General features: G+C 46.1%; 4 protein-coding genes across 8 annotated transcripts; 1 reads left to right on the top strand and 3 right to left on the bottom strand.

The window, feature by feature from the left end:
* Positions 1 to 387: 387 nt before the first annotated feature.
* On the top strand, positions 388 to 63,989 carry ITGAL (integrin subunit alpha L). Of its 3 annotated transcripts, XM_049903695.1 has the most exons (32): positions 388 to 474; positions 19,893 to 20,026; positions 21,365 to 21,467; positions 22,723 to 22,817; positions 22,930 to 22,997; positions 24,430 to 24,547; positions 24,700 to 24,830; positions 25,527 to 25,672; positions 30,017 to 30,149; positions 30,307 to 30,457; positions 33,030 to 33,103; positions 33,217 to 33,349; positions 36,845 to 36,996; positions 38,334 to 38,471; positions 38,916 to 39,113; positions 39,257 to 39,387; positions 40,771 to 40,931; positions 41,035 to 41,186; positions 43,843 to 43,932; positions 49,625 to 49,681; positions 49,770 to 49,840; positions 50,190 to 50,331; positions 50,694 to 50,804; positions 51,209 to 51,288; positions 51,400 to 51,486; positions 52,985 to 53,060; positions 59,210 to 59,323; positions 59,563 to 59,619; positions 59,729 to 59,827; positions 60,235 to 60,330; positions 61,041 to 61,151; positions 62,587 to 63,989. In XM_049903695.1, the coding sequence occupies exons 2-32, from the start codon at positions 19,969 to 19,971 to the stop codon at positions 62,755 to 62,757; spliced, it is 3,504 nt and encodes a 1,167-aa protein (XP_049759652.1). In that variant the 5' UTR covers positions 388 to 474; positions 19,893 to 19,968; the 3' UTR covers positions 62,758 to 63,989. The 3 variants fall into 3 exon arrangements, with proteins under 3 accessions (XP_049759652.1, XP_049759651.1, XP_049759653.1); XM_049903694.1 differs by lacking the exon at positions 388 to 474 and having other exon boundaries at positions 19,814 to 20,026; XM_049903696.1 differs by lacking the exon at positions 388 to 474 and having other exon boundaries at positions 19,814 to 20,026; positions 49,628 to 49,681.
* Positions 63,990 to 68,759: 4,770 nt separating this feature from the next.
* On the bottom strand, positions 68,760 to 71,632 carry ZNF768 (zinc finger protein 768). Its single transcript, XM_049902929.1, has 2 exons — positions 71,366 to 71,632; positions 68,760 to 71,081 (listed from the first exon to the last, which is right to left on the bottom strand). Exons 1-2 carry the CDS (start codon positions 71,451 to 71,453, stop codon positions 69,505 to 69,507), a joined length of 1,665 nt encoding a protein of 554 aa, XP_049758886.1. The 5' UTR covers positions 71,454 to 71,632; the 3' UTR covers positions 68,760 to 69,504.
* A 6,354-nt stretch (positions 71,633 to 77,986) lies between these two features.
* Positions 77,987 to 80,942, bottom strand: ZNF764 (zinc finger protein 764). 2 transcript variants are annotated; one of them, XM_049902931.1, is made up of 3 exons: positions 80,215 to 80,942; positions 79,948 to 80,061; positions 77,987 to 79,187 (listed from the first exon to the last, which is right to left on the bottom strand). In XM_049902931.1, the coding sequence occupies exons 1-3, from the start codon at positions 80,408 to 80,410 to the stop codon at positions 78,271 to 78,273; spliced, it is 1,227 nt and encodes a 408-aa protein (XP_049758888.1). In that variant the 5' UTR covers positions 80,411 to 80,942; the 3' UTR covers positions 77,987 to 78,270. The 2 variants fall into 2 exon arrangements, with proteins under 2 accessions (XP_049758888.1, XP_049758889.1); XM_049902932.1 differs by having other exon boundaries at positions 77,987 to 79,184; positions 80,215 to 80,941.
* Positions 80,943 to 91,011: 10,069 nt separating this feature from the next.
* Positions 91,012 to 94,167, bottom strand: ZNF688 (zinc finger protein 688). Of its 2 annotated transcripts, XM_049902933.1 has the most exons (3): positions 93,721 to 94,167; positions 93,296 to 93,409; positions 91,012 to 92,453 (listed from the first exon to the last, which is right to left on the bottom strand). In XM_049902933.1, the coding sequence occupies exons 1-3, from the start codon at positions 93,914 to 93,916 to the stop codon at positions 91,948 to 91,950; spliced, it is 816 nt and encodes a 271-aa protein (XP_049758890.1). In that variant the 5' UTR covers positions 93,917 to 94,167; the 3' UTR covers positions 91,012 to 91,947. The 2 variants fall into 2 exon arrangements, with proteins under 2 accessions (XP_049758890.1, XP_049758891.1); XM_049902934.1 differs by lacking the exon at positions 93,296 to 93,409.
* Positions 94,168 to 122,876: the final 28,709 nt, after the last annotated feature.

A 122,876-nucleotide genomic window follows, 5' to 3' on the forward strand; every position in this document is an offset into this window, starting at 1 on the left:
TAGAACAGAGAAAGACACAAGTAGAGAAAGACTCAGAGCAATGACAAATGAGAACACAGAGAGCGGAGGATATGTAGACGGTGGCTTTGAATGAGGTAAGGGACAGAGTCATTCGGTAACCTGAGGGAAGAGCATTCCAGGCAGAGAAGCAGCCATGGCAAAGGCCTGGAGACAGAGCCAGCCTGATGTGTTGGAGGAACAGGAAGGTGGCCTGTGTAGCTGGTGATGCGTGGGCACGAGAAAGCAGAAGGAGGTGATGTCAGAGAGGCAATGAAGGCCAGATTGGGCAAGGCCTTGTGGCCACCGTAAGGCATTTGGCTTTAACTCTGGGTGCGGTGGCGCCATTGGAGGTTTTTGACATGATCCCTCGGGCTGTGCATCAGGACCATCTAAAGCATCCTGTTTATCTTTCTTGTTATCTTGTTTTTTACTGAGAGATCCAATGAACTACAACTACCGTTTGGGGCCAAACATGTAAGTCAGAGATTACAAAGGTGAAAACCTGGGAGTGGATGAAGGTAAATGGGATGCGGGGGAGTGGAAGCAGAGAGACAATGAGGAGGCTTCTGCAGAAATCCCGGGGAGAAATGATGGTGGTGTGCACCAGTGTGGTAACACTGGAAACAATAAGAGGTCGTCAGATTCTGGGTATATTTTGTAGAGCCAATAGGATTTTCTTCCTGATGCAAGATCTGATGGTTCATGGGAAGGATTTTTGGACTCTGTTCTAAGAGAAGAAGGAATCCACAGCAGGGTTTTAAACAGGGGAGCGACATGGTTGGATTTGTGTTTTTGAAAGATCAGTCTGGCTGCTGCATGGAGAATAGATTGGAGGGGCCAGAAGAAGCAGAGGACCAGTGAGGGAGGGTGATAGCTTAGACTAGGGTAGAGTAGGGTGGAGGAGTGGACAGAAGAAAGTATAGCTTTCACCTGCCTGTGGGCCTTTGCACAGGCTACTCTCAAACACCTGAAAGCCCTTTATGTCCGACAGACACGACTTCAAGATTCCAGAAAGCCCCTTTCCTATGATTCCATACCCCTGGGCTTACCTATGTTCTACCTTTATCCTGCTAGGTTTTCTCTGATGCCTGAGAGCTCCTCACAACTGGGGCCATGCCTCACTAAGCACTATAAGCCCAAGTCCCAGCATGGAGGCTGGTCCAGGGAAGGTCTTATAGAGCATTTGTTGAATGAATAAATGAAGGAAAGAATGTGAATGAGGAAAGTACTCAACATCTTGTTATTCAGAGCTCCCCAAAACATTGCAATTCCTTCATTATTATTCCTTCCTGACTATAAAATGTGTCCATCATAAAAAATATTAGATGTAAACCATAGCTTATGAAAGCTCCCCTAAACCTCGTCAGTATACTCTAGAGCTAACTCAATATATCTCTCAACTCTAGTAATAACAACCAGGCAGAGTTCAGTGAGTATTCACCATCCCCAATTTCTTAAATGTATACAGCTAAAATCTGAAGAGGCAGAGATGTGGGAGAATGAGAGAGGCTGAGTAAGATAGACTCCCTGCCTAATAGACAAATGAGATGTAATGTGCAGTTTTGTAACTTGCTTTTTTTTATACTTATATTATCATGACCAGCTTTCTATGAAAGATGATACAGAGAAGTTGGCAGCTGGCATTAGAGGATTGGGAAGATTTTGACAAGTGATAAAGGGGCACACATGTTCTTTTTTTTTTTTTTTTTAAATGAGCAGGCAATTACTTAGATGAAAGGGGTTGGGACAAGAAAGAACTTTGCAGCAGAGGGAACAGCTAACAAGTGCCTGCAGGAATGAACTGCAAGGGGCTGATGCAGACCAGACTCAGGAGAATGGCCAAGTTCTGGAGGGCATGACCCTTCTGCACCTGCTTCTCCTTCTGCACCTGCTTCTCCTTCCAGGGCTGACAGTGTACACTTTCCTAAGTAAATGTCCTCTTTCTCTTAAAAATCCCATTTTCCTGTTTATTTCCTTTCTCTCAATCCTTCCTTTTTCTTCTTGGCCCAGAAGGGTGCCTGGTGGCACACCTGCTACTATCTCATCCCAACTCTGCAGGCCATAAACGTGTTTATCTGAAAATTGGCAGTAATTCTACTTTCCCTGCCCTGCCCACTTTCAGGGCCACCTGTGACTGTATGTACATTCTGATCAAAGAGGATAAGCTTGTCAGAGAGACTGAAGAAGGAAAGTAGGACATGAGAGTAAAGGGAGAGGTTAGGCTAAGTTATGGATAATATTGGTCTTTACCCAGGTAACAAATGACTTTTGACATATCTGCCTAGCCCACAGCTTCCACCTGAAAACAACCTGGGTGTGAGAGTGTAGTGGCCGTAGCTGATTAGTATGGAGCACACATTTGACTTCAACTGGGCCAACCAGATTTTCCCTCCTAAACTATGGAAATTCAGAGATCTTAGTCAGCCTCCATGGTCTCTATAATTAAGTACGTGTAAAGTTGGGAATTGAGGCCGCCATCTTTAACCAAAGGAAAAGGTGGCTCGTAGAGAGTGTTGGGAGAATGGAAGAGACGTGATGCTCTCTTCTAGCCACCTGGGAGACCTAGTAGTACTTGGGTTCCTCTAAGGGCCTCATGATATCCCTTAAACAAATTTATTCTTTTAGTTTCAACCAGATTAAATGGACTACTATTACTAGCCACATGTGAGCTTTGGCCAAGACCCTCTAAAGTAACAGGAAGTCATCCAGGGCTTTGAAGGGAGACATCCAAAGCTCCTGAAGGGGCTTCAGGGAATATTCAGCTGGAGGAGGAGTGGCAATGGGAGCTGAAGAGAGTTCAGTAGGTGGTGAGGTTAGGTAAGCAACCTTCCTAATCATTTAGGTATTGGAGATAGCTGCTGCTTCCCCTCGCCCCACTCCCACCCTCAACACTTCACCTCATGTGCAAACACATTATATAGTAACAAGTCCTCCAGGTTCTGTTTGATTTGTATATTTTCTAGATGCACTCAAGCCACCTGGTCAGAAGATGGGACATGTTTTCCTTTTTCCCATTGATGTAGGATGATGTCAGGGAGTTCACTTTGCTTGGTGTAACAAGACAGGCATTTTACATGTAACAGGACAAACTTAGGCTTTGTCTGCCTTGGAAGTTCAAGAATGGCTGGAGAGAGCTGAGGTGCATTTTGGTGGGGAGGAGGGGTCATACTAGAATGAACTTGACCCAGGAACACAATCTTAGTTGTCAGAGGGGAATAGAGATCGTCCCTATAGCATAGTGACTGTTCAAACGACTGCCTCTTGATCTGTGTAGTGGTTCCTCATGAGCACAATTAGGTGTTCTGGAGTTCCCATTCTTCGCAATGTTATCCATAATTTGTTATGATCCATACAGTGGAATGCCTTTGCGTAGTCAATAAAACACAGGTAAACATCCTTCTGGTATTCTCTGCTTTCAGCCAGGATCCATCTGACATCAGCAACACATAAGCCCCCACAGTATGACTAACTGACAGACCCGTGGGGGAAAACTTATGAGATACAGCAAAAACAGTCCTAAAAGGGAAATTTATAACTGTAAAGATGTACATTAAAAAAGAAGACCAACCCAACCCAGTGCCGTTGAGTCAATTCTGATCCTAAATTAATAACCTAACCGTATGCCCGAAGGAACTAGAAAAAGAAGAGCAAACTATACGTAAAGGTAGCAGAAGGAAGAAAAGAATAAAGATTAGAGTAGAGATAAATGAAATAAAGAAAAGAAAAATAATAGAGAAAATCAGTGAAACCAAAATGTGGTTCTTTGAAAAGATCAACAAAATTGACAAACTTTTAGCTGATTGACTAAGAAAAAATGAGAAAATGCAAACTACTAAAATCAGAAATGAAAGTGGGGACATTATTACTGATTTTATAGAAATAAAAAAATTAGAATACTATAAACAGTTGTACACCAACAAACTGATAACCTAGATGAAACGGAGAAATTCCTAGAAACACACAAACTACTAAAACTGAATCAGGAAGAAATAGAAAATCTGAATAGGCTTATGACAAGTAAGGAGATTGAATCAGCAATGAAAAACCTCCCAACAAAGTAAAGTCCAGGACCACACGGCTTCTCTGGTGAAACACATTTAAAGAGGTATTAACACTAGTTCTTCTCAAATTCTTCCCAAAAATTTAAGAGGAGAGAATATTTCCTAACTCATTCTTTGAGATCACATTACTCTGACACCTAAGGTGGACAAAGATGACAAGAAGACTAAAAAAAAAAAAAAAAAAAAAAAATTTTGACTAGAGACCAATAAATACCCCTTCTGAATGTATGTGCAGAAATTCACAACAAAATACTAGGCAACTGAATTCAGCAGCATGTTACCGCCATAGCCAAGTAGGATTTATTCCAGAAATTCATGGGTGAATCAATATGCAAAAATCAATTAATTCAAGATATCACATTAATAAAAGAAAAAAAAACCACATAATCATTTCAATAGATACAGAAAAAGCATTTGACAAAATTCAATAAAAACCCACCCAAACAAAACCAACCTGTTAGAGATAATAAGTGAATTTAGCAAAGTTGCAGGATACAAAATCAACATGCAAAGGTCAGCTGTATCTCTATACACCAGCAATGAACAACCCAAAAAGGAAATTAAGAAAATAATTTCATTTACAATAGCATCAAAAAGTATAAAATACTTAGGAATAAATTTAACCAAGGAGTTAAAAATTTGTACAGGAAAAACTGTAACATTGCTTTAACTTTTCAGAAAACATTTATTTTCACATCATATTGAACATTTGAATCCAGTATTTTGCAGGGCAGTGTGAAGAGGTAAATAATAAAAGAGAGACTGAATTTTAAGACTCATTTATACTTCTGTATAAATCAGACCATGTAATACTTCTTTTTACTAGACAGAAAAATAGCTACCCTCTCCTAACTTAACATTCCAATATTACTGTCAAATATTTTTAAACAATACTTTCCTCACAAAAAATATTTTACCTGCCCTGACCACTTAGATTTTTAAAAATTTATTTTTATTGTAATGATACACATACAACAAAACATAATATTTCATGAATTTCTACATGTACATTTCAGTGACATTGATTACATCCTTCAAGTTGTGCAACCATTCTTGCTATCTTTTTCCAAATTATTCCACCACCATTAATATACATTTGATACAAAGACCTCCACTTTCCCCCTCCCTCTTGCTCCTGGTAACAACCAATTACTTATGGTTTTTATATAATCGCTTATTTCATGTAAGTGATATCATACAGTATATGTCCTTTTGTGACTGACTTATTTCCCTCAGCATAATGTCCTCTAAATTCATCTATGTTGTGGCATGCATCAGGACATCATTCCTCTCTGTTGTTGTTGTTAGGTGCTGTCAAGTCGGTTCTGATTCAGAGCGACCCCGTAGGACGGAGTAGAACTGCCCCATATGGTTTCCGTGGAGTGGCTGATGGATTTGACCTTTTGATTAGCAGCCGAGCTCTTAACCACTATGCCACTAGGGCTTCATGTCATTCCTCTTAACAGCTGAGTGATATTCCATTGTATGTATATACCATATTTGTTTATGCAGTCATTGGTTGATGGATATTTCAGGTTTTTCCACTTTTGGGCTATTGCAAATAGTATGCAGTGAACATTTGGTGTACATCTGTTCTGTTCATGTTGCTGCTTTCAGGTCTTTTGGGTATATGCCTAAGGGTGGAATTGCTGGATTATATGTCAATTGATTTTTGATGGGAGTGCCAAGGTGATTCAAAAGGGAAAGGACAGTCTTTTCAATGAATGGTGCTGGGAAAATTGGGTATCCACACGCAAGAGAATAAAGTTGAACCCTTACCTTATATCATGTACAAAGATCAACTCAAAATTGATCAAAGATTTAAATTTCAGAGCTATAACTATAAAACTCTTAGAAGAAAACATAGGGAAAAATCTTCATGATCTTTGAATTGTCAACAGATTCTTAGATATGACAACAAAAGCACAACCAACAATAGAAAAAAATAGATAAGTTGGATTTAATCAAAATTATAAACTTTTGTGCATCAAAGGACACTATCAAAAGAATGAAAAGACAACCCACATAATGGGAGACATATTTTCAAATCATCTAATAAAGGATTCCTACAACTTAACGATAAACAACAAACAGCCCAATTAAAAAATGGTCAAAGGACTTGAATAGACATTTCTCCAAAGAAGATATACAAATGGCCAATGAGCACTTGAAAAGAAGCTCAACATCATTAGTCATTACAGAAATGCAAATCAAAACCACAATGAGAATAAGGACGAGATGCCATTTCACACCCATAGAATGGCAATTATAAAAAGAATGGAAAATAACAAGCGTTGGCAAGAATGTAGAAAAATTGGAGCCATTGTACATTGCTGGTGGGAATGTAGAATGGTACAGCCACTGTGGAAAACAGTTTGGCTCAAAATGTTATATATAGAATTACCACATGACTCAACAATTCCACCCCTAGGTATATACCCAAAAGAATTGAAAACAGGCACTCAGATACTTGAATGCCAATGTTCATACCAGCACTGTGGAAACAAAAGGTGGAAACAACCTAAATTTCCATCAGTGGATGAATGGATAAACCAAATATGGTATATACACAGAAAACCAAAAAAAAAAAAAGCTAAACCAGTAGCTATCGAGTCTATTCTGACTCATAGCAACCCTAAAGGACAGAGTAGAACTGCACCATAGGGTTTCCAAGGAGCTGCTGGTGGTTTCAAACTGCTGACCTTTTGGCTAGCTGCTAAATGCTTAACCACTGAGCCATATACATAGAAGGGACTGTTATTCAGCCATAAAAAAGGAATGAAAGTCTGATACACCGTACAAGATGGATGAACCTTAAAAACATTATGCTAAGTGAAATACGACAGACATGAAAGGACCACTTACATGAGGTATCTACACTAGGCAAATTCACAGAGGCAGAAGGTAGAAGAGTGGTTACCAGAGGCTGAGCTGCGGGTGGAGGGGAGAGCTATTGCTTAACGGTTACGGGGTTTCTGTTTGGGATGATGAAAATATTCTGAAGACAGAAAGTGGTGATGGTTACACAACATTGTGGATGTACTTAATGCATCTGAATTTTATACTTAAAATGGTTAAAACAGTCAATTTTACGTTGTGTATATTTTACAAAAATTAAAAAAAAAAAAAAGAGAGTACTAATTAAAACCTGTGAGAGCCAGAACTTGACGGAACTGCCTTGTTTTCTGGGTCTCGCAAGTTTTCCACCTTTGACAGTCTTACCACTTTTCTGTCACTCGTTTTAATAGAAACTATTTGAGTTTTCCTTTTCTGACAGGTTTCCACCTTACACGGGTTCTGGCTTTTGCAGGTTTCACTGTAATGTTGTATCGTGTTTTCAGTGAAAGTTTACACAGCACATTAGGTTTCCATTTAACAATTATTACACAAATTATCCAGTGATATTGGTTACATTTTTCACAGTGTGTCAATATTCTCATTAGTTCCGCTCCACATGTTTCCTTTCTAGTACCTAATCTGGTTTCCCTGTCCCCTTACCCTTTCATTTTTGCTTTAGGGTAATTGTTGACCAGTTAGTTGCATATAGATGATTTTTTTTAAAGGTACACAGTACTCACAGGTAATATTCTTTATGAGCCAGCCTATTATTTAGCTAAAAGTGACTTTGGGGGTAGTTAAAACTGAAAGAGCTGCATCACTAGCCTGAACACACTGGAGCTCAAACAGTACAGTATAGCTTTTGGACATCTTTCCCATGCTGTAACTCAAAGCAGAGAGAGCCTTTCTCCCCAACTCTGCCACAAGACACCACTCAGCTTTGGCACTTTGAGGGCTCAGGGCCAACAGCCAAGGAGAATTGCTGGAGGCCTTGGGTATAGAACAGCAACCAAGGTATGAAGCCCAGAGCAGCTCAAACACTGGGAAAATACCCCTGAAGACTTTTGAAAGTAGCGCAGAGAATTTGTAGGAAGCTGGAGACATTGTACTAGGGCAACAACTTGGGGGTATTAAGTTAATACAATCCTATTTGAAGTCACAAATTGGTGAGTTCTGTAGAAATCTAAGCTATGTACAGAGGAAGGAACTGAGAGGTGAAGAGATTCATTGACAAAACATAGCAAGAGAGGGGCAGCCTATAACTGGCTTCCAGGCCTCTGGTCCTGAACTATATGCTTTTTTGGCCATAAAAATCAACTATCAATGAGAGGCTGAAAATGGAGCCTCTGGAGTGAAGTCACCCAGTGACAACAGAGCCCCATGGACCATACGCAAATACCCAAAGGATGCCATCTTTAGAAAATCCCTACCTGTTGTACGTTCAGCTCAGCCCTCCCTCAGAAAATTCAGGTAGAGCATCTAGAACTTTAGAATGCCCTGGTCTACGCAGCCATGAGATCGCAAGGACCTTATCCAGTGGCAAGCCCTCCAAGCTTCGCCTATCTTGGGCCCCTCTTGTCCTTAGTGACCTCCTCTCCCCGGAGGCCCAGACTTCTGGAAAGTTTCTCCTTCTAACTTCTTGGCATGTGGGGAGCAGTGACTCAGATATCTCTGTCCGAATCATCCTGACCAAAAAGGCCTGTGTTACTGCACCCAGAAGGAAGTGGTGGGTGGGGAACCCACACTGAGGAGATAGCAGCTGGTGGTAACCAGCAGCATCTGCAGCAGAAAATCTTCTGTGTGAATCTGAAGACAGAACTTTAGTCCTGATAGGCCCTGGGCCTTAGGTAGTCAGATCGGTAGGATTGGTGTAGGGGGCAGGGAAGCCCAGCCTGCTTTTCAAGCCAGACCCCTCCTGCCATCTACAGCCGTCAGACCCCAAGCACCCCCAGAGGCTACCTGCTACCACACCCTTGCTTATTCAACATTTTACTCACTTGAGAGTCTCAAGAAATTAAGGGTTCTGTGTGAGAGTTTGTGTGGGCTGGGACTAGACAGGCCATTAGGAAAGGAGGCAGCTCTAAAAGGCCGAGGCAGGTATTTCTTGATGAGCACCTACTCTCTGCCAGGCCTTGTGCTAAGACCTGGTGGGAGGCAAAGGAATCAGAAGAGGCTCCAGCTGTCATAGAGCTCAATCCAGTTGGGAGATGGACATGTTTATAGTAAGACAAGGGTGAAGGTGCAAAGTGCCATGAAGTTGACACTTGTGGCTTGCAGTCTGAGGGTAGGAGAGAGAGCAGGAAGGTTTATGGAGGGGGCATCATTTGAACAGGAGCTTGTAGGGTGGGTAGGATATTGACATGAACAGAGTCAAGGAAAGCAGTGAGTATTAAGTTCATAAAGGAAGTGTGAAGCCAAACTGTGGAGGGCCCAGGCCAGTCAGGAGCTTGAAATTATTCTATAAGCAGGCATTCATTCAATAAATATTAATTGACAAAGCTAAGTGTTTGGATATGGTGTAAAAAAAGACAAAGTCTTTGCCTTACATTCTAGAGGGGGAGAGAGACAATAAATAAGAAAAAGACTAGGCAATGGGGAGCTATTGAAGGGCCTGGAGTAGGACAAGATCTGCGTTTATAAGGGAGAGAAAAGGACTGGGATATGGGGACACAATTACGTAAGTGCTTATGATCTGTTGATATTTTAGGGGTAGGTATCTAATCCCCATTTTCCAGATGAGGAAACAGAAGATTAGTCTGGCTAAGAGAACTGCCCAAGGTCATCCATCTGGTGCCCTCCACAATAGTGGAATTGGGTCTGGCTGGCTCCAGAGCCCTGCACTTTTCCTAATTCCTCACTGCTTCAGAAAGAGGAATGTCTCGGCAGGTGGCAATGATTTGGAGCAGACAAGCCCCATTAGCAGGGAGACTTCTGCAACAACTCACTAAAATTAATGAGGTCCTGGACGAAGATGAAGGGTGGGAATGGAGAGAAGAAGATGGTGTTGTCCAAGCCTCCTCCAGCTGTCTGGCTGCTCTTTCCATAATTCCTCTTTGATGAGCTCTTAGTCACCCTTCCAGACCCACTTTACATCTTCCTAAAAGAAACTTGAATCCCATCAACAATATTCTCAGTAGCTGATCAGATAGCGTATAATTGAATCGTAGAAATCTCTGCTGATGGAGATTTCTAAAATGAAAGTTCCAGTGGAGCCTCTTCTCCCCCCCTGAGGGAGTGGTACTAATCTGGACGTATCAGTTCTAGTCTATTTGTTAGGCTTTCATTGATATTCCTGTAGGCTTGAGGGACATCTGGAACAGCTGTACAGAGATCATCAGTGAACAATCTCACTTGACAAACACCTACTCAGTACCCAGTGTCAGGGGATTCTATTTTATGCTGTTCTTTAATCCTTATGATAGATGTTTGGGGTAGATATTGTTCTCATTTTTCAGACGAAGAGTGATGAAGCCTAGAAAATTTAATGAAGTTGCCCATTGTCTTAGTTATCTAGTGCTGCTATAACAGAAATTCCACAAGGGGATGACTTTAACAAATGGAAATTTATTCTCTCACAGGTTAGGAGGATAGAAGTCTGTCGCTCTGCTCACTTCTCTTTTCTGTATCTCAAAAGAGATTGACTGAAGACACAACCTAATCTTGTAGATTGAGCCCTGCCTCATTAACATAACTGCTTCTAATCCTGCTTCATTAACATCATAAAAAAAACCAATTGCCATCTAGTAGATTCTGATTCATAGTGACCCTACAGGACAGAGTAGAACTGCTCCAGGGGTTTCCAAGGAGTGGTTGGTGGATTTTTGGAGCGGTTGGTGGATTTGAACTGTCAACCTTTTGGTTAGCGACCTAACGTTTAACCATTGCGTCACCAAGTCTCCATTAACATCATTGTTGTTGTTAGGTGCCGACGACTTGGTTCGGACTCATAGTGACCCTTTTGGACAGAGTAGAACTGTCCTATAGGGTTTCCAAGGAGCAGCTGGTAGATTCGAACTGCAGACCTTTTGGCTAGCATCCAGATTCTTAACTGCTCCACTACCAGGGCTCCATCAACATCATAGAGATTAGGATTTGCAACACATAGGAAAATCACATCAGATGACAAAATGGGGGACAATCACACAATACTGGGGATCGTGCCTAGCCAAGTTGACACACATTTTTGGAGGACACAATTCAATCCATAACACCCATTGTCACAGAACTATCAAGTGTCCGGGTTAGGATTTTGAACACATATCTAACTCCATAGTCTGGATCTGGCACTCTCAGTGTGGACCAGCAGCATCAGCATCACCTGGGAAATTATTAGAAATGCAAATTCTTGGACTTCGCCCCAGACCTAGTAAATGAGAAACTTTGAGAATGGGGTCCAGCAATCTTTTTTTTTTTTAATAATTTATTTTTGTTGCTGCCGAGAATATACACAGCAGAACACACGCCAACTCAACAATTTCTCCATGTACAATTCAGCGACATTGATTACATTCTTCCAGCTGTGCAACCATTCTCACCTCCTTTTCCAAACTATTCCTCCCCCATTAACATAAATTCACTGCTCCTTAAGTTTCCTACCTAATCTTTCGAGTTGCTGTTGTCAGTTTGATCCCATATAGATAGATCTTAAAAAAGCACAATGCTCAAGGCAGACATTCTTTACTAGTTAAGCTAAACTATTGTTTGGTTTTAAGGAGATTTCAGGGGATATTTTTTGTTTTAAGGTTTGAAGATGATCTCAGGGCAATAGTTTCAGGGATTCATCCATCCTCCATGGCTCCAGGAAGTCTGGATTCCATGAGAATTTGAAATTCTATTCTGCATTTCCCACCTTCTGTTCAGGATTATTTTATAGAATCTTTGATCAAAATGTTGAGTAATGGTACCATCCATCCAGGCACCATGCAGTTCTTCTGGTCTCATGGCAAAGGAGGCAAGTTGTTCATGGAGGCAATTAGCCACACATTCCTTTTCCTTCTCTTATTCCTGGCTCTCCTTCCTCTGTTCAGCACTTGTCTTTTAACAGCCCTCCAGATGAAGTTTGAGAACCTGATTTGGACGGTGATGCAATATGCTAAGAGATAAGCTCATGGAGGTGAAGGGGAAATTAGAGGGCAAAATGACTTAGGGAGGGCTTCCCAGGGGATATATCATTTAAGCTGGGCTTGGGGGAAAAAGATTAAGCATTCAGCAGGCAGCATACTGGGTCTGCTGTCTCTCACTGAACCACTACACCACCAGGGTGATTTAGGAAACCCTGGTGGCACAGTGGTTAAGTGCTACGGCTGCTAACCAAGGGGTCGGCAGTTGAAATCCACCAGGAGCTCCTTGGAAACTCTATGGGGCAGTTCTACTCTGTCCTATAGGGTCGCTATGAGTCAGAACTGACTTGATGGCACTGGGTTTGGTTTTGGTTTAGAGTAATTTTAAGAGTCCTGGGGCATATGTTGTTAGTGGGAATGCAAAATGGTACAGCCATTTTTGGAAAACAGTTTGGTGGTGTTTTATAAAATTAAACATATGCTTCCCATACAACCTTGCAATCCCACTCCTGGGCATTTATCTGAGAGAAATAAAAACATGTTCACACAAAAACCTATACTCAAATATTTATAGTATTTTATTTATATTTGCCAAAAAATTAGAAACAACCCAAATGTCCGTGAATTGGTGAATGGATAAAGCAATTGTGGTACTTAGGAATTTGTTGTTGTTTATGCCATCGAGTCAGCTTCAACTCATAGCAACCTCATGTGTCAGAGTAGAAATGCCTGTAGAGTTTTCTTGGCTATAATCTTTACAGAAGCAGATCGCTAGATCTTTCTCCTGCAGAGCAGCTGGATGGGCTTGAACTATCAACCTTTCGGTTAGCAGCCAAACAACCATTTGTGCCATTCAGGAATAAAAAAGAAAATAAAAAAACCAAACCCGTTGCCATCGAATCGATTCCAACTCATAGCGACCTTATAGGACAGAGTAGAACTGACCTATAGGGTTTCCAAGGCTGTAATCTTCACAGAAGTAGACTTCCACATCTTTCTCTAGTGGGGTGACTGGTGGGTTCAAACCACCAGCCTTTCAGTTAATAGCCAAGCACTTAACCGCTGCGCCACTCAGGAATACTACTCAGCAATTAAAGAAGATCAAACTGTTGATACATACATCAATATGGGTGAATTTCAATAGCATTATACTAAGTGAAAGAAGTCAAACACAAACAACTACATACTATATGATTCCATTTATGTGACATTCTGGAAAAAGCAAAACTATAGGAGCAGAAAGCAAATCAGCGGTTGCCAGAGGGTTGGGGTAGATGGAAGGTATTGACTACAAAGAGGCAAAAAGGGACATTTTGTGGTGATAGAAATGTTCTTTATCTTAACTATGGTAGTGGTTATTCAACTGTATACATTTGTCAAACTCATGAACTAGACTCTTTAAAAGTATAAATTTTATTGTACGTAAATGATACTCCAACAAATCTCATTAAAAAAAAAAAAAGAAGGATCTGGCTTATGTAGTCCAAAAATTAACCAAAAAAAAAAAAAAAACCCAAGCCTGTTGCTGTCAAGTCAATTCCAACTCATAGTGACCCTGTAGGACTGAGTAGAACTGCCCTATAGGGTTTCCAAGGCGCAGCTGGTGGATTCAAATTGCTGACATTTTGGTTAGCAGCCAAACTCTTAACCACTAAGCCACCAGGGCTCCAACCGAAAATTAGAAGGGAGGTGTTTGCTTTTCCCTGTCTTGGCGGCCGTTGTTCAAGCTGTCTGTTCCATTCTAAATCAATGGCTCTCCTCAAGGGATCGCCTCTCTTCATCCCCAGTTTGGCCACTGGGACATGCCCTGTAGCTTCTAAACCCAGAGGTTTGGGATTCTATCCCTAGACACCCACATATCACCATCTAGAATTGCCTCTCTGACCCTGAGAGGAGCTGGCAGAACCGGAAGCGTTCTGCAAGGCCCAGTCTCTAGCAATTCAGCCCTCTTCTTTCAACCCCTTCAACCTCTCCTTTTTGGACAATACACCTTTTTGTTTCTAAGAGCCTAGGCCTCCAAAATCAAAAGCCTCTTGACTACTCTTAGTGGCAAGGGCAGCCCCAAGCAGTCACTCATTCAGTAAATACTTATTGAGCGCCTGTTATGCTTCAGGCACTGTTTTAGGTACTGGAGATATAGTAGTGAACAATAACGAATAGTAATAACACTGTCTCTATGGAGTTTACATTCTAGTAGGGAAGATAGGCAATAAGCTGGATAAATAAATAGTATAGTAGAAAGCTATAGATAAGTGCTAAGAGAAGGTGACATCTGAGCAAAGATCTAAAGGAGATGAGGGAATAAAACAGGAGGCTTTCTGGGGAAAGTGCCTTCCAAGCAATAAAACAGGGAGGGCAAAGGCCCTGAGGCAAAGGTGTGCTGGAATGATCATAGAAGAGCCAGGGCACCATTGTGGGTAGAGAGGAAAGGGCTAGAGCGAGGTGACCTCAGAAAGATCATGAGAGATCCCCCATAGGTTAGGGCTTTGTGGGCTACGGTGAGAACTTTGGCTTGTCTTTTGAGTGAAATGGCAAGCCACTGAAGGGTTTTGAGCCACAGGGTGACACTGTAAAAGGATATTTTCTTTTCAAAGGATCCCTCTGGCATCTGTGTAGAGAATAGAGTGTAGCAAGGGCAGGGTTGGAAGCAGGGAGATCCATTAGGGGACTGCTACAAAATCCAGGGGAAAGATGATGGTGAATTGAAGCAGGGAATGAGCAGTGGTGAAGGTTAGAAGTGGCCAGACACAAAGTCCTGTTTGCTGTCTTCAGTGGGGCAGGAGAAAACTCCCTCATTGTTTTCAGATGAACCTATAGCAAAATGAGACATCATTCAGATCAATTACCTCACCAAGGACAGAGGAGTTGGAGCAACCAGGCCACTGACTCCTTCTTAGGTACACAGATTCTGTGTACCTCAGAATTTCCCAGTCTAGGATCTCATTTGTCCCTCTCCTCTGAGATGATACAGTTGGGTGCATTTACAACATTTTATACAGAACAACTCATAATAAGTAGAGTAACCAAGCCACCCTCAAGAGAGCTGGCATCTGTCGTATTCAGTCTCTCCATGGCTACTTTTGCCCTGGACACTGATCCTGGGTCCAGTCAGCCATCACCATATCAGCAGGATCAGTTTCATGCTGTTCGTTTGACACAGCCAAGGCCACATCACACAGAAAGCACCTACTGAGGCTGTTTTCCTTAGAAAGCGGTGCTTCAAGTTTCATACACTCCTCTTTAGGATACCTACCCTGTTTGAAAACCAATGAGACGTTTGGTACCACTACAGTGTGGGCTATAGAGAGACAATGAGGGCCCTGAATGCCATGTCAAGGAGTTTGGCCTTGATCTCGTGTATATGAAGGGGGAGTCGTCAGAGATTTTAGCACTTAAGAGAGACATCCTCAGGTTTTTCAAGGTTAATTTGGTAGAACCTGAGAAGTAGAAACCCTGTATGGGGAGGAGACTGAGGGAAAGGAGAGCTGTAAAACTCATTGCCATCAAGTTGATTCCAACTCATAGCGACCCTACAGGACAGGGTAGATCTGCCCCATAGGGCTTCCAAGGAGCAGCTGGTGGATTTGAACTGCTGACCTTTATGGTTAGTAGCAGAACTCTTAACCACTGTGCCACCAGGGCTCAGTGGCAACAATAGTTCTGGTGAGAACTAGTGGGGTTTGAAAAGAGGAACAGAATTGGGAGAGTTTGGAGGATTTGGGCCTCCAGAGAAATGATTGTCTGTAGGCAACCAGGGCCTGTGACCAAGCGAGAAGTGAGTGTGCGTGTCGGGTGCATCCTATCTCAGGACTTCCCCATGCGGTCCCAGCCTAAGAACTTTGCAGCCAAATTCTTCAGGGAAACCACCTGCTATCTCTCTACTGAGCCCCGACTTAAAAAGAATACTTGCATGCTTCCTCAGGCTTGTAGTTCTCAAAGAGGGGAGAAAAGAGTGTTATTCTTTTGCTTTTTTGTAATCTAAAGACCAGAATAAAATAAATAGGTAAATGAGTATACTTGCTTGCTGAAATATACACATAACAGTAATAAACGCAATGGAGACTTTGATGCTTGTGAGCAGCCATCTAAGATACTCTACTGGTCTCACCCCATCTGAAGCAAGAGAGAATAAAGAAAACAAAAGACTCAAAGGAAAGATTAGTTCAAAGGGCTAATGGACCACAACTACTACATCCTCCACCAGACTCTACCAGAGTCCAGCACAACTGGGTGATGCCTGGCTACCCCACCACCAAATGCTCTGACCGGGATCACAGTAGAGGGTCTTGGACAAAGCTGGAGAAAAACGTAGAACAAAATTCGAACTCGCACACACACACACACACAGAAAGACTTACTGATCTTACAGAGATTGAAGAAACCCTGGGAGTATGGCCACAGGCACTCTTTGAACTCGCTCCTGTGGCTTACCCTTCAGCAAAAGATTAGACAGGCCCATAAAAAAAAATAAGACTAAATGGACATACCAGCCCGGGGGCAAGACGGAGGAGGCAGGAGAAGACAGGGAAGCTGATAACAGGGAACCCAAGATGGAGGAGAGAAGAGTGTTGACATGTCGTGGGGGTGGCAACCAATGTCACAAAACAATATGCGTATTAATTGTTTAATGAGAAACTAACTTGCTCTGTAAACCCTCATCTAAAATACAATTTAAAAAAAAGAAGAAAAACAAGGAAATGGAGACTTTGAGATCATTTCCTGAACATCCTTTACCCCAGGTATTCTTTTCCTTACTATCCACACCCTTCCGGCTACTATAAACTGAAACCCTAATTCAAGCATCTACATTTTGAAGACCGCCTAAAGGAAAATCTTCAGGCTGGAGATGATTGATTTGAGGATGAGTTAGATGGTCTGTGGTGAGATAATTATAGCTTGTCAAACAAGTCAAACCTGTATGGTTACCTAGTAGAACTAACGATTTTATTGACATGAAGAATGTACGGCCCTATCGTGAAGAATGTACGGCCCTATCGTGGATGGCACCGTGTCCCCCAGACAGAAATGTGGAAGTTCTTAACCCCTATGTCTGTCGGAATCGACTCGACGGCAGTGGGATTGTTTTTTGTTTATGCCTGTAAATGTGACCCTATTTGGAAATAGGATTTTTTGTTATGTTAACGAAGTCGTCACTTCTAAGTAGTGTCTTATAAAAAGAGCAGAATAGACACAGAGACACACATACAGGGGAAAAAGCCATGTGAGGACCTGTCTGTAAGCAAAGGAATCCTAAAGACTGCTGGCAGCCACCAGAAGCTAGCAGAGAGGTCCCCGGAAGGAATTGACACAGCTGAGACCCTGACTTGGACTTTCAGCCTCCAGAACTGTGAAAAATAAATTTCTGTTCTTTAAAGCCACTCACTTGTAGGTTGTTTTTGTTTGTTTGTTACTGCAGCCCACGGTAACTAAGACAGCTTCAAATTGTTAACAGTTATTATTATTGGGATTTAGAAATGGGGAGACGGGGTGTTAAAGGGGGGTTTTATCCCTTGACTTGACATGTTTCTGTGGTGTTTGAATTTTAAAACTGTATGTTCTTTCTGTAATTTCAGAACAAAACAAACATTTGATTACTTGTATAGGGTCACAGTGTGTTAGAATTGCCTGGTTTTTTCAACTGGAGCTATTCTACAGAGAATAAAAGAATTCAATCCATCCATCTGAATTATCTGATTCTAACAGAATTTGAAAGACTGCATGATATCATCTAATTTCCAGGAGCCAGCTTGTCCTGTTGTAGCTACTACTGTATCTACTGATTATAGATAATCTACCGCAAAAGCCTTCCCCAGGGCAATGACACTGGAAGTGGCCTTGCAGGTTGAGCAGGATTTCCCAACAACACAGAGACGATTGGAATGTCTGTTCCACTTTCCCGTAAACAAATGCAGTTCCTCTATTTTGTTGCATTTTAAGTATTTTTATGTTTCTTAATTACCCAGCTCATACATCCTCATTTTAAAAAATAAAACAAACCAAAAAGAACTTCAAACAATACAGAAATGTATAAACCTCACTCTGCAGAGATGACCACCACTTAGCGTTTGTTTGTGTTACCTTTTCAATTTTTTTCATACGCAAACACACATGCGTATGATTTTATTTTTTCTTTTAAAGTCTTTTTTCCTGAGATATAATTCGCATACCATAAAATTCACCATCTTAAGTGGACAATTTTGTGGTTTTTCACAAGATTGTGGAAACATCCCTGCTAGCTAATGCCAGAATATTTTCATCACTCCAAAAAGAAACTCGATGTCCAATAGCGCTCACTCCTGGTTCTTCATTCCCCTTGCTCCCTGGCAATAACTACTCTACTTTCTGTCTCTATAGATTTGCATGTTCCAGACTTATCATTTAAATAGAATAATACAATATGTAGCCTTTTGTGTCTGTTTTCTTTCAGTTAGCATAATGCTTTTAAAGTTTATCCATGCCGTAGCATGTATCAGTATTTCATTCCCTTTTATGGGTGAATAACATACTCCATAGTGTAGATACACTACGTTTTGTTTATCCATTCATCAATTGTTAGACATTTGGGTTGTTTCCACCTTTTAGCTATTATAAATAATGCCGCAATGAACGTTTGTATGTAGACTTTTATATGAATGTGTTTTCATTTTCTTGGCTGTATGCCTAGGAGCGGAATTGCTAGATCATATTTTTTTGGATTGTAACTTGGAAACCCTGGTGGCATAGTGGTTAAGTGCTATGGCTGCTAGCCAAGAGATTGGCAGTTCAAATCTGCCAGGCACTCCTTGGAAACTCTCTGGGGCAGTTCTACTCTGTCCTATAGGGTAGCTATGAGTCAGAATCGACTTGATGGCAGCGAGTTTGGTTATTGTAACTCTATGTTTAACTTTTTAAGGAACTGCCTGTTTCTTATTTTACATTTCCACCAGCAATGCACAGGGTTTCAATTTCTCCATATCCTCACCAACGCTCGGCATTTTCTTTTGCTTTCTCTCTCTCTCTTTTTCTAGCCATTCTAGTGGGTATGAGGAGCCCTGGTGGCCCAGTGGTTTAAGAGATCGGCTGCTAACCAAAAGGTCAGCAGTTCAAATCCATCAGTTGCTCATTGGAAACCCTATGGGGCAATCAGACTCTGTCCTACAGGGTCGTTATGAGTTGGAATTGACTCGACAGCAATGGGCTTTTGGGTTTAGTGGGTATGGAGTGGTATTTCATTTTGGTTTTGATTTGAACTTCTCTGATGACTAATGATGTTGAGCATCTTTTTTATGTACTTATTGGCCATTTGTAGATCTTCTTTGGAGAAATGCCTATTCAAGTCCTTTGCCCATTTTTTAAATTGAGCAATTTATCTTTTTATTGTTGAATTCTCAAAGTTCTTTATATATTCTGGATACAAGTCCCTTATCAGATACATGATTTGCAAGCACTTTCTCCCAATCTGTGTGTTTTATTTTTGGAATGAAAATGAGTTACTAAATACACTCTTCCTTTTTTTTTAAACAGTGTATTGTGGACACCTTTCAATGTCAATGGAGAGCTACTTTTTTTTTTTTCTTCAGCATTTTTTTCCTTCCTCGTTCTTTTTATGGCTACATGACATTCTATTATGGTTGTACTGCAGTGTACTTGGCCAATCCTCTACCGAGCTTTAAATCGTCTTTAAGTTCATGTGTTAGTAAGAGACTGTGATGCAGCAGCTCTGGGCAGGAAGGAAAGACAGTTTTTCTCTCATTACCGAGTTGCATACTCTTGGATGATGTGAACATGCAATTAGGCACAGGAAACATCTCTAACCTGCTTACACTTCCTTTTCAAACCCTGTGGTTTCACAACCCGTACAGTGCACACCCCCAGTGTTACCAGCCTCCCGCCTCTGTGAGAAAGGCTTACTGCAAGAGGCCCCAGGGCATTATCATTTCCTTCTTTCACTCAGTCTAGATTGCTGGCAAATCCCAAGGACCCTCTGGGACTGGGGCCTGGGTCCACGGGTCCCTCCGGCAGCTTGAGAGATGAAGAATTCCTGCATCACCCTAATGAGGCTGCTGTTGTCTGGGCCCTTTCTCTTCGGTAGGCAAAGCGGGAGGGGAGGGCAGGGGAGGACAAAGGAGGGGAAAGGACATACGTCTGTCACCAGAGAAACTGCAGGGCTTTGTGGAACTGGATAAATGAGGAGCTATTTTAAGGGTGGGACTGGCCATAGGTAAGGTTGGGTCCAGAAATCCTGGAGGGAGACCAGGAAACAGAAAGAGAAAGAAAGCTAGAGGCAACATGTGGGAAAAACACAGTGAAGGGAGACAAAGCAGGCAATGGTTAGAGAGGAGGTTGGGATGGGTCCTTTTGAAAGGCAGATGGTTAATGGATATGTAGAGTTTGGAGGAGCGTGCTGGATTCTGGTCCCACCCAGGGCACTACCTCTCTGTTTGATCTTAGGCAAGACTTCCCCCCCTCTTTCTGAGTCACTTCATCTAAACAAAGAAGGGACCATCATCTCTGACATCCTAACCCAATGCCATTGAGTCAATTCCGACTCATAACGACCCTATAGGACAGAGTAGAACTGCCCCATAGAGTTTCCAAGGAGCGCCTGGTGGATTTGAACTGCCAACCTTTTGGTTAACAGCAGTAGCACTTAATTACTACACCACCAGCGTTTCCCTGACATCCTAGGATGCTGTGAAATAGGCCTGATGCCTGGAAGGAAGGCAGGATCAGAAAGGACAGTTCGGGCTTTGCAGATGATGCCTACGCTGTCTGAGGTCAGGGGTGGGATAGGAGAATCTAAGACTAATGGTTAAAGGCAAGACTGGTCCATGTTGAGGGTGGGAAGTGTGGAAGCATCATATGAGTGAGGAGGCAGCCTCACAGGGATCAAGGAACTCTAAATTACCAAGTATGCCAAAGAAAGTTTGAGACTAATTATCTGAGTTCTCAGGGTGAGCGGGCCATGTGACCAAGAGAGAAGTGGGTGTGTGAGAGTTACACCCTTCCTTAGGGCATTCCCATCTTGGTCCCTACCTGGGAATCTGACCACTCTATGCCTCAGGGAGGTGGGCTGCCCTTCGGACTCTTCCTTTTTCATGGGCCTTCTCATCCTTCTATCTTTGCTGAGAGGACAAGCAGGAAGTTGCCGTGTCATTCCCTGGCACTGCCAGAACTCTGGGTAGGAGGGATTGGCTGCTTCCATATTTCCCAGAGTCAAGGCCATCAAGGGGAAGTCCAAGGGGGCAGGTTTCAGCTCTGCCTCACTCAGGTGTGGGCAGCCTGCTGAGGAGGCAGCCCTGTTTTACGTCATTGTGTGAGTCTTTGAGAGTCCTGTTGTGGTAGGCCCATGGTTCCACACCCATGGCTTTCAGGGAACATATGGGGTCCCTGGCTGAAGTGGTTGATGACCCCTCGTTTCCTTAGCCCCTGCCTCAAGCTACAACCTGGACGTGTTGCACGCGCAAAACTTCTCCTTCCAAGACGCCGGGAGGCATTTTGGGTACCGTGTCCTGCAGGTTGGAAACGGGTAAGCTGCCCCCCTCCCCAGTCTTACCTGCCCTGCACGGGAGAGGAGCCCCTGATATCAGTCCTGGTACTTTCCCGGAGGGAGACCATGATGGCGTCACCACCCCCTAGGGTTGGCCAGTAGGTGAATTGGGGCAGGTCAAGAGGACTTTCCTGTCTTGAGTATGTCATTGGGATTTCTTTGGAAACACAGGAACAAGAAAGTCTATCAAATAGGTTGGGGATGATAGCCACACCATTAAAGTGTCACGCAAGTGCCTAATAGAAGGGGAACCATATCAGGGCCCCTAAAACACTTTGCAGCACTTTCTGGGGTTCTGACTTTCTCCCTGACTAGACACTGAGCAATTTGAAGGCAGGATTTTTGTTACTCTTGTTTCCCTCTACCTCTAGTACATCCCCCAGCTTAGAACATAGTCGTCTTTGTTGGATGCTATCGAGTCAGTTCCAACTCACAGCAACCCTATCTACAACAGAATGAAACACTGCGCCATCCTCACAATCTTTGCTATGCTTAAGCCCATCATTGTAGCCACTGTGTCAATCCATCTCACTGGGGACTGGTCCCTCCTGATAACATGACCAAAGTATGTCAGATGAAGTCTCACCATCCTCACTTCTGAGAAGCATTCTGGCTGTACTTCTTCCAAGACAGATTTGTTCATTCTTCTGGCAGTTCATAGTACATTTAATATTCTTCGCCAATGCCATAATTTGAAGGCATCAATTCTTCAGCCTTCCTTATTCATTGTCCAGCTTTCGCATGAATATAAAGCGATTGAAAATGCCATGGTTTGGGTCAGGTGCACCTTAGTACTCAAAGTGACATTTTTGCTTCTGAACATTTTAAAGAGGTCTTTTGCAGCAGATTTGTACAATGCAATACATCATTTGATTTCTTGACTGCTGCTTCCATGGATGTTGGTTTTGGGCCCAAGTAGTAGTTGTACCATAAATGGCTTTTGAATTGATGACTGATTTAATGGACTCATAGTGTGACATTCTGGCAGACTATTCTCTGAGCCTCAGTTTTTCTAGTCCATAAATTGAAAGAATCCTTAATTTTCTAGAGTTTTCTTGTATGGGGTTATTATCTCAGATTAAATAGAGAAGAGGTAGGAGGCTGAGGAGCCCCCCTTAAGGGAGTGACTGTATTGCTTTGACATACTTGGTAAGGGATCTGAACTCTATTAATAGGCAGGTATGGGTGCATAAAGATCTGGGCACTCCATCTCACAGGTGAGGTTTCTCACCAGGGTTGTCGTAGGAGCTCCAGGTGAGGGGAACAACGTGGGAAATCTCTACCAGTGCCAGCCAGACACTGGACACTGCCTACCAGTCAGCCTGAGTGGTGAGTTACTGGGGAGGGAGCTGGGAGGAGTGGTGTCTCAGGGAAATCAAGGCTGGCCCCAACACACCTGGATTGCCTAAGCTCTTCCAGACTAACCTTCTCATACCTACAGGTTCCAACTATACTTCCAAGTACTTGGGAATGACCTTGGCGACAGACCCCATAAGTGGAAGCCTTTTGGTAAGATTTTGTGTAGGGTAATATCAGAGCCTGTGAAGCTCGATGCTAGGAAAGAGAGGCTGAAAAGAAAGAAATGGAGAAAAAAAACCCACAGAAGGTTAAAGGCATTAAAGAGATCCAGATTTCATCAGTGTTTATTGAGAACCAACTATAAACCAAAAAAACCCAAACCCAGTGCCATTGAGTCAATTCTGACTCATAGCGACCCTATAGGACAGAGTAGAACTGCCCCATAGAGTTTCCAAGGAGCGCCTGGCAGATTCGAACTGCCGACCCTTTGATTAGCAGCTGTAGCACTTAACCACTACGCCACCAGGGTTTCCAGAACCAACTATAAACCAACTATTTTCAAGACCTGACTTACCTCAGTTTTTTTTTCCCAATTATGAAACATCTGTGACCATTTTGATATACAAGATGATTTTTGGTGGTACACAGACTTTTAACATTTTAATAGCTACATACATTGAAGGGCTTATTGGAAAAAAATATACAACAAGCACATCAAACTTGTGATTTCTTGAATTATATTGTTTAGGATGAGACTAAAGTAAATTTAAAGGAATATATTAAGAAAATAATAGTATGGATGATAGCCCCATATGGCAGAAATTGTGAAGTGATACACAAATGCGCAAAGCTTAGTAACACTGCCTTGCCTTTGATAACCCTCAAGACAGTCAGATGAGATAGGAATCAGTATACACATTTTACACATGAAGAAACAGGGGACCAAAGAGGTTAAGAGACTTTGCCAATGTCCCATGATTGCGAAGTGGTAGATCCAGTATTTGAATCAAATTCCCATTTGATTCCAAGTCTATTGTTCTTTCCAATTCATCCCAGTAGCATCCTTCTGACACAGCTATGTGAGAGATAGAAGACTGAGTGAAATATTGAGAGATAGAAAGACTAAGTGAGCTCCAGTATATAACTGGATTTCTATGCCAGGCATTGTGCTAGGTTCTGATGGGGTAAGGGGAGTGAGATACAAAGATGACCATAAGAGCCCTGACTTTCAAGAAACTATTGTCTAGCAAGAAAGTCATAAGTGAGAGAAACAGCATGTATATTCTGGAAATTGTGAGTGATTTGGCGTAAATACAGAATGTGTTGTTGGGAATGGGTGAGGGTGGGCCTATAAATATAGGCTAGTGCCCAAGTGTAACTAATTTTGGATGCCACGTTAAGGAGTTTAGACTTTATTCTACAGGCCATGAGTGTCCGATGATCCACAGCACTGGTAGTAGTGACAGAGAGGCAGATATAAGACATCGTGGAGGCAAAATTAACTGGTTGTCTTGGTAACCAGTTAGATGTAAGGAGTGAGGGAGAAGGGCCGTGACGCTGAAGATTTTTGTTCTTGACTAATGTTGACCAAAAGATGTACAGTAGGAGGAAACCTCAACCCTTTTACCTTTGCTTCCTTTAGGCCTGTGACCCTGGGCTGTCTCGGGCATGTGACCAGAATATCTATCTAAGTGGCCAGTGTTACCTCTTCCACCAGAATCTGGGGAGCCCTGTGCATCAAGGACGCCCTGGTTATCAGGGTAAGCCACCACAATCCATGGGTGAAAAAGACCCCAGAGGTGGGGAGCCAGTGGGTTAAAATGCCTCCAAGTGGCTGTCGTACCTGAAACCGGCATAGCAGCCCAAATAATGGAGACACTTCACCAGGTCCCTTTATGTCTGGCCTCTGCAGAATGTATAAAGGGCAACGTAGACCTGGTGTTTCTGTTTGATGGCTCAAGGAGCATGCAGCCAGATGAATTTCAGAAAATTGTGGACTTCATGAAGGATGTGATGAAGAAACTCAGCAACACGTCCTACCAGGTACATGTATTAGAATTCTTGGCTGCAAGCAACAGTTGCCTATCTGAACTAGCTTAAGCCTTTATAGAAAATTTAATATGAGGTGTCTCTAGAACCTAAGAGAATGACTATAACTGGACCTCAGGAAGGAACAAAAATCAGGGAGTAGAAAGCTGCTAGGACTTTCTAGTTCTCATTTCTGCTTCTTTCTGTGTTTTTGCTTCCCTCTTCTTTCTCCGTAGACTGGCTCCTTCAGCTTCCTTGGGTCACATGAGCTTATAAAAGCTCCCATGTTCACATGTTAAAGTTCCAAGATGGTTTTTTGCCTTCTTCTTAACTCCTGCCTTTGCAAATTTTGAATTTTCAGGGAAGAGATTCTGACTGACTTAGCTTCAGTCAGATGAACCTCCCTAGTTTAGCCAACTGTACCCAGTTTAACAGGGTTACTCAGCAGGAATATGGCTACTGGGAACCATCACTTTTGATTAAACAGGCAGACTCAGAAAACAGGAGTTCAGCAAAAAACACTACATAAGGAAGCAGGGACTTATTTAATTTTATTTCTATGTTTGTTTATATATTGCCTCATTTTCCAAAGAATGATTTGAGGCAGGAATGTGGAGTTGAGTGGCCCAGATCCTAGACAAGAAGTAGAGATTGGAGCAGATAAGTGGAACTTACATGTAACTACACATCATTTCTTCCTTCCTTTTCTAGTTTGCTGCTGTTCAGTTTTCCACAACCTACAAAACAGAATTTAATTTCTTGGATTATGTTGGGCAGAAGGACCCTGATACCCTGCTGGCCAAAGTAAAACACATGGCCCAGTTGACCAACACCTTTGGTGCTATCAACTATGTCGCGTGAGTTCCTTTTTGCAGGAGAGAGCCTATCCATTTTAGCCCCTTCCAGTTGCAAGGTGCAGAAACTCACATGGGTTGGCTCAGCCAGGGGCAGTTTGTTGTGAGAATTCAAGTGGAGTAATGTTAGGCAAGGTTTTTTTGATTGTAAGTAACAGAAATCCACTCTATACTGACTAAATACAAAAGGGAAATTCTTGGGAGGATTCAGTGGCAGCTCATGAAACTTTGGAACAGGAAGTGTTGTCAGGCCTCATGAGAAAGTAGAACCAGGATCTGGAAAGTGTGAACCTAGGCAGCCACAGTGGGAGGTCAGTTTCTGAAGCCATGGTATGAAGAAAAATCTCAAATAGTCAAAATTATACTTGAAGAATTCCTCGAATTGTTTATAAAATTCAGCATACTCAAGTCTCACATTGGAGGCTGGCATACCTTGATTTCCTAAATTCAACACAGAAAAATCTTTCCCTCAGAGTTGGATCAGATTGCCGTGTTTAAATTGAGCCCTGGATGAAAGTAGTTGGATTATGTTGAGGACCATACTGTATTAAAACTAAAATATAAAAACAAGCCTATCTTTAAACATTAGGGTGGCCACGAGAACACTGAACTGATTTGAGGCAGAGGAGAATGACATATCTCCTATCTCACAATCACCCTGGGCAGACACTCCAACTGAGTAAAATACAGGAAGGATTTCACGCACTATTTCACTGATTTTTCTAATTTTCATTTCTTTGCCAAGCATGTATAGTTGAATTTGCATAAGTTAAACATGCATGTAATACACTTCCTTGAGACTTTCCCCATGTGTTTCCAGCTCTTTTCTTCTGGGGCTCACTTGGTCTGCCATGTCTACTCTATTCTTCTCTATCTGTAGACAGCTTTGGTATATAAAGGGTCAAACATATGTCCACTCAAAAAATGGCAGCCCCAGTTCTCCAGTTCAGATGAACAACCTGAATTCCAGCTTCCAAGACAGAAAATCTAATCGGCCAGTCTTGAGTCAGGTGTCCGTGGATCCACTAAGCTATGGCCTGGTCTACACTGTGGCATAGGGTCACCTAGAACAAACAGGGATTCTAAGGTCCCCCTTCTATGGGCAGGGGGTTGTTCCTGGAGAAAGGGGAGGGGGAGACACCCTAAAAGGTGTCAATTGTGGAAGCAAAAAGAGATGGTCATGGGAATTTATTTAACAAATATTTCTTGACCACCCACTGTGTTGACAAACTTTCTGTGAAGAGTCAGACAGCAAATATTTTAGGCTTTGCTGGCCAGGTATGGTCTCTGTTGCATATTCATCTTTGTGTTTATGGCCCTGTGTAAATAATAATCAGCCCAAAGCTTATCCCCAAAATGTGAAGATAATTCACATCTCCGCTTTTCTCCATCCCTGACACCAGTCACTCACACGACATTTCTCTTTCTCTCACTCCCCAACTACCCAGAGTTAGATCTTTACAAAATGACTGCTTGCACAGTCCTCTTGTGACCAGCCACCCAAAGCTGGTTCCTTACAAATCAGGACTCTGTCCTTGTAATCAACTACCAAATAGGCAGATGTCAGGCACTGCTGGCTTTCACTACCCCTGGTGCGTTCGATAATTCACTAGAATGACTCACCGAACTCACAGAAAAAGGCATACTCACTATAAGTTTTTAATATAACCACAAAAGGGTACATGCGAAGAGACACACAGATGAGATCAGAAAGGAGTGTTTGGCACGGAGCTTCATGTCCCCAGAGACATGCTAGTCCTCCCACGTGCATCATCAATCCGGAAGCTCGAAAGGGAGCTCCAAGGCCTAGGGTCCTTTATAATAGTTATTGGGGCCTCCATGTATATGCATGACTGGAATCTTAATGTGTAGTCAACGATTGGTTGAATCACTGAATATCCATGACTGATTCCTTCATGCCCCCCTTCTTTTTCCTGAAGTTAGCTTTCCAGATGTGGTGCCTTGGGCTCCCACCTCATTTACACATATTTAAGTGTTGCCTAGGGAGCCCTGGTGACACAGTGGTTAAAGCACTCGGCTGCCAACCAAAAGGTCGGCAATTTGAACCCACCAGCCAATATGCAGGAGAAAGGTGTGGCAGTCTGCTTCTGTAAAGATTTACAGCATTGGAAACCCTATGAAGCGGTTCTACTCTGTCCTACAGGGTGGCTATGAGTTGGAATCTACTTGACAGCAGTGGATGGAAGTATTGCCTCGCAGTTTTATGAAAAAACACCTTGGATTGCTGGGGAATTTCAAGCACTATTTTCAGAAACCAGAGACAAAAGGCCAAATCTAGTTCTTTGTCTCACAAACCCTTTAAAAATATGGAAAGCATTCTTAGTTCATGGATTGTACAAAAACAAACCGTAGGCTGGATTTGACTCGTGGGTTGTTGTTTGCCAATCCATATTCTAGGTGCTGGGAATATAAAAAACCAGTTTCCATTGAACTGATTCCGACTCTTGGTGATCCCATGTGTGTTAGAGTAGAACTGTGCTCCATAGGGTTTTCATGACTGATTTTTTGGAAGTTGACTTCCAGACCTTTCTTTCAAGGCACCTCCAGGTGGACTTGAACCTCGGTTGGCACCGAGCACATTAACCATTTCCACTACCCAGGGACTCCACTAGGAGTATCGCAGGAACAAAACAGACAAAAATCTCTGCCCTCTTGGAGCTTGATATCCTAGTAGTGGAAAGAAATATAATAAACAGGATAAATAATTAAATTAGGTTAATATAGTAGAAGGTGTATGTATTATAAAGAAAAGTAAAGCAATATTCCATAAAAAGAACAGGGAAGGTTATGTTTAAGCAAAGACTAGTTGGAGCTGAGGAAGTGAGCTACACGGATACCTGGGGAAAGGCCATTCCAGGCAAAGGGACTTGCAAAGACCCTGAGGTGAGAACATGCTTAGGATGTTCAAAGAAGAGCCAGGATGCCAGTGTGGCTAGAGAGAAGTAATGGAGGGGGGAAAGTAGTAGGAGATGAGGTGAAAGAGATAATGGGAATTGGGATCAACAGGGACCTAGAGGCCAGAGTGAGGGTTTTGGCTTTTCCTCTGAATACAATGAAAAGTCATTGGAGGTTTTGAGCAGAGGAGTGACATAATCTTATTTATGTTTTTAAAAGGACCCCTCTGGCTGCAATATTGATATTAGACTGCAGTGGGGCAAGGGTGGAAGCAGAGAGGCCAGTTAGGGAGGCTATTGAAAAATCCAGATGAGAGATGATGGTGGTTTAAACCAGGGCGGGAATCCAGGAACTGGAGCCATGATAGGCACAATCCATATGGATGGAGTTTGGAGAAATGTTTTGGACCCAAGATAGAACTAGAGGTCTTAACAGCAGACGTTTGAGGTCCTGCTCATCAGTGTTCTGCTGTGAGTACGGCCTGCTTCTCTGTCTTTGGCAGCTTCTAAGTAGCTTTCCCACCCTCCTTTCTATATCTCATCCACCTCCCACAATGGCTTTTCCAGTCTCATCATGTGGCTTTCAGCTTCTGCTACCAAGTCAGTCATTTCACAAGGCATGGGTGGTGGATTGGCTGCTCTTGGATTAATTGTCCATCTCTGGTTATCTGTGGAGGTGGGGAAGGAGGGGTCACATTGTTCACCCAACTGCCTTCAGAAGGAAGCTGTGGCAGGGCAGGATTTTTGAGCCTTGGCCTGTCCGGTATTGGACAGGCCCTTCCCTTTATTTTATCCTTTATTAAGCATGAGCACCTACTCTGTGCCAAGAGTTAGCAAAGCAAACATGGTCCTTTCCTTGAGGAACTCAGGGTTTAGAGGGAAAACTGAGACAGAAACCAGCCGTTACAGTTCCCAGGATAAGTACTGTAGTTGCGATCTCTGGGCAGCTTGGGGATGGTAGGGAAGGCAGAGGTGACACTATATGAGCTTGCTCTGGAAGAGTGGCTTTTCAGTGTTTTTTGGCCAAGAACTCTTTTTTTTTTTTTTCCTTTGAAATCTCACCAACATACTGAACGGATTAAAACTGATGAAAGCATAGTCACTGTGTGATTGAAGTGGAGGGAACCTGGAGTCACCCCTCGCAAAGCCTCATCTTACTGCCCATGGACCCCTGAGATAGTCTATGAACAGCCTAGAATACAGTTTGAAGACCACTAGTCTAGAAGGAGAGGTGTGGCAGCAAAGATGAGGTGGAAGGTTCGGAGGAGAACGTTGAAGGTTTGGAGTATCTGGCTGAGAAATATGAGAAGGACTTTTGCATAGTGAGAGGACAATTATCTGATGAAGAACACCGGTAGAAGCGGGGAGGAGGTGGGAGGGAGAAGACCCAGGTTTGGGAGGAGTCTCTCACATCCCTCCTTCTTGAACACAGGACAAAGGTGTTCCAGCAGAAGCTGGGGGCCCGGCCAGATGCCACCAAAGTGCTCATCATCATCACAGACGGGGAAGCCACTGACAAAGGCAGCATTGATGTAGCCAAAGACATCATCCGCTACATCATTGGGGTATGGGCCCCTAGGCTCCTGGCTCCTTCTCATGTCTCATCTCTCCCTCTCCTCTTCTTGAATCCCATTCCCCTTTCTGCTGGGGAGCTGGGAGTTGTGAAAATAATAGAAAACTGGTCTGAGATTCTGGGGATGCCAGCTCTTCACTCCCTCACAGATTGGGAAGCATTTTCAGAAACAGGAAAGTCAGGAGACACTCCACAAATTTGCCTCGAAACCCACGAAGGAGTTTGTAAAGATTTTGGACACGTTCGAGAAGCTTAAAGGTCTATTCACTGAGCTGCAAAAGAAGATCTATGTCATTGAGGGTGAGTGGCAGACACTGGGAGGGAACATTCAGGAGATTGTGTACAGAGACATTGTCATTGTTATACAGACACAGTGAATCATAACAAGCACTTACTATCTGACTCTGTGACAGAGCTCTCCTGAGAAAGGCCTCTAGAAGGCATTTAAGCAAGGGTGATAAAGTGGCTGCTGATATTTCTCTTCAAAATTCCGTCTTTCTTTTGGAGCCTAGTTTGATCCAGGGTAAGGCCCAGGAATGACCTTTGTCTTCTTGATGTCACCTGAGCCCTGCAGAATGACTATAATTCCTTCCCACCCTAGCTCAACTCTCACTTCACTCATCCTAGCTCCAAATTACTTAAGATGTTGCCAAGCAAACAGGGACCCAGTGTGAGGACACCACAGGCTCTCTTCCTTGGCTCAGAAAAAGAAAAGAAAGTCGAAGCCCTGGTGGCATAATGGTTAAGAGCTTGGCTGCTAACCAAAAGACCAGCAGTTAAACTCCACCAGCTGCTCCTTGAAAACCCTATTGGACAGTTCTACATTGCTCTACAGGGTCACTGTGAATTGGAATTGACTCAACGGCAATGGGTTTGGTTTGGCTTGGTTTGGTTATTGCAGTCACTAGGTGGAGAGCTGGCTATAGGAGGGTATTTCCTCAAGAAGCTTAGTCTGCTAAAAAAGACATGATTCCCACGGGCAAATCCCCTTTGATAGGACACAGCCTTAGTTGAAGAAGCAATGTGGTATATATAATCGAACCAGGTAGACATACTTAAGAATCCACTCTGCCTCTGACTTGCTGTGTGACAAACCAGGTCATTTTCCCTCTCTGAGCCTCATTGTATGGCTCTGCTAAACGAGGACAACACCAGCCTTACGGGGCTGATTAGGGTTTAATTTCTGAGCAAGATGGTGTATTGTAGGCTCTCTATAAATGGTAGCTCTTATATCTAACCCTTATCCCCTACCCTGCCCTGACTAGCTCTTGCCCTCCAATCTTAGTTTAGATGTCCTTTCCTTTGATAAGTTCTTGCTGATCTCCCAAGCTTGGTTTATGTGCTTCTTCCCATGTGTGCTGCTAAACCCACCGCATGTTTCCTATCAGAGCCCTGTTACACTGTGCTCTGCTGTCTACTCAATCTCTGCCTCCCACACTAAATTGTGAGGATGGTCATATCAAGTATTGCGTGTGCTTTTTCACCATCATATCCGTAGCAGCAAATATTTAGTTACTCTAGATATTTATTCAACGAATGAGGAAGTCATCATAATAATTGCTAAATTTCTTGGAAGCTTACCTGTAACCAAAAAAACCCCACTGCCGTCAAGTCGATTTCAACTCATAGTGACCCTATAGGACAGAGTGGAACCACCACATAGGGTTTCCAAGGAGCAGCTGGTGGATTCAAGCTGCCGACCTTTTGGTTAGCCGCCGATCTCTTAACCACTGCGCCTCCAGGACTCCCACAAGTAACAAGTACTTTATATTACTTAATTCAGTCCTCTCAGCATCTTTGTAAGGCTGGTGGTATTTCCATATTATTAATTCATTCTTGCAACAACCATGTATTAGGCGTGCAACTAAGACACATAGGGATTTTGCCAAAGCAGAGCTCACGTTCAAGTTGGATAGAGAAAGCTGATCAACAAGTGAACAAACATGACAACTAAAGATTGTGTTATGTCCTATAAAGAAAATGAATAAAGTGATAAGATAGATTTAACTCGGAGAGGCCACTTTAGATAGGCTTTTCAAAGAAGACCTATCTGAGGTGATTTTTGAGTTGAAATATGAGAAACAAACAGCCATGTGAAGATTATGGGCAAAGGACAGGGAGAAGAGCAAATGCAAAGTCCAGGAGGTGGGAAAGGGCTTGGCATGTTGACAGAATTCAAAAGGTCAGTGTGAGTGGGGCATAGTAAGTAAGGGAGAGAGGAGGTTGGAGAGAAGGTGGGAAGCTTCTAGACCCTCATAAGGAGTTTAGATTCTAGTCCAAAGAGCAATAGAAAGTAATGCAGTTTTTAAGAAAGGGAGAAATGTCATCTGATACACATTTTTTAAAAAGATTACCCTAGCTTGCTCTGTGGAGAAAAGCATGGAAGGGGGGGAGGAATGGAAACAGAGACCAAATTAGTGAGCTATTGCGTCAGCCAAGATATGAGGATGGCTTAGACCAGTGTGCCGCCAGTACACATTGTTCAGAGAAGGGAATGGCTGTATTCTGGAGGTAGAACCAGCAGGATTTGGTGATGGGTTAGAGATAAAAGAGAGAAAAAGGAAGAAACAAGGCTGATCCCTTGGTTTTTAGCCTCATTTACTAGGTGGGTGGTGGTGCCATTCTTTGAAGTGGGGAAGCCTTAGTAGGAGCAGAAATCCAGAGCTGCATTTTAGACACGCTGAGGTGAAGTTCAGGGACTCATAGAGCTTTATATGAGAAAGCCAACTGAGAGTTAAATCACTGCCCAGGTTCGTCTAACTCACATTCTTTCCTCTCACCCAAAAGTAAATTCTTTCTGGTCCTTTCATGAGCATCACAGTTTTTACTGCCCCTTGGGTCTCAGCTTCTTTCTTCTCTACTTGTCCCTCAGGCACAAGCAAACAGGATCTGACATCCTTCAACATGGAGCTGTCCTCCAGCGGGATCAGCGCTGACCTCAACCACGTGAGTGGTGGGACAGAAGTGGGGGGCCTCAGGGGTAGGAGCTGAAGAGTGTGTTGTGGGCATGGAGCCCACTCCAGGAGGATGGCTGACCCCCGCTCACCTTCTCTGGATAGAACCGTGGAGTTGTGGGGGCAGTTGGAGCCAAGGACTGGACTGGGGGCTTTCTAGACCTGAAGGCAGACCTGCAGGATGACATATTTGTTGGGAAGGAGCCACTGACACAGGAAGCAAGAACAGGATACTTGGGTGAGTACTTTTCTTTTTTGGCAAGTATTTTGGTTTTCAGGGGCAGAGTCACTCACATTGGCTTTCAGAATAGTGATGAAAGCAATTAAGCAACCAGCCTGAACAACTCAGAGTTCAAATATGGTTATAACATCTTTTTTTTGGAATCCCTGGGTGGTGCAAATAGCCAACGCTCTCGGCTGCTTATTGAAAGGTTGAAGGTTGGAGTCCACCCAGAGGTACCTCGGAAGAAAGGCACGGCAATCTACTTCTGAAAAAGCAGCCACAGAAAACCTTATGGAGCACAGCTCTCCTCTGACATACTAGTACTGGTATAACATTTTAATTTTTCCAGTTAATCACTTGAGCCCTCACCTGTCTTAGTAGTAGGAGGACTAGTGGCTCCTTCTTGAGGCTTCATCCTCTTGAATTGTCCAAGAACTCCAGAGGTTTATTCAGTTTTGAAATTCCTTTGATGCGAAACATAAAGGAAATTAGAGTCTGGTCAAACCACAGTTGCTCTTGTTTTTCTCTGCCTCATGATGGCATTGCTGAAGTCTTGTCCTGCAGAGGCTTGTTGACCCAAGGTGACACCAGGCTCAGGTGACAGAGGGGCCTCACCCATGTGCTCTGAGGTTGTAGATCTTTGAACTCAATTCCTATCATCAGCCCATCCCAAGGTACAAGCTGGTTCCAAGAGCACCCAGATAGGACTGCTTCCGGGTTCTTCTTTCTCACCTTCCCTCCACCCTGCCTCATCCATGACCACTTACTGGGGCGTGATCACTCCTTTGTTAAACTCTCAGAGCACAAAGGTCTTACTGAATTCTTTCCTTGGGAAAATTAGTGCTGCTCACCTTGCATCCATCCCTCTAAGGAGTGGATTTTTTTTTTCTTTTTTTTTTTTACTTTCTTTCCTGAATAAATATTATATGCCAGGCACTGTTTTGAGCACTTCACATTATTAAAATATTTCATCTTGTTTTATCCTTACAACAACCCTGTGAGGAAGTATTTTTGTTATCTCTATTTTACACAGGGAGAAATAGAACCAAGGAGACTTTAAGTAACTTGCCCAGGGTTCACTTACAGCTCCATTAGTAGCTGGAGCCCAGGTATTCTAGGCCAGATTCTAAAAAATTAACCGCTATGCTTACTGTCTTCAAGGTGGTGTAGTGGTTAAGAGCTATATCTGCTAACCAAAAGGTCAGCAGTTCAAATCCACCAGGCGCTCCTTGGAAATTCTATGAGGCAGTTCTCCTCTGTCCTATAGGGTTGCTATGAATCTGAATCAACTCGACAGCAATGCGTCAGTTGGTCTTACTGCCTTCAAAGTGGTTTTCTGTTCTTGAGTATACTACAAATAGCTGGCAACTTTGCTCACTTAAAAAGAGGAAAAAACTCCAGTTTAATATCTAGTTTGCACCCTACTATATTATAATATATATTATACCCCCCAAAACCAAACCTACTGCCATGAAGTCAATTCTGACTCATAGCAACCCTACAGGACAGAGGAGAACTGCCCCATGGGGTTTCCAAGGCTGTAAATCTTTGTGGAAGCAAATTGCCAAATCTTTCTCTCAGGGAGCAGCTGGTAGGTTCAAACCACTGACCTTTTGGTTAGCAGCTGAGCACTTCATATATATATGTGAGTGTGTACACACCTTTTGGTTAGCAGCTGAGCACTTCATATATATGTGTGTGTGTATGTGCATGTGTATAATATTCCACATTATATATTCTATAATACGGAGCCCTGGTGGTACAGTGGTTAGGAGCGCAGCTGCTAACCAAAAGGTTGGCAGTTCGACTCCACCAGCTGTTCCTGGGAAACTCTATAGGGCACTTCTACTCTGTCCTATAGGGGTGCTATGAGTCAGAATAGATTCAACCAACGGCAATAAAATTTTTTTTCTTTTGTATACTATATATTGCACAGGGAGAGAGAGAGAGACCAAGTCCCTGGGTAGCACAAACAGTTAAGTGCTCTGCTGCTAACCAAAAGGTTGGCAGTTTGAGTCACCCAGAGGCACCTCAGAAGAAAGGCCTGGCAACCTACTTCCAAGAAAAGAAAAATCGGCCACTGAAAAGCCTATGGAGCCTAGTTCTACTCTAACATACATGGGGTCGCCATGAGTTGGAATCGCTTGAGGGCAATTGGTTTTATATATATATATATATATATACACACACACACACATATATATATATAAGGCACAGTGCTAAGCATTTTATATTCACAGTCTTATTTCATCCTAAAAAACTACCCTATGAGATTGGTACTATACTCAGTTTTTAGATGAGAAAACTGAGGCTCAGAGGCATCAAGTAATTTACTCAAAGTTACAGTTAGGAAGTAGTAGAACTAGGATTTAAACCTTGTATCACCAATTTCAAAAGGCAAATGCTTCGGGAATATACATGAGTGTGTGGGAAAGGGGTTCAGGACCCTTCACCCTTCCTCTCCTGCCCTATAGTCTTGGACATCTCTGTTTTTCTTGCCCACTTCCAACTGCTCTAGGCAGGGAAAATTGGATTGGGTCAGGGAATCAGAGCGTTCCTACCGGGTGGCTCCTGGCTCTAGCTCAATCCCTGGTCTAGCTGCTTGCAGCATGTTCTCAAACATCTCATCAGTGTAGCAGAGCGTACTAACAGAGGACAGAGCACCCTACCACAAGAAGTGTCAAGTGTGAAGACAGCCTGAAGTGACGTCATTAAGCACTAAACGGGGTAGCTTTCCCATTTTTTTTTTTTGACTTTTTTTTTTTGTAGTAAATATATACACATATATTTTAAATATATAGGTAACAAAACTTTTGCCATTTCAACAATCTTCGCATGTTCAATTCCATGACATTCAATATACTCATCGTGTTGTTCAACCATCAACGTTCTCCGATTTTTCCATCACCCTAAGCTCAGTAGGAAACCCTGGTGGCGTGGTGGTTAAGAGCTATGGCTGCTAACCAAAGGTCAGCAGTTCGAATCCACCAGGCACTCCTTGGAAACCCTGTGGGCAGTTCTACCCTGTCCTGTAGGGTTGCTATGAGGCAGGATCAACTCGACAGCAATGGGTTTTTTGGGTTAAGCTCAGTGTCCCCTAAGCACTGTGTCTTCCTTTCTCCCTCCCACTCACTCATCCCTGGTAACCACTAATAAACCATGTTTTTTTTTTTTAATATTTATGCAATCTTCGCATTCTTTTTACTACTATATCCATGTTTTATTTTATTATTTTAAAACAATGTAGCCTCCCTCGCCAATCCTCAGTTAATTGAGCCTCAAAGGGATGCACCATGTTTGTCCTCTGGTTCATGGCTGCATTTTGCTGGGGTGCACATTGGACTGCTCAAAGCACGTTGCTGCTTGTCTTAGGAGGTATCCTGGCTGTCTCAGAGGATCTTTGCCACCAGCTCAGTTTCCAGGGCCTCTGCCCCTTTCCCCACGAGTTTTACCTGCTTCCAGTATCCATGGTGTTCCTAACTCCAAGCCCCTCGTTCTCCTGCTCCTCAGGTTACACGGTGACCTGGCTGCCCTCCCGGAGACACACATCACTGCTGGCAGCTGGAGCCCCCCGGTACCAGCACACGGGGCAGGTGCTGCTGTTCCAAGCGCCAAATGGCGGAGGACGCTGGAGCCAGTTCCAGAAAATAGACGGGGCCCAGGTGAGCGCAGCCAAGGGGCATCCGCACAACAGAGGCTGCCTGGGACATTCATTATAGTCCCTGTTATTCTTTGAACACTCATCCACTTACTGCGTGGTTGTAAAAAATGGCATGGTGGTAGGGGCATCTGACATCCTCTAACTTCACAAGGGGGAAGGAGAATCAAGATCAACAACCCAAGGCTGATTCTTATGAGGTGGAGGTCAGGCATGCCTCTACCCTCCAACCCTTTTACCAGTTCTGACACAATCTGTCCCTGCTATGATACTCTCTACTTCTCTGCTGGGTTTGACAGTTCATTGCAATGGCCACACAGAATTCACACACCATACTCACAGCTATGGGGTTTTATTAGGGAAGCAACAGGTTACAATTCAGGATCAAGAATGACTCAGGATACAGTTCTTCCATCAGGACAGCCTCTCCTCAGCTGTGCCCCCAGGCAGGCCTCCCTCTGGCCCTTGGCCTCTCGGCCTCACCTCTGCCCTGGTCAGGCAAGTATTACAAAGCTCTTTAGCTCTGCCAATAAGTGCCCAGGGGCACCCCACTCCACCAGGAAGCCTCCTGCCCAAAGGCTCTCAGCTCTCTAGTTCCCTAGGTTGGCACACCCACTGTAACCACCTTGTTCCATGGGCCAGGACGCCCATCTCTCCATCTTGAGCAGTCTTCTCATTTTGCTGCTGCCATGTCTCTGCTGCTGCTTCTTGCCGTCTTGCGCCATGTCTGGTGTTACAGTTCTTGCTCTGTCTCCCGGGTCTAGGAGGTTCTCAGCGCAAGGACCCCAGGGTGAAAGGATACCCTTTTTTCTTCTTGGTGGTAGTGAGGTTCCTGCCATCTGCCTCTGGGATGGCTCATCTTAAGCCTAGCGGGATGGCAAAAATGACCAATCCTCTCGTTAGGATTCCCATCCTCCCATCCTCGCAAGGGTGCCATAAGCCTTATGTGCATTATTAGCAACCTATCCAATCCCCTTGGTGGGCCACAAGCACCTCATTTGCATAGTCCCACCCAGCAGCTTGGTGGGAGGTACAAGACCATGGTGAGAAAGACCGAATAAAGCGATCCATTGCACCCCAGTGGCACAAGCACTACACAAACATTATCACATTTGCTTCTCCCAAACACCTCTGAGGAGAGCTTTGTCATCTCCATTTCACAGTTTAAAAAATTAATCTCGAAGAACTCAACTTGTCCTATTCATATAGGCTTTCAGGTTGGATCCAGGATTTGAATCTGCATTTGAGGGGCTGGAAGAAGATGGACTTGGTGCAGCTGATGGGGAAAGAGGATCTCCTGAGATCCCTGCCTCTTCCTCAAACATCTTCCTCTTCCTACAGATCGGCTCTTATTTTGGTGGGGAGCTTTGTGGCATCGACATGGACCAAGATGGGGAGACGGAGCTGTTGCTTATTGGAGCCCCCCTGTTCTATGGGGAGCAGAGAGGAGGCCGGGTGTTTGTCTACCATAGAAAACAGGTGTGGACCAGGAGGACGTTGAGGCAAGGGAGTAGGAAGAAGCAGAGGTTCATAGGCCTATTCAGGTCCTGATTATTCTGAAAAATTTTCCATGTCTGATCATGTGTTAATCAAACTTTTAGAACAACAGACAAGCAGTAGCTAATACTCATTGGGGGTGGACTGTGTACGAAACCCAGGGCCCAACCTTTTATGTATATCTGACCTCATTTTATCCTCACAATCACTTTCTGAGATACTACAAGCTTTATCTGACAGATGGGTACACTGAGGCCAGCAAGGTTAAGTAACTTTCCAAAGCCACAAGGTCACACAGATGAAGGCGGAGCTGGATGGCACCATCTTACATTTCTTTACTGTTCTTCACAGTCACACATGCTGTGTTCTGTGAACATTTGCTGAGTGATTGAATGTGTTGTGACCTGTCTCCTTGCTCTCTCCCAGGTGGGGTTTGAAGAGGTCTCAGAACTTCAGGGGGATCCTGGGTACCCCCTTGGGCGGTTTGGAGCAGCCATCACTGCCCTGACGGACATCAATGGGGATAGGCTGATGGACGTGGCTGTGGGAGCCCCACTGGAGGACCAGGGGGCTCTGTACATCTTCAATGGGCGGCGTGGTGGGCTCAGCTCCCGACCTAGCCAGGTGAAGTACCCCTGCCTGCCAATCATAAACCCATTCCAGGCACCTCAAAGCCTCCAAGCCCAGACCCACTGTCCAGCCTGACTCTTCCCTTCCTCCAACCTGTCCTCTTCCCAGTTTGGCATGAGTTTCTTTTTTGCTCTCAGCGGATAAAAGGGAACCAGGTGTTCTCAGGAATTCGGTGGTTTGGACGCTCCATCCACGGGGTGAAGGACCTTGGAGGTGATGGCTTGACAGATGTGGCTGTAGGAGCTGAGGGTCAGGTGATCATACTGAGGTGAGATGGGACTTCTGAGTCCCACCTAAGAATAACTTCCTCTCTCATCCTTTGAACAGTTACCGTGTAATAGGTACTGCAATAAATGCTTCGTAGGCATCAGCTCATTTGGTTTTAACCCCAACGCTGTGAGCTACTTTCTCTTTTTATAGTTGTCTTACTCCAGGTTACACAGTTGCTAGTCAGTGGCAGAACTGGGATTTGTACCCAGGCCTATCTGACACTAAAACCTCCTAGACAAGCAACATTATGTAGCAAGTAAAGACATGGCATTAGAACCTGATGCCCCAGATTCAGGTTGAAGCTCTGCTATTTACAGGTTGAGTGATCTTACCCCACTCACTTAACTTCTCAGGAGCTAAGTTTCCTCATCTTTGAAATGATGGTGGCATCCCCTGCTTTCCCATACCTTAGAGTTGTTGGGAGCATTAACGTGACATCATACAGTGAGTAGACATTTATTGAGCACCTACTATGTCTTAAGACTCCCCGAGTGGTACAGTTAACACACTTGGCTGCTAGCCAAAAAGTTGAAAGCTTGAGTCCACCCAGAGGTACCTTGGAAGAAAGGCCTGGTGATTTACTTCTGAAAAATCAGCCATTGAAAACCCTATGGAGCACAGTTCTACTCTGACACACGTGGGGTAGCCATGAGTTGAAATTGACTCAGTAGCAACTGGTTTGGTACTATGTCTTAAACACTGAACCTGAACCAGGCCCCGGGCACATGGTGTATGTGTGGGGTAATACATAATTAATAAATTAAGCAAATAAATGAGTAATTCCAAATTGTAATAAGTGCTGTGGAAGAAGTGAACAGAGTACTGTGAGAGAGACTAATAGGGGAACCTACTATAGACTGGGGAGCCAAAAAGACCTCTCTGAAGAGATGATATTTGAGTTGGGACTTGAAAGAGGAGATGTCTGCAGAAAGCTGGGGTGAGAGCTTTCTATGCAGAAAATCTGAGCTATGCCATGGCTGTAAGGCAGGCAGAAGCTTGCTGTGTTCAAAGAACTGAGAGGGCCAAGGTGGCTGGAACGTGGTGGACCAAGGGAGATGAGACTTGGAGAGGCAGACAATGTGGCATGTATAGTGAAAGTCTGGATTTTATTCTAAATATCATCTGGCCTCACTAAAGGGTTATAAGCATAGAGGCTCAAGATGATTTCTCTTTTTGAGAACTCAGAGGAAGTAGATCAGAGGGTGCTAGGATGAAGTGGGGAACCGTAATTGGTAATTGCTATTATTATTGAGAAGAAACAGTGACTTTGAAGTCTGTTTTAGGAAGGAGAGTCCTCTGGACTCTGTAGCTGTGGCAGGGGGAGCCCTGGCATCTGATCGAGGAGGCTCAGTGGAGGCCCCGCTGCTTTTCTGTCCCACAGCTCCCGACCTGTGGTGGATATCATCACCAGGATGGCTTTCTCCCCGGCTGAGATCCCAGTGCATGAAGTGGACTGCTCCTATTCAGCCAGTAACAGGAAGAAGGAAGGGGTGAACATCACCATCTGCTTCCAAGTCAAGCCTCTTCTTCCCCAGTTCCAAAGTCAGTGCTGTTCTTCTGCTCCCTAGAACCCCTGCCCACTCCCATCCGGAGTATGGCCCAGGACCCTTCACTGTTCAGCTCCACATTTTTTCCCCCTGCCCAGGGCCCCTGGTTGCCAATCTCACCTATACCCTGCAGCTGGACGGCCATCGGACCAGAAGCCGGGGGCTGTTCCCGGGAGGGAAACATGAGCTCAGCGGGAACACAGCTGTCACCTCCAGGGAGTCCTGCTCTGAGTTCTGGTTTCACTTCCCGGTAAGGAGCCGGCTCTATAGCTGGGGAATGGGCAGATGAACGCTGGGTGCCAGGCGAGGCTCTGGCACGGTCCAGTTGAGTGACCAGTCACTTTTCCCTCTCTGTGCTGCCATTTCCTCCACTGTATAATAGTAATAATAGTACTCATACCTTTAATATATTTTCTTCTAGGCCTTACACCCGCATTTGTAACATGATTTTGATTGCAATGTACTTACCTTTTTTTTTTTTACTACTTTATTCACACATCATATATAAATGCTACTACTCAACTTTCATAATTAGTTTTTTTTTTTTTTTTTGTCCGGGGAGCAGTTCTACTGTATCCTGTAGCATTGCTATGAGTTGAAATTAGCTTCAAGGGCTGCAGAATGTTCAGTCATACAGATTATCCAGCCAAGGTGGTATAGCATGATTTGCCAGGTACCTATGGTCATTTATTATTAACACCCATCCCAGACAGTTTTTTTTAACATTAATTTAAACAACTACTGATATGTTCGGGTTGGTTTTGCTTATAGCAGTCCTGTATAAAAATAGGATTGAGATCAAATTATTCTAGTCTCTTAAATATTCCATAAAAGACGAAGTTTAGAATTGAAGCATAAGATTTGAAGTTTGTTTTAAACTTTTTATTTTGGGAAATTTCAAAGCTATATAAAAGTAGAAAAATGGTTTCATGAATTCCCATATACCTATCACCCAGTTTCAACGATTGTCAACGCGCACCTAATATTACTTTATTAATAATTCATATCTCCATTCAGTGCTCTTCTGCCCCTCCCTCGTTACTTTGAAACAAGATTCTGAAATTTTAAATATAAATTTGCCAAAGAAGAGGACAATGTGACATGGTGGAAAGACCCTGGACTCTGAAGTTAGATCTGGATTCAAGTCCTGACTCTGTTACTTCCTAGTTTTATACCTTAGGAAAACTATGTCACCTTTCTAGATCTCATTTTCTTTTTTTAATTTTTATTGTGTTTTAAGTGAAATTTTACAAATCAAGTCAGTCTCTCATACAAAAATTTATATACACCTTGCTACATACTCCTAGTTGCTCTCCCATTGATACAGCAGATTCTTTCTCTCAGCCTTGTATTCCCCATGTCCATTCAGCCAGGTTCTGTCCCCCTTTGCCTTCTCATCTCCCCTCCAGACAAGAGATGCCAACATAGTCTCATGTGTCTATTTGATCCAAGAAGCTCACTCCTCACCAGTATCATTTTCTAGCTTACAGTCCAGTCCAACCCCTGTCTGAAGTGCTGGCTTTGGGAATGGTTCCTATCTTGGGCTAACAGAAGGTCTGGGGACCATGACCTCTGGGGATCTTCTAGTCTCAGTCAGACCTTTAAGTCTGGTCTTTTTACGAGAATTTGAGGTCTGCATCCCATTGCTCTCCTGATCCTTCAGGGATTCTCTGTTGTGTTCCCTGTCAGGGCAGTCTTCAGTTGTAGCTGGGTGCCATCTAGTTCTTCTGGTCTCAGGCAGATGTAGTCTGTGATTTATATGGCCCTTTCTGTCTCTTGGGCTCATAATTGCCTGTGTCACTGGTGTTCTTTATTCTCCCTTGCTCCAGGTGGGTTGAGACCAATTGAGGCATCTTAGATGGGCACTTACTTGCATTTAAGACCCCAGACGCCACTCTCCAAAGTGGAATGCAGAATGTTTTCTTAATAGATTTTATTATGCCAATTGACTTAGATGTCCCCTGAAACCATGGTCCCCAAACCCCCACCCCTGCTATGCTGGCCTTCGAAGCGTTTGGTTTATTCAGGAAACTTCTTTGCTTTTGGTTTAGTCCAGTTGTGCTGCATTTGTCTCATTTTTAATGTGGGGATATTAATGCCTACCTCTTAGGGCTGGTAGAAACTTTAGGTGAAATACATTTGAGAGCCTACAAAGTGCCAGTGTTAGGCACTAATAATAACAAAAAAGACTAAGACTCATCTCTCTTCTCAAGGAACTAATATCTAGAAATGTTGTTGCTGTCAGGTGCCATCGAGTCGGTTCTGACTCACAGCAACCCTATGTACAACAGGACAAAACATTGCCGAGTCGCGCACCACAATCGTTGCTGTGTTTGAGCCCATTGTTGCAGCCACTGTGTCAATCCATCTTGTTGAGGGTCTTCCTCTTTTTTGCTGACCCACATTTTACCAAGCATGTTGTCCTTCTCCAGAGACTGGTCCCTCCTGATAACATGTCCAAAATATGTAAGATGAAGTCTTGCCATCCTTGCTTCTAAGGAGCATTCTGGCTGTACTTCTTCCATCCAGAACTAGGATATTCTAATTATTCTAGAATTTTCTTTTAAAAACTTTGATTGATTGATAATGGCTGCCTAGAGCAGTTTGACAAGGATTCAGGGACATTTGGTAGGGCTCAATGGGGAAAAGTGCTGTGACTGATTAATGATGCCTGCCATGGAATTGGGGCTGAGGAGTGACAATCCCTGTGCTGAGAGGCAACCCCAAGTATATTTTAGAAACCTAATATGTAGTAAACAATGGCTATTATTACAATTCTCTCTACTGTTAAGGTCCTGAACAGCTAAGTACTAGAATTTAATCATTTGTAAGATGTGGACAAAGCACGCATTTAATTGGAAGTCATTTCATGACATAGGCTGTTTTATTCTTCTTATCACCCTCAGGTATGCATTCAAGACCTCATCTCTCCCATCAATGTCTCCCTAAATTTCTCTCTTTGGGAGGAAGAAGGGACACCGAGGGACCACAGGGTGGTAAGAAGAGATTGATGGGATTACTGATGGAGAATACGGGGCAATAGAAATTCAGTTTAGCAAGAAGTGCCTGTCTCACACAGGAGTCTTTTATTTTAAGTGACAGAAACCAAATATGGCTTACTTAAGCAGGAAAAGGAATTTATGGGTGTTTGTATCTATACCTCAAATGGAAATCTGATGAACTCATTAACCCCCTTATTAGAGTGGGAGAAGGGGAGCCAGGGTGGTGGCTTGAGGTAATCTCAAGGTAAGGAAATAATGGGTGGACTCTTCAGGGCGTGGCCCCTGCAATGAACCAACTTCATACCTTTGGACTTTGAACACTCTATTGAAGATGCAAATTCCAGGAACAGAATTCCAAAAGACCTAGCTTTGAGTCCAGGACCATCCAGGGCACCCTGACTAGACTTCTCACCAAAATGCATTCAGTTAGGGGCAGTTAGTTCCCTCAAAGTCAAACTGAAGTGCTCTTATCACGTGAAAGAAGGAGGAAGAATGTTGGGTAGTCAAAGCAACTGTTATCCACCTTAGTTTACCATATCACACAGTGCCAAAAGCCTGGTTAGACCTAGTCTGGTCTCTGTGAGGTAGGCAGCAGGGTCTGGTGAAAACGACCTGTGTTTTTTTCCTGGCACGAGCTTGAGCTTGAGCTCTCTGGGTCTATCTTCCCATCTATAAAAAATGAGTCCCAATATTTTATATTGTGAGATCTCTTCCAGAGCTGGCGACCTCTCACTCCTGAGTAGTGACTGCTTAGTGTGCTCTTTCTTGCCCTTTTCTGCCACCTGGTCATTGCCCCCTGCTGCCTTCTGGTTGCATATAGTGAGCGTACTCCTGGATACACATGCTCACCCTCCTGAGATCTGAAGATAGCAATGGATGGCTTAGCAAAATATAAAGCCCTGCTGACCAGCTGTTCATCACACACCTAAGGAAATTTCAGTGGACACCTTCCCCGCGCTAAGCCCTATTCTGGGGACCTGCTCCACTGGGGAGCTCATAGGCGAAAGCCAGACAAGTAAATAGACAGACTCCACTGCAATAACGCTATGGTAAAATTCGATACAGGGTGGCACAGATCTTTTGCCACAAATCTGGAGGATAAGGAAAGCCTTCCCACAAGAGGTGACCCTGAAGGTCCCCAGATGGAAAAACGGAGATGGACATTTAGGAAGAAGGCATAAGAATGTGAGAGTGTGGGGTTGTGGGATGGGTAAGGGAGAGAGAAGACAAGGCCAGAGAGGCCTGTAGCTCTTTAGTGGCCTTTTCAGATGGATTAAGGGGTTTGGCCTTTTCCCTGAGGGTGGCAAGGAGCCAGTAAAGGAATTTTAAGGAGAGGAAGGAAATGCCCCATGGAGTTTCCAAGGAGCATCTGGTGGATTTGAACTGCCAGTCTTTTGGTTAGCAGACATAGCTCTTAACCACTACGCCACCAGGGTTTCCAGGAAGGAAATCGTACTTGTAAAACAGTAAGGGTAGTAGTGTCAGTATCAGCAGTAGTATTAGTGTCAGAACCTGTCTAACCTCAGGGGGATGATGACCAGGATCAAGATCAGCCCAAGGCCGACCCTAGGCGGTGGTGGTCAGACATACCTCCACTCTCGAGCCTTTTACCAATTCTGACACCAGCTGTCCCTCCCACGGCACTCTGCTTCTCTTCTGGGTTCCATAATCCATTGCAATGGCCACAGAGAACTCACAGACTATACTTACAGTTAAGTGGTTTATTAAGGAACAGACTACATCTTGGGATCTGAAACAACAGGCTATAACTCAGGATCAGGAAGCATGTAGGCAAAGTCTCTCTTCAATGCACAACAGCTCTCAGTTCCTCTAGGCTGTGCAGGACTCCTCTTCTCCCCCTTAGTTCAGGTTCCTCTCGGCCCTGCCATCTGTTACCACCCACTGGGCCCCTTCTGGGCCTGTCACCACAGGCTCTGCCACTGGGCCCCTTCTGGGCTTCTTGTCATCTTCAGTATTACAGCCCTTGACTGTGTTACAGCTCTTTTAGGAGGTTCCTTGCCTCCTCTCTCTCTGCTTCTCTCTTCTTCCTGTTTCTTCCTGCCATTTCTCTTTCTGCTTCTTTCTATTTGAAACCTCTATGGGGTCCACACAACTCCTTGTCTATTTCAAGGCATAGCCCCTCCCAGTAGGGGGCCACAAACTAATCCAATCCCCTCTCTGTTGGCCACAGATACTTCATTTGCACAGTAGGCTACAACTTACCTCATTTGCACATTCTATTGATCAGCCCCTGCAAGGTGCATACCAATCACAAGGCAGGCTGCAGCCCAGGGCCAGACAAAGAGTATCAAACCTTGAGTTGTTTAAACTGGTTTACAGCTTACCCAGGAAATGTCAATCAACCTGGACAAAAGTAACAAACCCTCTGGGGTAGGAAACTAGTGCAAAGGTAACTCCTCAAGTCTTAGGGGAAAAATCTCTTAAGGTGTTTTTCCAAAGAACCAAGGCAAAAGGCCATGTAAAGGAACTCGTTTCGCTATAGTATGTTAGGATAGCTTGTTTGTTTTATTGTGGTAAAAATATACTCAACAAAACATTCGCCAATTCAACAATTTCTACATGTATCATTCAATGACATTGATTACATTCTTCCTGTTGTGCAGCCATTATCACTATTGTTTTCTAAGTTATTCTGTCATTTACATAAACTCAATGCCCCTAAGCAAAAGCTTCCCCTCTCTCCCTTCCTCCCATAGGATGGGTTGTTTTTTTGTTTGTTTTATTGCAAGTGTCAAAAACCCAACTCAAAACTGACTTAATCTCTTCGGGCAAGGAAAGGAATCTATTGGCTCCTGTATCTAAAGAGACCAAGGATAGATTCTGGCTTCACACATAGCTGGATCCAGGCATCCAAATAAGATCATCGGTAATCCGCCTTTCTTCATATCCTTGTATTGGTATCATTATCCTTTCACTGGTATCATTGCCAGGCAATCTCTCCTTCATTTTATTAGAACGGCTACCAACAGCCCCAGACATTATCTTTGTAGCCTGGTAACCCCAAGTAGAAAAGAGAATGCCTCCTTCTCACTTTGGGTCCTTCTCACTATCATGACCTGAGTCATATTTATACCCCTAAACCAGTCCCTGGTGGCAAACTGGTTAAAGCACTCAGCTACTAACTGAAAGGTCGGCGGTTGAAACCCACCAGCTGCTTCCATGGGAGACAGATGTGGCAGTCTGCTTCTGTAAAGATTTATAGCCTTGGAAACCCTACGGGGCAGTTCTACTCTGTCCTATAGGGTGACTATGAGTCAGAATCAACTCAATGGCAGTGAGTTTTTTTTTTGTTGTTGTTTTAAACCAGTCCCTGGCACCGAGCCTGGGTTAGGTACCCACTGCTGGCCCTGGAGTAGGACCAGGCACACAGGGGCAAGGGGTGATCAGCCCCAACTTAATGCCAAGTTCTAGGAAGCAGGGAGTAGTGTTCCCCAATGGAAAGTTAAGGTGTAGCTATTGGAAGGAGGGGAATAGACATCTGTACTGTCACGTATGTACTTTAGGAAGATAGTTCCAGAGGCTGTATGGAGGCTGGATTGGAAGGATATGACCCTGGAGGCAGAGAGACCTCTGAGAGGCTATCGTCATGGTCCAGATGAGAGATGAGAAGACCTGACCCCAGGCAGTTTTTATGGGAGCGGAAAGGAGTGGATACCGTAAAGAGAGGCTTAGTGGCAGGATTGTTCAACTGCTTAGACGTGGGGCGAGAGGCAGATGAGGGTGGACGATGGTGCCTCTCACTGCAACAGGAAGCATGAGCAAACAAGGAGGTGGGTCAGGAAGCAGAGCTGGTGAGTTCAGCTATGGACTGGTTGCATTTGGGGCCTGTGAATCATCCAGGAGGCAACTGGATCTGTTTTAGGCATGGCCAAGGTGTCAGGTAGGTGAACTCAGCTGCAAACAACATAGATTCAAATTCAAAGTGGCTTAAAGAAAAAGAAAAGTCTATTTTTTTTCATCCTATTAAAGGCAGTGAAAGCTGGTATGGCAGTTATTCTCTAAATCGGGGGCTGGCAAACACTTCCTGTAAAGGGTCAGATGGTACATATTTTTGGCTTTGCAGGCCAGATGGCTTCTGTTGCAACTGCTCTGCCCTGCTGTTGCAGTACCAAGGCTGCAGAGTCTGCTCAAGCTCTAACCACTGTGTCTGCATTCTGCACGTCCCCATTCTTGCCAGCAGGAAGGAAGGGTGGAGGGAGAGCATGCTCTTTCCCTTCAAATCTGCATGACATTTTGGCATGGTCACACCTAGCTACAAGAGAAGCTGAGAAATGTGGACTTCAGTCCATGAAACCATGCGACCAGCTAAAAAGTGAAGGCCTATTTTGAAGGAAGAAGTTGAAAAAAGCCATATGGGGACAACCAGTTGGCTCTGCCAGAGGCACTAATTAAACAACAAACTGTGTGGTGCAGGAAGTCAGGGAGGAAAAGAGACCTGAGGTCAAAGTAGTCAAAGCTTCTTTGGGGAAGGGTCATTGCTTATGGATCTTCCATAAGGAGTGGACTTTGGGTAGGTGGAGAGAGGACAGGCAGAGAAACAGCATGAGGAAAAGTATGGGGAAGGCTCCAGGGAAATGGGGAAGTGGGCTTAGCTCCTGGCAGGAAGACAGCTGAACCACACAGACGCCCGTTATGCCTGCTTGGGAACTGGCAGTGGTTTGGTAGGAGGTGGGAAGCTGTGTGTGAATGTTGAGGGTGGGTGGTGAGCGGTCGGCAGGGGCCGCCAGTACCCTAACCCCTCAAGGAGGAGTCTGGAGGCTGCTTAGAGGATGGCCTACATACAACTCATCACCCATAAAACCCTTCCATGGTCCCCATTACCCTCAGGATAAAGTCCCAATCCCTAACATGTCCTGCAAGGCCCACTGGAGTCTTGACCCTGCTCTCTCCTGGCCCCTTGGAACACTGTGATCCAGCTGCCTGAGCATCGCCCTGCTCCCGGCACATGGCCTTGTGTGACTGTTCTTTGTTCCTCCCTCTCCACACTCTTCACCTGGCTTCCTCCTACTCAGCCTTTAGATTTCAGTTGAGATGATATTTCTTTGGGAAACTTTCCTGGAATAAGTTTCCTTCCATATGCTCTAGAGTGACCCTATACTTGTCCCACATCAACACTTGGCCTCTCTGTGGTAAATGCCTGTTCCTTTCTCCCGCCGTATTGGGAGGGAGGCAGTATGTCTGTCTTCTTGTTCGCTGGTGTATACCCAGTGCCCAGCACGGGGCCTGGTCTAGAGTAGAAGCTCAGGAAATGTTGAAAAAATTGGCCCTGGTCTGATAGGTGATGGAGAGCTGTGGGGGAGGGGGATGGTGGGGCTCAGAGGAGAACCAAATGAAATTGACGGGCTGCTAAGCTCAGAGGCTGCACAACAAGGAGGTCCTTCCACGGGAAGAAACTGGGAGTGGGAGGAACTGTTGGAGGCAGCTCCACCAAGCCCAGACCTTCTGCCCAGAAAAGGCGGAATGAGACACCCTGAGCTGGAGCTGCCACCAGAGAAAAGGGCTGCACAGATAGCCGGGGCTGAGGCAGGAGAGAGGGGCCTGTCCTGAAAGAGGCAGACCACAGCCAGGCCAACCGAGCCCCGAGCCTCTCTAGCCTTCCTCCACGAGTTCTACTACCTCAACTAATCTCTCCTGTCTCCTGGCCCTCCCACTTTTCCATTCTCAGCAGGGCAAGGACGTACAGCCCATCCTGAGACCCATACCACACTCGGAGACTAAGGAGGTAAGAGGCAAGCGGGGCAGACAGAGAGGCCAGGGGTCAGAACCCCTCTGGGGCTGATCTTCCTAGTGCTTTCCTCTTGGCCTTTCAGATCCCTTTTGAGAAGAATTGCGGTGAGGACAAGAAATGCGAGGCCAACCTGGAGCTGTTCCCCTCCGAAAGGTCTGTGAGGCTTCAAACCCACTAGACCTTCCTGTTCCACTCTGTGTTTTCCTGAGGCAGCTGCTATGCGCTGGAAAGAAAGGCTCCCAGCTCCACTCACTGGTTGTGTAGCCTGGGAAGGCACGTCCCTTCTCTGGGCTTAGTTCCCTCCTTTCGAGAATGGGAGAAATAGTTCCCTGGTGGAACACCTGTCAAGATTAGATGAGATTGCAAAATTTAAAACCTGTGCACAGGTGCTTATTTTTATTTATTTTCTTATGGCCTACCAGATCCTGCAGCTCCAAAATTCCCATCTCTGAGCCTACATCCCTCATCTTGACCCCATAACTCTTTCCTGACCTTTCCTTAGATCCACAGTCCTGCGTCTGATCTCCTCAGCCAGCCTCTCTGTGGAGCTGACACTGAGTAATGTGGCAGAAGACGCCTATTGGGTCCATCTGGGCCTGAGCTACCCCCAGGGACTCTCCTTCCGCAAAGTGGAGATGCTCAAGGTGAGCGAGAAGGTTAATAATGCTTAGCACGGATCAAGCTCATGGTAGCATTTTTAAACTAGTTGCTGAATTTGTGATATGGCAGTATTTTAACACTCTCATGATAGTATCTCCTCTGATGGTACCATAACTACTAAACCATTCCCATCTCTTTGAACTGCTCAACCACTTCCCATTTTTCACTATTATAAATACCTCTACAATGAACATCTTTGTGCTAAACCTCTCTCTGTGTCCTGGTTATTTGGCCTTGACTCTTTGAGAACTCAGGGACAGAAATATGAAGGAGGTGGGTTGATGGCCTTGAGGGAATCCGTAACCTTGCCCATCAGAAAGTTCTTCTTCTCTGTTCCCACTCCTAGCCCCACAGCCAGATGCCTGTGAGCTGCGAAGAGCTTCCTAAAGAGTCCAGACTTCTTACCAGTGCCCTTTCTTGCAATGTGAGCTCTCCGATCTTTAAAGCAGGCAGCTCGGTGAGTGCCTCAAGTCCCTAGGAACCAAGAAGCCAAGGGACGATGAGTTGGCAGAGGGCAGGGGACCTCCTGGCAAGGAAGGGCTCGTCAGATTCTGCACCCCAAGAGGAATGTGTGCTGGCCTTTTTAAGTCATGTTCAAGAGCCTGGACTTTGGAATCGAACGAACCTGGGACTGGGTTATTCATTTTGTGACCTTATACACGTGACTTAACCATTGGGAACCTCAGTTTCCTCATCCGTACAATGGGGATAAAACACCTAACCCAGTGCTTGAGATATAGTGAGCACTCAATAAGTGGTAAGCATTTATTGTGGTGACTGGGGGTGGAGGCTGTGAGGTACTAGGGCTAACCCCTGAGGCCCAGGTCCCTTCCTCCTTCATTCCCTCTCCTTCCCTGCCAGGTGGTTATCCAGGTGATGTTTCATACGCTGCTGAACAGCTCCTGGGGAGACTTTGTCGAGCTGCAGGCCAACGTGAGCTGGTGAGAGGCCCCAGGCACACCCCTGCCAGCACCCTACCCTGGTCTCAGACTTCCACGTAGTCCTGGCCAAGCCTTTCTCCTGACTTTGACCTCTACCTTGCTCCCACACAGTGACAATGAGGACTCAGGCCTCCTGGATAACAACATGGCCATCACCAGAATCCCAGTCCTGTACCCCATCAATATCCTCATCGAGGAGTAAGTCTTTCCCGGCAGCCGCCTAACCATCTCCTTTCACCCAGGCCCCCAACCTTGCCTCCCAGGGCTCTCTCTCTAAGCCCCTTTTCTTTCCTAGGGCCCCCCGGGAGTAATTAGAACTGATCCCAGCCACGATCCCAACAGTTTTCAACACTCAAAAGAGTGAAGGCCCTTTGAGATCTTTGAATCAGTTCAGCATTTACTGATGGAAACAAAGTCATTGAATGCTGACCTTACATTGGTGCTGGCTTCTCTGTGTGGTTGATGGTTTTCCATGCAGCTTCCAACACCTCTGTCAGGCAGCTGGGCCTCCCTCCATTTTACTAATGAGCAAACTGAGGCTCAGAAAAGGGAAGTACTTGCCCAAGGTCACACAGCAAGAAATTACTGAAGCTGGGATTTGAACTTAAGTCTGTGTGACTCCAAAGCCCCAGGAGAGCTCTTTACTGTTTTCCGCAGTGCTGGGAGAGCTATGAGAAAAGTGTTCACCGTGGCATTGTTCTTGGGGAGCTTATGGTTAAGTTGGAGAAACCAAACCCAGACACAAGGAACCACTGAATCTCAGAAGGCTGTGGCAGGAAGGACTGCTCATTGGATTTTCTCATTTACAGAAAAGGAAACTGAGCCTAGAAATGTAGAGTGGCTTTCTCCAAGTGGCTCAGTCAGCTAAGGACAGGGACAGTGTCTGAGCCCAGTTGTCCAGTGCTTACTAACTAAATGTCAAACAGAATGATGAAGTGTGATAGGAAATTGGAGCTAGGAAAGATGAGAGTGGTTCGGAGGAGAGACAGAAGGGCCATGGAACCGGGGTCTCTGGAGGAAGGTGGGATTTGAATTAGGACCAGGAAGGAGGGAGGACATTCTCGTCAGAGAGAATAGCATAGGCAAAGGCACAGAGATGGTGGGCAGATCTGGGGAACAGGGAGTGGACAGGCTTAGCAGAGGGCAGATATGTGCAAGGGAGTAGTGGGAAGGCACACTGGGAAGACGGGCGGGTATAGGTGTGGGAGGCTTTGGACTTGACCCTGGCAGTAGGGAGCCATGGAGAGTTTCTGAATACGTGAGTGGCAGAGTCAGGGAGTGGTATTAGGAAGGCTAGTCTAGCGGTGTCCGTTGGAAGGATGGGGTGGGAGAGGGAGTCTGCAGTCTCCAAGTGAGGCTGACAAAATTCTCTAGGAGCCGAGCAGTGGGACCTAGACTACAGTGGTGACACGGGTGAGGTGTTGGGGTGAGCATGGGCTCTATAGGTGCACTGACCTGGGTTCCAGGCTTGTTTCTCTATTGTGGGACCTAGGGCAAGAGGTTGACCCCTTCCATGAGCCTCAGTTTCCACGGGGAAACATCAGGTTGTTGTCAGGGTTAGATGAGGTCTGGCCTGTGCGGTGCCTGGTAGGATCGCTGGCAACTCAGAGGCTTGCCCTGGCCTAGGCCCCTGCCCTCCCGCAGGTGGTGCTGCTGTCTTTGACACCTTCTGTCTAGCTCTTCTGTCTCTTTCCAGCCAGGGAAACTCCACGCTCTACATCAATTTCAAGCCTAAAGGTCCCAAGATTCAGCATGTCAAGCACATCTACCAGGTATGAGTCTCAATGTGAAAAAGTTCTTAGAGGCCCTATCTCAGGGACCAAAGGTGCAGAGACCAGTTGGACACAGTCCTGTCCTCAGCGAACCCTTTCTAATCCTTGCTCAAATGCTTCTGGTGGCCGGACACTCACAAACTCTTTTCTGCTACTGGAGAGATTATTTATAGAATCACAGAACTCAGGAGCAGAATGGGCTCTGGAAGAGAACCTAGTTTTTGTTTGTTTTATTGTGATAAAATGTTGTCGTTGTTGTCAGGTGCCATAGAGTTGGTTCCGACTCGTAATGACCCTATGCTCAACAGAATGAAACACTGCCCGGTCCTGTGCATCCTTATAATTGTTGTTATGGTTGAGCCCACTGTTACAGCCACTGTGTCAATCCATCTCGTTGAGGGTCTTCCTCTTTTCCTCTGACCGTGTACTTTACCAAGCATGATGTCTTTCTCCGGGGACTGATCCCTGTGATAAAATATATATAACATAAAATTGACCTTTTTAAGTATTTTAAGGGTACAATTCAATGGCATTAATTACATTCACAGTGTTGTGCAACCATCACCATTATGTATTTCCAAAACTTTTCATCACTCCAAAAAAGAAACTCTGTACCCATTGGGCAATAATTCCCCATTGCCCCCTCCTCCAGCCCCTGATAACCTGTAATCTACTTTCTGTCTTGATGAATTTGTCTATTTGAGATATTTCGTGTAAGTAGGCTTATTTCACTTAGCATTATATTTTCGGGGTTCATCCATGTAGTAGCATGTATGAGAACTTCATTTCTCTTTATGGCTGAATAATATTCCCTATATGCACACACCACATTTTGTTTAACCATTCATCAGTTGATGGACACCGGGGTTGTTCTCATTTTTTGTCTATTGTGAATAGTACTGCTGTGAACATTGGTGTCCAAGTATCTGTTTGAGTCCTGCTTTCAGTTCCTTTGGATATATGCCCAGGAACGGAATTGCATGGGTCATATGGCAATTCTCTGTTTAACTGTTCGAGGAAGCACCAAACTGTCTTCCCCAGTGGCTGTACCATTTTACATTCCCAGCAATGAACAAGGGTTCTAATCTCTCCACATTCTTGCCAGCACTTGTTATTTTATGTTTTATTGTTATTATAGGCATACCAGTGGGGGGTGAAAAGTCCCCTGGTAGTACATTTTGTGCTCGACTACTAACCTAATGGTTGGTGGTTTGAACCCACCCAGCAGCACCATAGAAGAAAGTCCTGGCAATCTGCTTCTGTAAGGAGTATAGCCAAGAAAACTCTGTGGAGCACAGTTCTACTGGGACACACGTGGGGTTGTCACGAGTCAAGACCAGCTTGCAGGAAGTTAGTTTGGTTTCGGTTTTAATGGGGAAGAAGTAGTTCTCATTGCAGTTTCGATGAGCATTCCTTGAGGTGTTGAGCATTGTTTTATGTGCTTTTAGGCCTTTTGGAGGAATGTCTATTCAGGTCCTTTGGCCACTTTTTCACTGAGTGGTTTGCCTTTTTTGTTGTTGATTATAGGAGTTCTTTATATATTTTGGGTATTAGATGCTTCTCGGATATGTGATTTGTGGGTTGTCTGTACTTTCTTGATAAAGTCCTTCTATCATTTTGTCTCTTGTTGCTTGTGCTTTAGGAATCAAATCTAGAGAACCTAGTTTTTTACCCAAACATTTAATGGGCCACTGTCGTAGTTTAGGTACCTTACCAGGTGCTGGAGGCAGTAAGAAATGACAGAATCCCTGCCCTTGGGGAGCTTGCAATTGAAGGAAAGCAGATCTATGAACACATAATAATATACTTAGAATTCCCACTCACCAAACATGAGTTTTGGATTCTGTGCCTAGTGCTTTGTATATGTAACCCCCAATGATTCTCACACCAACCTATGTGATTCCTGTATGGCAGGTATTGTCCTTCCCATTTTACGGTCAAGAGATCTATGGCACAGAGAGGTTGAGGAACTTGACCAGGTTACACAGCTAATAAGGGGAAAGTGGTAGATTTGAGTGCTTATTTGAACACAGACATCCACGTGTTTAAGACCTACTTAGGGTGCTCCTTGAGAGCGGCTGTCCTCACTGCCATGCTGCCAGGCCACCAGGCCAGGGTTGTGAGTCTTAGAGGTCACCTCTCAAAGGGGAGTAGGCACTGACCAAGTCAAGAACATTGACTTTCTTTATTTCATCTTACTGTGGAGGAAATGGAGTCCCCAAAGGGAAACTGATTCTCCCAAGGCCACACTGGAGTCAAAGTACACTGGGGGAAGGAGCCCCTCAGTAAAGTGACCCGAGCAGCAGGGGATCTTCAGAAAAGGGCTGCCTCAATCTTACTGTGAGTAGGGAGAGGGAGCATGGCCTTTGAGGTCAGACCCTCATTTGCATTGAAATAAAAAAAATAGAATGTTTTAAATGACTGGATGAATTGGCTTCTAGAGTTGTTCATTGGAATGGCTCTGGGTTCCCTTACAGAGGTTAGCTAGGCAGGTCCTTCATTCCCCAGAGTGATGGTGAAGAGTCAGATAGTCACAGATCTAAATCCCAGCTATGCTGCTTGCTCTCTGCGTGACCTTGGATCAGAGACTGAACTTCTTCATGCCTCAGTTCCCTCCTGTGGCGACCAACAAAACCAAACCTGCTGCGGCTGAGTGGATTCCAACTCCTGGCAATGCCATGTGTTTCACAGCAGAACTGCGCTCCATAGGGTTTTCAGTGACTATGATCTTTTGGTAGCAGAACGCTGGGCCTTTCTTCCAAGGCATCTCTGGTTGGATTTGAATCACCAACCTTTCAGTTAGTAGCCAAGGGTTTAACCGTTTGTGCCGCCCAAGAATTCCTACTTATGGCAAATGGAGTTTTAAATAAGAACTTCACAGGTGGTCGTAAAGTTTATAAATAGGTTACTTACTCCTTGTAAAATGCTTGTCATGGCGGCTGAGGAAGTGGAGGTGTTTAGAGGAGCTGTGGGTGTTGTGCTGCAGCTGTTTTGGAAGCCTTCTTACACTCTGGCCTCACTCAACCTTGAACCAGCTCAAGCCCCTTGAGCTTCCTCCCTCTCCCTTCTTGGAAGTGTCATCAGGGCTGGACCCCTCCATTCATCTCACCGCCCACCATGCATTTGATTCCCCACTGCCAGCCTGCCAAGCAGTCACTCCCCGTGAAGGTCTTTGTTTTAGCTAAACCCAATCAATGCCCCTAAAACTCCCCATGGTATGGGGCACTGGTGATCCACCTCCTGTTTCCTGAATCTGTCCCATTGGTCAGACCCTTTTTGCCACAAGGCGGTCAACTCTAATAATTGGGGTTTATTGTAAGCTAGACAGACGCAAAAACACAGGAAGAGTTGGACGGCTAGGCCATAGAATTACCTTCCTGGTGGTTCCCATTATATGAATCAGCTGCTCCTTTGGATGGTTAGGAGCAGAGGCTTTGACTTCAGACGGACCTGGAATCATTTTGAAGCTCTACCTTTTAAAGCTGTGTGGCCTTGGGCGGGTTATTTAACCTCTCTTTGCCTCAGTTTTTCAATCTTTAACCTGGGGATGGTAATGGCACCTACTGTATATGGTTGTTGTGAGGAGCAAATGAGAAAATATGTATTAAGTGATTAGCATAGCGTTTGGCACATTGTAAGGTTTCAGTCAACACTGGCTGTTTTTAGCATTGGTATTATCACTATCTGAGTCCTGGTGGCACGGTGGTTAAGAGCTCAGCTGCTAACCAAAAGGTTGGCAGTTCAAATCCACCAGCCACTCCTTGGAAACCTGATGGGGCAGTTCTACTCTGTCCTACAGGGCTGCTATGAGTTAGAATCGACCCGATGCCAATGGGTTTTTGGTTTATCACCACCATTATCCGAGGAAAGTGATAGAGCATAGTGGTCTGGTCTCTGGAATCATCCAAGGTTAAGATGCCACCTCTGCTACTTGTTGTTTCAGATAAATTTGCTAATCTTGCCAAGCTTCAGTTCTCTCACTTGTAAAATGGGGGTGATGATACCGCCCACCACATTTTTGCTGTAAAGCCTAAATGAAATAATGCGCCTAACGAAGGTCGGATGAGGCTGTGCATGTTAAGTGTGCAGTAAATGAGGATTATCATTGCGTGAGTGGTGTAACCCCTTATTTTCTGATTCATTAGAACTACTGTGCCCTCACGGCAGGGGCATGGCTTTTCTGGCCTGGCAGTACTGGCCGCTCTGTATCAGTTTCCACTTAGTGTGTCTCACTTCCCAGAGCATTATCCAATGTCCCCCTTCCAGCTGACAGACTCCCAGATCAGGGGTCCCTCCTGTTCTTCCAGTCCACCTATCCTACAGCTTCTTGCTCATCTCCACAGAAATGTCCTCGTAGCATCATTTTTTTTTTTTAACATTTAGAAAGTATTATGTATTATATAAGATACAAGACAATGAATACAAGTATGTTAGCATTGGAGGGCTAATTGGGTGATACAAGAGGAAAAGACTTTATCAAGAGACCAACCAGGTCCACTAACATTTGTCAGTTTTCAGGCTGGTTTTCCATATGTTTGGAATGATCTAAATATGGATGACCTGGGTAGCTTCTTCTTGAAATAGTTTTTACTTATTCATTTCTTCATATTGAACATCTTTATTGAGATACCACATACCACACAGTTCACCCATTCCAAGTATATATAAAATTCAATGGTTTTTAGTATATTCACTGTATGGGCAATCATTACCACAGCATCCGTTTTTTTTTTTTTTTTTAACAGCTTTATTGAGATATATAATTTGCATGCCATATAATTCACTCATTTAAAGTGGACAACTCAATGACTTTTAGTGTATTTACAGAATTTTGTAGAATATTAGTATATTCACCACAGAATTGTACAGTGACCACTTCTATCTAGTTCTAAAATATTTCCATCACTCCAAAAGAAAACCTCAAAACTATTAAGCAGTATCTCTCCATTCCCCCTCTACCCAGCCCCTGGCAACCACCAATCTGTGTTCTGTCTCTATGGATTTACCTATTCTAGATATTTCGTATAAATGGAATCATACAATACATGGCCTTTTGTGACTGGGGTCTTTCACTAAGCATGATGTTTGCAAAGTTCATCCACACTGTATCATGTATCACCATTGCATTCCTTTTCGCAGCTGAATAATATTTCATTGTATGTATATAGCACATTTTGTTTATCGATTTATCCATTGGTGGACGTTTGGGCTATTTCCACCTTTTGGCTATCATCAATAGTGCTGCTATGAGCATGCATGTGCGTGTACTTGTTTGAACAACTGTTTTCAATTCTTTTGGGGGTATACCTAGAAGTGGAATTGTTGGTCATATAGTAATTCTATCGTTAATCTTTTGAGGAGCCACCAAACTGTTCTCCACGGTAGCTACACCATTTTAGATTCCCACCAACAATGCACTAAGGTTCCAATTTCTCCACATCATCACCCACACTTTTTATTTTCTGGGTTGTTAAGCACGGTGGCTAAGTGTTTGGCTGCTCACCGAAAGGTCAGCCGTTCAAATCCACCAGCTGCTCTTTGAAAACCCTATGGGGCAGTTCTACTCTATCCTATAGGGTCACTATGAATTGGAATCGACTCGACGGCAAAGGGTTTTGTTTTGGTTTTATCTTTGTTAAAAGTCATTCATTCACAAAACTTTTTCTGAGGCCTGTTACATGCTAGGTGCTGTGCCAAGAAGTAGGGAATTAGAGGTGAAATAAGACACAGCTCCTGCCCTCATGAAGCTCACAGCCTAGTGGAGACACAAACACACAAGCAAATACACTGCCATTCTGCAGGGGGTGTAGAGTGCTGTGGAGACACAGGAGGGGAATGCTGCCCTGTCCTTTGAGAGTCAGCGAAACCTCCAGAGGTGATACTTGAACAGGTCCTTGCAAGATGTGTGAGGACTGACCACTTGGAAAAAGCAGAGAAGAGCATCCCAGACAGAGGGAGGAGATGGAACGGAGACTATAAGGCCTTGGGGCCAGTGGCCAGGTGTGGTTGATCATTGCACACTGCCTAACAATTAGCAGGCCCTTGGGACTCAGCCAATGAGGGTGGAAGAGGTTTGCAAGGCTGGAGGGTCTGAGATTGACTGGGGAGACTGGCATTCAGGGCTCTGTAGCCCCATGTTCTCTGTCCAGGTGAGGATTACACCTTCTATTCATGACCACGATCTGCCCGCCCTGGAGGCCTTGGTTGCGGTGCCACAGTGTCACAGCAAGGGGCCCCTCACATGCAATTGGAGCGTGGAGATGGTGAGTGCTGCCCAGAGGGGATCCAGATGGCAGAGGTAGATGTGTGGGAAGGGGGTGAGGATGGATGAATCCTGTCAGACTCATTGGTGTTGGAGTCCACCAAGGGCCAATGGGGGAGGAAAACTGGGATGCCCAAGTCTTATCTGGGCTGAGGGAAGGAATGCCAGATTCTAGCATAAAGGGACCAGTGTCTTCTCTCAGCTCTGGACTAACCAACGACCTGATTTCATCATTCTTAGGAGCCCCCTGTCACCTGCCATCCTGAGGTACTGAAGAGGTTGCCCAGTGCTGCTGAGGTACGAGCATGTGAGCTAAAGAATGGATAGGGGCAGGGCAGAGTTTGAGGGCATGGAGAGGGGAGAGACAGGTCTCTCTGACCCCACTGCTATTCCTGGTTCCCATCAGCCCTGCCTCCCTGGAGCTGAGTTCCGCTGCCCTGTTGTCTTCAAAGAGGAGTCCCTCATCCAAGTAAATGGAATAGTCGAGCTCACGGGAGAGATTGAGGTAACACCCACCTGCTCATAACAGACAGGAAGCGGTTGTAGGCGCCCAAGTGCTTTGAGTAGTGGTGGGTGGGCTTCCGCACCAAATAGTGTTTCTCCATTTTTTGTTTTCTATCTTGGTGAAAAGTCCCCAATGTTTATACATTTGCTGATGAAACAGAACCAGGGTTTGTGTAAAATTTACAAGTCTGTTTTCATGGGCCTATGGATAGTTCTTATATGTTCCTTATAGAAAAACTTTCCTCCCAAGAATGGGAAGGGCACATTAGAATGCTACAATGAGACTTGAATAGCGGTGGTGCCCCGCACTGGGACCCATTCTCCTCTACTTCTCCCTATTGACTGGGGACAGAAATCAATTGGTCCTTGTCCTCCATGGCCCTGACGCCTACTCCCACTCTCCCACAGGGTCCCTCCATGTTCAGCCTCTGCAGCTCCCTCTCCATCTCCTTCAACAGCAGCAAGCATTTCCACCTCTACGGCAGCAATGCCTCCCTGGCCCAGGTATCTCCCCCTGGGGAACAGGAAGCTGAGGGATCTGAGGAGCCCAGGGCACAGCTAGCAGCAAGAGGGCTACTAGGCTCAACTCAAATAAGATCTTCCCAACAGCCAGAGCCATCAGTGTTAGAAAACTTCCTTGGAAGCTGTGAGTCACCCACCACTGCAGGTGGTCAAACAGACCACAAGGCCACCTAGCTGAGATGTTGTAGACTTAGTGTTAAGACTTAGTGTTAGGCAAAGATAAATCTTTGTCCAGAAAAGGGATACCAGCCCCAGAGTCAGAGAGTGAAGAGCTGGGCATGCTGTGGGGAGACAAGCAAGTGGAGAGGCCCAAGGTGGACAGAGTGGGAGTGGCAGGTGTGAAGAGCAGGAAGTTCAGCTGACTGGTAGGTAGAACATGAGAAGGGAAGACAAAGCTAGAAAGGTAAGCAGAAGCCAAGTTCTGGAAGGCTATGAACATTGAGCTGGGATTCTGCAACTTTATCCTGGGGCTAATGGGGAGCCATTTAAGGACTTGAGGTAGATCATGGTGAGTTTTTGCCAAATCACTCTGGTGACTACAGTGGAAGATCTATCAAGGGAGAGAGACAGGAGCCAGAGCCTCGTCTGTGACACAGTCCAGGTGGGGAATGGTAAGATCTACGGATTGGGACCAGAAATTTCAGAGGTAAGAAGCACTTCTTTCTTGCCCTTCCCTCTCCCCTTCTCCCCAGGTCGTCATGAAAGTTGATGTTGTATATGAGAAGGAGATGCTCCAAGTCTATGCGCTGAGTGGCATCGGGGGGCTGCTATTGCTGCTGCTGATTTTCGTGGTGCTATACAAGGTGAGCTTCTGAAAATAACAGGCATTGCTAAGACAACCTTATGCAAGGGGGAATTGGCAGGAGCCAGAGAGGAAAATCCGAAGACCAGGGAGCATTAAAGCTAGAAGGGGCCATAATCAATGTCTTCCTTCTACAGCTAAGGCTACTGAGGCCAAAAGAGCAAAAGAGACTTTTCCGCCATTACTCATCAAAGTTCTGGCAGAGCTAGGACTAGGTACCAAGGGAGAGGAAGGAGCTCCTTTATATTGAGGGCCACCTGTGCGCCAGGCACTGTACCAGGCACTGGGATAGAGGTTCGTACCATAAACATGCCTTTGTGGAGCTCACAGTCTAATGGAGGAGACAGACAAGAACAAGCATGATGAGGGTTACAAAAGGGGGCCTATGTGCTTTGGAACCTATAACAGAAGGACTAAACTAGGCTGGGGGGAGCCTGGGAAGGCCACCAGAAGGAGGTGGCATTTGATCTGGGATTTGAAGGATGAGAAGAAATTAACCAGGTGAAGAGTAGTGGGGGTCAGATGTTGCATGTAAAAAACCGCAGTATTACAGAAAAAGAGTAAACCTTCATGTTGTACTTGTTGAGGGTGGTCACTAACAACCATTTTGTTTATATTCCTCCAGGTTTTAATTTTTTTGTAGTATACGTATGTGTGTGTGAGGGAGAAAAAATCAGTTTGTCTGTATAGATCTAAAAAAAAACGTAAACGGGATGATACTGTGTATACTGCTTGGGAATTGGTATTTTCCACTTGATCTTATATCTTAATGTCTTTCCCTATGAACACAATTAGACCACTTCTTCCGTTTTAAGCACTGAGTAGTCCGGATGTCCCACCATTTATTTAACGAGCTCTATTGATGAACATTTGGGTTGTTTCTAATATACATCTATTTCAAACAATATGGCAAAAAGAAACCACTCTGATTACCCACATCTTTGTACATTCGTCCAAATATTATTTAGGATTAATTCCTAGAAGTGGAATTGCTAGGCTAATGAGTATGTTTTAAGTTGTCAGCCTGTCTAAAAGATTGGTAGATGACTTTTTTTTAGTAGACTTTGTTTTCTAGAGAAGTTTTGGATTTACCAAAAATTGTGCAGAAACTATTGAGTTCCCATGTGTTCCCTCCACCCTCGCACATTTTCTTCTATTAACATCTCCCACCCCTGTGGTACATTTGTTACGACTGATGAACCAGTATTGATACATTAGTACATAACATCTTGATGAACCTGAAGAAGAAACTACTAAGCTTATACCTTTAACATATTACCAAGAACAGTGAGTAGCAGATACCATCACCCCATCTGGGCACCAGGTCACTGTAGTGTATATGACTTAGTAACATAAACAGTGTTTTCATATTTCGCAGGGGCAGTCTGGTCTGCAGTGCTCTGTGGACTTTTTGCTCAATTTTTGTCTCCTTGCAGGTTGGCTTCTTCAAACGGAACCTGAAGGAAAAGATGGAGGCTGATGCAGGTGCCCGAAATGGAATTCCTGGAGAAGGCTCTGAGAAGCCAGAGTCTGGGGAAGAGGCAGCGGATGTGGGCTGCCTGGAGCCCCTCCAAGGGGAGGAGGGCCAGAATGGAGAGGCAGACTGAGGCCCAGGCCTAATGCACAGAGGGTCCGGGGCTGGACTCTAGATGCCTGGGGCTGGTCTACCTTGACCTGCATTTCATCGTGTGTCCTCAGGCAAGTCATTGCCCCTCCGTAGGTCTCAGTGTCCCTATCTCAAACATGGAGCTCATTCCCGCCTGCCTCCTTTGCAGGCTCATGATGAGGATAGGCTGAGGGACAGGCCAGGAAGGCTATAGAGGTGAGGCCTTGTAACTGTCCAATCATCTTGGCTTCCACAGCCACTTCTGGTCTCCTTTCCAGGAGAAACGTGTGATTTAAATTTGGAGAAACTGTAATCTCAGGACCTGGTGACACTTCTGGCCCTCCATTCACCTGACCTTGGCTGTCCACAGATGCCTCAGACTCCTACACTGAACTCTCCTGCGCTGTCTCCTGCCTGGAGTCCAATCAGCTTTCCATTCTTCTGCTAGAGAGTGAAATCTGATCTGTGTCACTACGTTGCTGTGGCCAGCCTCTTGCTGTTTGGCGAAAGCCTACGTTCCTTAATATGCCTTCCAAGGCCTTGCAAAGGTGGGCTCCTGTTTCCCTCCACAGCGTCCTCTGGAGATACCCCTCCTCCCTTTCTAAGCTCCAGCTCCACTAGCCCTTCTCAAGTGCTAAGCTCCCTCCTGTCTCACTCCCACATTGCTCCCTCTGTCTGGAGCACACCCCCCACCCCCCACTTTTCCTGGCAAGCTCTCACCGTCCAGATCTCAGCTCCTGCATCGCTTCCTTCCACCCCAACTTCCTTGGGTTCTCATATTATACACTCTTTTAATGGCCTCCACTTGTCCTTCATCACATGCATCATATTCGAATTAACTGTTAGATGATTTACTTACTTCTGGCTGTCAAAATGAACTCCATGAGGGTAGGGACCTTGTTCTTGTTCACCTTGGGATTCCTGGTCTTGTCACAGGGCCAAGCACACAGTAGGTGCTTGACACAATTCCATTGAATTAATGAGGGTGCCTGTGGGCAGATGTAGAAAAAAAATTGAATGGACTTATGGCAATGCATCCTTCAAGGCTCAGCCTTCCTCACCTTCCTCACACCCCTGGCTCCACAGCCTCTTCCGGGACTCCATCACGCCATGCACAGTGGCCCCCGTGAGACTATGGACTCAAGGGTGGGGACATGCCTGTTTGCCTGGATCCGCAGCACCAAGCACAGTGCCTGCATATATTTTACCCAATAAATGTGACATTCTCTCCAATTGTTGTGCTGTTTTTGTGCTGGCGCAATATTCAGCCTGGGCCTATTAAATTCAACCTTTTCACTAAATGAGCCTAAAACACTCAGCTCTTTTTCCTCTTTCTACTTTTCTTCCTCTCTCTCTGTCTCTCTCTCTTCCCATAATGACTCTGTGCCTGACACTGTGAGCTAATTCAAAGGAGATGCAGGGAGTGAGATGGGAAGCAACAAGAGGTGAGGGGGCATTTGACAATTCGTTAAACGTGAGTATAGACCTTCCTGCCTTTCGAAGGCACTGGGTCTGGGGTGGCCTTTAGAAGGGAGGGAGGACCAGTTACTGCTGCCCTTTTATGGTTAGTAGGAAGCGGGGGGGTGGAATATTGAGCAACTCTAAGACCAGATCCAGCCCTGGGGTGGGGGGAGGGGGGTGGCGGGGGAGAAGACAGGTGCATCCATTTAAGGTGAGAGGTAAGAAACATTTTGGTCCCCCAAGCGGTGACCTTTGATGGCTCCCTACTGCCTAAAAAACAGGGAATAAATGAAAATTCACAAGCCTAGCACAATACAAGGCCCAGAGCAATCTTTCCCTATTGGCCTCTCCAGGTTCATCTACGCCCCCCTGGCCCAGCCCCCAAGGAACCACAGGCTGGCTGGTAAGCCTGACATCAGGAAGGAAGAAGTGAGGCACGTTTTCCCAGAAAGGAGAAAAATGTCTGTCAAGAATATCACAGAACTACTAAAAGTACATGAAATTATCTCTGGATATCATGAAATACATCAGTTTCTATCCATTCAGCCTGTGGTTTTTGAGGGCTTACTTTGTATCAGGCCCAGTTCTGGGCTCTGAGGACATAGTCTTGAACAAGACAGACAAGTTTCTGCTCTCAAGAAGCTTCGGCTTCCATGGGAAAACAGACAGTAAACAAATAGAAACTGGATTTCGGTAGTGATAAGGGCTGTGAAGAAAGTAAAGCAAGATAATGGGTGAGAGGGTAGTGGAGATGGCTGTTTTATATTCCTGGTCAGGGAAACCTCTCTGAGGAAGCACTAGTCTGTGACACTAAAAAAATAAAAAAGGTGGCTATTTTTATCAAGGTCAGAAACAAAAGCACAGAAAACCTAGGAAGTTCATTTCCGGATGAGACCTACCACCATCGTGTCCAGGAATTGGTATTCCACCTCACCCAAAGGCACCATCCTCACGTATTTAATTTGTCCTTCCCCACCTTTGTGCCTTTGCGCATGCTCTTCTCTTTGCCAACAAGTCCTATTCCCCCTCTTCCAATTCATCAGAATCTTCCTTACTTCAAGGCACTTCTTCAGTGAAGCCTTCCTCACTCCTCATTTCTTGGACAAATGTACAGTCATGCATTGCGTAAGGTCCACGATACGTTCCGTGAAATAGGACGTTATATGTGGGACATTGTACGAAGACCATATATAGGCACTCCCTGGGTTATGAACGTCTGACTTACAGACTATGCTTAATTAAGAAAGGATTACCATAAGGCCTATTATGTTAAAAATTTGAATTAAATACAATGGTTCGTAATAGTGAATGTACACACTCCTTTGTGACACTCAAAACGTTATGCAGTTTGGAAGTATCTCTTAAGTGTTTTATATGCATAGGAAGGTAAAGTATATATTATATACTAAGACATTTGACTAAACCAAAAACCAAACCCACTGCCATTGAGTCGATTCCGACTCATAGCGACCCTGTAGGACAGAGTAGAACTGACTCGTAGAGTTTCCAAGGAGCGGCTGCTGGATTCGAACTGTCAACCTCTTGGTTAACAGCCGTAGTGCTTAACCACTATGCCACCAGGGTTTCCGAACATTTGACTAACTGACACTAAATAAGAACCGTACGTACCTGTTCTGACTTACGTACAAATTCGACTTAAAGACAGGATTAGGGATGGCTCTCATTTATCACCTGGGACTGCCTGTATACAAGAGACATGAGATACACATGTTGCGTGTGAGAAGCTATTGCGTTCTCTACACCCTGTTATGTTCCCAGCATCCCATTCTTTGATTGGGATTTCTGAACTCTGTTATAACCTATGGGACCATGGATGTATACACAGTAGGTCACTGATTGAACGGGAGTTATACGGTGCATGACTGTACTCATTCCATCAGCACATCATACTTCCCTGAGGCACAGTCTGTGGTGGCTCCTTCCTCTCTCAGGACAGTGAGTCCTGGCAAACAAGGACCCAGGCTTCATTCACATAGGTTATCAACAACTGGCCCTTCACTGGGGATGGCACACAGGAGGTGCTCACTACTGTTGAATCCAGTGGTTCTCAAAAGTTTTGGTCTCAGGACCCCTTTATACTCTAAAATTATTGAAGACCCCTGAAGAGCTTCTGTTTATATGGGTTGTATCTATTGATATTTACCAACTTAGAACTTAAAACAGAAAAATTTAAAACCTAAGAACACACAAGCCATACTCCACAAGCCATCATAGTGTCATATAGCCTCTAGAAAACACTGTACACTTGTGAGAGAGAGAGTGAAAAAAAGTAAACAATATCTTAGTCTGGTCAGGAAAAGGGTCAAAACCCAGTTAGCCCTGGGTTTGAATCCAGGCTCTGCCGCTTTCCTAGCTGCATGACCTGGGGAATTAATGCTGCTGGGACTCATTTCATCATTTATAAAATGGTAACAATAATTGTATATGCCTCAGAGCTGTTGTGAGCATGCAATGAGATAACATCTGTAGCGCTTGATAATGGCAGAGGACAGAAGCGGTTGAGTTGGACAGGATGACGTAGTAGAAAGCAGCACGCTGGACTGTGGTGCATCAAGAGACCTGGGCCGGTGTTCTAGTTCTTTCATTAGCTTGCTGTGTGACTCTGGGGAAGACATGTACTCTTTCCAGGTTTGATCTGCTCCACCTGGGCTCTGAAGTACCTCAGGAGTAGTCATGGAAGAGAGGGGTGAGGGCTAAGCAGCTGAGTCCTCGCCCTCACTTTATCTGGCTTTATATTTTGAGGTTCTGTGCATACAGGCCACTTTATCAATTAGACACCTTAGGCACCGTGTCCAGGGCCTGCCAGCTCTCAAGGCTCTGCGAATGTTCTGGGAACAGAAAAACAGTCCACTCCAAAATGTGAAAATAAAATTGTGTAATCAAAATTAATGTCTTTAAACGAAACCTCTCGTCAGGCAGTCAACTGCAGTTCTACTCAACACACATGGTTACGCACGTGAATTGCATGAAATGTGGGAATTAGTGTATTTCTATATTTGAAGGTGTAGCGCATCTGTACGAAAATGTGTGTAAGGTTTATATAAGGGCTTAAAAAGACTGAAGGTTTCACTTTAAAAAAAAATGTTATGCTTCCAAAAATAATTTAAACTTTGAAAACTACTAAACCGTCCCAACTACATTGAAGTATCTGGTGCCTACAGGTCTTTCCAGAGTTTGCACATCAGTGAGGAGCTAGACAGAAATGTGCTTGGTGAAGAAATTTGCTCTTGACAAGTTATAAGGCCCCGAGGGCCAGTGTGGGGTGGGGGTGACATTAGGATACAGAGGTCCCAGAGACCTTGTAGAGCAACAACTGATGGACATGACATGACCCGTGTGGCCGAGCTGCTGGGGGGAAGCAGAGCCAGGCAGATGTGGTTTACATCAAAGATCTGTCTCTTAGCCACTGAGTGACTTTGAGCAAATCACTTCGCTCTGTGAGCCTGTTTCCTCGTGTGTGAAATAGAATGAATAAATCTTTCACAGGGTTGTCGGGCAGATTAAATTAAGGGGCACTGTCAGACCCTTAGTAGGCGTTCATCTCAGGATGTGCCAAGCAGCCAGGTGATTCCTCAGAGAATCCTGTTCTCCTCCACTAAGGTCACAACAGGCCACACTTCAGAATCTCTCTGACTCCTCCATGGCCCCAGCTCCCTGTCCTTTCCTGAGGGACCAAGTGTTCAGAGGGGTTGGGACTTGGATGGGAGAGGAACTCAGGATAAAAGTGGGGTGGGGAAATGGGAGGTCCCACCAACAAGTATAAAACCAAACGTGTTGCCATCAAGTCAATTCCAACTCATAGTGACCCTACAGGACAGAGCAGAACTGCCCCATAGGGTTTCCAAGGAGCAGATGGTGAACCTGAACTGCTTTTTGGTTAGCAGCCAAACACTTAACCACTGTGCCACCAGGGCCCCATCAACAAGTATAACCAAACCCATTGCCATCAATTATGACTCATAGGGACCCTATAGAACAACGTAGAACTGTCCTATAGGGTTTCCAAGGAGCGCCTAGTGGATTCGAACTGCCGACGTTTTGGTTCGCAGCTGTAGCTCTTAATCACTGTGCCACCAGGGTTTCCACCACCAAGTATAGGAGTCCCAAAAAGGAGGCAGAGTTCTGGGAAATTGAGCCCAGCCGTGGGGTTTGGGTCACTCCAGTGCTGGTAGGAGGGCCTTAGGAGCTGAAGTAATTGTCCAACTCTCATACCCAAATATTTCCTCCCCTTGGGTGGGGTTGGAAGGAACTGCAGACACCTCTCATGGCTCAGGTCTCAGAGCCTCAAATCAGGGTTTTCAGTGGCTAGAGGTTCCAGTGGTGGGGGGGGGGCGGGGGGGGAGGAAAGCTGGGCAGGTGGGTGCTAGAAGTCAGACCGAGCAGATGGAAAATGGGCTCTGTATCCGGATATGACAATCAGGGTCTGTTTTCTGACCCAAGGGCAGATTCTCTGATTGAGGGTCTTAACCAATAAGGGAGATCCCTGCAAAGTTGAGGCTTCCTCACACTTCTACACTGGGCCACCTCTTCTGCGTTTGTGCTGTATTCAAAGGGGGCCATGAACTTGGGCAGATATGGGGAAGTCATGCCTCCTGAGACTCAGATTTCCAGTGTGTAAAATGGGAAGGTTACAAGATTCAAAGGAAACACTGAACTCCCAGACAAGGCCCTGAGGTTCCTTTGGCTATTCTTAGTTATGACCTCATGTCTCCCACTGCCCATGCACACATTTTAAGGACAAATGTCTTTTACCACATGAAGGTTTTTATTGAACTCAAACTCAGGGGCCCCAGAGCCTAAGGAAGACAGGGAGGCTGGGGATTGAACTCAGGGGCCCAGGCCCCACTCCCCACCCCACCTACCCTCTCACCCACTTCCTGACTCAGGGAGGGTCTCAGCAGCTACCAATCTAATCTACCCAACTCTAATTAAGTAATTCAATCCCTCCCACCCACCACCCGCTCCTAACACTCTGCCAAGGCAGGCACCTACCAAGGGGCATGCTGCTGCTGAGGACAGCTCTCTGCTGACCTCTTTCTGGATCTCTCCCAAAGCCTCTTGCTGCCTATTTGGCCTCCCTCCAACCCCTCTTCATAGCCCACTTCCCCTAAGTCTCCAGGGCATGTAACTTCCTCCACCCTGGCCCCCTTATCCTAGAACCCTCAACTCCATTCTCTCCAGCTTTTTCACCGTTCTCAATGTTTCTCTAGCTCCTTGCCCCCTTCTCTTCTACCCACCACCTCCCCACCCCTGGCAGGGTCCCTAGTCAGCGCCGGCCGGCTGCATGGGTCCGCTGGTGGCGGATGAGGTCGGAGCTCTGTGAGAAGGCCTTTCCACAGTCATCACACTTGTAGGGCCGCTCACCACTGTGGACACGGTGATGCTGCAGCAGCGTTGAAGAGCGGCAGAAGCCCTTGCCACACACAGCGCACCTGTAGGGCCGCTCGCCTGTGTGGGAGCGCTGGTGCTGAATCAGCGTGGAGGAGCGGTTGAAGGTCTTGCCGCAGTCGGGGCAGCTGTAGGTGCGGCCAGGCAGGTGGGTGCGGGCATGGATGGCCAGCACCGAGCTCTGGCCAAAGCGCTTGCCGCACTCAGGGCACTTGAAGGGCTTCTCACGGGCATGGCTGCGGGCATGGGGGATAAGTGCCGAGCGCTGGGAGAAACTCTTGCCACAGATGCCGCAGCTAAAGGGCCTTTGCCCCGTGTGCACTCTCTGGTGGCTACGCAAGGATGAGTTCTGGCTGTAGCACTTGCCACACTCAGGGCAGCTATAGGGCCGCTCATGGCTGTGGGTGCGCTGGTGCCGCAAGAGGTAGGAGCTGTCGCCAAAGGCCTTGCCACAGTGGGGGCACTTGTAGGGCTTCTGGCCTGAGTGGGTGCGCTGGTGGCGAAGCAGGTAAGAGCTGTCAGCGAAGGCCTTGCCACAACGGGGACACTTGTAGGGCCGCTCTCCCGTGTGGGTGCGCTGGTGTTTAATGAGGTCAGAGCTCTGAGAAAAGGCCTTACTACAGACCTCACATTTATACGGCTTCTCACCTGTATGAATTCGCTGGTGCTGGATCAGCGTGGAGCCCCGCCCAAAGCTCTTCCCGCAGATGCCACAGATGTTAGGCCGAGGGCCTTGCCCAGCCCTTGCCCTACCACCCCGCCGGCCTGGACCCCGGAGGGCTCCTGTCAGGCCCAGGGGATTCTGAAGCATCTCAAACTGGGGTGTAGCCAGTAGAGTGCCTGTGGGCATCTCAAAAGGCGGCCCTAGGGGCAGGCCCCCTGTAGGCTGTTGCCCAAACCCCTGGGTGAAGGAGTCCAGGGGGTGGACTCCCAAGGGGATACTCAATGAATTCTTTTCTTCAGGATTCAGAAGCATCTCTGCACCTTCCTGGAATTTGGAACTTTGAGCTTCAAATTTGGGATTCTGGGTTTTCAACTCAGCATTCTGGGTTTCAGATTCAGGGTTCTGGAGTTCATACCCTGTACTCTGGGATTCATATCCAGGGCTCTGGGGTTCATACCCAGGGCTCTTGGGTTCATACCCAGGGCTCCGGGGTGTATATCCTGGGCTCTTGGGTTCATACCCAGGGCTTTGGGGTTCAAACCTGGGACTCTGGGGTTCAAACTCAGGGCTCTGAGAATCTGATTCAGGGCTTCTGGGTGCAAACTCAGGGCTCGGGGGCACAAACCTAGGGCTTTGAGAGTCAAAACCTGGGCTTTCAGGCTCAAACCTGGGGCTTTGGGGTTCAAACTCTGGACTTTGGGGTTCAAGTCCAAAAGGTATCTCTTCAACCTCATAGTCCCCAGGGCCTTCTTGCTGAGAAATTTCTTCTTCCTCATTGTCACTTATGTTGCCTGCAAGATCAGAGAATTACAGAAAACCCAGATTGTGTGAGACCTAGGTCATTTGGTTTGTTGCCACAAACTTCTCCCTCCTCGCCAGCAGAGTCTCCTGTCCTTGAGGAGGTGCTGAAATTCCCATCCCAACCCCCTCAACAGACCCAAGTCACCCACCCCCATGTCCCCCACCCCATCCAAGTTGCAGGGATCCAAACCCTTGGCTTTCCTCCCCTCCCACGAACAACTGGTCCCTCTCCCTCTCCCAAGCACACTCCTCATAGGGACGATCCCTCCCTCACCTTTGAGGGACCCTTCGACGCTCCCCGTTTCGTCTGGACTGTGCACATCCCGGGACTCGAGGCCCCACGGCGACGCCTCCCGCTCCATCCCCGCCGACTCCCAGTGCGGTGGCAGCGGCGGCGATGGAGGACGATCCTGCGACCCGGCCCGAGTGGCCTGAGCCCCGGGCCCTCGCCGCCTGCCCGCTCAGCGCCGTCCAGGGGACCCGGCTGCACAGCCCCGGCCCCCGAGGCCGGACGTCTTGACCCTGGGCCTCTCCCGCCCGCCGGGCCCCTCCCTCCCCGCGGCCCCGCCCCCCTGAAGGTCTCGGCTTGGTTTTTGACCCTCACGGACCCCCCCGCGTCTTGGCTTTGGAGATGAGGGGCTTCACAGCTGATCCCGCCGCTCCCGGACTACGTTCCCCGCCCGGGACCCCGCCGTCTGGCCCTCCAGCCCCGGGCTGGGCTGCGGCTGTCCGACCCCCTCCCCCCCGCACAGGAAGTGTCCGTCCGCGGCCAGTTCCCCCCGCTGGCTAGCGCCGCGGCCTCTCTAGGAGCGGCTGGAGGTGGAAACTCGTTGGCATTAACCCTGGGCTGGATGGCCCCAGCGTTGGGTCGGGGGCAGGCACCACGCCCCGGGGCCAGCAGGCCGGGCTGGGGCAGTGTGTGCGCCTGTGTCCTAGGTCTCCGTCAGTCCAGAAACTTGTCTGTCCTTCTCCCGGACCCTGCGTCCATCAGTGCGTGTAGCCAAGGGCGAGGCGACAAGCGATACCAAGGTCAGCGAGAAGGAGCGACGCTTCCCGGCGCCAGCGGGGGCGGCCTGTAGCTCGCCTCCCCGCCCGGGCCTCGGGGTCAGCGCCGACCGTGCCTGGGGAACCTGGACCGACCTGCCTCGGACTCATGGAGGCCCTTGAGCCTGAGACCCTTTCCTCATACCCCACCCCCACCGCCGGCGCGCCCACTCCCACTCTTTCGGTCCCCCTCCCCTCTGTGCTCCTCTTAACCCTCCCCCCCGGGAGGGCTGGGATCGTTGCCAAGGAGACAGCCCCGCCTCCGGCTTCCAGAGGCACCACCCCCACCCCCCAGGGAGCTCAGCGATTGGCCGATGGAGTAGTGCTCTCACCGCCCATGGGGTATGAGGCGTTAAAGGTCGCCAGGGGAAGTAAGGCAACCTTTCTGATTGGTTGGAGGGCACGCGGGGCATGTTCCACCTCCCCTGTCTGCCAGAAGCGCCTGCGGGGGTGAGTAGGAGCAGGTGCCGGGCGTCTCCCTTCGAGTCCATCCTGCGCTTTCAGCGCTTTTCCCGCCCCCACTTACCTGCCATTATGTTTTCTTTTTGAAGACTGAAAGTCAAAGAATTTGAGGACAGACACCCCACTCTCAGTTCTTTCCGTCTTCACACAGGTGCCAGGTACTGAAGGGGCCTGTCCAGGGATCCTCCCCCAGAGAGCAAGCTGCTTGCTTATCTCCCCCTTCTCCCCTCCGTCTTCCCCAAAGCCTGAGTTTAACGCAGTCTCTGGGAGCCTTAGTCCCTGGTTCCCTGGGTTTTCTCATAAACCCGGTGCCGTCGAGTCAATTCCGACTCATAGCGACCCTATAGGACAGAGTAGAACTGCCCCACAGAGTTTCCAAGGAGCACCTGGCAGATTCGAACTGCAAACCCTTTGGTTAGCAGCTGTAGCACTTAACTTCTCATAGAGAGGGTAAAATCCTATAGGGATCCTTCCTAGATGAGGGTGGTGCAGAAGATTGAGGAGGGGAAGTGGACAGAGAGAACCACCTGGCCTTTAAGGCAGCTTAGGAGTTCCTCAGTCCTGTCTGACTTGAATGGAGGCTTGTAGAGAATGGGAACTCTAGAAACACTGCCCCAGATGAAACTGGAATCCAGAAAAAAGTGACCTTGGAAAGACAATAGGATCTGATTCTTGAACCTTTTCTACACTTCCGGCTGAAACAAGTTTAATAGGGCTCTGGACATCCTCCACGTGAGTGACGCAGGAGCCATGGATTGTGTGTATTCTGTCTACCTGGACAGAATCAACTGGATGGCAACTAACAACTACCTGAACAAAAAAGAAACTGGTTGGGAGGAAAAATGGCATCTTCCATTCTCCTAAGGAGAGGTGAGAACAAAAATTTGGAGAATCCCAGGTGGTAAAAGGCTGGAGAGAATTAATAGTGATCTTACAAATAGAATCTCAGAGATTCTTCCACAAATGAAATGGGTATCTTTCTGCCCTCCCGAGGAACAGCTTCCGGCTGTATGTCTCTCTCCCATCCCAGTGTCTGTGGGGTTTGTCCTAAAACCTTTGCTAAGAATGGCTCATGTGGTCCAGCACTAGAGGACCCACACAGGCAGGACACCCTACAAACACACTGATTATGGAAAAAGCTGGCCCTGGAGCACTCCCTCATCATCCCCAATGCACTCACACAGGTGAGAAACAAATGAGGCGTTAAAGGTCGCCAGGGAAGGCAAGGCAAGTGTCTCCTTCATGAGACACTACCCATCAGAGAAAATTCACACTGGACCGCAGCCAAATCTTGCAAAGTATGTGGCAAGGCCTCCAGCCACAGCTCTGACATGGTCCACTGCCAGCACACATCATATCAGAAGCCACAAGCCCCAAGTGTGGCAGTTGAGCCAGAGCTTCAAGCTGATCTGGCACCAGCATTTCCATGTGGAATTTCAGGCTTACTAGTGCTTTTTTTTTTAGTGCTTAGTGTGGGAGAAGAGTGGCTGACCTCCAGCCAGCCTCCTTCAGCATCAGAGTGTGGCTTCTGGGCCTTAAGCAAGCCTTGCAAACTTCAATAGGCCTTCAAGAGGCGGCCAGCCTTGGCCTGCCACAAGTCCCCAGCACTGAGAGGTTCAAAGTGTAGGGAAGCCTCTGACAAGGGTTCCAGTTTGACCCAGCACCAGCTCATTCAAAGCAGGAAAAACTCGGGAGTCCACGGAGCCATGTTCTGCCACTGTGTCCATGGTGAGGAGGAGCCATGTGTGTCCTGAGTTGGCCACCCACTTTGTCCACAGCAGCATCCCCTGGTGTGCAGCAGCACTAGGGCAGAACCCTAGCAGCCATTCAGTGTGCCCCCAGGGCTTATGGTCCCGCCAACTCAGCCAACACCGCAGGCCCCACACACTAAGGTGACCCCTCGCAAAGGTTCTCAGTGTGGGAGGGGCTTCTGCACGAACTGCTCCCTTCCTGCATGCAAAGGGCAAGCCCCTCTAAGAGGCCCTCTGTCAGGCCCAGTATATACAACATGAAGAGGCCAGCCATAGCACAGGAAATGGGAGTCTCTGTGTATGGCTAGGTCATCTCCTAGCCTGATACATTTGGAACAGGCCTGGAACCAACCCACTACTTTTGCAAAACTAAGAGCAGCTAGAAGATAACTTTTTGTTCAGAGCAGTGGTTCTCCAACTTTAGCAGGCGTAGGATTCCCCCTCTTTCCCTCCCCCCCCAGATTCTGGTTCACTAGGCTAGGGGCCGGGCCCAGGGAGCTAAATTTGTAAAAAGTACTCCATGTGATTCTAACAGGGGGCTTTACTTAAAAAAATGCCAGGCTAGAGCAGCTTTGACTTCTTTGCACATCCGTTTCTAGAAAGACACATATAAAAAACATTCCAAGGAATTATAAGGGTCCTTGGAGCTCAGATTAACAGCCTCCCTTTTTTTCTTTACTTTCTTGGACAAGCAAGGGATGGGCCCTGTGGTCATGGCCTGTACTTCTTACTCTAACTGACCAGGCAGATAGGGCCCATTCTGTCTGGTGCAGACAAGCATTCTCCCAATCTGGTCCTAACATCAACGAAGCCCTAGAAGAGCCCTCTGCCCTGCTTAAATTGCTTCTGGGTCTCAGCCTGCAGTAGTAGAGGAAAAAGGGGGCCTTACCGCACCAAGAAAGGAACTAAGAACGAGGTTTAAGGGCTTCATGATATTCAAAACCTGATTGGATGACAAAAAGTTGGGTCATGAGGACAGGAGGCAGAGGAGTTGGGTCTGGTTTCTGGGCCCTAAGCAAGTCTTGCAAACTTCAAAGCACTCAGAGTAGTAATTTATGGCACCTTTAATTGGCAAGCTAAGGTTGGGGTCCAGATCTGGCTTTGATTCTGGGCTGAGTACTGGTGCTGCAAACCAGGCTTTACCCAGGCAAAGCTGAAGGCTAGGGGAGCAAAGGGGTTATTCACAAGCTCCTCTGGGGGCTTAAAAGCTGGCACTGAGGTACTGTCTACTGCCAAGGTGCCTCTTCTCACCCCTTATCCCCTTTGTGACTAAGTGGCACATAGATCAATCTTCCCCAGAAAAGCTTAAGGTCAGGGAGACCTTGGTGGGGTCAAATTTGACTATTATGTCGGCATCAACTCAGCTCATCACTTCACCTGAACAGTGCCTTTTCTTTAAATTTTCTACCTCTTCCTTTAGAAGTTTCTCCAGGTTGACTAATGTGGCACAGTGGGTTTCTCTTTATATATGGCCTTTCCGGCCCTGGGTTTGTAGTTTTGCCAAGGTGATTTTCTAGGCCAAAATCTTGCAAAGGGATTAACAGTTTGCTATGGAAATAAGGTATGAAAAACTCTTGCAGAGATTGGTCAATTACCAAGCAAATTAAGCGACTGTGGTCTACCTAGGGAATTGGTCCGTTTCACTATCCTGCTAGGCTTAAAAGGATCATTCCACAGAGGTTGGAGGGGGACCTCAGTACCGTCAAAGAAAGCTGGGAGTGGGGCATGCCCTTTGGACACAGGATCCCTGCTCTGAGAACTTCCTAGACCCAGAAGACAGAGTTGTAACACCGAGGACAGCAAGAGACAGCATGAGAAGGCATGAGACAGTATGAGCAAGAAACAGACCAGTGCAAGACAGCTGCGGTGGGCTTCCTGGTCTACGAAGCAAGAACTGAGCCCCCTCGGGTAGGAGGCTTGCTGGCAGTGTGGTGCCTCTGGGTACTTGACTGCAGAGCCAAAAGAGCTGTAGCACTTGACTGAGGGGGGCCTGGTGGCAGAGGCCAGGCCCTAGTGTGGGCCAGCAACAAAAGCCCAAGCATGGCCTGCCAGCTACTATTTCCAAGGAGCTGAAAGCGGTCTTGGTTGGAAGCTGTCCTGATGGATGAACTGTATGCTGTCTCCCACGTTGTTCCTGTTACTTCCAAGTTAATGCCGAGTTGTAGCCTGTCTGTTATTTCCCTAATAAACCACATAATTTTGAGTACAGTCTGTGAGTTGTGTGTGGCCACTGCAAAGCATCAAACCCAGCAGACAAGTAGTACCCTGGGGAGGATTGCTCACGTCAGAATGGTAAAAAAGTTGGAGAGTGGAGGTATATCTGACCTCCACGTCACAGGGATCAGCTTTGTGCCAATGCTGATTCTTATTCCCCCTCCTAAAGTTAGAGAATCTCTAACACTACTAGCTTACAACTAATCTGGTTTCTCCCTCTCCAAGATAGGCCAGATCCAGGTTTAGTTGAGTGAATAGGGCAAATGCACACATGCCAGCAAAGAACAGAAGCTTCTGCTATGTCTCTGAGGTGAAAGCTTATCCTGAATTCTCTCTATGGCTAGCTAGTTCCATCACCTGGACAAAACTGGGTTCTGGCCAGAAAGCGAACAGTGGTAGATGGATAATCAAATCGTAAGGTGGCAGGGGGGGGATTCTGTGCAGAGCTTGGGAAGATGGCTACAGCTCCTGGCTACAGATCTAACCACAAATGTTCCTGGCCTGGTCCCCTGTTGTTCATAATGGTGGCTACCTAAAGAGCGTGATAGTGCAAGCTTTGCTTTTGCCCTGGAATGCTCATCTCAGGCTGGCTTCTCCCTTGCCTTGGTCTGTTATAAGACTGTTTCAAGTTCATCTCGTACCTGGTCTTTGCTGACAATGAACTGGTCAGTCCAAGTCCAGGTCAATGCCTGGTGTTACCCCAGGGAGTGGGCCTGAGACACTTACAAGGAGTTCAGGAGTGGTGTGGTAAAGCAGCAGTGAACTAGGAGCCCTGGATAGGCTGCTTGGCCTTCCCAGGGGAGGGGACTAAGATCTCTTCTAATTCAAAAATGTATGAGGCCCACCTGTCTAGGGTGGCTAAGAAGGCTTGAACTATAAAGCTCTCACAGGGAGGCCCCAGGAGGACTGGAAGGAGCTCTAAGAGCCTCCCCCCTCAAAAATAGGGTGAGTGGGGTTTTCACGTAGAAGAAATACCACTTGGTCTGAAGGCACAAGAGTCAGTCCTGACTGCCTCTTCATGACTGGGCTGGCCTCTCTAAAGCAAGGTGTCCCTCCCCCAGGCATTTATGAGGGTGGCAGGGTCATGGTGAACTGGAGAGCACAGGTTCCGTCAAAAGGGAACAGCTGCTACTCAGCTCCTGCCAGTTGTAGTTTTGTGAGAGTTTAGCCCAAGTTGCCAAATCTTTGGACTTTTCAAGAGCAGTCAGAAACCTGAATTTCTGTGAAATATCCCAATTTTTAAATCTTGATCATTAACTCATAACGTTTTAAAACGCCATCTCGGCCAAAAAACGAAAAGGCAGCCAAAGGCTGATACAGTACAGGGACCATCAGTTTTTAACTTCTGCAATAAAGTAAAAAGACAATTGGTAAGAGAAGGCTCTCTTCTACCCCAATTCTCTTAACACGTCTGAGCTGAGGGACAGCCTCTTCTTCCCCACCGTGGAGGCATCGTGGCAGTTCTCACCTCAGCAAAGGAGGCTTCAGCAAATGGGGCTTCTAGAGTCTGAAGCAAAAGGGAGCACGGTGTCAGCAGATCAAGCTGGTGAGAGCTGAAGACAAGATTGTCCTCATCACCCAGGTCCAGCTCTTGCCAAGAATTCTGTGTCCTCCTTGGAGACCACCAGAGGCTCAGGCCCCATGGCCCAGCTTGGGCCTCAGGCAATGTCTAGATCTTCACCCCTCTGCCTTGTCACCTTTGAAGCCATCACCCACACTCCTGGAATATCTCTGGGTAGTGTTGGAAGCCTACAGGTGGGTCCAGGTCCCCTTGACCAGAAGTCAGGGACACAGGCAACCCATTGACACTGTGGCAGCCCCTGCGCCCCCCAGCACCAGGCCGATGGACCCACTGGTGCTTGGCCATGGCTGACTTCTGGCCAAAACACCTGCCACACTGGGGGCAGGGGTAGGGGCGCTCGCCACTGTGGGTACGCCGGTGGGCTGCCATTTCGGAGCTCTGCCGGAAGCAGCGCCCACAGTCTGGGCACGGATAAGGCTTCTCGCCTGTATGGGTGCGCACATGGCGCCGAAGGTCTGAGGCATGGGCAAAGGCACGGCCACAGTCTGGGCAGGGGAAGGGGGTCTCGCCGCTATGGACTCGCTGGTGCTGGTAGAGGGCAGAGCTCTGACTGAAGCAGCGGCTGCAGTCAGCACAGCGATAGGGCTTCTCGCCTGTGTGGACTCGTAGGTGGGTAGTGAGGGCAGAGCGCTGGGTAAAGGCCCGGCCACAGTCAGGACAGCGGTGGGGCCGCTCCCCACGGTGGATGGCCCGATGCTTACTCAGGGAGGAAGCCTGGCTGAAGCCCTTGCCACAATCAGGGCACCGGAAGGGCTTCTCGCCTGTGTGGGTGTAGAGGTGCTCCACCAGGGTGGAGCGCCAGGCAAAACTCTTCCCACACACGTAGCAGCCATGACGCTGGTCTGCTCGGGGAACAGGGGGGTGGGCACAGAGTGGGGGACGGCCCCGGTGAGGTACCCTGGATGGCTGTTCCAAACCATAAGGGAGCCCAGCAGGAGGGGGTTTGAGAACCTTCAGCCCAGGAGGCCGAGTAGGCATAAAAAGGATCTTTTCCAGTGCCTCTGTCTCTTCCCTTTGTCCTTTCTCCTTGTTTCTGGAATCTGCTGGAAGATAAGGGGAGATCTCAGTCTCTGGCTCATCCTTGAATCCCATACCCCACACGGTGACGGAGAAGTGTCTTAGATACAGCCACCTGAACCCATAGCGACCTCTGGAACTCAGCTCGGCATATGCAGAGGTGCTAGGATTGACACGTTCTCCTCAGCTGCAGGGGTGGAAAGAGGAGGGGAAGGAGGAAACAGTGCATTCTGCTTCAGGAGTGGGGAAAACTGGGAGGGAAGGGGAGGTGACAACATCTGAGCTGGATCATGACAGATACTTAAGGGCATTCCAGGCAGCAGAAAAGCAGGAAGGCAAGCATGAACATGGCTGGCATGACAAGTCATGACTGACAAGTCATGGCGCTGGGAACTGTGCAAGGGCTGAATGGATGATCTAGAGAAAGAAAACACTGGAAATCAAGAGAAAGGAAGCATTTACAAAAAATATAACAACAAAAAGAAAAGGAAGCTAAAACACAGGAGGTGGCAGAGGAGACGGACTGTAGGAAAACGGCAGAAAGGATGATGCCGACATACAACCTACAGACTTTAGTGACCAACTAGATATAGGAGCTCCTAAGCAAACAGGAGTTCCCGGAGTGGAAAGACAGGTACTCCCGTGTCTGGCACTCTAGCAAGAACTGGGTCACAATCACAGTCCCTTTCCAGGCTGAAGCCAGAAGCCAGAAAGGGGCCAGCTGGGAAAGCAATGCAAGGAAGACACTGATGAGCAGGGGGTACCAGGATAGGGGAGGCACCTTACCTGTGTCTGCTTCTGTCAGAGCCTTTCCTGCCTCTGGATCCTGGGCATCCGGACCCCACAGTTCGGCCTCTTGCTCCACCCAGGAGATGAGGGCTGGCTTGGTGCCTCGGAATCCTGGGGGAAAGAACGCAAAGCCCACGCTGAGGGGAGGCGGCCCCACGAGGTCCCGACGTGTGGACCTAAGGCTTCCCAACCCACGTGCAGGGACCACAGACGGAGCGGGTTGTATGCGGAATGTGGGGCCAGGCGAGTAGGTGGGGCTCTCACCGAGCGCGCCCAGGTGGCCGTAGATCTCCCGCATCACGTCCCGGTACAGGGTCCTCTGCGCGGGCCGCAGACACGCCCACTCCTCGGGGGAGAAGTACACGGCCACGTCCCCGAAGCTCACGGGCTCGGCTTTCCTGCACTTGGGTCGGGACCCGTTTGGTTCCCTGGCGGGGAGCGGGGCTACAGGCGGCACCATGGGAACCGCCAGCCCCGGTGATGGGGCAGTCACCTCCCCTAGCCGGGCCTCAGGCTGCGGAGCCTCGCGAGCTCAAGAAGCGTCTCCCCAGGCCGGACGCAAGGGTCGGAGTTCGTTCATTAACGCCGAGAGAAACCAGGAATCGCCTCTCAAAGAGCCGTGGATAAAACTAAGATTTGACGGCTGAAGGGACATCGAGAATCAGAACGGGAAGATGCCTTCATAAAAAATGGCGGCAACACGGCCTCACGAACTTTGCTCCTACGCATTCGCGCCCCCCATGACGTCATCCCGAGTGTCATCAGGTCGCTTTGTCTTCTAGCCCTCAGCCAAAATGGCCGGGGCGGCTACAAGCGCGAGAAAAGGCGCATGTCGACTGGTCAGACCTGAAAACAAGCTGGGCACCTACTGGCCCGGGTCAGAGCGCGCAGGTTCGAAGAATGCTCAGCTCGTCGACAGGAGAGGAGACTGCGCCTCGGCGGGGCGGCCCCGTTTTAGCTGCGGAACCTTAGCCCCGCCCCAGGCTCGGAGGAAACAAAGATCGTGTAGCGGAGGGTTAGCGGACGCTCGGGTCTTGAACGGGGCTGACCGGCTGTTGTGAATTCGGACGTTATTTTTCGTCTCTCAGCCGTTTCTAATTGGGCTTCGGCTCATCACTCTTTGTTCCTTCCTCACTACCTCAAAAACTGGGTGACAGGGGCCTTATCACAAAGATAAAGATAAAAAAAATGTAGTAGATAAAAGAGAACCTTCCAATTTGAAGCTTTTCGACCCTGAAATTCTGGGACCTTCTATATTCCGGGGATCGTGGGGGCACCTGGGGAAGAAGGATAAGGTCTGAAGGTCAGGAGGATCCTCTTTTCTACAAGTTTACCTGGTCTTGAGTTTGAACCCATCAGTGGATACACGGGAGAAAGATGGGGCAGTTTGCTTCCAGTAAGATTTACAGCCTCAGAAACCCTATGGGGCAGCTCTCCTTAGTCCTATAGAGTCTCTCTGAGTCAGAATCAACTGGATTCGACAGCAACGGGTTTTTTTAGGCAGTGCGGATAGGAGTAAGACCACCTGTCTGTGTGGGTCACCAGGTGGCACAAGAGGTCCTCACTGTGGTGGAAGCAAGTGCCACGACAGCTGCAGGCAAAGGGTCACTTCCCAGAGTGCCAGGTTGAAGGTATTAGCACAGTAGCAACTGTACTAGGGACAAGGATGAAGGTGCTGGGTCAGTGCCAGGTGCTGAAGCTAGATGCCAAACGAGGGCTTGAAAGCCTGGCTACAGGGAGCCATGGCCAGAGACTAAGTATCTCTTACCCCAGTTACTTGTGACAGCTCCTAAATAGACTCTTTCTGGTCTCTTCCAAATATGTCATTTTTGAAACATGGCATGTCCAAAACTCACCTCTGGCCCTGTCAACTCCCAAGACCTACTCATGCTCAGGCAATAGTGTCAACCTTCACAACAGTGGAAGCATTCAGATGGGGACTCCTCCCTGTGGGCCCCCCAGGCTGGGTTGGCTAACTGAGGGGCTCACCAGGCAGGGACATTTGCACCCACCTCAGGACCAGCCAGAGGAGATGTCCTTAAACAGAACAACCGTTGCAGGACCAGAGATCTGAGGAGAGGAAAGGTGAACTGCCATCATCCTAAACTTGAATCTACACTATCGCTGACCTAGCATTTGGGTAATTCTTACAGTGCAGCCTGATCATGGTACCACTGGATGCCTCAAATTCAATTAAGTGAGAATGAAAAGGGCAAAATCCCAGGCTTCAGTGGGTATCATAAACTCAGGTCAGCAAAAATTAGTAGCACTAGCCACAAGGAACATATTGATCGTGTTTCTTGCTAAACAAAACACTTCTCCCTCCATTGTCCCCTTTCTCACCTTTTTGGGTTCTCTCAAGCCTGTTCTCTCCTTGGAGATCTTGACCATCTTCCACCACCCAGGAGAGGAGGGCTGGTTTGGGGCCTGGGAATCCCAAGGAAGAACACTGATTATTCAAGAAACATTTCTTAAGACTACCTATACATTCATTTAATGAAAAAGTACTGGGCACCTCTTGTGTGCCAGGCATTGTTATAGATTTTGAAGACATTGGTGAACCAAGATAAAATTCCTGCCTTAAGCTTACACTGAGCTGGGGTTGGGGGGAGATACCAGGTACAAATTCTGCTGGTAGTGTGTACCCACCTCCATTTTATAGGCTTCAGGTTTATAAAAAGAGATATAGACACAGCGCCAATTCTGAGGAGACTTCTAGCATGGAGCAGGAGAGTTCCAGGAGGAATTTCTTGGAGATAGCGTTTGAGAAGAGCATCGAAGGAAGGCTTAGATTTGGAGGTGTAGCCTGTACAAGGCAGAACAGCAAGCACAAAAGCTCAAGGGTTTATTAAGCTAGAGGCATGTCCAGAGAACCAAGATTCCATTTTAGTTGGAGCCAAATTGTTCGCCTGTGGTTTGAGTTCGAGGAGGTCAGTGTGCGATGGGTTGTGGAATAGGCTGTCAAAGAACAAAATTCTTAGGAGTAGGAAAAAAATGAGTTTTAACGAGGAATAGAGCAACTGCACTTGGAGCATGAAGCAAAAAATGCGAAATGCTTCAAAGTACAGGAGTTGAGGAAAAACTATTTATACAGGAACATTTAAGGAAACAGTAACCACAAGTCACCTAAGGGTTAACCTACAGACGTCCTGGAACCAGTCTGCGCAAGTAGTTTGTGAAAATGGTTCTGCCTATCTTTTAAGGGCAAGAGCAGTTTGCATGGAAGCATTCTTTCTCAGAATAGCCAGTTCTGCCTCACTCCCTCAGAGTAGAGCCGATAACCCGTTCTGTGAGCTCCACCTGAACGTCTCTCATTTTAGGGGTCTGCTAACAAGGCTCTGAGTCTATTCAGATAAAGGGTTCTGGGGAGCAATTGGAGGTGTCTGGCCGGCAGGCTCAGTTATGGACTTCAGTTAGGTTGATCTGCAAGAATCCATAGGAAGTGGAGTCGTCCTGGGGCGAGAGTAGGGGTGAGTGAGACACCCAGCCCTGCCCACCTCACCTACTCCCTTCACATTTCAAAGATCCGGATGGCTGGACCTCGCCGAGCTCGCCCAGGGGCCGTAAGTGTCTCCGAATCAAGTCCTGGTACAGGGCCTTCTGCACGGGCCGCAGACAGGCCAAACTCCTCCAGGGAGAAGTACACAGTCCCATCCGCAAAGCTCAGGACCCTCGGCCACTTTCCCTTCCACTGCCCCACCCGGCCACCTCCCTGGTACATCTGCAGGGAATGGAGTTAGGGCCAGCGCCGTGGGTTCCCCTCCTCCGGGAAGGGATGGTTGGGACTCGGCCTCCAAGCCTAAGTGATGAAAAGTAGCTTCGGGTGGGGTCACTCTAGGACGGCAGGCTGGAAGAGGCTGGCCCCGAGCACTCAGCGGGTCCCTGGGGCCAAGAAAAAAAATTCAAGGGCACTTAGAAAAGATGACGGTACTCTAGCTTCATTCCATTTTGGAGAAAGGTATTTATTTAACAGCTTTAGGAGTCCTGGTGGTACAGTGGTTAAGCGGTGGGGTGCAAACAGAAAGGTCCGTGGTCCAAACCCACCAGCCGCTCTGTGGGAGAAAGATACGGCAGTTGGCTTCCATAAACGTTGTGTGGCATAGAATTGATTTTGACTCATAGTGACCCTATATGACAGAATAGAACTGCTACATAGGGTTTTCGAGGCTGCAATCTTTTATAGGAGCAGTTTGCCAGGTCTTTTCTCCCACGTAGCTGCTGGTGGGTTCCAACCGCAGATTTTGGTTAGTAGCGATGGCCTTGGAAACCTCGTGGGGCAGTTTTACTGGGCCCTACAGGGCCACTGGAAACCCTGGTGGAGTAGTGAGTGGTGAAGTGCTATGGCGGTAACCAAAAGGTTAGCAGTTCAAATCCACCAGGCACACCTTGGAAACTATGGGACAGTTCTGCTCTGTCCTGTAGGGTCGCTATGAATCAGAACTGACTCAACGGCAGTAGTTTTGGTTTTTTATAGGGTCACTAAGAGTCAGAATGGACTCATGGCAACGGTTTTTTGTTTTTTTTAACAGCTTAATGTCGATCTAGTTCTGGTGATCTGGTTTGTTGCCCCTCTAGTTGTCTTCTCTTGCCCTTCCTTGAGCTGCCTTGCAGCACCTTTTGCCATAGTTAAGATGGCTGCAGTGGCTTTGAAGCCAGAGCTCGAGCTCGGGTGCCTAAGCACCGGCGGTGGTGAATAGCCCAGGAAGGGGAAAACAGAGTTTCTAACCAGTTAGTTCCCGTTCGAACCCCGGCTGAGAATTTCCATTTTCACCCCAGATATACTGAAACTGAAGCTAAGTTTAAACAAGATCCCCAGGTGATTCTTCTGTACAATAAGATTTGAGAACCACTGCTCTACTAGTGGAAACCCTGATGGCGTAGTTAAATGCTACGGCTGCTAAGCAAGAGGTGGGCAGTTCAAGTCAGTCAGGCGCTCCTCGGAAACTCTATGGGACAGTTCTACTCTGTCCTGTAGGGTCGCTATGAGTCGAAACCCACTCGACAGCAGTGGGTTTGGTTTTTTTGCTCTACTAGTAGTTCACAGAATTTGTCCCTAACTAGCATTAGCATTGTCTGGGAACATGTTAGAAATGCAAATTCTCAGTAGGGGTTTGAGCTGGCTCTGGGGGGAAAATAGGGCCGGGATTTAGGAGGCCTCCAGCCTAATGGCCTCTCCTTAATCCTGGCAAGAAGGCCTACTTAGTGACCGTGTCTTTTTTTTTTAATTTGACAAATTACTTTATTTCTTGATTTATTTTTCATTTACAATATTCAGTGAAGTCCACACCCCCCATTCCTCTACAGTTTAAGTATCCCGCCAGAGATAGTCCATGTATCTATGGTATTTCCACACATTTACCATTAACTGAGGACTCTAGGCAGAAGACTTCTCAGTGCCTTAGAATTTCGCATCCAGCTTACTCATTTTACAGAAAAGGAAACAAAGGCCTGGTGTTACCCAAGGTCAGACATCCCATTAGTGACTCCAGGTTGTCAGACTCGTAAAACCGAGCCTTTTCCTTTGCCTTACACTGCCTCCCCCAGGCCTGTTCCAGAAAAGCAGCATGAATGCTTGGAATTTACTCCCAAAATCCAAACCCACTGCTGTCAGGTCAATTCAGACTCCTAACAATCCACCAGGCGCTCCTTGGAAACTCTATGGGGCACTTCTACTGTCCTCTACGGTCGCTATGAGTCGGAATCGACTCGACGGCAGTGGGTTTTTGGTAGTTACCTATATAGGTCAGAGTAGAACTTCCCCATAGGGTTTACAAGGCTGTTATCTTTATGGAAGCAGACTGCTACATCTTTCTCCGACGGAGCGGCTGGTGTGTTCAAATCACTGACCTTTCCATTAGCAGCTGAGCGCTTTAACCACTTCACCACCAGGGCTCCTTTGGAATTTACTAGCCCCTGCCCCAACCATGGAAACCCTGGTGGCATAGTGGTTAAGAGCCTACAGCTGCTAACCAAAAAGGTCAGCAGTTCAAATCCACCAGGTGCTCCTTGGAAACCCTATGGGGCAGTTCTACTCTGTCCTATAGGGTCGCTATGAGTCAGAATTGACTCATGGCAATGGGCTTGGGGCTTGGCCCCAACCATGTAAGGAGCCCTGGTGACCCAGTGGTTAAACTCTCAAAACTGCTAACTGAAAGGTAAGCTGTTTGAAAATCATAAAGATTACAGCCTTGGAAATCCTAGGAGCTGTTCTACTCTGTCCTGTGATGGCACTGTGAGTCAGAATTGACTGGAAGGCGACAGGTTTTTGGAGGGTTTTTTTGGTTCATGGTGACCCCATGTATTACAGAATAGAACTGCTCCATAGGGTTTTCTTAGGTTTACAAAAGCAGATCGCCAGCTCTTTCTTCCTCGGTGCCACTGGGTGGGTTTGAACAGCCAACCTTTAGTTTAGCACGTAAGTGAAAACTGTTCGCACCACCCATGGGGTCGTGAATCAGAATGGACTGGATGGCAAAGGGTTTGGTTTATTTATATGTTTATTTTCGCTAGCTACGTGAAAATGAATTGCATTCTCAATTTACTAAGTTGTGATTGTACAAAAATGTAGGTGAGTTACTGGAGGGCAGGACTCATATTTGTTTTAATGATCCATTTATATATGCCTGGGGATTTCCCAATTCTAAGTCCCCCAGCAGGTGGTTCAGTGGTAAATTCAATCCCTGGCCAATGTACCTCATGCATATCCACCGCCCATCTGTCAGTGGAGGCTTGCATGGTGCTATGATGCTGAACAGGTTTCAGCAGAGCTTCCAGACTAAGACAGACTAGGAAGAAAGGCCTGGTGATCTACTTCCAAAAAATAAGCCGATGAAAACTCTATGGATCACAATGGTCCAATCCCGTTGTGCATGGGGTCACCATGAGTCAGGGCCAAGTCCACAGCAGCTAACAACAAGGTCTGCTACAATACAGAGGAGCGGACGATGCAGGAGCTGCAGCTGCCTCTGTGATAGGACCAAACGGTTAATGATATTAGCTAACCGGGATTGAGCGCTTATTACGCCCAAGACTGAAGTGCTTTTGCCTGTTAACTCATTTATCCTCACGACACTTCAGAGATAGCTACTTTTACGGATCAGGAAACTGAGGTACAGAGAGGTTAACTTGCCCCAGGTAAGACAGCTAAATAAGGAGTAAAGCCAGGATTCAAGCCCAGGCATTCTGACTCCAGAACCCATGCTGTGATGCCTCAGATTACTAAAGGCCAAATCTCAGCAACTAGGGAGAAGAGGGATTTTAGGCCAGGTTACCAAGATATAGTTGTATTGTGGGGTCATGTGAGTACCAGGGATCTAGGAGGTCAGAAGGGCTGCTTCTGTCACATAGGCAATTCCATACTGCCATATAAATGTAAACAGACAAAAATTAAAATGACAGGCTGTGGTAAGTTTAAAAAAAATAACTAAGAGGGTTCCCTTTAGGGGGGTCATGTCATAGGAAAAAATATATGGCAATCAAGCATTTAGAAAGTATGTGAAATCGCCTATATAATGTAATACTTGTCTTTTTCAAAAGCTGCTAGAGTTGAGTTAAATGTGTGTGGGATGTGAATTCCCCTTAGTATTCAAGACAAGGGGGAGAATCACTCCTGCACAGAAAGTTACAGGTAAATGTCTCCTTGTCTCATCAGAGGGACACGTGGGTGCCGTAGAGGGTAGAAGAAGGGGTACGGAGGCTTCACAAAAGGTGGCCCGTACAGCTCTCACCAGTGGGCTCCTCTTAGTCAGGCCCTTGCGGGTTCAGGCCTAGGGTCTCCTAGCTGATCTTTGGGCTGGCCTCCAGCCTTTTGCCTTTCCCATTCATCCTTGCAACCTGGTGTAGTTAAATGAACAAGTCTGAACCAGGAAATTGGGAGACGTGGTTCCAGGCAGTTAGCTGTGGAGTTGATTCCGACTCATAGCAACTCCGTAGGACAGAGTAGAACGGCCCCACAGGGTTTCCAAGGAGCAGCTGGTGGATTTGAACTGCTGACCTTTTGGTTAGCATCCGAGCTCTTAACCACTGGGCCGCCAGGGTTCCATTGAGCATTAAAAAAAAAAAAAAAAAAACCCCGTTGCTGTAGAGTCGATCCCGACTCATAGCAACCCTACAGAACAGAGTAGAACTGCCCCATAGAGTTTCCAAGGAGCGCCTGGTAGATTCAAACTGCCAACCTTTGGGTTAGCACCTGTAGCACTTAACCACTATGCCACCAGGGTTTCCCCATTGAACATGCAGACCTACAATAAAGAAACCTATTCTGCCTGCTGTTTCCCACACTTATGTAAACACGGAACCCACCCTTTCTCTTTTGCCTAATGCTACTTACAAGGAATACATTTTGAAATATGTAGACAGTTCCAAGAGCTCCCTGCCAGCTTTAAAGCTCTGTAATCCACGCTGTCATCACACCCCAGTACCACCCCCAAAACCGGCTCCTCCCTTCTTCTCACTCACTGAAAACCCAATCATCATTCTGGGGTCTTCCACTGCTCTCAGCTTCTTTATCCAGCCCACAGGCAGGCCCTGTCCGTTCAGCTTCCAGAGTTAACTTCAAATCCATCTGCTACTTCCCATCATCACTCTTCCTCAACTCTGGCCCACTACAGTCCATTCTCAGAGCAGCCAGGTTGGTTTTTTTTTTCAAATATAAATCAGATCACAACCACAGTCTATTAAAAACCCTCCCAGTGGCTTCCCATTATAGGTAGAATCAAATCCAAACTTCCCATCTCCAGGAGCCTCCATCTCTCCCTTTCTCCGTGCTCATCTATAAATCCTCTCCCTTGGTTTCTCCAATTCAGCCACAAGTGTTCTTTCTGTGCCTCAGCCACATCAAACCCATCCCTGCCTCAGAGCATCGAACGTGCTGTTCCCTGTGGACCCCCTCCTCTATCGCCCCCCCTCCCTTATGGCGTGGCTCCTTCCCATCACTCAGATCTGCAGTGGCACTTTCAGCAATCCCTGTTATATTTCCTTTGTCCAGTAAACCAGCTGCTGTCAAGTTGATTCTGACTTATGATGACCCCATGTGTGTCAGTGTAGAATGGTGCTCCAGCAGGTTTTCAATGACTGTTTTTTCAGAAGTAGATCACCAGGCCTTTCTTCCGAGGTGCCTCTGGGTGGACCTGAACATCCAACCTTTCAGTTGGTAGCCCAGCGTGTTAACCATTGTACCACCCAGGGACTCCATTTCCCTTGTAGTGCTTATTATTTGCAACCACAGTACCTTGTTTCCTGTGTCTCTCTTCCCTGCTATATCCTGGCACATAGTGCATGGTTCATGCTTAGTATTTGTTAAATGAATGAGTGGAAAAGAGAGGAAGAGAAAATGGCAATCACTGTGTGCTTGATGAAGTGTGCCTTGTTCTGCTCCTCCCTCCTTGGTGGTGCCTACTCTCCCCGGCTCCACCTTCTCTTTGGACTCACCCCTCCCAGTACTGGTGACCCCTTGGTCCTGCCCACTCCCACTCCTGACTGCTCCATGCCCAGCACTGATGCTCCCTTGTTCCAGCTCTCCAGTCTTGAAACCTCTTACTTGCTCACAGCTCATATTGTCAGTCACTGAGCCATGTAGATTCTATGGCAGAAGCCTCTCAAAATTCTCTTTAATTCCATTTCCAAGGTCACCACCCTTGGCCCCAGCTCCTGATGATCTCACCTGGGACAGAGACCACCAACGTCCAGTCTCCTCCCACACTTGGGAGGAGCATACTGCTCCCACACTTCTCTGCATGGTCGTCTGACAGCGCCTGTCAAACAGTCCTACCCGTGCTCAAGAACTTTTCATGGCTTCTCAGTATCTACAGGGTAAGCCTCAAGCTCCTCTGCTGGGACCTGTGGCTCTCCCAGAGCTGGCCCCCACCTCTCTGCTACTCTGTTTCCCATCACTCCTTACCCTGTTCTTTATGTTTCAGTCAGATGGAACTATGTCTACTTCCTATACATGCCTGAAAATTTTCTCATCCTTCTAGACCAGTTTGAACCACTTCCTCCAGGTAACCTTCCTTGATTCAGACCTGCCCAGGTCTCCTCATATACTATTTTGTAACATATTAAAACAATAATAGTAATTACTGAAATATATTGAATGCTAATGTGCAAGGCACTGTCATATATTATCTCATTGAGTCCTGATATCAATCTCATGAGGTCCAAAAACCAAAAAAACCAAACCCACTGCCATCGAGTCGATTCCGACTCATTGCGGCCCTATAGCAATCCTATAAGACGGAGTAGAACTGCCCCATAGAGTTTCCAAGGAGTGCCTGGCGGATTTGAACTGAAGACCTCTTGATTAGCAGCCATAGCACTTAACCGCTACGCCACCAGGGTTTCCTCTTATGAGGTACGTGCTGTGATTATCCAGGCTTGATAGATGAGCAAACTGAGGCACAGAGAGGTGAAGTGACTTGCCCAAGATTGCACAGACAAAAAGCAAATGAGTTGGGATCTGAACCCATATAGTCTGATTCCAGAGCCCATGCTCATAACCTCTACGCTGTCCCTCTTTGATCCTTTCTACGAAACGAGACTCCCTTGCTGCTTCCTCTGCCTGAACCCCCCCTCCCCACATCAGTTCCTGCTTATGCTATGGGAAGCACAAGACATCTTATTCTCCAAGCAGCATTTCCTGGTATATCACCAACCACGTTGGGTGAAGTGTATCTACAAGCTTCCTCGGTCACAGCCTTGATCACTCTCTTCCAGCATGGATTGTGGGACCCGATTTCACTGTGTCCTCTACATCCAGCAAAGCCCACAGAGGCCTCAGATGGTGCTTGCTGAATGCACGAATGGGGTCAGGGCCAGGCTCTCCTCACAGAATTCTTTTATCACCAAACACAGTCCCTCAAACAGAAGACACTCAATAAATGGCCACTGAATACTGACTGCACTAAGTGAAAAGGGCACTAGATTTTGTGGGGCTCTCAGTTCGCTGTTCAGACTCTCTTGGCCAGGCTGGCTGGATCCTGCATCTGAGAAGCAACCCCAAACCCCAAGGCAGAGGCCGCTCTGGCTGAGAACTGAGGACCAAAAGACTTTTTCTTGCAGTTGCTCTTGTTTGCTGGCTGGCTGCCTCCTTCACCCAGACATCAATTCTCACCTCTCCCTTTACCTGAGCTCCCAATCCCTGTTCTCTGCTCAGATCTAACTTCTCAGAGGCAGTCTCAACGTGGTAGAAAAATCTGGACTCTATGTCCATTTCCGGCCTTACTGCCTTACAGCAATGAAACTTTGAATCTTCATTTCTCTGAGCCTCAGTTTACTCATCTGCAAAACATAGCTATTGATATCCAGGCCCTGCCTCCTTAGCAGGCTTCTTTGCACTTTCTGAAGTGTAAGACGTTGACAATAATTCACTCCTTCAACGAATATTTATTGCACATTTATTGTGTCACACACACCTTATTAAAGTTTCAGTCTTCACGGTAACCCTTTGAGGTAGATGTTATTAATCTTCCTAGATGAGGAAACTGAGGCTCAGGAAGGGATGTCACGTGGGACAAGTTGGAGAGACTAGATTTGTACCAGGTGCATCTGCACTCTTTCCACCTATTCCACTTTCTAGGCTCCCTGCTGGCAACAATGAGCCTGGGCTTGACCATGCCCTCCATCTGGGTCCCCCAGCCAGGCCTTCTCCCTCCTCAGCATTTGCCTGTGATGTAGATAAGGGGCAGTGGATGTTTCCTGAGAAAATGGAAAGATCTCAGTTGCACCTGCTACTGAGATAAGCTTGGAAAAGTCAAGCATCTCACCCTCTTCATTCTTTTTATGGAAGATTGGGGAGGGGGTGGCAAGTTTAATCTATTTGAATCTTTACAGGCACTTTTTCTTTTACAAGTTTGAAAACTTGAGAGATCCTTGAGGGAAGCCCTAGGGGTGAATTTTGTTCTGCAAGTTCCTGACCCAGGAGCCTAACTCAGGGCTCCCTCAGTCCTTAGCGCCAAGGTCACTCCTCAGGTTTAACTCCAGCCTACGGGAGCAGCTCACCGCTCACCCGCACTCCTCAAAGATGTCTGGATAGTGCCGGAACAGCACAGGCGGGTCCCGGTCACCTCGGACTGGGGCCCGAGGCACAGCCCGAATTCCAGGCCTCCTGCCCCGCCGACCCCCGGAGCAGGAGCGGTGGATCCACTGGTGGGCTTCCACAGCAAACTTCCTCTTGAAGCGCATGCCGCACTCGGGGCAGGGGAAGGGCCGCTCGCCCGAGTGCATGCGCCGGTGGCTGACCAGCAGCGATGGGTAGGTGAAGCGGCGGCCGCAGTCCGCACACACATGGCGCCGCTGGCTGGCCTGAGCGTCCATGCTGGGCACTGGGGCCGAAGTCTGTGAACCGGTGGTCTGATCCCACGCAGCTTTCAGCGGTGGCTGTGCTCTCACCAAGGCTGTGTTGGTAGCTGAGTCAGAGTTGTGTGTAACTAGTCCTTCAGGTAACTGGTTCCCAGGAATTTCTCTGAACCCCGCAGCTCCTGACCCTTCCTTCTTCTTGTTTGGGGCATCTGAGAAACAGGAATTAAGTTACATTTAAAAACATATTTGCATAGACCACCTCAGGTCATAAGGTGCTTTTATGTACAGTACTGCCAGGAAAGTACTGCCCAATGATTACCACACAGGCCTTGGAAGAAGGCAAATCAGGTTCAATCTCTTAAGAGACACTTATATGTCAAATGGGAATAATAATAGTTTCTTTACTTCACAGGTTTGTTGAGAAGATTAAATGAGTAGAGGCATGTTAGACATTTAGTAAATGCTCAGTAAGCAGTAGCTATCATTATTGTGGTTTCTTGATTTCTTATAGGGAATTGATTTGAAGGTAACCAGTTTGGTTAAAGTTTTTTTTTTTGGGGGGGGGGTTAAAGATGAGGAAATATATTTGCTCAAGATCTCTCAGCTTGGAGGGAGAGTGAGGGGGGCTGGAAGTGGAGACGGTGGGTTGTGAGGAAAGAAGAACCAGGTTGTCAGTTACTGGGCGTTTCCTCTTTATCACTTTGGTTTGCTCAAGGAATATGAAAGGCAGACCAGCAGCCACTTCCATTCATAGGGGCTTTTAGTTGTTCTTAAAGGAGAATGAGTGGGGTTTCCTAGGGAAGGTACTTGGAAACCCCGTTGTCTTGGAGCTGGGCTCTGGATTCTCCTAGCTCAAACTGGTCTCAACGTAACTGCAGTCCCAAGTTCTGGAAGTTTTGAGCTAGGTCTGCCTTCTTTCCTTTTTTAGTATGCAGCATAGGTTGGGTCTTTAACTTCTTTAGGGATGCTGGAAGTGGAGATCTCAAAGAAAACTTTGCTAGACAGGAAGCTCTATAGAGCCAGGTAGGGGAGACTTGGGACAATCCCTCACCTCTTGGAACTCCTCCCAGGTTCTCCCTCTCCTCAGGATCCTGGGCGGCGGGACTCCAAGCCTCATTCTCCTGTTCCATCCAAGAGATGAGGGCTGGTTTGGGGCCCGGGAATCCTGGGAGAGAACAGGGATCACAGCGCTGGCCTGAGATGCTGTCCTGGGAGATGGCGTCCCCCTGCCAGGGTGAGGGCATCTCCTCAGAACTAATAGGCAACCCAAACAGGGCCTGCAATGCTCTTGCCTGAGGCAAGTGGCTGCGGGATGAAGACTCCCAAAGGGGTACCTGAAGCCCTGGAAATGGGAAGTGGCTGATGCTGCTGGTGGACTAGAGAGGGGTTAGGGCTCACAATCCTCTCCATCCTTCTATATCGTCTCCCCTGTGAATCCCGGTGAAGGAGAAGGGGGGCTCTGATCCGCGGCCTCACCAAGAGCGCCCAGGTGGCCGTAGGTCTCCCGCATCACGTCCCGGTACAGGGCCCTCTGCGCGGGCCGCAGACACGCCCACTCCTCGGGGGAGAAGTACACGGCCACGTCCACGAACCGCACGACCCCTGGCTTCTTGCAACCAGGCCCGATCTCCCCCGGTCTCTGCGCCAGGAGCGGGGCCGGAGGCGGCGCCATGGGGCTCCCCGCCCCGAGCAGCGACCGCCCGGTCGCCGGGCCACCGCCTCCCCGAACCTGGCCTCAGCCTTCGTGGTCCACAGGAAAGGCTGCCTAGGTCAGGGCTCCGCCCAGGCTTGGCCTCCGAACCTGCTGGGGAAACCTCGAAGTACCAGGGACTGGTTGCTAGGAATTCGGGTATTCTGATGGGAGACAAGTAAAACCGCTTGGTGTTTTTTCACTTCATGGCCGCCTGGACACAGGGACACGGGTTAAGAGATCCGGAAGGTGCCTTCAGAAAATATGGCGACATCCTGGCTTCAATTGTCACTAGCTGGCCTGTGACGCCATTCTTTGACCACATCAAATATGGCGCCCTTCTGGTTTCCCTGGCCTCATTTCGCACTTGCCCTTAAATACAATGGCCGCTTTAGGGTTCACTTGGAGCGGCAGGGGCTGGGAGGGCAGGGGCTGGGAGGGGAGGGAGAGCCCTCTTCAAGAGACAAGTGACAGGCCCGCGGCTTCAGGTACCTCCCTTCGACTGTAGTAGACAGCAGCCGATGATTGGCCGCAAGGACAGGAAGAAGCTGCGTCGTGATTAGTTGCGGCATTTGAAAGGACCCGCCGCCCTGAAGTCTCCTCTGACCAACTCGGTATCGGAACCAGGGTTTCGGACTCTTAGGGTATTTCGGATTGTGTCCCCGATACGTTTCACTATGGCGGGATCTGGAATCTGGTCCCTAGCCCCTACTGGAAGACGCACACGCCCTGGCCAAACGCTGGGTACAGCCGAGGTAGAAACCAGGTACGTGTTTACAGTCAACGACAGCTGCAGAGCCGACAGGAATCCTTGCATAAATGGCTCCGCTCGCTGGGTCTGGACCAGAGATGCAGGCGAAGGAATGGCGAATTTGGAATTGGAAAGAGACTATTTTAAATTGCATTTAGATTTTTGCCAAATTAACGTATGTGGTTTTAAAAAATACTTAAGGTTTATAAGGAAAAGGCAGCCCCATGTACCCTTTATTCCCTAGAGGGCAGCTACTTTTACTGAGTTATATTTTACTGACAGTAAAATACACAAATCTTCAATGTGAAATGCATTGAGTTTTGAAAAAGCACACAACCGTGTAACCATAACCCAAACAATATACAGGACTTTTTGTGTGTGTGTGTGGTACTTATAGGGTAAAAATGGTGTGGCTGCGGCATCTGACCGCCTCTAACTTCACAAGGTGGAAGGAAGGAGGATCAAGATCAACAGCCCAAGGCTGATTCCTATGAGGCAGAGGTCAGACATGCCTCCAACCTGCAGCCTTTTTACCGATCCTGACACCAACCATCCCTCCCACGGTACTCTATTTTTCTACTTTTCTTCTGGGTTTGATAATTTGTTGCAGTGGCCACACAAAACTTACAGAAAATACTCATGATTATGGGGTTTATTAGGGAAGTAACAGGTTATAATTCAGGTTCAGGAATGCTCAGGATACAGTTCTTCCATCAGGACAGCCTTTTTTTGGCAGTACCTGGAGGTACGCCTCTCCCTGGCCCCTTCATCTCTGCCCTGTACTGGCAAGTGTTACAAAGCTCTTTTAGCTCTGCCAATAAGTGACTGGAGGCACCCCACTCCACCAGTAAGCCTCAGCCTGAATACACTCATCTTTCTTGCTCCATGGGCCGGGAAGCCGTCTCCTGCCAAACTCCTGGTTCAGCTACCTCCGCTGCCACCATTTCTTTGCCACTGCTTCTTGCCATCTTTGGTGTTACAGCTCTTTCTCTCTGCCTCCTGGGCTTAGGAGGGTCTCAGCACAGGGATCCCAGGTCCAAAGGAGGTGCTCAGGATTCAGGTTTGTAAAAATGGCATGGGGGTGGTGTCTGATCTCCTCTAACTTCACAGTGGGAAGGAGAATGAAGATCAACAGCCCAGGGCTGATTCCTATGAGGCAGAGGTCAGACGTGCCTCTTCTCCTCCATCTTTACCAATTCTGACACCACCCATCCCTTTCACTGCGCTCTACTTCTCTGCTCTGCTGGGTTTGATAATTCATTGCAATGGCCATACAGAACTCACAGACAATACTGACAGTTATGGGGTTTATTAGGGAAGTAACAGGGTATAATTCAGGCTCCGGAACACCCAGGATACAGTTCTTCCATCAGGACAGCCTCTTCCCAGCCGTGCTTGCAGGCACGCCTCTATCTGGCCCTGTGAGCCTCTGCCCAAAGGCACTCAGCGTTCTTTCGCCATGGTCCAGGAAGCCTACTACGCCGTCTTCTGCTGCCAGGTCTCTGCTGACACTTCTTGCTGCCTTCAGTGTTACAGTTCTCTCTTTCTCTGTCTCCTGGTTTCAGGAGCTTCTCAGTGCAGGGATCCTGGGTCCAAAGAACAGGCTGGCTCCTAGCTGTTCTTCATTGGTGGTGGTGGGATCCTCTGTCTCCCACCTGTGGGGCGGCTCATTTCAAGCCTAGTGGAATGGCAAAACTAACCAATCCCTTTGGTGGGCCACAATTACCCTATCACACAGTCCAGTCCAATCACTTGGGTGGGAGTTACAAGTCCATGGCTAGAAAGGCCACACGAAAGTGCTCCATCACACCACAGGTCTGCTGCAGGTGTCCATCTGATCTGGTAGTTTCTCTATAAGTTGTCTCGGCTTCACCCTCTCTGGCCTTTGATAAAAATTAACTGAGATTATTCCCTTGCTCTGAGTCTCTCTCAAGGTGTTAGCATAATGTTAGATTTCCCCTGCTGCATAACCCATGTATTCATTCTTTTACCTTCAGCTATTATTTCTCCTTCCGCTATTATTTCTCCTTCCTTCCAAACTTTTCCACAAGGCTCAGTTGCTGTGCCATTCCAGATTGCTGGTAGCAAGATGAGACTAGCAAGTGCTTCCCCCTCAGTCCACCCCCATTCATGTTGGGTAGTGTTACATAGGTACAACACTAGTGGGCTATCTCTACCACTAGGCAATATGGCAGTATTCACTGTCAACCCCAATTTGGCCAGATGGGGGAAAGCTACAGTCTATCCCATCAGGCCCTTGAGAATTCTTGGGTACAGGTTCAGGGTTATAGTTACAGTCTCTTGCTTAGGATCACTCCTGCTTCTAGCACCCGCAGCTGCATCCCTGGCCCTGGGATTGCAGCATCCGGCAGGAAAAATGGAATTTTAGGAGATGTGGGGAAGAACTGTACAGTGGCACCAGCATCCTTGTGGATCCCCTCTTCCCCAGATCCCCCAAAGAAGCATAGGAATCTGTCCAATGGTGATCCCCCCTTTGCCCCCCTTGTGTTGACTGTGAGCACATATTCATGAAGGCGTGTAAGCCAGCTCTTTATGCCTTTATCTCCTCATTTTAGATAACAAATGTTTCAGTTGCCCATTCCAATTCTCTGTCAAACCATTACCCTGAGGATGGTATGTAACATGGTATGTCCTTTCAATATGATGTTTCTTGGCCCATTGCTGCACCTTGTGGGCTGTAAAGTGTATATACCTTGGTCTGATGAAATATAACACAGTGGCCCAGATTGGTACAGTATCTTTTGTTCCAATCCCTTATTGGTGTTTTTGGCATTTGCATCTGTCATGGGACATATAAAGTCCAGTCCAAACTATCTATTCCTGTGAGGACCCATTTGTAGCCACCTGGTGCCACCAGCATCGTTGATCCAATATAATCAATTTGCCAGTTATGTGCAGGGCCTTCCCCCTGAGGAATCTGCCCCATAGCCATCTGCAACCTCTGTCTTTTTTTTTTTTTTTCTACATTTGTTTTATTGTACTTTAGGTTTGCAGGACGAACTAGCTTCTCATTAAACAATTAGTACACATTGTTTTGTGACATTGGTTTCCAACCATGTGACATGTCAACATTCTTCCTTCTTGACCTTGGGTTCCCTATTACCAGCTTTCCTGTCTCTCCTACCTTCTAGTTCTTGCCCCTTGGCTGGTGTGCCCCTACAGTCTCGTTTTGTTTTATGGGCCTGTCTAATCTTTGCCTGAAGTGTGAACCTCAGAAGTGACTTCATTAGTGAGTTAAAAGGGTGTCCAGGGGCCATACTCTCAGGCTTTCTGCAGTTTCTGTCAGACCAGTAAGTCTGGTCTTTTTTTTTTTTTTTTTTTATTTAGAATTTTGTTCTACATTTTTCCCCAGCTCTGTCCAGGACCCTCCACCATGATCCCTGTCAGAGCAGTTGGTGGTGGCAGCCGAGCACCATCCAGCTGTGCTGGACTCAGCCTGGTGAAGGCTGTGGTATGGACCAATCTTGCCCTCGTGTCCTTGGTTTTCTTCATTCTTTCTTGCTCCAGAGGGGGTGACACCAGTGGAGTATCTTAGATGGCTGCTCACAAGCTTTTAAGACCCCAGACACTACTCACCAAAGTAGGTTGTAGAACAGTTTCTTTATAAATTATGTTTTGCCAGTTGAGCTAGGTGTTCCCTGAGACCATGGTCCCCACAGCCCTCAGCCCAGCAATTTGGTCCCTCAAGGAGTTTGGATGTATCCATGGAGCTTCCATGACTTTGCCTTCGTCAAGTTGTGCTGGCTTCCCCAGCTTTGTGCACTGTCCCACTCTTCACCAGAGTTAGCACTCACCTATTATCTATTTAGTGTTTTTCCATCCCCACCCCTCCCTGCCCTCATAACCATCAAAGATTGTTTTTTTGTGTGTGTGTAAACCTTTTCATGAATTTTTATAGTAGTGGTCTCATACAATATTTGTCCTTTTGTGATTAACTTACTTCACTCAGCATGATGCCCTCCAGATTCGTCCATACCGTGAGAGGCTTCGCAGATTCATCATTGTTCTTTATCTTTGCATAGTACTCCATTGTGTGTATGTACCATTGTTTGTTTATCCATTCATCTGTTGATCGGCATCTAGGTTGTTTCCATCTTTTTACTATTGTGAACAATGCTGCAATGAACATGGCTATGCATATGTCTATTCATGTGATGGCTCTTATTTCTCTAGAATATATTCCTAGGAGTGGGATTGGTGAATCATATGGTATTTCTATTTCTAGCTTCCTAAGGAAGCACTTTGTTGTTTTCCAAAATGGTTGTACCATTTTTCATTCCCACCAGCAGTGCATAAGACTTCCAATCTCTGCACAGCCTCTCCAAAATTTGTTGTTTTCTGCTTTTTTGATTTGTGCCGGTAATGCCGGGGTGAAATGATATCTCATTGTGGTTTTGATTTGCATTTCTCTAATGGCTAGTTCCTCATGTGTCTGTTAGCCGCTTAAATATCTTCTTTGAAGTATCTGTTCATTTCCTTTGCCCATTGCAATCTCTGTCTTTCTTTCGGGCAGACAGAGCAGTCCTTACTGGCATTTTGTGCCTCAAAGCATAAAAGAGGGAAGTATCTAGATTCAGCCCATCTCTGCATTGCTGCAGCACCCCCATGTCCACTCATTTTATGGACCCACTTGGCCACCTCAAGTGCGTGTACCACAAGTCTACTTGCTAATTCCAATCACCTCCCAATCCAGGAAAGGGAGGTCTTCTGATGGGCATCAGTATGTCCTGCTAAAAACTCTAATAAGCTCTCCAGATTCCCAGAGTGCCATCCATAGGTCCATGCCCCACATGGGTATCTCCTTAATAGTCCAAATTTCCATCGCCCATTTGCCTGACCATATAGCCAGGCCATTGGGCACTGCCCATGAGTCAGTAAAAATCCAAACATATGGGCTCTCGGTATTGCCCAGTTCTTCCATCACAGCTGACCTATTCTTACCTTCTTCAATCAGGGTCTTCCCCTCTGCTGGTCTTCATGCAGCAGGTTTCCACATCACATGTTGTCTGTGTACCCTGAAACTGCCATCCGTGAACCAAGCAGCCTGCTGCTGGTCAGCAGAAAGTTGTTCATACGGCACTCTCCATGTACAAATGGGCTCTGGCAGCTTATCACGTGGTTCCAGGATAGGACCTATGGGGAAAAGAGGCTACCTGCTTGTGGATACAGTGGGTGCCTCCCTGCATTCCCCCAGTAGTTTGTTCTTGTATGAACCATTTCCATTTTATTATAAAACTATTTTGGGCACTGCCTCCCTTATTAGAGTGTTTCTCTGACATCACCCAAAACGTTATGGGTAATTCAGGTCTCCAGGTGATTTTATGTCCTTCTGTCATTAAGGCAACCTCAATCAGCTCCCAACTGCAGGTGAGCAATTGCCTTTCAAATGGTGTGTATCATGCTGCAGCATCTGGAAACTTTCTAGTACAGAATCCCAATGGTTGCAGTAGAACAGTGTTCTCAGGTTTTTGCGATAAGCTCCAGTCTGCACAAGCACATGTGGCAGACACCTCCAAAATCATGTCTGAATGTAGATCATAAGGACCCAAAGGCAGGGAGAATGAGACGACTTTATGTAATTTAGACATAGCCTACTCTTGCTCTATCCCCCATTTGAACGCAAATAGAACAACCAGATGTTGGGTCCCCTGCTTAGTCTTGAGGGTAGATAGCAACAGCAACTTATTCTTGGTTGCCTGTGGAATGTCACAGATGGTTCCTGCCCAAGTTATTCTCAAGAATTTCACTATTTGGGCAGTGCCCTGGATTTTTGCTGGATTTAATAACCAGCCTCTGTTGGTCATGTGGGCCACCACTGTATTCAGATCAGTCATAGACTGTTCTTCAGGGTTTGATATTAACATAATATCATCAATGTAATGTATCATTACACTTGAGATCTGCACCAAGTCCAAGTCTATTCTAACCAAACTATGACAATAAGCCAGTGAATTCAAGTAACCTTGTGGCAATACAGTGAAAGTAAATTGGGATCCTTCCCATCTGAAAGCAAACTGTGGCTAGCTCTTTTCCAAGACTGGGATCTAGAAAAAGACATTTGCATGATCAGTATTTTATGCACCATTGATAACATGTCTGGAACAGCTGAAGCCACAGGTGGCACTACTTTATTTAGGCCTTGATAGTCTACTGTCAGTCTCCATGAGCCATCTGCCTTTTTTATGGGCCATACAGGGCTGTTATACAGAGAGTTTGTTGGTACCAACATTCCAGCCTCTATCATGCTTTAATCAAAGCAGTAACCTCTTTTGTCCACCAGGTATCCTATACTGTTTCAAATGAACTACTTGAGTGGGTTCAGGCAACTCTACTGGTTCCCATTTAACATATCCAATCATTTTTATGGCTGAAGGCGGAGTTACATGTTCTGTGTCATCTATAATGCCCAATATTCATTTCCATCATACATTTTGGTCTGTTTTACAAAAGTAGATAAGAGAAACATTCAGTATCTGTAGTATATTCATATAAACACATAAACTCGTTTTAAACATTCCAGTTTCTTCTTCTCCACACCGTAACTATCTTCCCATTCATATGCATATGGCCTTGGGCCTCTGACTGAGTGGAACCAGAAGACACCTGCCCCCTATCAATCATCATACTTATCTGGCCTGGATTTTGCCCCAAGCCACTCCAGATGCAGCTTTTCTCCCCTCAGCTGCAACATAACACTCTTAATTTCCTTTCAGTAATTAAAGATAAAAACAGCCGAAGAAACCATCTAAGAATTCAAAAGTTTTACTTCCCACACTCCTTCATTCTTTCTCTTAGAAAGTCCCATGGTTCTGTGAGTCTGGAGCCATTGTAATGAATCCCATGGCTGATGTCAACTGTAAAAATGGCGTGAGGGCAGTGTCTGACCTCCTCATCTAACTTAACAAGGGGAAGGAGAGAGAACCATTATCAGCATCAACAGCCCAAGGCTGACTCCTGTGAAGCAGGGGTCGGACATGCCTCCACCTTCCAACCATTTTACCAGTCCTGACACCAGAATCCCTTCCACAGCACTCTCTACTCCTCTGCTGGGTTTGACAGTTCATTGCAATGGCCACACAGAAGTCATGAACTGTACTTACAGTTAAGTGGTTTATCAGGGAAGTAACAGGGTACAACTCAGGATCGGGATCAACTTGGAGGTAATGGGAACAACACAGGATGCAGTTTCTCAATCAAAACAGCTTCTTCTTGCCCTTTGCCACGGGGCCCTGCTGGTGGTTTTCTGCTACCAGGCCCTGCTGGGGGCCTTCTTGGGTAAGTGTTACAACTCTTAGCTCTGTGGGTCAGCAACCCCCACTGCCACCATCTTGCACTAGTCTCCTGGTTCCTGCCATCTTGTGCCGCCATCTCTCACTGTCTTCCGTGTAGTAGCTCCTCTCTCTCTCTCTCTCAGCCTGGTGCAATGGCAAAACTGACCAACCCCCTCGTTAGGGTTCCATATACCTTATTTGCATTGGTCCCACCCCCACAAGGGTGCCATGCACCTTATTGCATTGCTAGCAAGCTAGCCAATCCCCTTGGTGGGCCGTATGCACCTCATTTGCATAATCCCACCTAGTTATTTGGTGGGAGTTAGAAAGACTATGGCTAGAAGAGCCATATTAAGTAATTCACTGCACCGCATTGTAGTTTTGATTTGCGTTTCCCTAATGACTAATGATGCCGAACATCTTTTCATGCCCTTGTTGTCCATTTATATATCTTCTTTGAAGAAAGGTCTGTTCAAGTCCTGTGTCCATTTTAAAATTAGATTCTAATCAGTACACTTTTAACTCTTCTGGAACATTCATATGTATATATACTTTTACTGCTGTTTCTTGATATACTCATTTTAGACATTATCTATGAGTGTGTAAATAAAAATTGACACAAGGCTGATCCCCAAAGTGCTGAGACAATTCAGGTCCCTGCTTTCCCACTTCCCCATCTCTGGCACCAGTCACCCACATGGCATTTTCTTTCTACCCTAACCACCCAGAGTGAGAGGAGACCTCACACCCGGTATCCTGAGCTAGGTCAGAACATCCCTGGCCACCTGAGGCCACATCATCAGGGAACAACAGTCAAAGGCTCAATAGTCTGCACAACTCCTTGTACTTCAGACCAGCTGGCCTCTCTCTCTCTCTGTATCTCTCTGTAGTCCCCTGGGACTGGGTCACAAGCTAGAAGGATTCTGTCCTTCTTCATTGTTGCCCATGCAACCTTTATCACCAGCCACCCAGAGCTGCATCTACAGAAATAAACTCTGTACTGCCAGCGCCTGCTGGCTCATTGGCCCTGTGGGTTCTGTAATTTGCTAGAATGACTCACAAAACTCATGGGAACTATTACGTCTACTTACAGTTACCCCTTTATTATAACCAGAAAGGATACAGGCATAAAGACACATCAGACAAGGTCCAGGAGAGATCACAGCACCACAAAGCCTCCATTGTCCCAAGAGAAGTGAGGCTTCCATTGTCCCCCGGATGTACTGCACCCTCTCCTGTGCACAGATGTTTTCAGCAATCTATGAGGCCTCAAAAGAAAGCACTCGAAGGTCCCAGGTCCCCAAGTCATTGGGACGTCAATGAATATGCATGATTTGGGCCTTAATACATAGTTATGATTGATCCAATCAATGAATATGCATGATTGCATCAGGCCTCCCTCCCTTCCTGAAATTAATTAGACAAGTGTGGGGCCTGTGTAGCCCCTACTTGCCCGACTCTTTTGGAAAACAAGTGTCTTGATTGTTCGGGTTATTTTCAGAAACCATTGTTAAAGCGTCAAATCAAGTTCTTTGTCTTATAGTGGGCATCTGGCTGTATTGAAACTGCTGTGATGCTAGCAACTAAAGCCCCATGTCACCTCATCTCCAGGCCCAGCATACTTAACGTAATAAATTATTGTGAACAATGTAAGTAATTTTCCCTGCACATGTTATGCTGTGATTATATTTCCTTTCTTATACAACTTTTTGCTTCTAAGTTTCTACTTGTTATTTGCTCCTTGAATGTCTAGTTTTTCTGACTCCTTAAGTTGTTCCAAGTTACCAAAGTGGCTTGGTCACCTAGTGCTGCTGTAACAGAAATACCACAAGTGGATGGCTTTAACAAAGGGAAGTTTATTCTCTCACAGTCCAGTGGGCTAGAAGTCTGAATTCAGGGCACTGGCTCCAGGGAAAGGCTTTCTTTCTCTGTTGGCTCTGGCGGAAGGTCCTTGTGATGCATCAGTCTTCCCTTGGTCTGGGTGCATCTCATCACAGAAACTTCAGGTCCAAAGGACACGCTTTGCTCCTCTTACTGCTTTCTTGGTGGTATGTGGTCCCCCCACCCCTGCTTGCTTCTCTTTCCTTTTCTCTCTTGTAAGATAAAAGGTGGTGCAGGCCACACCCCAGGGAAAAACTTCCTTTACATTGGATTATATGTGGCCTTGGATGTGACATTGGATGTGACCTGAGCAAGGATGTTATATCCTACCCTAATCCTCTTTAACCACAAGCAGTGATTATGATTTATAACACATAGGAAAATCACAAAATGGAGGACAACCACACATGGCCTAACCAAGTTGACACATATTTTGGGGGGACACAATTCAAACCATTACACAAAGACAACATAAAATCTCCAGTGTCCATTTTTATCCTGGTATACCTCTCTCCCTGAGTCCTCAGTTTGCTCTCTTCAAACTGGACTGGGTCTCAGCTGTCATCCAGGGTCTTCTGCTTCTGCTCTCTTAGATTATATGCTCTGCTTTCTAGATTTCACATCTTCCTCTTTATTTTTCAGTCTGAGATGGACCATTTTAATGGTTTGTGACATTGGGCTGTAAGTACCAGATGCTCTCATTCCCACATTTGGAACCAGGCAGAATGCCAGAACAGGCTTTCCTGCCTGCCCAGGGTACACACAGAGCCTCTCCTTTTTGCTCAGAAATCTTCATTGCTGATCAAGCTAGCGCCTTTCCAGTCAAAATTTCTTTATATTTTCTCACCCTACCCTTGCTGTTTTTCATCTGGAATACTTTCCAGCTTTTGGTGTATATACCATTAGAAGTGAATCTCCTTTTAAACAGAATCAACTTTAACTAAAGACAAATTATAAAGAATATCACCTGGACCCCAAAACTATGTTTATTCAGGTACTATGTTGTTAACAAAGGAGACCGGGTGAGGCAGTGGTTAAGCACCTGGCTACTAACCAAAAGGTCAGCAGTTCAAACCCACCAGCCACTTCATGAGAGAAGGATGTGGCAGTCTGCTTCTGTAAAGATTTACAGCCTTGGAAACTCTATGGAGGAGTTCTGCTCTGTCCTGTAGGGTCGCTGAGTCAGAATCCACTCAGCAGCATCTCTGCTGAGGCACTAAGGTGAGAAGATTTAAGAAGATTGAGCTAAGTGATACACTTGACAGTTAACTAATCAGATTGAAACAAACTTTCAAGACAGACCAAAACTTTGTTTCATCATAAGTGACTGTGGTGCAGTGAATTACTTAATATGGCCCTTATAACCATAGTCTTTGTGACTCCCACACAGTTATGGGGAGGGACCATGCAGATAAGGTGTATGGAACCCTGATGAGGTGTGGTGGTTAGTGTTGTCTGTCGGCTTGGCTAGGCCATGATTCCCAGTATTGTCTGGCTGTCCTCCATTTTGTGATCTGATGTAATTATCTTAATTATTCTCCATTTAATATGTTATAAATCCCAACTTCTATATGTTAATGAGGCAGAACTAATGTGGAGTGTATTTGGAGTCATAGCCGTGCAGGAGGGCTCAAATCCCACCCTTACGCAAAGTCATGCCCTTCCTGGGGTGTGGCCTGCATCCAATATATATATGTGGGTACTCTGGCAGGGCTCACTGTCTCTCTGCTTCTGGATCCTACATCTGTCTGACTTCCACTTCTTGGGACTTGAGCTAGCAGCCTACTGTCTGACCTGCGGATTCTGGGATTCACCAGCTTTCACAGCTCCGTGGGCCAGCACCCTGTCATCTGGCCTGTCGATTTGGGTTTGTCGGCCCCTGCAGCCACACGAGTCAGGAAACGCCTATGTCTGAATCACAGATTTGGGACTTGGCAGCCTCCATAACCACGTGAGCCATTTCCTTGATTTGGTTTGTGAGCTGTGAGATGTTGCAGCGAATCATGGAACTCAAAGGAGAGTACTGCGTGGAGGCGGGGGATAGCTGATGTTAGAGATGATGAAGTGGGACAGCAATTTGGAAGAGTCGTACATTCGGGACATCTTTAACCTCCACCTCATAGGAACCAGCGTTGTGCTGATCCTTATAAAAGAAATTATTCATTTACTGGCTGATGTCCAGTGTTATTTTTCCTGCCCTCATACAAATAAGATGCTCTTGCTTTCAAATTGTTTCATTGACCATCAAGTTGTAAATGTTCAAGAATCTTTATTCAGATAATTATGAAAAGTCATAAAACCTAGAGAAGTATAATCCATAAACTTTACTTATCAAAAACAGTGCATCTGAACTTTAAATGAGAGCTGAAGTTTCTTGCACAAAGCTCAGCTTTATGCTGGATGTTTAGGGATGAAGTATAATGATGTCTACAACTTACTTTAAAATGCATTTAAAAAATAAAATGGATAAATGGATGGGTAGAGGGATAAACATGTGATAAAGAGAATAGAGCAAAATGTTAATTGTAGAATCTAGGTGATGAGTATATGAGCGCAGCACAATGGGTTTCTCTTATATATGGCTTTTCTGGCCCTGGATTTGTAATTCTGCCAAAAAGTGATTGGTTGGGCTACAGTCTGCCCTGTGATTAGTTTATTTTACACACCTTGCAGGGATTGGTCAATTTGCTATTCAAATTTGTTGTTGTTGTTAGGCATCATCGAGTCAGTTCCAACTCATAGCAGTCTTATGTACAACAGCACAAAACACTGCCTGGTCCTGTGCCATCTGCACAATCCTTGCTGTGTTTAAGCTCACTGTTGCAGCCACTGTGTCAGTCCATCTTTTTTCCTTCCTCTTTTTTGCTGACCCTCTGCTTTACCAAGCATGATATCCTTCTCCAGGGGCTAGTCCCTCCTGATAACATGTCCAAAGTATGTAAGACAAAGTCTTATCAACCTTCCTTCTAAGGAGCATTCTGGCTGTATTTCTTCCAAGACAGATTTGTTCATTCCTCTGGCAGTCCACGGTATATTCAGTATTCTTTGCCAACACCATAATTCAAATGCATCAGTTTTTCTTCTATCTTCCTATTCAAATAGTGGCTTGAAAGTCCACCCAATATGATTGAGTGATTTTTCGTCCACCAAGGGGATTGGTTGGTTCGTGGTCCTGCTGTGAGAGGGCCATGCCTTGAAATTGACAAGGAGTTGGCTTATTTAAGCGGCCAACCCCAAAGAAGATTTTTAAAGGAGAGACAGAGAATAGGTGAGGAGGGAACCTCAAGACCAAGAAGAGCCTGGAGCTGAGTGGTTTGGATGCAGGGTTCCTGTGAGGAAAACCTCTTGAAAGTGCTGTAATATGAGTTAAAGGCTGTGACACTGAAGATGTTGAGCTGCCCAGAAGGGCTCAGCAGCAGAGCCCAGAAGGGGACTTGGTAGCAGGAAGCCAGTGGCAGAGAGCTGGTAGCAGAGCTGGTGGTGATGGCAGAAAGATGTTGCTAGGAAAGCAGTGAAGAGAACTGAGCAAGCTGTTACACTGGCCATGAGTTGGGCCAGTTGGCAGCAGGACGGCCAGTGGTGGGGAGGCTGAAGACAGAGAGGTGTGCATAGCCAAGAGGGGTGTGCATGGCTGAGAAGGGTCTGCTAGCATGGCAGAGAGTAGCTGAGAGAGCTGTCCTGATTAGAAGTTGTCCTGACTGAGGAAATTAATCCTGTCCTGAGTTTTATCCTGTTACTTCCAAGTTGATCCTGATCCTGAGTTGTGGCCTATTACTTCACTAATAAACCACCTAACTGTGATTATGGTCTGTGAGTTTTGTGTGGCCATAGCAATGAATTACTGAACCCAGCAGTGAAGTCAAAAGGGCCGTGGGGGAATGGCTGGTGTCAGAAATGATGAAAAAGTTGGAGGGTGGAGGTATGTCTGACCTCTGCCTCATTGGAACTAGCTTTGTGCTGATCCTGATTCTAACCTCTCAGGACTTTAAGCGATTCCTGGAGCTAGATTTCAATGGGTGTTCAGTGTAACAGTCTGCCAACCCGTTTGAATGTTTGAAAATTTTTCTGATAAAATGTTGGGGAGAAAAAAGCTCATCTATTTTTTCTTCAAACTATAAAAAGACATGCTAGGTGCATTTATACCAATCACATTTTATCTCAGACAACTCTGTGAAGCTGGCATTAGCCCCATTCTGCCAATGAGGCAATTGAGGATTAGAAATATTGAATGATATGTTTAAGTGGGGATTGAGCTCAGCCTGGAACCTGAGTCCCCCAACTCAGTAGAGGCTACATGGTCAAGTAGAAATAACACTCAGTTCCCATTAATGATAATATTTGGAACCCATGGGATCAAAGATGCAGTCTTTTGTTCAAAGAGATATTTGAGGCTCCCAGAACCATTCCTAGCAAGGAGTAGGTATCCAAACTTAGGACATGTTTACTCCCACTCACCTCCTTGTTTATTCCCTCAATCCTTTTTCAGTTCAAAAGTAGGGCAACCGAATCTAAATGGGTCAGAAAGATCTCTCTTAATTGTTGACATGTACAAGCATTACGGTAAAGATTAGACTGGAGACTATGCCTTGATTTCAACTCTAATCAAAAGTAATTTACTCCTTTAAAAGAAAAAAAAGTCACCAGCATTACACTTCCAGCTGCTGTGGCCTGAAATACTGATTTTATTCAAAAGATGTAAAATCCAGGGAACATGAAAACATTGAAGAGAAAAAATTGCAGTCACTAATCCATACTGAGGAGATGGGCTAACCCTGAAGTTTTTTAGGTTTGACACTTTTGGGGCGGGGGAGTTCCCCACCTGAAGCCACCGTCCTCGAGCCAAACAATAGCTTGATAATACCAAATGTGTTTCCTTGTCTACTGCCTTATTTTGTTTCACCTGTACTGGCTAAAAGGGAACATCCTGGGATGAGTTTTCCGTAGTAGGGACAGAGTCAAAGTGTGCCCTCTATTCTGGGACACCCAAAGTGGGTGTGGGCTCCTTTAATAGCCATTTTCATCTGGGTGACCTCACCACTGAGAAGCAGGAGATACAGACCAGAAGACAGAGCTCTCTAAGGGAAAGATCAATCCAGAAAGAAAAGTGCTATTTAGGTACAAGTTAGGTGAATGGCTTGTGGTGAAGTAACTCCAAGTGGAACTTAAAATAAGAGGCTGTTATGGATTGAATTATGTCCTCTCCAAAATATGCACTGAAATTCTAGCCCTTATACCTGTAGATATAATGTAATCTAATGTAATCACCTGCCATAATGCAATCTAATGTACTGTAATCAATCAGTTGAGATCATAATATAGGGTGGATCCTAAACCTAATAACTTCTGATTTATATAAAGAGTAGCACAGACACAGAAACATGCAGATGGGCAGGAGAAGAGAGATGCCATATGAGGATTGCCAAGGAACCAAGGAACTTTTAGGACTACCTTCTGAGACCCTGATTTGGACTTTTAGCGTCCGGAACTATGAAAAAAGAAATTTCTGTTCTTTAAAGCCACCCACTTGTGGTATGTGTTCCAGCAGCACTAGGAAACCAAAACCAGGGCTCTGTGCGCCTTAGAAAATGGGTCCAGGTCTCAGAAGCCTTTCAGATTCCCAGTTCCTTCTTCCCATGGACCTTCTCTGTGCCCCCTTACCTCTGCTTGTTTCCTAACATAGAGCTTTGTTTTCCTTAAATGCCCACTTCCTTTCCTCGTCCCCCCAGTAAGCATAAGCCTTGCCTCTTCTTTCTCGGAGAAAACTCTGATCATGTCATGTGAGCTCCATCACCCACACTTTTGAAATACATCTGGAAAGTACTGGAAGTGAACTGGGGGATCCTGGCCTCCCAAAACAGAGACTAAGTCTGGAAGTGCTACTGCAGGCTGCTGCCACCTTGGACTGTCTCTGCTACAGCAGTGGATCCACTGGTGGGCTTCCAGGGCATACTTATGCTTGAATCCTTTCCCACACTCGGGGCAGGGGAAGGGCCAGCTGTCAGAGTGGATGTGTTGATGACTGAGGAGGAGAGAAGAGTAGGCTGCAGTCAGGGCAGCTGTAGGGCTTCTCGACGTGTGTTTGTACTGGTACATGGTCAACAGGTAGGCATAAGTGAAGCAATTCTTGTAATTTGGGCACAGATAGGGCTTCTTCCCTGTGTGAGCCTGTCTGCGGATACCCAAGAAACCTCTCTGGCGGAAGCAGTACCCACAGCTGGGCCCGGGGTAGGGCTTCTCACATGTGTGGATGAACTGATCTGGAGCAGGTACTTGTGCTGAGAGAAGCGGGCCTGGCACTGGTCACGGGAAGGGCCGCTCCCCAGAGTGGACTCGCTGGAGGTTGGCCAGCAGGGAGGGGTAGCTGAAGTTGCAGCCACAGTCTAGGCAAGGGTAGGGTGTAGGGAGTGTCCTTGAACCAAGGCTTGATGGGATTCTGCCTAGGGATCCAGGAGAGCTCTGGGCAGGCAACTTTGTGACTGGGGCCAGCTGATGTGCTGAATGGCAACTGCTTCTAAAGAGATACTCCCTCATGCTCCATTTCTTTCTGCTTCAGACTCTTCTTCAGCCCTTCTTTCTCCTCATTTCCATACTTGGATCCTGAGACAGGGAAAAAGATAAAATCTGAAACTTACCAACACATTCTATACCTTGAGACCACTGCCAGTGTGGGGCCTGGGCAGCCCTCCCCTGGAAGGCAGCATGAATGGCTGAGTATATAGTCCCCCAGGAGTAAGGCTCAAAGGCTGGGGCCTCATAAAGCCCTGGAAGCTAGCCTGGAGTAAGAGCAAATTCCATAGTCTGGAAGTTGGTAATACATGGAAGCTCTGAAAGCTGGAGCTAAGTGGTGGAGGAGTCAACACTATTAAACAGCTACTCTGTGCCGACCATTGAGGACTATGACAATCCCAGCCCTCATGGGGCTTACATTCCTGAATCTGTTTATGATCACTTTGCAAAACACCCTTTAAATGACCTCCTTTGGTGCCATCTGATGCCATCACACACACAAACCATAACACTGTACTCGGTTTCCCACAGGGAGACCTTCTGGGAACAAGCATTTATTATAACATCGTGGCTGCAAGAAAAACATTTCTCTTCATTTTAAAATCTCTGATGGAAGGCATCATCCATTACACTGTGATCCAAAACATTTGTCTTCATTTTAACACACAACAAAGGTCATATTACAAGATGTGCTGTCTGGGAGCCCAAGCTCTATTGTGTATTAAACTGAGGTTTTCCTGCATGACTAAGTGGTTCTGCAATTTTCAACTCAGCTATGCTGTTGGGCCAACTGGGCCCTTTTGCAGTGAGATAGGAACATTTCAGGAGATACGGTGCGGGGAGACTCCTTACAGGATAGAGATCTGGAGGGGGCAGTGTGTGCTGGGGATAGGAGTTCCGGGCGGGGGCTTTAGGGGTTTCTCATACGTCACTTACTGGGTGTTTGAAATAAAGTACCTGCTATCTTTCCCTTACCTCTGCTGACAACTGCTGGGTTCTCATCCTCCTCCCGAGTCTCCGGGCTTCACGCCTCCACCTCTCCTTCCAAGAGATGAAAACAGGTTTGGGGCCTGAAAATCCTGCGAAGGGGAAACATTGGGCTCGGCTGAGAATGCGAGACGGCGGGATGAGGCTGCTTTCTCAGGGTCCTTTCTTGCTTATTCGCCCCTGAGAAGTCCAGTCTGTCCCCTTCCGCGCAGATTCCTGGCGGGCCTGGCCAGACAACCGGGCCTCATCAAGTGCTCCCAGGTGGCCGTAGGTCTCCCGCATCACGTCCCGGTACTGGGCCCTCTGTGCGGGCCGCGACACGCCACTCCTCGGGAGAGAAGGTACACGGCTACACCGGCAAAGTTCACGGCCCCAGCTCTTTCCCTCTGTTCAGGCCCGGCCTCCCCCGCTACATCCTCCGGGAGCCAGGTTGCGGGCGGCATGGAAACCCCTCAGGGCTTCATACAGAAAGGATTCCGGAATTCGTGGATACACCCTAATTTCCTGGCTTACCTCGGGAATATCCATAAGGACCCATAGTCTTACCCTTAAAAAAGATGGCGCCTCCCCGGCTTCAAAATCCTCTCTGCCCCTAGATACCGTCGCGGAAATCGGAAGGGAGGTTGGATCCAAAACGTTCATAATAACCGATAGGTGACATGCGCTGATTGGACAGCGCCGGGAGGCCGGGGAAGAAAAAGGGCTGTGGTTGGCCGTTCTTGAGCGGCCTGTTTAAAAGGCTGCGGGAGAAGCAGTCTTGGAAGCGGCCGGTACCGGAGAGCGGCGGGTTGGGTTCTGACATCACTTTTTCTGGGCAGACACACGGGATAAGGGTTTTGGTGGGTGAAGCTACTCCCTTCTGCTACTTAAGTGAGAACTCTTACGGACTGGTCTGGTTGGCCGGGGCTTGGAGGTCAGTAAAAGCCGAAGGGCTAAGACTGAGGCATGTTCTGGAAGTGAGAGAATAAGGGGCGGCCTGTCCCAACTCTGTGCTCTGGGCACCCGGGACAGGGGTGGTCCGGGGCGGGCTGCGGGGATAGGTTCCCATCCAGTATCAGATTTGCCACCCCAAGGTGACAGACTTCTGTTTTACAGATGCGGCAGTTGAGGTACAGAAAGGTCAAGGCGGCAGTCATCTCTGGCTCCCAGGTAAGTGTTTAGTGATAACGCCCTGCATAAAGTAAATTCTTAATAAATATGAGCTTATAATTATTATCGTAATTGTTATCATCTTGTACCCTGTTTCGATCAGAAAAGCTGTGTTCAGATTCCCACCAAACCAAACCTACTGCCGTTGAGTCAATTCTGATTCATAGTCACCCTACAGGACAAAGTAGAACTGCCCCATAGGGTTTCCAAGGCTGTAAATCTTCACAGAAGCAGACGGCCACATCCTTCTCCCTGCGGCGTTGCTGCTGGGTTTCAACCGCCAACCTTTTGGTTAGCAGCGGAGCACTTTAACCACTGTGCCACCAGGCTCCCTGTGTTCAGATTACAGCTTATAAATGAGTAATAAAATTTGAAAATTAGTCTGTTAAGACTGTTTTTCAACTTTTTCCAATTAAGAATTCATAAGGAAAGGAGCCCTGGTGACATAAATGGTTAAGCACTCAGCTGCTAACCAAAAGGTTGGTGATTCAAATGGCTCCGTGGGAGAAAGGCCTGGTGATCTGCTTCTGTAAAGATTACAGCCAAGAAAACCCAATGGGGCAGTTCATCTCGGTCACGTGGAATCACTATGAGTCAAAACTGACTTGACGGCACCTAGCAACAGCATTCACAAGGACAGGTCCCTGGCTGACAAAAATGGTTTGCGCAGGGGTACTAACCAAGAGGTTGGTGGTTCCAACCAGTGGCACTGGGGAAGAAAGACCTGGTGATCTACTTCTGTAAGATTACAGCCACTGAAAACCCTGTGGAGCATGGTTCTACTCTAAAATACATGGGGGGTCCTCAGTCGCAATGGAATCAGCTTCAGTGGGTTCAGTTTTGGATTCATAAGGACAGAAAGAAGAAAGGGCAGAGATATAACAAAGTGAAGCCACTCTGAAGACATAGCTTTAAAATCCATGTGAATTTGTATTCTGTTTCATAATATTATTAAAATTTAAAAGAATATACAATCAAAAGTAAGTTTCTCATGCTGAATGAAATAAACCAGTCATAAAAGGACAAATATTGTATGAGACCACTGTTATAAAAAAACAAGAAAAGGTTTACGCACAGAAAAAAACATTCTTTGATAGTTACCACGGAAGGGAGGGGGAAGGAGGGTAAATTACTAAATAGATAGAAGACACGTGGTAATTTTGGTGACGGGAAAGGCGAGACAGTATATGGGGGAAGTCAGCAAAACATGACAAAGGCAAAAGAAGACACCGAAAGGAACACAAGAACAAAGGGCAACTACAGCAGTTACTGTAACATAGACAATCGTGCTACAACAGTATTAACTAAAATGTCTTGGAACAAGTACAACTAGAATGCTCATTTTAAGCAAGAACGGTGAGACTGTGTCTCACATACTTTGCACATGTTATCATGAGGGATCAGTCCCTGGAGAAGGACATCATGCTTGGGAAAGTAGAAGGTCAGCGAAAAAGAGGAAGACCCTCAATGAGATGGATTGACACAGTGGCTGCAACAATGGGCTCAAGCATAGAAACAGTTGTGAGGATGGCGCAGGACCCGGCAGTGCTCTGTTCTGTAGTACACAGGGACACTATGAGTTGGAACCAAATCGACAGCACCTAACAACAACACTTACGATATGTGAACGTATCTGTATGTGTATTTATATAAAAAATATACTGCAATTAAAAAAACTTATCTTCCTACTGTAGTGCCTTCCTCTCCCCAGAGCCAACCTCTGTTACCAGTTTTCTTTTGTATTTGTTCTGAGGTAATTTAGGTACATAAAAACACCTATACCTTTTGTTTTTTATTTTCACAAATACTGTAGCAAAAGCACTGCTCACATTTTTTTTTTTCATTTACTGTGTCTTGCAGATTGGTCAGCTTTAGCATATATACGTATGCCTTTTTTTTTTTTTTAATGGTTGCATAGTATTGCATTATATGGATGAAACTATTTAGCCAGTTGTCTGGTATGGAAAATTAGTTTGTTCCCAGTCTTACTATAATAAACAGTGCATATTCTTAGAAATACTTACTTGAACACATATATGAGCCAATCTGGAGCTTTGGTGGCATAGTGGCTAAGAGTTCAAGTGCTAACCAAAAGGCAGCAGTTCAAATCCACCAGCCACTCTTTGGAAACCCTATGGGGCAGTTCTACTCTGTCCTGTATGGTCGCGATGAGTCAGAAGCGACTCGACAGCACCTAACAACAACAGTGAGCCAGTCTATAAATTCTAGAAGTGGAATTGGTAATTCAAAGAGAAGACTAGTGTTTTAAACCAATTACTGATTTAAATTAGGTAACATTTTTCACAAACCCTAAAAAAAGGTTGATATATCCAGAAAATACACTATGTGTTTTTTGTATCTTCAAGCTGTACCCAATTTTGAGAAGCATGGTCTTCAGGTCTTTCAGTTATTCAGATAATGTGGTAGACAGAATAACAGACCCCAAAGGTGTCCTAATCTCTGAAACCTGTGAATATGTTACCTTACTTTGGTAAAAGAAACTTGGCAGATATGATTAAACTAAGGATACTGAGATACTGAGATAGGAAAACTATTCTGGATTATCTGAGTGGATCCAGCATAATCACAAAGGTCATTGTAAGAGGGAGACAGGAAGGTCAGAGTCAGAGAAGATGTGATGACAGAAACAGCGGTAAGACAGATAGTATTGCTGAAAGGGGACCACAAGCCAGGGAATGCAGGCAGCCTCTAGAGGCTGGATGAGGCAAGGAACAGGTTCTTTCCTAGAGCATCCAGAAAAACACAGCCCTGCCTACACCTTGATTTTAGTCCTCTGAGATCCATTTTTGAACTCTGACCTACAGAACTGTAAGATAACAGATTTGTCTTATTTTAATCCACCAAGTATGGTAATTTGTTACAGCAGCATTAGGAATCCAATACAGGTAATGCTGTTGAGTAATTATTTCTGAACTTTGTCAAGTACTGTACTAGGTGTGTGGGTACTCTCCCAGCTCTGAAGATCTACCCAGACAGAGTGGGAGAAAAATGTAGAGCAAAATTCAAACTCACAAAGAAAGACCAGACTTACTGGTCTGACAGAGACTGGAGAAAGCCCGATAGTATGGACCCCAGACACCTTTTTAACTCAGTACTAAAGTCATTCCTGAAGTTTACCCTTCAGCCAAAGAATAAAAAAAAAAACCAAAACTTGCTGTCAAGTCGATTCCAACTCATAGTGACCCTATAGGATAGAGCAGAATTGCCCCATAGTTTCCAAGGAGCACCTGGTGGGTTCAAACTGCCAACACTTTGGCTAGCAGCTGTAGCACTTAACCACTATGCCACAGGCCTATAAAACAAACACATGTAGTTCAATCATGTATATGAGACTAACTTGGCACACTAGCCCAAAAGCAAAGATGAGAAGGCAGGAAGGGACAGGAAAACTGGATGAAGGGAAACGGGGAACCCGAAGTCAAGAAGGGGAGAATGTTGACACATCCCAGGTTAGCAACCAGTGTCACAAAACAATTTGTGTATTGTTTAATGAGAAACTAATTTTGCTCTGTAACCTTTCACCTAAAGCACAATTTAAAAAAAAAAAAAAAAGGTCTAAAAGAGAAGCCTGTTCCAAAGATACTCTGCTGAGTGAAAAAGCCTTACACAAGAGAATACACATTGTATGATTCCAATTATTTGAAGTTTTATAACAGGCAAAATATAGTGGGGACAAATGAGGACAGTAGTTGTCTCTGGTGGGGTAGGAGTGGAAATTAACTGGGAAGGGACATGAGGGGGCTTTCCAGAATGATGGTAATGTTCTGTATCTTGATAGAGGTTTTGATTACACAAGTGTATGCATTTGTCAACACTCAAATATACACTTAAGATTTGTGCATTTTATTTTCTCTGATGTTTATCTCAATATAAAATTATGTAAAGCAATACTGAGCTCTAGTTAATGACATGTGAGAGGTAGTGGTGGTTCAGTAGTAGAACTCTTGCTTTCCCTGAGGGAGACCCAAGTTCAATTCCTGGCCAGTACACTTCACGCGCAGTCAACCGCCCATCTGTCACTGGAGGCTTGTGTGTTGCTGTGACACTGAACAGGTGTCAGTGGAGCTTCCAGACTAAGACGGACTAGGAAGAAAGACCTGGTGATCTACTTCGGAAAATCAGCCGTTGAAAACGCTCTGGATCACACTGGTTGGCTCTGCAACCGATGGTGGAATGGCTCCAGGCCAGGCAGCGTTTCCTTCCGTTGTGCATGGGGCCCCCATGAGTCGGGGCGGAGCGGGGAGGGAGACTACATACACAGCAGCTACTAACAGGTTGATGATATGTTTGCTGAAGTGTTTAGGGGTGAAGTGTACTGATATCTGCAATTTCTTTGAAATGTACCAGGAAATGACATGGACTGATGGACTGATAGAGGGACGGATAGATGGATAGTTATGTGATAAACCAAATATAATAAAAATGTTAATTATGGAATCTAGGTGATGAGTATATGAGTGTTCAGTGTAAAATTCATTTAACTTTACTGTATGTTTGAGAACTTTTTTTTTCTCTATCACTTTCAGATATTCCATTTCTTTATCTCCCTGTGCTACATTTTGGATGGTTTCCTCAGATCTAGTTTCCAGTTTAGCATTTTTTGCTATTTAACTCATCTATGTTATTTTGGGGAAACCCTGGTGGCATCATGGTTAAGTGCTATGGCTGCTAACCAAAAGGTCAGCAGTTCGAATCTACCAGGGGCTCCTTGGAAACTCTATGCGGCAGTTTTACTCTGTCCTATGGGGTCACTATGAGTTGCAACTGACTCAACAGCAATGGATTTTTATGTTATTTTTGGAATCCCTGGTGGCATAGTGGTTAAGTGCTACGGCTGCTAACCAGAAGGTCAGCAGTTCAAATCCACCATGCACTCCTTGGCAACTCTGGGGCAGTTCTACTCTGTCCTGTAGGGTCGCTATGAGTTAGAATCGACTTCACGGCAGCGGGTTTGGTTTATTTTTGCATTCTCAGATTAACGTGTTCAGGTCTTTCTATGGCTTTAATCATTTTAAACATTTTGTAATCTAGTGTTGGTTTTTCTCTTGTTGTCTGCTGCTGGTGCACACTCATAGTGGTTTATATCTGCCTATCTTCAGCAGGTGTTATTTTTTTCTGTGGGAGTCCTATATACATTCTGAGTTTTGAAAATGCCCCTACAGAGATTTTTGCTTCTGTGAGGTTACAGGAGTTTCATGGGTCCTAGACCAATTTTTATGTTAATTTATTGACTTGGGATTCAGTCATAGGTAGAAACATAGATTTTCACATTAGTTCAGTTTCTAGAAGTCCACATTCTTACTTTATATATGTTGATATCCTAAATCTAAAGTATGATCAGCAGGTTGAATCTATCAGCCACTCCTTGGAAACCCTATGGGGCAATTCTCTGTCCTATAGGGTCACTACGCCTGAGAATCGACCTGATAACACACAACAACAACAACAAAGTATAGTTGAGTACCTGTTCCTTGGGGACCAGAGGGACATTCTATTTTTTTTATAACAACAGTTTTATTGACATATAATTCATTTACCATAAAATTTACCCTTTTAAAATGTACAATTCATTGGATTTTAGGATAGTCACAGTGTCGTGGACCCATCACCACTATTAAATTCCAGAACATTTTCATCATCCACACCCATTAGCAGTTGCTCCCCATTCCTCCCTCCCCCTCGTCCCTGGCAATCACAGATCTATTCTCCACCCTTATGGTGTGACTTGTTCTGGATTATTTCATATAAATGGAGTCTTTTGTGTCTTGCTTCTTTCATAATGCTTTTAAGATACATCCATGTTGTAGCATGTATCAATACTACATTCCTTTTTACAGATGAGTAATATTCCATTGTATGGATATACCACATTTTGTTTATCCATTCATCAACTGATGAACATTTGGGTTGTTTCTACTTTTTGGCTATTATGAATAATGCTTCTATGATAATTTGTGTATAAGGTTTTGCGTGGACACGTTTCAATTCTCTTCAGTATGTACCTACAAATGGAATTGCTGGGTCATATGCTACTCTGTTTGACTTTTTGAGGAACTACCAAATGGCTTACCAAAGCGGTGGTACCATTTTATATTACACTAGCAATTTATGAGGCTTCCAGTTTCTTCGCATCCTCTTCATCACTTGTTATTTTCCTTTTTTGTTTTTAAATTATAGCCATCCTGGGTGGTGTGAAATGACATCTCACTGAAGCTTTGATTTGCATTTCCCTGATGGCTAATGATGTTGAACATCTTATGGTTTGGTTATTTGGCCATTTGTATATGTTCTTTGGAGTCCCAGGGTGGTACATACCAGGCAGCTAACCAAAAGCTTGGATGTTCAAGTCCACCTAGAGGCACCTAGGAAGAAAGGCCTGGTGACCTACTTCCAAAAAATCAGCCATTAAAAACCCTAGAGAGTACAGTTCAACTCTGACACACATGGGGTCACCATGAGTTGGAATCAACTCAATGGCAGCTGGTTTAAGGAGAAGCAGTATTTCCAAATTTCCAACAGATATAATTTTTTGGTATTTGGGAAAGTGAAATTGGAATACCTGAAATCACGTTATTCTTAAAACACAACATTCTTCATACTCTTCACTCATTATTTAGTATGTCTAAAAATCTGCTTAATAAATAATAAATACTAAGTCGAGTAGTATTTACAACAGCTGTAGAAAATATTCAAACACTGGAAAACACCAGTGAACATTATTAGGTAGTAGTTGAATAACATTTGGATCTCCTACCAAGGTTGGAGCCCTGGTGGCACAGTGGTTAAGAGCTTGACTGCTAACCAAAAGGTCAGCAGTTCGAATCCACCAGCTGCTCCTTGGAAACGCTATGGGGCAGTTCTAGTCTGTCCTATAGGATACCTATGAGTCAGAATCAACTGGAAAGCAACGGGTTTGTTTTTATGAAGATTAACCACACTACATAGAATCTGTCAAAATTGCTAAATTAAAAACATTTTACTTCCAAAAGATGTTATTTCTTGAAAACCATTGATAGGATTTGTTCAAAGTATTCTGTGAATATAATATTTATTTGCAAGAATGACTCACTGTTAGCAGCAGATAGGGCCAGGAACAGACGCTCATCATACGGCAACAGCTACGAGCAAGACTGCCTCTTCATGATGTGGCCACTTCTCTTCTAGTGTTCCTCTCCTTTTCCAGAAATCTTAACATTATTCTTTAAATCATGACTGATTGTTCTTGGGATTTGGAAAAAGACAAAATTTCCAAGAAATGCTGGGAAGGAATTCCCACATGGAAACACCAGGAAGAACCACGAGTATACCAGGAAGGCTAGGAGAGTGTGGGACATGAAAGCTAAATTAGAAGAGAATTTAAGGAGTAGAAAAGCTTAAGTATGTAAGATAAAACCTGAAGTATTCAGCAATTCCACTGCTAGGAATATATCCAAGGGACTTGAGAGCATTGACACAAAGAGACATATGTCCATCAATATTCACTGCAGCACCATTCACAATAGCGCAAAGGTGGAAACAACCTAAATGCCCATCAATGAATAAATGGATAAACAAAATGAGGTACATACATACAATGGAATATTACTTAGCCAGAAAGAGAAATGGAGTCCTGATACATGGTACAACATGGAAGGACCTTGAAGACATTATGCTGAGGGATAAGTCAATCACAAAAGGATGAATACTATGTGACCTCACTTATATAAAAAGACAAGAACAGGCAAAGGAATAGAAACCAAAGTTTATTAGTGGTTACCAAGGGCAGGGGGGAGAGAGAAAAGGGAGATTATTGCTTATGGAGCACTGAGTTTTGGTTTACAGCGATGGAAAATTTGCATTCATTAAGGGTAAGGGTTGCACAGCCAATTAATGTAATTGCTGTCAATAAGTTATACATCTGTAAAATGGTGAACTGGCAAAAGTTTCACAATAGATCTATTTATGATAACAACAAAAAGAGCAGCTGCTGAGGCTGCTTATGTGCAGCCAAGATACTGCATGGGATTTGGTTTCTCGGTTTGGAGGTTTAGGGTTATGATTTCATGGGACATCTCAGTTAATTGACCTAATATGATGTTTAGTGCTTTTGTTCAATCTCCCACTTAGTTGTATAGTGCCTGGGGTCTTAAAAACTTGCAGGTGACCATCCAAGGCACAATTGGTCTCTATTTGCCTGGAACAACAAAGGAAGAAGGAGTCAGTAATAGGAGGAGGAAATGGAATGCGTGGCTGATTGCCTCCATGAACGACTGCCTCCTTTGCCATGAGACCAGAACTGGATGGTGCCTGGCTACCATTACTCAACATTTTGATTGAAGATTCTGTAGAAGAATCCAGATCAAAAGGATGAAAAATTTAGAGCAGAATTTCAAATTCTCATGGAACCTAGACTCTCTGGAGCCATAGAGGCTAGATGAACCCTTGAAACTATTTCCCTGAGATAATCTTTAAACCTTAAACCAAAAATATCCCCTGAAGTCTTCTTTAAACCAAACAACAATTTAGCTTAATTAGTAAAGAATGTCTGCCTTGAGCATTGTGCTCTCTTAAAGAACTATCTGTATGAGATCAAATTGACAACAGCAACACAAAAGAGTAGATAAGAAGCTTAGGAAGCAGTGAATTTGTCAAGGGGGGAGGAACAACCCAGAAAAGTAGGATGAGAATTGCTGCACAACTTAAAGAATGTCATCAGTGTCACTGAACTGAATGTGTGGAAATTGTTGAATTGATAAATGTTCTGCTGTGCATATTCTCAACAATAACAAAAATTATTTTAAGAAAACACAACTGAAGTATCCATTCATTAGCTAAGTCATCAGACATCTTAAAGGGCAGTTTTAGTGGAGTGGTACATTATACAGCAGCTGACTGGAGTCAGACCTGGCTTAAAATTCTGGCCTTTATAATTACCAGATATGTGATCCTGGACAAATTATTTAACATCACCGAGCCTCAGTTTTCTCATCTTCTAATGGAAACAATACCTACTGTGGGGTCTGGAAGGAGCCCTAGTGCACAGTGGTTAAGTGCTCAACTGCTAGCCAAAAGGTCAGTGGTTCGAATCCACCAGCAGCTCCGTGGGAGAAAGATGTGGCAGTCTGCTTCTATAAAGATTACAGGCTTGGAAACCCTATGAGGCAGTTCTGCTCTGTCCTATAGGGTCACTATGAGTCGGAATTAGACTTAAAGGCAGTGAGTTTATGGGTGGGGTCTGGAATTTGAGTTCTCCCTTGTTACAACCTCATGAGTTAATCTGTTAGTGTTTCATGGATGCTGGCTCCATGATTAAGAGGAGACTCCTTGGTCAGAGACAAAGGACCTTATTACTCATGGTACAGCAAGCAGCATGAGCATCATGTATTCATTGGTTTCTTTTCCCCCTTGAGTTCCAAAGAGGTGACATGGAGGGGCCCAGATGGAGGCTAGGCACACAGTGAGTTGTGTTTTAGGAGAACACAGAGCACAGGGAACCTGCTGTTTTATAGCAGACGATAAGCAAGCTGCTCTTTGTCCCAAATGGAGCCATGACATCATTCCTCAAGGTTGCTTGCTGCAAATACAACAATGAGAAATAGCCTGGATTAAGAGTGGTCAGAGCCTTGCATTTTTGGCATACTCAATAACATGAAAAACCCATGGAGGAGTATCTCCCAGTATCTACTCTATAGGGTTCTTGTAAGTTAGATTGGATACATGGATGAACCTTGAAAACATTATGCTAAATGAAGTAAACTAGACAAAAAAGGACAAATGCACGATCCCATTTATATGAAATATCAATAGGCAAATGCAGAACATCTAGACATATTAGTGGTTACCGTGGGACTTGAGAGCAGTGATGACACGAACAGACATATATACACTAACCTTCACTGCAGTATTATTCACAATAGCCAACATCTAGACAGATTAGTCGTTACTATGAGCTGGGGGCAGGGGCAGAGAGGGTACAGAGTTCCTGTTTGGGGTAATGAAAAATTTTTGGAAACAAACAGTGGTGATGGTCACACAACACTGTGAATATAATTAATGTCATTGAATTTTACACTCAAAAATGGTTAACATGGTAAATTTTGTTAAATATATTCAACCACAATAAAATTTTTTTTTTAATTTAGATTAGAACGTATATAAAGTGCTTAACACATTACCTATCATATCATAAATGTTCAATAAAGGGTGGGCTGTTAATAATGGAGCCCTGGTGGCGCAGAGGTTAAAAACTCACCTCCTAACCAAAAAATCGGCAGTTCGAATCCACCAGCCGCTCCTTGGAAGCCCTATGGAGCAGTTCTACTCTGTCCTATAGGATCGCTATGATTTGGAATCAACTCGACAGCAATGGGCTTTT

This window comes from Elephas maximus, chromosome 12 (genome assembly GCF_024166365.1).
Source record: "Elephas maximus indicus isolate mEleMax1 chromosome 12, mEleMax1 primary haplotype, whole genome shotgun sequence".
Lineage (NCBI taxonomy): Eukaryota > Metazoa > Chordata > Mammalia > Proboscidea > Elephantidae > Elephas > Elephas maximus.

Coding starts and splice junctions, on each gene's coding strand:
- ITGAL (XM_049903695.1), top strand. CDS start 19,969: ATGAAGAATTCCTGCATCACCCTAATGAGGCTGCTGTTGTCTGGGCCC. Junction 21,468..22,722: donor GTCCTGCAGGTTGGAAACGG/GTAAGCTGCCCC, acceptor GTTTCTCACCAG/GGTTGTCGTAGGAGCTCCAG. Junction 59,620..59,728: donor GGTTGCCCAGTGCTGCTGAG/GTACGAGCATGT, acceptor GGTTCCCATCAG/CCCTGCCTCCCTGGAGCTGA.
- ZNF768 (XM_049902929.1), bottom strand. CDS start 71,453: ATGGAGCGGGAGGCGTCGCCGTGGGGCCTCGAGTCCCGGGATGTGCAC. Junction 71,082..71,365: donor CGTCGAAGGGTCCCTCAAAG/GTGAGGGAGGGA, acceptor CTGATCTTGCAG/GCAACATAAGTGACAATGAG.
- ZNF764 (XM_049902931.1), bottom strand. CDS start 80,410: ATGGTGCCGCCTGTAGCCCCGCTCCCCGCCAGGGAACCAAACGGGTCC. Junction 80,062..80,214: donor CGGCCACCTGGGCGCGCTCG/GTGAGAGCCCCA, acceptor TCTTTCCCCCAG/GATTCCGAGGCACCAAGCCA. Junction 79,188..79,947: donor TCTGACAGAAGCAGACACAG/GTAAGGTGCCTC, acceptor CTTATCTTCCAG/CAGATTCCAGAAACAAGGAG.
- ZNF688 (XM_049902933.1), bottom strand. CDS start 93,916: ATGGCGCCGCCTCCGGCCCCGCTCCTGGCGCAGAGACCGGGGGAGATC. Junction 93,410..93,720: donor CGGCCACCTGGGCGCTCTTG/GTGAGGCCGCGG, acceptor GTTCTCTCCCAG/GATTCCCGGGCCCCAAACCA. Junction 92,454..93,295: donor CCTGGGAGGAGTTCCAAGAG/GTGAGGGATTGT, acceptor CCTGTTTCTCAG/ATGCCCCAAACAAGAAGAAG.